Raw genomic sequence first — 144,179 nt, forward strand, 5'->3', positions numbered from 1 at the left:
TATGAGACTTTGTGTCTCGCGAGATTTTGCTCAGTCTTTCAGTTCGGACATGTTCGTCACCGTTCTCCTCCCTCCTTCCATCTTGACTACGATCCTGCCATCCTGGGTCCATACATTTTGAAGGCCGAACTGTGTGATCGCAGTGTTCAAAATTTTTAGTCTTTCGCGCGTCAGATCTTCCCTCAGGGTAACCCCACTCTTGGCGAGTTTTCTTTTCTGAGCAAACACTTCAGCTCTTTTCCGATATGACACAAATTTAATTATTATGGGCCTGGGTTTCATGGCACCTGGTATCGTGCGCCCAACACGGTGGCTTCTGTCAATATCGGTCATGTCGATTTGCACGCCAAGTTTTTCACGCACGAGGCTAATGACCAGGTCGTCCGTGTTTTCGCGATCGTTTTCAGCTACCCCGAACAAGCGCAAGCTGTTCCTTCGCTGATACTGCTCGATTTCATCGGTGGCCGCAGACAGTTTAGCTTCTAGGTCGGCGGCTTTTTTCTCTTGTGCGGCCAGGGACTTTTTAAGAGACTGGATTTCGGTGCTGTTGCGCCCGACAGACTCTTGCAGTTTGTCCATGACCGCGGCCGTCACAGAATCCGTGATGCATTGCACGATTACGTCTAGCGTGTCTTTACTGCGCAGCGCCGCACTCACCTGGGACCGGACGAGCTCCCCGATGTCGGGAAGCGAGGCCTCACCTGCCGCCGGAGACCGGGCGCCCGCGCCGCCTGCGCCCCTGTAGCCTCGCCTGCTGCCGCTTACTCGTGCTCTTCCCATTTTTCACTCACTTATCACTTACCACTTGTGGTAATCAACGGAGAACAACACATCACGGCAAGTAACTCTTGTTTAGTCGGATGCACACGTTGTGGACTGCCGCACTTCTCTGTAACACCTTCAATGAGCGGAAAAACTCGCGAGCCAAAGAAACGCGCGTCACTCAGTGGCCGCCATCTTACCTCCTTGGATCAGTTCAGCAGCAGATCTCTCATCTCTATAGTTGACTTCTGACCAATCTGATGTTATTTATGATCGATCAGGAAATATGAATACCCAGTGGAGACACAATTTAGGATGAAATTGGAGAGGCAGTGTGAGAGGAAATTGAATGTCAGGAGTCATGGGCATCAAGAGATGGTTACAAGTTTTTAAGTATAATTGGTTTTGCATTTCCCGCAAATATACAGCCATAAATGTTCAGAAATCGGTCTTTTTGGGTGCCAGATGGACCTGCAGGTGCACCACTCTTATAAGACTTAAACACTTTATATTGATCAATGATACAGGTATTACGAATGTTTATTATTTTAGCTTCTGGGATACATAAATCACAACCAGAGACTTACCCTGCATACCATCTACAATCTCAAGCAATCCTTCTTCTTTTAAGGAAATGCACTTGCAGAACTCGTTTTTGTATTTCCACAAACGAGGTTGCTCGAAGTAAAGTTCAAAAAACTGTACAGCTGTTGCTACTGACAATGTTTATATATCTTCTGGTACTATGAAACATACACACAGTAAAATTACAAACACAAGAACCAAAGTACAGCAATGGTGCTTCGAAATTCAGTCAAAAACTGGCAGTCAAATAAGTGGCACCACTTAAGTGACATCACATAAACCTGAGTATTCACACATACAGCTGCTATACCACTGCAGTATACCACTAGCTGTGGCAAAGGGAATGACAGCTCAATACTTGATGTGGAGTGATGGAACTGGAATGGGTGGCCATCCAGATAAAAACAAAATCGATGGAATGAAACCCCACAGATTCTGACAACGTGTACCTTTATCTTTAAAATGCATCCTTCATCCAAGGTGTTTAACTACGCGACAATCTGTAAAAAGAAAACATTCAGTCTCTGTTCTAATTTAACAGAAATTTAAAAGCCTCTGTGCTTGATCATTGCCATTATTTTCAGCTGGTATTTGTATTTTTGTGCTATATGTCTTCAAATAAATACGAAATGAAATACAGAAATAATTTTTGTAAACGGAATAAGCACTAACGTACATAAATATTTTGTCCTTATGCAATCTGCATCTGTGTCATTCAACTATTTAACTTCTATAAAGTTGTAACTATGACAGTTATGTAATTAACTTGGTTTATGAGTGTGTGTGTGTGTGTGTGTGTGTGTGTGTGTGTGTGTGTGTGTGGTGTGTGGAATTACAATAACACTAATAAATATTGCTAAACATGCTTATTTAAATTATGTAAGCTTTCTTGTTTTGTAAGTCTTCATCAAACCACCTCAAGGTATCAACCATCTCATTCTATTGCTTGGTTTCCACAGACATGAATTTCTTACACTTGCATCCACCACTATCTCTCATGTAAGCCAACTTACATGTGGAATTACCCAACTTGCACATTATCATGCCAACCTATCCATAAGTTATGAAAGTTAAAAGGTCTTCTATTTTCTTGCATGATGTCATGTCCTCCACCATAGCCCATGTGATTCAGCAGCTGCCAATAATTCGGTCTACTCTCATTCTGCTCTGATTCGTTTGACAGCACAGATATACACTTGTTCGTTTATGTACGTGAAATGTTAGTACCAAGCTAAAATAAGGTGCTTAGCTTCCAAATAAGAAAATAAATACTTTCTAAAATGGCAAAATATTCTTAAACTGTGCATTTGGAATATCATTCTAGCATTCAGCAACTCCTTATTTCATTCTACTTTTCTCCATATTTTTTTCTATGCTTTCTAGTCTGCTGTGATGTCGTGTCTTATCTTTATAGTGAATATGCAAGTAACTAAATTATGTTCAGCTCATGTTTTACTATTAATCACATTGCAAAATTTTTATGTATGACTTCTATTCTTTTATGAAACTTGGTAATTTAAAAATGTTGAGTTCCATATGTAACTGTTAAACATATGGAGAAATCTTTATGTATCACTTATGTTGTTTTATCATATACATTCTTTTATTACCTGTAGGCCTACTTTAATTATGTGTAGTACCATAGTTTATGTAAGTGTGTTTCTTAACATTTCAATCATACTTTATAAAACCTCTTGTACATTACTCAGGACGCAATCTATTGCATGCAAATGGTTGAAGATGGATGAATAAATAAAGAAATAAATTATAATCACTTATGTGTAATAAAGAAGCACATCATCGTTTGAAGTGACGAAATGGATTAAAAAGTATTGTAACTGAGGGCCTGAACATGCTGATGTTCATATTATTTCAGAAAACTGAGTACTGTAATCGTATTTTTTATTGCAGTATGATAATCATAATTTTTTCCTTTACTCATTGAGTGTAAACATCATGGTGAAGTGGAAATTTATTTGTGAATTTAGAGATTTGAAGCTACACTTGACTCTCATTAAAATCCTACATAAATACAGCAGTATCCGAATTCGCATTATCGTCCGGTAATGACTGTACTGTGCAGTAGTAGGAAGTTTGATTACAAAATTAAGCACCAGTAATCAAACATATAATTACAGCACCTGTAATCTATTGAGAACCATGACTAACTCTTAAAAAAAAAAAAAAAAGAACACTGAACTGTTGAGAGAGAAATCTTACTTTCTGATATACCTTCAATGTATTGTAGATTCCATAAAAATTTGGAAATAGTGCTGTTCGGAATGCAATACTTGTACTGGAGTGACTCCAGTTGTCAGATAGTTCAATGTTACTTGTAATTTAATGCCAGCTGGCTCAGCATCTCACATATGTGTATTAGACTTTTGTATAGAGTCAGAAATATGGCTCAAAAAGATTTCAAAATGGAATTTACTTATTCGAAAATGAGTGCTGAACGAAATTTCGACCTTGGCAGATAAATCAATTATTAGAATATTCCAAACGATTTCTACGAGACCCCTGTTTTCATACCCAGCATTTGTGCATCCGTTTTTCGTCATTGCCGTCACTATAAGCTCTTTGGTTAAGCAACTCCACTTTGAATAGTTTCAGTTGCTGCCATCTTGTATGTTGCTTAAGTAGCACTTCCAACTTAGTCGTGTGGAAACGCTAACATGCATGTAAAGATGGGAGTGGGGGCGGGGGGGGGGGAGGGTCATTTACGTGGAAACACTTCATGCCTGTGGAAACCTGGCGTATGACTTGTCCGATGTCACAAGGTACCATTTTAACAGGACAGTGCTCGTGCATTCTACAATAATCGAACGATGAGCTAATGGCCGTTCCTGAGAGATGAGTGAATCGTTTCTTTGGATCCATTGTGAACGAACCACCGCTGCTTTTCCGACTGTCATAGGACCGACTGTATAAACATCGTTGACTGGAGATCAAATTTGACATTAGGTAACACACTGAACTATGTTCAGGACTCAACTCTATTGTATAAAACTAAATTTAGATCTACCGAAGCAAGTTCAGATTTGATCTTAGGTGGAAGGTAACATGTTTGGCAATACGGCTAAAATCAGGTATCGAGACGATTATCGCAGTTCTTCGACGACATATATTTATTGTCCATCGTAGATCCGCAGTATTTATTGTCGTAGGTGTGCTATAACTGCAAGGAGGCAATTAAACTGAAAAAGAAGCGATCGTCAAACTTCTTTCAATAACAGAAAGATATGCAGCTGGAAATTGCGCAGTGCCAGTATAAATATATAACTGAGTGCAAGAAACAAAGTCATTGTCGCCAACAAGGTGAATGCTTGGAGAGAAGTTGCTGTTGACCGATGCGTATGGACAGCTCTACAAGCTGTTGCTGTGTCTGCTTTAAACAGATCACCAACCACAATTTGAAAGGTTCCTGTGAAGTAAAATCTTAAGGTGAACAGTAACATGCACATTGCAGTCAGTGGTTTCTTGTAGTTGGTATCGTCAGCTACTCTCTGAGTGTTAGTTGCAACTACTCTACAGCACTTGTCTCCAAACGAAACTTCAGCTTAAATGATTTGTTATTTAACTCCAAGTCTGGGTTCACCCTTTCACAGAACATGCGGGAAGCGCGTTGGGTCTCGTCATCGTCGTCCTCTGTGGACACATATGAATGCTCAGATGTTTGTGAAGTAAACAAAAGGATACAATGTAATCCACGTCGCATGGTGATATTGCTCACAGAATTTTGCCCAACAGTGGCCCAGAATGCTTGCAAAACGGAGAGTGTGGCATGGTTTCAATGATATGGAATAACATGGTAGTGTTGTTATAATGATCTTTACGATTAATAAAGAAGAGAAAGTTGTAACAAATAGAAAAAGATTCAAGAATTGACATGGGTTCCAGTATGTGATCTTCTGTACTGCAGTCCACAACGCAACCTCTGAGACCCCGAAATTAACTAAATATATTTATGTGGTTAGTTTATATCAAAATACGTGCTAATGCTCTGTTTATCAGCACATATGGAATTGCCATTGCAGTTTAAGGACGTGTTCGTTAATTAAAAATTTAATACGAATTGAATAGTTATTTCTATTGGAGATGCAAAGGAACATATATAAGTGATGGTGAATCGCAAATATTTCGAATTTTCGTTTCTTACTCTGCTGGTAGGTGCCCATAAAAGGCCTTTGAACAAATCACGTAAATTACGAGTTGTCTCCAAAGAGCTGTTACGAGATTCATGGTACAGATCTTAGTCGGTAAGTTCCTTAACGTAAACTTCCTGATAGGGGGAAAAAAAAACAGGTATTTGAGCATCAGGGGTGGGGGAATGACGTAGTCACATATTTACTTGTCACTTTTTGTGTTAGTAACAATTTTTTTTATTATTTCGAATGGTATCTGCTAAAAACAAAAGCGATGAATCGTAGTGCCACTACTCTATAAACTGACGAGTTTAGCTGAACCTGAATTTGTTCCGCGAATTTTCGCCAGTCAAATACGATACTACTTCATAGCGACGTGATCTAGGATTAACGTTTATGCAACGCAGATTTCCAGGTTAAGCTTAATCTAGAGTCATTTTCTGTCGTAATCTAAGATTAAATGATTTATACAATCGGCCCATAGTGGCTCATCATCTGACTTGACAGTTGTAGGCAAGTAGACTGGCAAGGGCAGTGGTGGTGTTGTCCCTGCGCAAGTTTTCCATGTGTGTGGAAACGCATTGTAAACAGATGTCAGTTTATAAGTTTCGCCGAGATAGTGTGTGACTGTGTATGATGGGGCGACTGACGCTTAACTCCGCAGAGTGTTAATACTTGTGACAGGTGAATGGCATTGTACGCTAGATGCTTGTGCCTACTGTGCGGAATGAAAGTTTTAATTGCATGTGGTACTTTAGGGCAAACGTGGTTGCCGTTAAGTGACAAATGAAATACAGACGAAGTATCTGATGTGATATGCCAGACTTTCCTTTATTACCTTTTTTCCCCACCACCAAATAATCTTATATAACAATTAGGCCTCATCATCCTATGTGTATGAAGATAGAAACAATACAGCAATTGAAGAAGGCAAAGTTTTTGATTATTGCATGTTTTTTTTTATCCATCCAATTACTTAAAAGAAATTAATTGTCCCCCAACACTTATTGAAGTTCTGTAAAACTGCCGACCACATCCTGAATCGTAACGCATCACACCTGAAAAATAAGTAATTTCAAGTTAATGTATGGTTAGTATCATGTGGAACTAATAACAACTAGATTTAACTTTCAGCATACCCTAAGAGTTCAGTACTGTCCTGATTTCATTCTCAAAAACCGTTAGGTACTTTCTTAAGTATTTACCAAATCATATGGTATTAAGGAAGGCTTTGTGCATAAGTTGTTTCCAGTAATAATGCACTGAAAATCAAAAACACTGCATATATTTCAACTATGGTTCATTGGTCTGTTACAATTAATTGGCCAGAAATCAAAGCCACTGCGAAATGTTTCTGAAACAAATGTGTAAAAAGGGCTGGGGGGAGGGAAGGAAGTTGACTTCAGCATTGCACTCAACAGCCTCATACTTTCATTAACTCTCCAAATGAATTAACCTCCTTTCATATTACTTTAGGCACAGTTCAGTAGATCATGTTGAACACAGGAATCCAAAAATTGAGAGTGTAGTTCTTTAATGTAATCTAGATTAACAACAGCTAAGAATGTTGGCAGTTGGTTCATTGATGTCAGAGTTTTAAGGGTGATCATTGTTTTGCACCATACTCGTCTGTGATTTACAAATTTTGTGTGATAAGAGTTCTACCAATCATTAACACATTTTATTTTGAAATTATTACACATTTTTATGATTTGACCACAAATTCTGCAGCTATGCAATTCAAATATTGTTACAATGTTATATTTATTTATTCATCCAAGGATCATCTGATAATGATATGGAATTTTAGGGGGGTACAATGGAAATCAATGGCTCAAAATTTACATACGCTTACTATATATGAGGCATAGTCCATATCAATTCAGGTAGGCTGGGAAAAAAATCTTACCAGATACAGCCTCCATAGATGACACTGCACATAACATTCTGAAGATGTGAATTTTGGGAAAAAATTTAAAATGCTGTATCTCTCAAACACTTAAAGATATTTCACTGTTTTTTTTTATTTGAGAGATAATTGTGTCTTGATTACAAAGAAATCCTCCATATTGACTTATCTGTCAAAGTTATTTTACTATAGCATTCTGAACTTTTTTATAATTTATGGGAAAAATTATCAAAAATACCAATCCATAAAATTTTTATTTTTTTTCTGTTGATTGGTACCACACAGTTCTACATTCCCTGAAAAGGAGAGCTCTCATTTTGAGGTTGAACAGCTTCGATAAAAAATTAAAATTTTTGCCTTACATAAAACCTGTTTTATTACCACATTATCAGATAACAGGCTCATAAAAATCCTAACCTAGCCTTATTTAACATAATTTTAGTTTTGAAAGATGAGTAAGAGACTCATTTTTCAAGTATTTTAAATGGTTCAAAAACGTATGTGAATGGTCCGAAGACCTAAGGGTTTCAATTTATACAACTTCTGGGCAGTCTGTTTTGTACTGAAATTAGCCAGTCAATGTGTTTCACTGCTTCAGTATCTTTGAAAGAGTGGTTTTAGTTTTGCCTTGGAAGTATTCACCAAGTAAGTTTTTAATTCCTGCCCCCGTGGCTTTCTATGGCCAAACATTTTTTAGTACTTCTGAAATTTGTCGAGAAACGTGTCACATTTTTAATTAGGCTTTGCAACACCATTATGGGCTACATTTAAATTGCGACATGCACAATGGATGGACGTACAAGAAGTGCTAGTTTTGTTTTGTATGCACACTACTGTCTTTGTGACTCATGATGGACACTCAGTCATTACCTGGGGCACAACATTTGCTTAAGTCTAGTCCCTTTCAATCTATAGATTCGATTAGCTGATGTTTGAGTTCTATTGCAAGCTGACTACTTTAACACAGCCCAAGCCTTAATTTAAATTGCACATAATAATAATAATATCTTGTGTTATCACATATTACATGAAAAAATCTCTTTACTCTGAATGTATTAAATTATTTTGTTATGAGATAAGTCTGAAGTGCGTCACAGAGCCATAAAGTTTCTGTGGGGTTCAAATTGATGTTGGTTGCGGTACTTAGATCAACAAACTTCCATAGAATACACTAGCACAGATAGTTCCATCGCGCTAGTCTTTTAACTGAAGACCACCACAACAACAATGGTTTTTGTAGTAATTCCGTTGTTGTTGGTGATGGTGCTGGTGGTACTAAGTATATTAAAACTCAAATACATTTGAACTAGCTCAGTCAAGCCTTTGTCTCCCTCTACAATTTGTACTCCTCGCACTCCCCTCCATTACCGAACTTATGATTCCTTGATACCTAAAGGTGTATCCTGTAAGTTGATACCAGTCGATTTGTGCATTAATTTCAGTTCACTGCCGCTTCATTAGTTACCTAACATACCAGTCTAACCTTCAGCATTCTTCAGTTGCATCCAGTTTCAAAAGCTACCATTTACTTCTTGTCTCACATGTTTATTGTCCACATTTCATTTCACTATAAGATACCAGAAAAATGCTTTCAGAAAAAGCTTCCTAACACATTTTTATGCTAACAAATTATTCTTTTCCAGAAAAGTTTTTAGTGATACTGCCAATCTGCATTTTATATCCTCTGTACTTAGGCCATAGCCATTTATCTCACTGACAAAATGGCAAAACTCATCTACTACTATTAGTGTCATTTTCCAATCTAATTCCCTCAGCATCACCTAATTTAATTTGACTAAATAACCATGCTTTACTTATAGTGAAACTCATAGCCTCTGTTCAAGAGTATCCATTCCATTGAACTGATCTTGCAAGTTATTTGCCCTCTGACAGAATAACAATGTCATTGACAAACCTCTAATTTTTCCCTTTCTTCTCCCTGAACATTCCCCTTTCTAAATTTGTCCATGGTGTCCTTAATAGCTTTCTCAATGCACAAAATGAATTACAAACATCTGGGATAAGCTACAATGTCGTCCCACTCCCTTCTCAAGTACTGCTATACTTTAATGTAGTTTGACTGTTTTAACTTGAGTCTCTTTCCTCAGAAAGTTGTAAACAACATTCATTTCCATCAATTTCAGAAACTTTCTCTAAATCTACAAATGCTATGAAAGTAAGTTTCCCATTGCTTTGGTCTATATTCTCAGATAAGTCATGTGGTCAGTGTTGTCTAGGATGTTACTAAATTTCTCCAGCGCCCAAATCTTTGTCCCCAAGGTCAGCTTCCATCAATTTTTTCATTCTTATTTCAGTAATATTCACACCTGTTAACACTGCCTTCCTCAGAATTGGAATTATTGCATTATTCTTGAGGTCCAAGTGTATTACATCTGTCTCTTTATCTGTTGTACAAAGTGGAATAATGTTGCCATGGTTGGTTCTTAGAAAGGTCTTAATAACTGAGGGGATGCTGTCTACTTTAAGAGCTCTATTTTCAGTGCTGTGTCAACTTCTTCTCATGGTACTGTATCCGCCATTACATAATCTACTTCCTGCTTCCTACCTTTAGAGTTGTTTTCATGTTTGTTTCTTTTGTATGGTCCTTCTACACATTCCTTACATCTTTAGGCCTTCTCTTCTTAGCTTAGCACAGGCTTGCTAATCAAACAACAAGATTACAAGCTGGAGACTGGTAATCTAACCGGACAGTTTAATGCTGCACTGTATGATTAGAAGAGGTTTCCCAGCCTTTGCACAGAGATTGGACATAGCACTTATCTTAAAGGCCTGACACCAACCAAATGGTTTCTGGACGAAAGCAGTTCAAGGTCTTTAGATAGGATGGTCATCAGAACCAAATACAATACAAACTCTCGCATCCAGTGAGGCTACACGCTTAATAAAAGATACTGAGGAAGGTCCATTCAATTAGCTAATGTGGTGATTAACTGAATTTTTTGAAGGAATTATGGAACGTGGTCAGGAAATAAGTGAAAAAAGGCAAGACCTTAACAAAAACAATATTTACTGCTCAATGAGTGAATGGAAGTACACTATTCCCACTACAGTTCCTCTGGAGAAAGGTACGTGGATAGTCTGAATACAGGCAGATCCATATTGAATATTAGGAAGTCCAAGCCGCCAGCCTGACCTACACAGAGGATGACTGGCTGAACAGTAACTCTTGTTGGGCACTGCTGCCTCCACCTTTATACTATGCACTAGGGCACATCACTCCTTCCACATTGTTGTTTCTGACAACCAAGCTGCGAGGTCTCGTGACTGTATATGGTCACCGCTGACACCCTGCCCCACCTAGTGGTTTCTTCACATTCTACCAAAATCACAAATTCTGGCTTCTGTTCTTTGCCTTCTTAGGCCTTAGGCATTGCATCATCCCTATGTACAAATGCCCCCTTCTCCCCTGCAGAAAAATTGTCATCAGGGTCATTGCATGTCAAATCAAATTCTAGGATTTGCTTACTCTTGTAAGAACATCTGCAATTTTTTTCCTTCCTCAGACTAAAAATTACTTTTGGCATATGTTAAAATGAAGGACTAAGTAAGGAACACACATTTTTTTGTTTTCTCAAAAAAGTTTCTGCTCCGAGATACAGCCCTCCAAAGATAACACTACGCATACCATTTTGAAGATGCAAACTTTTGAAAAACTTTTAAAACACTATACCTCTCAAACACTTCTAGATATTTTTTTTTTGTTTTTTATTTGAAAGACAACTGCTTCATGATTACAAAGAAATCCTTCATATGGACTTATCTGTCAAAGTTATTTTACTATAGCATTCTGAACTTTTTTTATAATTTATGGAAAAAAAAATTTCAAAAAGCCAATCCATAAAATTTTGATTTTTTTCTGTTGATTGGTACCATATAGTTTTACTTTCGCTGAAAAGGAGAGCTTCCACTTTTAGGTTGAACAGGTTTGATAAACAACTGAAATTTTTGCCATACATAAAACCTGTTTTATTACCACATTATCAGATAACAGGCTCATAAAAATCAAAACATAGCCTTATGTAACATGATTTTAGTTTTGAAAGATGAGTAAGAGACCCATTTTCAAGCATTTTAAATGGTTCCAAAATATATGTGAATGGTCCAAATACTTAAGGGTTTCTATTTATACAACTTCTGTGCACTCTATTTTGTGCTGAAATTGGCCAGTCAATGAACTAAAAATGTATTCCACTTCTTCAGTAGGGCCTATCTTCCTTTGATATAGAGTGATGCCTTCCTGTTCAACCAATAGGATCTGGAGCACTTACAATCTTCAAAACATTGTGAACAAAAGTAAGCACTGATAGTGTTGTTGCTGTCCTTCAGCTGGAAACCTATATCCAGCAGCTAGTCCATGTGGCAGCAGAAAGTTCGCTACAGTTTCATTTAACTCATAACTGGTGTCTATAATGTCTGCAATCCACCAGTCACAACACACACACACACACACACACACACACACACACACACACACACACACACACACACACACACCACTTCTCAAGTTGTGAATCTGAATATTATCCTGCTGTTTCTGAGGTGTTGGCCGAACAAACGAAATTTCATCTATCTTGCTCTTTAAAGTGTGTGGGATATGAGTTTGCCCATCACTTTGAGTCCAAAAATGTGTCTTTTGAATTCCTTTCATAGGAGTGGTTTGTATGGACCATTCTTTTTTCTGTTCATGGAATTCTTAGATTTCCTCTTTGGACAAAAGAATGAGGGCTGTGGATGTGTAAGATTTTACAGCTCTTGTAAAATCCTCAGCATTCTGAATCACGGCTGTATTTGGTTTGGAAAGATTGTGTTTTGTAGCATGGTGTTTCAGCAAGCCACGTACACCATCACAAGACCCCTCCCCGTGACCAGTAGCACTGTATACCCAGTCAGTTGGCATAAGCGACTTGCTCAATTCAAACAGCTGATAACGATTTTTAAAATGACTAGGAGCACCATCAGAAATAATGATGATCTTCTCTGTCCGTATTTGCAGTTGAAGAATTTTGCGCATTGCTAGCAAAGTGTGTGCCGAGTCATGTCCTATGTCGTCACCTATAACTGCAACAATTGAGGTCTTCTTTTAAAATATGTCACCATATAAAAATTGAAGCCTGGTCATTACTTCAATGATACCCTTGTACTTCTTGTGGAAGAATTACAGACCAGTTCTCAGCAAAATCACAGTTCAGCACTAAACATAGTTCTTCAGCCTGTACACACCATTTCACTTCTGCAGAGTGTTGTTGTTGTTGTTGTTGCAATTTCTTCTGATGCTGGTATGTTACTGCTTTCAATGACCATTTACCAAGTTCATCTATGAAACTGTCAAAGGCAACCGTTTTCTTAATTAGTTTATTTTCCTCCCATGTCACATATATAATTTCTGCAGATTTATCTACTATGTCTTCCAGGTCCTCCCTTTCCAGGGCAGTATTCACATTCCTGAAACAAACAAGTCTCTCGCTTTATGTCACAGACTACTAATGACTTCACACACTCAACCAAGGTGTCATACGTCATTTGCTCCAGTATGTTCTTCAAAGTTACCACACAAAGTTCAAAATTCACGCAGTACACATAGATAGAACTACCCACTTAGGTCGTAGTGCATAAAATTTTGATCTTCCCATATGTGAAGTTGTATAGTTGCTCTTATAAATTGCAAAAAATTTCTTGAATACTATGAGTCGTGTACCTCTTCACTTTCACAACTTTTTGACCTTCAACTGTTACAGTTATAGTGTCTTTGTTGCACTCTGTCGAGAACAGTACCACTTATCTTCCAGACACAATGACTGCACTATTTGAACTTGAGCTGCTTCCACAGGATGGCCATAATAGGGATCTGGTCTTCCAAAGACTCCTTTTACAGACCTCACATTTCTTGATTTGTCTGCTATGTACTTCGATACTGATGGAATGTGGTTAAAAAAAATTTTTTTTTTTAAAATGTCTCTGGAATAATAGTTAAAACTTGCACCTTTTCACTGTAGGATGTACAATATTCAGCAGCTGAATTGATATTTGTGAAAAGTCCCTGGCAAGAGTTGCAAGAGTGCTTTGGTTCATTCTCTTCGGTAGATGAAATTTCTACTTTGAAGAGTATGGTCAGGTTTGCTGTAGTGTATTCATCAATGGCTTTAGTAATTTCTCTGTGCTTTCTTGATGCATAGAGCTTATGACTTGACTTCACTGACCATGGTTTCTCAACAGGAGTAACAACTACCTCCTTAGGTGACTGATTCAGGGTATTTAATTCTTCCTCTACTGATGCCAAATCGCATCATGTGCACCATGGGAGGCTTCACTTTGTTCAGATACTATCATTGTTGTTAATATGTCAAAACATTTAGAACACAAAAAGTTGTCACTGCAAACATCTTTACTTTGAAACAGAGTCTTCAAATGAGAACACTTATTCCCAATCTGAACTAAGTCTGTTTTTTTGTTTGTCTTATATACCACTCTTTTATGGATATGCAAATAGTCAGCACACTTCACTCTCCTGTGGCCCCAGTCACTGCAACAATGAAAGTTAAAAGAAATAACCATAACAAAGAAAGTGATAAGAAATAACTGCAACAAAGAGAATAGAAATAAATATTGTAACAAAGAAATTAGTAAGAAACAATTTCAGTGAAGAGACACATTACCCTTGAATGTTAGAAAAATGGTTTTTTAAAATAAAACCTGTCCAACTTAAAAGTGGAAGCTCTCCTTTACAAAGAATATAGTACTACGAGGTACTAATCAACAGAAAAAAATCTAACTTTTCTGGTTTGGCATTTTTGAATTTTTTTTTCTGTAAATTATAAAAAAAAAATTCAAAAGGCGACAGTAAAAGAACTTTGACAGATATGTCCAAACAGAGGATACCATTGTAGTCATAAAGCAGTTATCTTTCAAATAAGAAAAAACTCTAACAAAGTATCTAGACCTGTTATAGAGATCCAGCATTTTAAAAAAATTTCTGAAATTCACATCTTCAGAATGGTGTTTGCAGTGTCATCTTTGGAAGCCTGTATCTTTGGCCAGGGATTTTTTTGGAGAAAACAAAAAAAAATATTTCTTACTTACTCCTGAATTTTAACATATGCTAAATTCAATAACATCCGATACTATGAAGGACATCCCCCTGCCTGAAGTGATACGAATTATGCCATAAGTTTGCTTTATGAGGACAGGACGAGGTGGTCAGCCAATCCTTGATGAAGGAACAGTCCCAGAATTTGCCTGAAATGTTTTATGAAAGCCACAGATAACTGAAACGAGGGTGGCTGGACAGGGCAAACTGTTTCCTACAGAATATGAGATCTGTGCTTTAACATCTGTACTGCCTTATTTGATTGATCCCTATTGTATAATGTTCTTTGATATCAAATATGACATAAAACAAAGTTTCGTTCTTCACCACGGCACACTTTGAGGACACCTGCTGGTGACTCCTGGACTGCGAATATGCCCCTATGCCTCTGATAAAAAGTGAGGGCTGGTATCACGCGGCTTTGAATGGGGAATGTCACTGTGCAACCATTTGAGTGCTCAAAGAAGCAAGTAAATCTTATTGTCCAAAACCTGAACCAAAGCTACCAGGAGACACCATCAATCAGAGCCAACATTTGGTAGCTGTTAGTGAACAGAAGACAACAAGGGTAAACAGTAATGTACAAAATAAACTTTTTCTATTTTCAGTTACATAAACACCTACATTTATCGCTGATGACTGTTATTGTGTATAACTATACTTAGATATGATTCTTGAGTTTCTCCCGGCCTATTAGATAATCAAAATATCCACGGGTGTGCTGCCGGTCTATAGTGTCTAACGGGCACAATATTTCGGCGATCATACATGTCGCCATCATCAGGTGAACTGACGGACTGAGCTCCTGTGAACATGCCGGCACGGAGATCCGTACGCTATGGCTGCTCAGAGGGAACTGGGTTCGGTCGCGGCGGCGGCCGATTTAAATACCCTCCGCCCGCGGCGCGCTCCCTCCGCCGTCCGCGCCCCGCGCCACTGTCGCGCGGTGGAACAGATTGCGACGGCGTCTGAGATGACGTGGGTGTGATGGCCCTGTCCGCCGTGGTCGTCACAACTATACGTTTGCTCGATTTACTCTTGATTAACCCAATCGCTGGTTCCCAAGCCTTGCTAAGGTTATTCACGGTTTACCGTGACTGTGCTATAATCTTAGCAAGGCTTGGGAACCAGGGTATTTAAATCGGCCGCCGCCGCGACAGAACCCCAGTTCCCTCTGAGAAGCCATAGCGTGCGGATCTCCGTGCCGGCACGTTCACAGGAGCTCAGTCCGTCAGTTCACCTGATGATGGCGACATGTATGATCGCCGAAATATTGTGCCCGTTGGACACTATAGACCGGCAGCACACCCATGGATATTTTGATTATATTTAGATAATACAGCTGTTCCTCTCTCCTACTCATTTGTGTTAGTTTTTAAAATTACTTTTAGATATGGAATTAGTAACAGTAATTCACTTTGGACAGATGCTTATTACCAACAGTCAGTGTTGACAGGGAGTTAAATACCGGGTGATTGAAAAGTCAGTATAAATTTGAAAACTTTATAAACCACGGAATAATGTAGATAGAGAGGTAAAAATTGACACACATGCTTCGAATGACATGGGATTTTATTAGAACAAAAAAACAAACAAAGTTCACAAAATGTCCGACAGATTGCGCTGGACAGCAAAACATCAGTGACTGCGCATAACAGTCATGTATAAAAGGAGCTGTAATGAGAGAGAGAACCAGATGCGCCAGCAGTCCCAGCATATTGACCTTACCTGAAAAGGCGCTTTTAGTGAAGCTGTATTATCAGAATGGGGAATGTGCTAGTTTAGCGTTATGATCCTATCGCCATAGGAAGGGGATTCGAATGGGTAAAGGTCCGTTGACAAATGCAGCTGTGGCGAGAATGATTTCGAAGTTTGAAGCCACAGGTTGTTCAGACGATAGACCCCGTAGTGGCCGACCAAGCACAAGGCGTAATGCTGCTGAGACATTTCAGGAAGAAATGGAGACTGTAGCGGGTTCGTCTATGCACGGGGAAGTCAGCACTCGTGCAGTTGCATGTCACACCGGCATTCCATACACTACTGTTTGGTTGGCACTGAGGGGTACCCTCCGATGCTATCCGTACAAAATCCATTGGCATCATGAACTGTTACCTGGCGATTTAGTGAAGCGAAGGGCATTTGCGGTGTGGGCGTTTCAAAAGATGGCGGAAGATGACGATTGGTTGAGTAATGTGTTGTGGACCGACGAAGCTCATTCCACCCTCCGAGGATCTGTCAACGCCCACAACTGCAGAATTTGGGCTACCAAAAATCCTAGAACTGTTGTGGAAACTCCATTGCATGACGAGAAAGTCACGGTATGGGTTGGATTTACCATATCTACCATAATCGGGCCTTTTTTCTTCGAGGAAATGCGTGATTCTGGTTTTTTAACTGCTACCGTGACGGGTGAGAGGTACGCCGATATGTTACAGAATCACATCATCCCCAGCCTGCCTGATAAACACCTGCTGGAACGTAAGATGTTTATGCAGGATGGCGCTCCACCCCATATTGCTAGATGCGTGAAAGATCTCTTGTGTGTGTCGTTTGGTGATGATTGTGTGCTCAGCTGCCACTTTCGTCATGCTTGACCTCCCAGGTCCCCAGACCTCAGTTCGTGTGATTATTGGCTTTGGGAGGACGATGGTTCAATCCCGCGTCCGGCCATCCTGATTTAGATTTTCCGTGATTTCCCTAAATCACTCCAGGCAAATGCCGGGATGGTTCCTCTGAAAGGGCACGGCCGACTTCCTTCCCCATCCTTCCCTAATCCGATGAGACCGATGACCACGCTGTCTGGTCTCCTTCCCCAAAACCAACCAACCATTGGCTTTGGGGTTACCTGAAGTCACAAGTGTATCGTGATCGACCGACATCTCTATGGATGCTGAAAGACAGCATCTGATTCCAATGCCTCACCATAACTCCGGACATGCTTTACAGTGCTGTTGACAACATTATTCCTCGACTACAGCTATTGTTGAGGAATGATGGTGGACATATTGAGCATTTCCTGTAAAGAACATCATCTTTGCTTTGTCTTACTTTGTTATGTTAATTATTGCTATACTGATCAGATGAAGTGTCATCTGTTGGACATTTTTTGAACTTTTGTATTTTTTTGGTTCTAATAAAATCCCATGTTATTCCAAGCATGTGTGTTAATTTGTACCTCTCTATCTACATTATTCCGTGATTTATTCAGTTTTCAAATTTATACTGACTTTTTGATCACCCGGTATGTTGTGGTTGCTGTAAAATATTTCTTGGTTTATGAAATAAAAAAAAAAAATCTGCATGATGTCCTTGAAGTAAAACAACGTAAGGACTCTGATGGCATATTTTGTGACGTGTGTGGCCTTTCCCGAAATGTGCTTCACTTCACATTAGTTCAAATTCAATGATTGAACACTGCACAAATCACACCTGCATAACCATTACTCTGTGAAATATGAAATTTGTACAAGGTGTCTAGGAACTCACACATATCAAGGTCTTAAAACAAGATAACAGTGTATTTGTAGATCTATTCTCAGTTGCCTCAAATGAACCATTTATGTAACTATCAGCTGTCTATATACTAGCAAAGTTGAGATCTTTTTTGATGCAAATCTTACAGTAAAGCAGAATTTACATTCTACAGTTCAAATATTATGGTAAATTATAGGAATAGCTAACAACATATTCTTTTACTTCATTTTTGGGTATCTGTGAAGTTTCAGTTTCCTGTCTGATGTCTACTAACAACACATTATAGACTTTTGCAATAGAATATAAAACACGATTCTGAATGCGGGATAGGGATTATAGACTGTTTGGAAATCATTTTTTGCTTCTAGAATTGTGACTGAATTACGCAAGAGACTTCTGCAAGTAGTTTGGTTATCAATTCCACACTATATTTTTACTGCATGATTATGTAGAATAATTACATTTTTGTTCTAAGCTGCATTGATCAGGAAGATATGACAGTACTGAGTGAATGTATGTATATATGTATGTAATCCCTTCAGCAGGGAGAATTGAGTTTTTTGATTAGCTGATATATATTCTGGTGCCACCTCAGTTTTTTTTATCCATCTGGATGCTTAAGAACATCACGCATGGAGAATTATCCAGTGTGTTGCCATGTATTTCTGCTTAGGATACCTGTAAGTTGTTTTATTTGTTTGGAATGGAACTGCATAATGCGAGTGTTTATGTTTTTGGTACACACACAGTAAAAATTGACTAGGTAATTTCTGTTTCTACACAGTAGCAATGGTCTTCATTTTTTCTGAAATAAGCACATTGTTACCAGAAATAGCCTACTTTTAATGAATTAATACACTGTCTGACAAAGGAACATGACACACCCAGGAGATGTGGTTGGTTGTCGGTGTAACTTGGTACACACATCCACCATTGATGAGTATGTAAATGATTAGAGTAACAGTTCTGTCTGACAGGTAGAGTGGCCATCAGATTGCTTTAGCATTATTGCTATTGTTGTTTGCTGGTGTTACCAGGCATGGTAGGATATAAATGATATGTGACAGCATCAGATGTTGAGTGATCACAGTGAACGACATGGGGAAACCACATGCATATGTGAGCCAGGATTATCAATACATGATAGAGTTTGAAAGGGGCCTCATTGTGGGTCTCCAATTTGGCTGGCGGGTTGAATCGTGCAATGTCCAGATTTGTGGGTCATTGGGATGTGACAGTGGGCTGATGTTGCATTGCATGGGAATATGAGACCAAGTATACTTCTTGTCAAGATTCTGGTTGACCACAAAGGGGGCAGTATTGTGTACCTGGCACATTGTACCCCCGTCAGATCTGCTCCTCCCTTCTGAGAACAAGAAATGGACTCCCTGTAACATTCTGTACTACCTGACACCATTGGTCAGAGGCTAGCAGCAGCCAGACCAGGGATTTACTGTTGTATGCGTAGGCTGCTGTTAACAGCACAAAATAAGTGGCTGCGTTTTGAGTGGTGCATTGACCGGGAAGCATGGACTGTGGATGAATGTTGTTACATTGTGTTCAGCGATGAATCATGGTTCTGCACTGCCCTGAATGATCATTGCCGTTGAATATGGCAGGGACCTAGCGCAGTGGATGGGCCTAGTGGTGTTATTAGTGGTGCCATGGTGTAGGAGCCGTCGGTTATGATTTCAGATCACAACTGGTAGTGAGTGAGGCAGCTGTGACATCTCAATGGTTCATCATGAACATCCTGCGTCCTCATGTTTATTTCTCATGCTCTGGTATTGTGATTACTCCATTGGCCCCAAGATCCCCAGACCTGGCCCTGATAGAGCATTTGTGGGACTGACTTGGATGTCAATGCCTTCCCAGTGCCAGTATCGAGCATATCAAAGAACAGTTACAAAAGTTGTGGACCAGCGTACCTCGGTAGAGGATACAATGGCTCTGTGACATCCTTCCCAACAGAAGCAGTGCATGCATCCAAACTTGATGGGGTGTAATGTCATACTAATAAGTGGACTCATACTGCCAAGTTCTTTGTAAATTTGACTGGATTTTGTGATCACTGAAATAATACTGTGTAACCCTCTCAACCTGAGGAGTTTCATTTCATTTCCCTCTCCCCTTCGGGGTGCATCACATTTTTTTTCTTTTTTTTCTCCAGGCAGAGAGAGAGAGATCAACTCTAAATGTTCCACACACACACACACACACACACACACACACACACACACACACACACACACACGTGCGCGCTATACACACACACACACACACACACACACACACACACACACGTGTGCGCGCTACAGGCTGATTCAGCAGAATGGTGCTGTTGGCTGGAGCATAATGTGGTACACTGCTCCTTGCCACTGCACATCACCCAACCATTGTAATACAAGGTGTTTCATGTATGACACAAACACTGTCTCCTCTGTTGCATAGAAACCAATACTGATCTGATCTGATCTGGCTGTAGTCACTACTTGATGCTGTGGCCTGTTGCTTGGGCAGTGTTGTAGGTGATGAGTTGATTTTAGCTGTGAATTAACTGGATTAGTTTGGAGTGGCCTGGAATAGAAGTGTGGGAAAATTCTTACATGAGTTAGTACTTCAGTCAGTTGTGCCATTAGTGCCTGCTCACAGAACTAAGCACAAATTTAAAATGAAACCTTACAAAGCAATGATATGGCACCAAATGACCAATTCATATACTGTTGTGTGATGTAAGTACTGCAGTTGTGCACATTGGGGGAGGTTCATCCTGAATTGTTACTATTATTTTTATTTTGGATGAAGCACAGTTGCATTTATCAAGACACATGATGTCCCAGAACAATTGACAAGTAGTTCTGAAATTCCTTGTTAGTTATATCAGGAACTTCTGCATGATGTGTAGATAGGAGTATGGTACACAGTTAGCGCATTATGAATTATTGGATTGACCTTTTTCACCAATTTATAATTTCTGCTAGGTATGTGAACAACATACTGCATCCTGTTTTCAGAAAACTGACTACTAATGAAAAGACCTATCGTTATTTTACAAAGGTCAGTGTAAGAGCAAATGCCACCAGTGAGTCTATGATAGTATTATGAGTTGTTTTTGATGACAGGATTGTGTACAACTATGTGAGCAGACAACACTGGCACACCAGTCTGAAGTGGTAAATAGCACATTATTATCTCAGACTCCTTTCCGAGGTCACTCTAAACATCTGTAGTTTTTTCTTGGCTGACACAAATATTCCAGCTTCCACATTGTCCAATCAATGGAACAGGGCGTCGTGTTGTGACTGAGGCCAGCCTATGGGATATTGGTTTCTGTGCAGTGCCTGAGACAGTGCTTGCATGTATGTGGAATAACCTGTAGTTAGTAGCATATCATCGATATTGAAAAATGGTATTCACCACTCATTAGTGGAAAGCTTCGATAGGTTACACCAGTTTTAGTACTATGACTTGTCAATTCCAACTTCTCCTTAAAAGGCATTTAGGTTAGATATAATAAATTGGTTATCAGATTTCAATATAGAAAATTAAATGTGACAGGTTAAATTGGTCCTTTCACATTTTAAATTTAAAGATACAGCATCCAAGAGTTGCCACATTGACACTTAGTCTTAGACTGAGAATTCCAAAAGCATGAAGCTTACTAAAAGTTTGAATATAGCAAAGGAGGGTAAGCACTGCAGGTAAATAACAAGTACTTTGTTTCTATATAAGCTGTGTAGACTCTCACAATGCTTGGGAAGTTTCGTAATTTAATAATTTCATATTACCATTTAGTATAAAAAAATGCTACATGGGAAGATGACAACTCACCGATTAGTGGAGACACTGTGCAAGAAACATACAAATCAGTGGAGAGTATTGTAAATCAGCTCTGAAACCAAAGCTCAATGTCAGGAAACGCTGTATCTCTTACCCTCTCTCTTCCTCCCCCATTTTTTGTCCATCACTCTTTCCCCTAAATGTCACTTGTGTAGTCGCCCTATAGGCATTATTAATTGAAGTGCACATTTTTGTAGTATTTCCACATGTGGTACTTAACCTGACATAAAGAATGTGAAATTTGTAGTAATGAAGGGAGATACAAGACTCAGATTTGTTGGGAGAGTTGGGGGGAAAGTCTAAAGCCTCTGTGGAGACAGCTTTCCAGATGATAGTGTGACCAATTATAGAATACTGTTCAAGCATTTAGACTGCTTTTCAGTTGGGTATAAAAACAGACATTGAAAAAAATTCAGATACACACTGCAGGGATCATTGCAGTGGACTGATAAGGCAGCCAGTCCACAGTGAAGTAGCCAAAAGGGCACGCGTCAACTCACACCGTCTGGCGTTAAGTCTGGAACAGGATACGTGATGAATGTGATAAAGAAAAGAACGTAGCTACTAGAACACTTAACTTTTATATTGTCCTTTGGTATACAGCATTCTGGATGATACAAGTGAGACACTATCTTGAGGTACATGCAACGTTACAAATGGTTAATGGCGCCTTGCTAGGTCGTAGCCATTAACTTAGCTGAAGGCTATTCTAACTGTCTCTCGGCAAATGAGAGAAAGGCTTCGTCAGTGTAGTCGCTAGCAACGTCGTCGTACAACTGGGTCGAGTGCTAGTACGTCTCTCGAGACCTGCCTTGTGGTGGCGCTCGGTCTGCGATCCTGACAGTGGCGACACGCGGGTCCGACATGTACTAATGGACCGCGGCCGATTTAAGCTACCACCTAGCAAGTGTGGTGTCTGGCGGTGACACCACAATCATAACATGCAATTACAAAACTTATTAGGGTGTTTATATATATACGCTGAATACTTGAAGGAGATTCTTGGAAAGAATCTTGTCAGGTAAAGATCTAGCTTGCGAAGAAGAGTATGCAACACTTTTGCTGCATCCATTGTATAATGCATGAAGGGACCATGAGAATAAGATAAGAGAGATTACAACATGTCTTGAAGCATATTGAGAATGGAACTGGACAGAAAGGCACTAATGTTGGTGAGAAGTTCCCTCCACAGTGCACTGTATGTACAGTGTTTTTCAGAGTATGCAGAGTATTTCACAATTTCTGTTATAGGCTTCCAGTGGTTGCAGAGGGGACTTGGTAGATAAAGTTTTGATAAGGAATCCATGCCCGGGAGTGTACCATTTGGATGTAAAATAAGTTTAGACATTGGATCACTTTCAAATCGCCCATTTCACATTAGACACACAGTGGAGACAATGAGCTCTGACCTGCTCTTCAGGAGTCCACTGCATGGGTATATCGAGTAGTCATTGTCGAGTTTTGTTCATGTGGCAAAGGATGCCCTTTTCAAAATTGAGAATGCAGCACATCCATGGAGCACCACAGCCAGCCTTTCTAGTAGCGAATGTACCAATTTCTCTCACAACCATTTTTGTAGTCACATGAAAATGATGTATGATGTCATAATTACATCAGGGACTGATGACAGCACCCTCTTCTCAGTTTATGTGTGTGCTGTGAAGTAGGAGATTTGAAAGTGGTCTGACGTTCAAATTTATTTTATGAACTGCATGTTTCAGGACATGAGGTCCTTCTAAGCCCCCTCTACAACCCCTAGACGCCTCTAATAGAAACTGTTAAACAGCCTATATATGTGGATGTAGGTGTAAGCAACAGTGTACTGTATAAAAATACAGCATCTTCATTTAAATAAAAAGTTCCTAAATTTTCCAACCCACAGGGCCTTGGGCTCTTCCACTTCAAATGGTCACTATATTTTGGTTCTCTTTGTGTTTACTAATGACCTGTTGTCTACATTGAATTCCTGTCACTATCACAATTTTATGAGTCCTTCACACATCTTAGATGTTGTATACCACAGAGGCAAAAGGCATAATGATATCAAAGACCAGTGCTTCAGTGTTGAAATGAGGTATTTTGGAACTTAACGACATTAATCATTATACATACATATTGTTCAACTAAGGCTTTTTCTAGATCTTAAGGTTGTTCCTTCAACAAAGCCAAGGGGGGATTTCCTTTCCCATTCTTGTCAGTTGAGGAAGTATACAGTCTCTGATGACCTTGATTGCAGTGAAATGTTAAACTCTTAAGTTTCATTCCTTGTACTAGGCTGCATCACAAATTACAAATTCTTATTTATCTTTCCTGTTCCCATGCATTATGTCCCATTTTTTTCACTAGACAGTATGGTCATTTGTTATGATGATTCTCACAAAGAATTTTTGTAGTCTATCTTCCAGTGAGAAATCTACTGTTAGCTCAGCACCACTTGATTTAAGTTTCAAAACATTGACTATGACATTTGCAACATGTCTTTACTCTTATTGATTTTCCTTTCCTTTTCCTTTTCAGTTGTTCACATAAGATTTTCTTCCTTTGGCTCTAAATTTCTGGGTGGTTCTTGCACTAATGCTGAAAGCAATAGCCACTTTCCTTCTTAGCTTCATTCATAATTTGCTTTTGAATACAGTATTCTGATTTATCAAATGAACTGAAAACCACTTGCATTCTTCTGTTTATTATTTTTAGAGTTCCTTCATGTCTGACTTTCAATTGCTCTATGTATGGAATAAAATTCTTTAATCTATTCATCTCTCAATACTATTATACGCCAGGTAAGTCATACTACTGTTGCGTTTCAGTCCTCTTTTGTAATTTCTCATTACAGTTCTTCCATTCCTATTTGAAGTTTGCCTGCAGTCAAAGAAAACAAAACAATTTCAACACGAAAAGGAAGTGTATTCATATAAGTTCTGTTGATTTATATCCTTACTCCATCTCAGTTTATTAATTGTATGGAAACACCTTCCAAGGTACGCATAAACAAATGGAAATTGTAGGAAAGCTGAAAGATTGTAGTGGGCCAAGTACCCACGTACAAGACATCTATGTGGTGCACACCCTGTTTCTGAAACTGTTCCAACATTTAAATGAAACATACAGTGACTGAAGTGGTCAACAAAATGTCTCAACTTATCACTTGGAAGAATAAGTGCTTGCACTTGTTGATAAGAATCCCACAATAATTTATCAAACATTTGCTTATGAAATGGGTGTCACACAGAGTCTTGTGTGAAAAGTAATATGGGAACAGTAACTGTACTTCTACAGTTCACCAAAACTGCAATCTCTAACTCCTGCTGACTTCAGTCTACATGTCATGTTGAGCCAAAGGATTCTGCAGTGCTATATGTTTGATCCTTCTCTTTCTGAATATGTACTTTTCTTGGATAAAGCATATTTCACTAGAGAGGGAATGCTCAGTGATCACATATAGTCCATTGAGAATCCCCATGCCACAGTTGTGATGAACCATGAACACAGTTTTACAGTGAACTTGTGAGTGGGCATAGTCAGCGACTGGCTAATAGGTCTATATCTTCTTCCTCCAGGCATAGTTGGAACAGTTTACACTATGTATCTGAGAGATGTATTCGTCACATTGTTGAAAAGTATTCCACTTGATGTTTGATATTTGTGCTGCAAGTGACTGTTATATGATAAGATCCCCAGCTCACTTTGTACATGTTGTTTGTGAACACTCGTGTCAGTTGATTGCATAAAGGTGTATTGGGTCAGGAAGTCAGATTTTTTTTTTCCTTGTGGGGTCATGTGCAAACTATTATGTTCAAGACATCTGTCAAGACTGAAGAGAATCTCCTGCCACAATTTACATCTAGCTGTGGCCTTGTTCAATCAGTACCATGGTTGTTAGAACAGTGTCATGATTGTACAGGTAGGGCTGAAATTTGTGCTTCAATGTTATGTATGCCTAGAAGCTGTAGGATGCCACTCAGCAGCTGTTGTGTTATGTAGCACCTCATGTAAGTTGTGCAGATACATCTACATGTGAAGTGTGTGACTTTTGATTGCAGCAAGTGTGTGACTTTTGATTGCAGCATGTGTTTTTTCCAGTTCCTTTCAGAGATGAAGTGTGAAAAGAACAATTGCTTGTAGACCTGTATGTAAGTTGTTGTTCGTTAAATTTTATCTGCACAATCTCTGTGGGACTGATAAATATGGACCTGAAGACTATTCATAGTTTCTGCACTGAAAGATGGTTTTCTAACTAGGTGATCGTGATATGTAGAGTGTATTTTTTTTGAATGGGTGCCAGTTTAGATTTTTCAGCATTTCTGTTACACTTTCTCACCATTCAAAGCACTCTTTGACCACTAGCATAAAATTTTTATTTCTAGTTAGTTAGTTACAAGTTCCATGGATCATTTTGCACATTAGATTGCAGTGATGTGGAATGAGTCATTATAAATTCACACTGCAAATTAGTTTGTATGTATGGTTACATTCTGAACATTTTGAAGTGGCTTCTCTCTCTCTCTCTCTCTCTCTCTCTCTCTCTCTACAGAAAAAAAGATATACAGATGTGAGTCAGTAACTCATACCCACCACCTTTCACACATTACTGTGATAGGAACCCTTCTACAGATCAAAAAGGAGTTGTCAAGGCAAAACTTTCTCAGTTTTTTTTAAAATTTTACTTTGCTGTCAGAAATTTTATATCACTGGATAAGTGATAAAATTTTTTATTGCAGCATTGTGCATCGCGTTTGGTGCTCAAGACAACCATATTGTGTAGTAATAAATGTCATTTTCCCTTCTGGTGGTGTAGTTATGTACATCATTGTTCCTTTTGAACTGTAATGCATTATTTACAACAAACTTCATAAAGGAATAAATATACTGTGAATCAATAGTCAGAAAGCCCAACTCCTTAAACAGATGTCTACAAGATGATCATGGGTGAGCACCACATATTATTCTTACAACACATTTTTGAGCAATGAAAACTTACTTTATTAAAGATGAGTTACCCCAGGACATTATTCCATATGACATTATTGGACGAAGATATGTAAATATGTCAATTTATTGATTTGTCTCTCCGCAAGGTTTGCATTGATTGTAAGTGCAAATGTGGCAGAACTAAGTTGTTTTAGGAGTTTCAAAATGTTGTTTTTCCAATTTAAATTCTTATCAGTGTGGACACCTAAGAATTTTGAAGTTTCCACCTTATTTATTATTTCCTCACCATGTGCTGCACCTATCACTCTAATACCCCTCGGTGTGCAGAACCAAATTTTTAAAATTGAGGGCGAGACCATTCCCAGAAGACCAGTCAAAGATACTGTTAAGAACTTTTTCTACCATTGTTTATTCTTGGATTGATTACAATAATAGTGTTGTCTGCAAAAAGAATTATTCTGCTTTTTGTATATTAGATGGAAAATTGTTTACAGATATGAGGAACAATATTGGGGAAAGCCATACGTGACGTCTCCCGAGTCAGTATTACGTCCCTGGACTATATTGGTTGAATTACTAATTACAGCTTTCTATACAGTACACTCTATGTCCCCCATTAGTCTCATAGATAGTTGAGTAGTATTCAAGTATGGGCTATACAAGTGTTTTTATACAATCTCTCATAGAGACAAACTGCAGTTTCCCAGTATGCTGCAATTGCCTTGCCTACTGCTTAACCTGTCTGGTGTTTCAACTCTATATACATACACATTGTTACTCCTAAATATTTACAGTACATGAGTGACTCTAGTTGTGACTTATTAATCCTGTAGTCAAAAAAATCATGGTTTTTCGTTTCATGAAGCACACAACTTTTTATTTCTCTGCATTAAGAGCTAGTTGCCAGTTTTTGTACTAGGCTGGTATTTTGTTAGGCTGAATTATTACTGCAACTTTCACTGGATACAATTTCCTCAAAGATATATGGATCATCTGCAAGAAACCTCACATTGCAACTAATGCTATCCAATAAGTCATTAATGTGTAACATGAACAGCAACAGTACTATTACACTCCCCTTTGGCACAGCATGTATTATTTGAGTCTGTAGATAGATCTCCACACAGAATAGGTCTAATGTGCTACATCCTGCATGTCACTTCCAGATCTGGTCGAGTATTCCATGGGAATGTATTTACTTTATAAGGCTTCAGTGTAGTTACAAATTAAAAACTGTTTGAACGTCTGTAAAATCTGAATTAATCTGGTTTCTTCTGTCGATAGCACTGAGGATATTGTGTGTGGAGAGCACGATTTGAGTTTTGTGTGTTCAGTGTTTCCGGAACCAGTGTGGATTTTCACGTAGAAGGTTATTTTGTTCTATGTATATCTTATATTATTTGATTTCAAAATAGGCTTTCAGGTTCCATTACATACATGTGAGGAATATAGGATGGTATTTTTATTGATTAGTTGGACTTTATTGTTTATAGATTGGTGTGATCTACGCTCACTTTGTTGCAGGGAACATATCATTGCCCACAGGATCTGTTGGTAAATTACACTACTGGCCATTAAAATTTCTACACCAGGAAGATGACGTGCTACAGATGCGAAATTTAACTTACAGGAAGAAGATACTGTGATATGCAAATGATTAGCTTTTCAGAGCATTCACACAAGGTTGGCACTGGTGCCGACACCTACAACGTGCTGACATGAGGAAAGTTTCCAACCGACTTCTCATACACAAACAGCAGTTGACCTGCGTTGCCTGGTGAAACATTGTTGTGATGCCTCATGTAAGGAGGAGAAATGCGTACCATCACCTTTCCGACTTTGATAAAGGTCGGATTGTAGCCTATCGCGATTGTGGTTTATCGTATCGCGACATTGTTGCTCACGTTGGTCAAGATCCATTGACTGTTAGCAGAATATGGAATTGGTGGGTTCAGGAGGGTAATACGGAATGCCGTGCTGGATCCCAATGGCCTCGTATCACTAGCAGTCGAGATGACAGGCATCTTATCCGCATGGCTGTAACGGATCGTGCAGCCACGTCTCGATCCCTGAGTCAACAGATGGGGACGTTTGCAAGACAACAACCATCTGCATGAACAGTTTGATGACATTTGCAGCAGCATGGACTATCAGCACAGAGACCATGGCTGCGGTTACCCTTGACACTGCATCACAGACAGGAGCGCCTGCGATGGTGTACTCAACGACGTACCTGGGTGCACGAATGGCAAAATGTCATTTTGCCGGATGAATCCAGATTCTGTTTACAGCATCATGATGGTCGCATTCATGTTTGGTGACATCGCGGTGAACGCACATTGGAAGCATGTATTCGTCATCGCCATACTGGCGTATCACCCGGCATGATGGTATGGGGTGCCATTGGTTACACATCTCGGTCACCTCTTGTTCCCATTGACGGCACTTTGAACAGTGGACGTTACATTTCAGATGTGCTACGACCCGTGGCTCTACCAATCATTCGATCCCAGCGAAACCCTACATTTCAACAGGATAATGTGCGACTGCACGGGCCTTTCTGGATACAGAAAATGTTCGACTGCTGCCCTGGCCAGCAAATTCTCCAGATCTCTCACCAATTGAAAATGCCTGGTCCATGGTGGCTGAGCAACTGGCTCGTCACAATACACCAGTCACTATTCTTGATGAAGTGTGGTATCGTGTTGAAGCTGCATGGGCAGCTGTACCTGTACAAGCCATCCAAGCTCTGTTTGACTCAATGCCGTTATTACGGCCAGAGGTGGTGGTTCTGGGTACTGATTTCTCAGGATCTATGCAACCATATTGCGTGAAAATGTTATCACATGTCAGTTCTAGTATAATATATTTGTCCAATGAACACCCGTTTATCGTCTGCATTTCTTCTTGGTGTATCAGTTTTAATGGCCAGTAGTGTATAATCAAAAGTCAGGCTAATTCACTCACAAATTCTGTGTTGAACTTGCCTGGGATTCCATCAGAGCCTGAGGATTTCTAGATTTGTAGCAGTTAAGCTGATTTTCAACATCATTGTTACTGACTGCTATGTCACTTATCTTAGTTTGATACATTAAATTAATAAAAAAATATGCTTACGTGAATTTTTCATCATTGTCAGTGTACTAACAGCAAATTTGAATTTTTTAGTTTATGCTTTTAACTTTCAACTCAGTCATTTCCAGACCAATGATATTTTATCTGCAATCGATAAATTTACTCTTCTCTGTCATATCAGAATTTTTGCATCATCATCATCGTCATCATTATCGTGGAAAGATCCTCTAGAATTCTTCTACCAGTATTTGCAGTATGTATACATTTTTAAAATCTGTTACCTGTTTTCTCTTCATTATGTGATGTATTAGGCACTTAAAAAATTCTCTGTTGGTTGGATTAATGCCATCCAGTGCCTTGTATACGTACTCTGTAAACTGACTTGTTCCCTATCATTTTTATAAAAAAAAAAATCATTCAAATGCTCTAAGAAACATGAACTGACTGGGCTGACCAACACTTATGCTGACACTATACTGACTTTTATACTGCAGAAAATCCTGTTTCATTTTTAAATTTCTTTTGTTTTTCATTATTTCTTATTAGTTTTCTTTAGCTACTTCCATTTATGAAAGGCCTGAGAAGATATTTAATGTGTGACATACAGTTCAGGTTATTATAGTTTAGTATGGTACAGTAATTTATTATTACATGGACGTTTTTTTACAGTTATACAAAGCATTCCAAGAGGAATGGTCAGAATTCAGGGATATGAGAGAAATGGTCATTCAAAGCAAAACGAGTCGTGTAAACATGGGCTCTAAAATGCCTGTTTTAAGAAATATGGGCACTCTTCATTACAATACTATGAAACGCATCTCTTCTACTGAGCAAGTGCTCTTAGCTATTAAGATATGCATTTTAGAGCTCATGTTCACTAGACTTTTTTGTTCTGAATGATCATTCCTGTCACATCCCTGAATACTGACCATTCCATTAATACAATAAAAAAGCATGTCATACATATAGACATGTAAGTATATACAGATGTTGTTAATGAAGATAGACTTAGTTGATCAGCCATGTCCCAGTTGAGGGAATCACCCAGGCTGTTGTATGAAATGATTTAGGAAAACCTAAATCAGAATGGTTGAATAAGAGCGTTAGACCCCGTTCACATGAATCTGAAGCCAGCATGTTAACAAATGCTCTACCTCAGTCAGTTTATAGCTGTTGTACAGTGAGCCTTTATTGTTACGTACTTGGAACAGTTTAGCCTTATAACATGAGAAGTAGATATAAAGTAGAATATTCTGTTTCGTTTATTAATTTTCTCACATGTGTTATCTCCAGCCTTCTGTAGTACAGAACTGGATCTTCAGCGACAGTCCACTTGCAGAGAACCATTTAATAATTTTTAAGAAATTTTTATTTACATTCATATTTTTCGATTAGGTTTGATTACAATACTTGCATCATCAGCAAAGAAAATTTTACAACTTCTCAGGTATATGGTAACAAATAATATATGTGTACTTGCAGACTGAAGCAATGAATGAAAAATCATACCAAGGCTGGGATTCGAACCCAGTTCTCCATCTCACTAGGCTGATGCAGTAACCACTATGTCTTCCGGGCACAGTGGCTTTTCACAACTGCATGGACTACCCTAGTGTGCCTCCCTCTTCAATCCAAATTACCATTCATGCCTCACCCCACTTGGTATTCCCCCTAAGGTCTCTGGAACCACATAGTTTCATATGAAGGTGAGGTGCTATCCCAGTACAGTTGAAAGCCTCTGCTATGCTACTCAAGTTTAGGGGGAGTATCAAGTGGTCTGAGGTGTCAATGGTAATTTGGAATGAGGAGGGAGGCGTGCTAGGGTAGTTCGTGCAGTTGTGCATCTACCTTGTGAACAGAAGACCTGGGTTCAAATTCTGGCCTTGGTACAAATTTCCGTTAGTCACTTCAGTCTGCATGTATGTGTCATAGATGTGTGTGTCTTGGAAAGGTTTTGAAATTATGTATATATAACGAGAAGAATAGTGGACCAAATATTGATTGCTGTGGTACATATGTAAAGATTGTACCTCACCATGAAAATGCTGTTTCACTGTGTTTTTTTGTGGCATTCTTAATGTGACACTTTGCATGCCTTTAATTAGGATGAAAACCAGTTACTAGCAAGTTCTCTGATGATATATTTTTTGAGATTCTGGGGAAGAATACTGTGAATTATATATAATCATATTTAATTTGCCAAGCCCCAAAAAATACCAGTTGGAACTATTATGTAATTTAAATTTTATATAATCTGATTTGCAAACTGAAAAATGTATTTTGAAATTCATAGTGGGACTGACTAAGTATGTTATTGTTGGATAGGATTGTTATTTCTCTTGCTTGCGTAATTTTTTCCATTATCTTCAAGAAGGAGATAAGTAGTGACACTGGTCAGTAATTGTTAATATCTCTTTTACTACCTTCCATATAAAGGCATCTGAGGGTTGCATGCTTCAGCTTTTCTGGTAATATTCTTTGTGAAATTGATTTATTATGTATCTTGATATGGTACACAGTTGCTTAACTGTTTTACAGGCAGATTGATGTAAGGAATTGGTTAATATGCTGGACTCATTGGAGAGAAGTCGGATTCAAATCATAGTCTGGTTTTTGGCTGGCGTCCAGATCCTTATTGGACTAAGTTAGTGCCTTGTTCTAATGACTTAGATGTTGTTGATATGCTAAAGGTTAACATTTGTTCTTCTTTATCAGAATACCAATTGATTAATACGCTATTAACATTCAAGTGCTATCCTCAGAAAACTTACATAATTGTCATTATGTCTGTCAGATATATGCCATAAATTACAATATATATCCACTTTTTACACAAGTATTTTAGGACAATGTGGTAAATAAATACATGTACATCCTTTTGCTCTTTTAATAGCCACAAACCTGCTAAACAGCTAGCAAAATCTTGTAAAAGAAAGAAAATGTAAATAGATGTATTTATACTTTGAAAACATACTGCAATAATGAAGTTTAAACACAAAAACAGGGGAGAATAATAGTATAAAGAACAAAATTAGTCACGGTCTTCTTCATAATGTTTATTTCCTGTGTCACACCCATCAGCAGAAACAAAAATGCAATGTTGCAGGCTTAAATACTGTCCACATGTCTTGCAGGTATATTTTGTCAACTTGTTGTTTTCATGGCCTATCAGTGTTGGCAACGCTTCCTATTTGCACTGTTAGTGATCACCAGATTGGCATGAGTAATGACAGGTTGTCAATTTTCAGATGAGATTTCATGAAGTCTTGTAGAAATTGAGTGAGATAAACAAGGCATAAGTGACCACCTTTTCAAGTGATTATCAATAATTTCTCCTCCAAATATTCTAAGAAACAGCTGATATTTGAGTTGTTTAACTCTGTTTCCCATATGAATGACATGAGAATTGATTCCAGCAATATTTTAAACTGAAAAGTAAACAACCATCAGCCAGCGTGTAGTACCACTCACGACACTGTGAGTGGAGCACATTTTGTCAGCTGTATCTACTCCAGTCTTATATACATTATAGTAAGTTGCCATTTCAGGCTTTTTCTTGTCACCAGTATCTTTATCAGTTCAGTCTTCCCTGTGTAAACTTGGGATGAGCAGTACATTTTTATTTTTACTTTTATTTTGAGACTCGTATGAAACTAGCATTCCTTCTTTATGGAATACAAAAAGGCTGTAAAAGTTCTCTCTGTTTTTCACCTCTTTTACCTATTTAGGGATCTCCCATTTGCTCTTTTTTAGCGTTCCCTCAAAAAGCAGGCAATGTTTTGCCGATAAGGATTGAAGAAGAGTGACGTCACTAAACCACTCATCAGCCATTGCATTATGTCCTGTGTTAGTTACGGGAGTAACCATTCTTTGTACTAGGTCTGTGCATGTGTTACTGCATTGGAATGGTCCCTCTGGTTGTTTACCAGAATAAATTTCCAGTCTGATGGTATAAAACATTTTTGAATTGATAACTGCAAATATTTTTTTCACGTATTTTGATGGAATATACTGAGTGAATGGGGATCTGGTTCTAAAGGCTTCTAGTTTTTCATCAGTTGTGACATCAGCTCCCACACAACTGCAAGTGCTGCAGTTGTTTACAGACTTTTCAAAGAAATCATTAATAGCTCCTAAACAGTCTATTGTTCTCCTTTCTAGTCTACTTTTTCTATCATAAAATTTCAAAGTTTGCAATAAGAACTGAGGGACATCATCAAATGGAAGATTTGTATGCCAAATCCATTTTTATCCCTCAACTCTTCAAGATTGTTTCTTCCACCTTTCTAATGTCCTGCCATGTATAAAAGGTCTATGAAGGCATGTATGAGGGGTATTCATTATGTAACCAAACACATTTCTTTTTTCTTTGCAATTTCGGTTGAAAAAAACTGGAATTTGCTATGGGACATTGTGGAATAATCAATCCCTCTTCAGCCCTGTATTTTCATGAAGTCCTGATAGGTGGTGGCATTATATGTAGCCTTCAAAATGGCGTCTGTAACGGAAGTGCATTTCAGGCAGACAACTGTCACTGGATTTCTTGTGGTGGAAAACCAGAGCATCTCAGATATCCATAAGTGCTTGCAGACTGTCTACAGAGACCTGGCAGTGAACAAAAGCACAATGTGTTGTTGGAAGAGGTCTCTGCCACATTGGAACAAGGTCTCACAAACCTGTCCAATTGCCCACGTGCCGGCCGGCCGCACACAGCTGTGACTCCTGTAATGTTGGAATGTGTGGATACTCTCATTCAAGGTGATCGATGGATCACAATCGAACACCTTGCTGCTCAACTGAACATCACCAGTTGGGGTACTCAAAGGTGTGAGCCTGCTGGGTTCCTCGCTGCCTAACAGAAGGCCATAAAGAATGACGGGCCATCTGTGCAGAATTGCTTGCTCATTACAAGGTTTATCATGACAATTTTTTCGAACCTCATAATAGGCAATAAAACATAGGTTCATCACTTCGAGCCAGAAACAAAACGCCAATCCATTGAGTGACACCACATCACCCCTCCTCTGAAGAAAAAGTTCAAAGCCGTACCCTCAGCTGGTAAAGTCACGGCGATGGTCTTCTAGGACTCTGAACAGGTTATTCTGTTTGATATTTTCTCTCATGGTGCAATGATCAACTCTGAAATGTATTGTGCTACTCTCAGGAAATTGAAGAGATGACTTCATTGTGTTGTTGCCACAATAGTGCAAATGAATTTCTCCTCCATGACAATGCAAGGCCTCACACAAGTCTGCACACCCAAAAGGAGCTGACAAACTTCGCTGGGGTGTTCTTCCTCATCCACCCTACAGCCCAGATTTCACACCTTCTGACTTCCATCTGTTTGTCCCAATGAAGGATGCACTCCATGGGAAGCAGTCTGTGGAAGATGGGGATGATCTGGATGCAGCAAGACTTTGGCTCTGACGTCCAATAGAGTGGACAATGCAGGCATTCAGGTCCTCCCAGTAAGGCGACGTAAGGCCATTGCATTGAATAGAGATTATGTTGAAAAATAGAGTTTTGTAGCCAAAAGAGTGGGAAGTAATGTGGTGTATAGGGATTCTGAATAAAACCAACCTGCTTTCAGAAAAAAAGGTGTTGCGTTAGTAATTCAGCAGTCTTTGTTTTTCAGTCCCATCAGTATGGCGTGTAAATATAGGCTGTAAATAATGTGGGATGCTGTCAGTGTACTGATTTGAATATGTAATAATCATATCTACTATGTCATTGTCAATGAGACACTTTCACATGTTTATGAACTTCCAGCATGCTGGAGTAGCTGTGGATCAGCAACTTCTGTTAACCAGGTGAACGAAAAACCAGCCCAAAGCTGCAAATTTTACTTTTTTATTCACTCAATTGCTAGTTTTGGGCTGAGACCCATTTTCAAATCATTGTAACATAGTCGAAAATGGCACTTTTGAAGATGTGAAAACCGTATCAAAAATTTGCACATCTCTGGAAATGACATTTTCGACTATGTTATGATGATTTGAAAATGAGTGTTGGTCCAAAACTAGTCATTGAGTGAATAAAAAAGTAAAATTTGCAACTTTGGACTCAGTTTTGATTCTACTTCCACATATTGACAATTTTGTCAATATTTCGGGCCATTCCAATTACACCTGGCCGGCACTTGATTAGATTGTGCTTGGCAGTTTTCATCTGTTGACTGTTAGGTGTTTTCTCCCAAGTAAATGTTTCTGTTACCTTCTTTCCCTGCTTCTGGTGATAAACATAGAAATTCAGCTTTTCTTCTTCTTCTTCTTCTTCTTCAACAGAGTCCACATCTGTGCTGCTCTGCTCATTTTGTGAGTCTTCCTCCCACTCTTCAGTGTCATCTGATGCATCGGTCTCACAATCTTCCTCTTCTAAATTGTATGAAGATGCTCCAGGATGCACTTCATCCTCATCCATACCATCAAACTATATTTGGGTGGCCTCTTGCTAGATCAGCTGGCTTATTCAAGTCAAAAAGATGTTTCTCTAATGCCAGTCTGATTCTGTGATGGATGAAACTAATAGTTAGTTGGTGTTTTACTAAAATAATTAGAGTAAAAGCACATAAATGGAACTAAGAAGAAAATTATAGATTGAGCAAAAATACTTATGAATTAATTGTCATCGTATCTGAGTGATACACAGGCTTCCGATCATGACGACTTTCATTTCCAAAGGGAGAAAAATAACAATAAATTCGAATGCTACTAACACAGTTGGAATAAAATGACAACAATACACTTAAGAACAAAAATATAGGCTGATCAAAAATAATTACAAATTTGAAGTTGGCGCATCTGAGAGATACAAAGTCCATTGAGAATGATAGCCTTCACTTTAAAATGGCTTTAAAATGGTTGTTGTTTGGCACCTCTTGAGTTAGGAACATAGATGGTGGGAGGCTACCTCCTCTCTACAGCCGCACTTGCCATTAGGCTAAGAAGTCAGTGTCTCTGCCCGAGATATGAGGATAGCTATCGAGTGTTCATGAAAATGTCACATGTGTAAAATATTATTATTTACGTTCACTCTGTCCAGAAGCACAGAATTTGTACGTAGGTGTTTTTGTCTCACCAGTTCCCTCCTGCCAAAATTCTTCTACATTTCAAAAACAATTATTGGATTTGAATGTATGACATTTTATGTTGTGTGGAGTGTGTTTAGAATTTAGTTTCTGAAATTGAAATAATCTCTGCAAGAACAACTCAACCTCAAATGCAGCAAGGGGTTGAGGTGGAGTTACTGTTTAATGCATCCACAACACTCAGCCTCAAATGCAGACCAACTGGAGACACTCTCAAAGATTAAAAACAAGAACATGCAAATAGCTTCTGAAGTCTAAATGTTTCACTTCAATGTGGTGTGGCACAGAAAACTATTGGGTGGTTGAGGGAGCTCACATTTGAGAGGACAGTGTTTCAAACCCCCGTCCAACTATCCATATTTAGGTTTTCCATGACTTCCCTAAATCAGTTGTGATGACACTCACCTGCTTTGTTTCTTTGTTTGTTGTCCTCGGTGTTGACATACTGGCTGAAAAACTAGGTGGTCTATTGCAAATGATGTAGCCTACAGGTGCACATTTGTGTTTAACAGTCTTTTACTTTCACTGTTCACAAGCCCCCAATATTACACAGTTATATGACCAGTGCACTATTGTTTTAACTTTCCATAAGTCTCATTAATAGGTTGCAGGTGTACATCCACATACTGCTACAATAGTTTACAGTTGAACATCTATGAGCAGTAAAAAACATAACCACATAGTCCACAGTTCTTTGGGGATAATCAGGTACATATGGAGCAGACACTGTCATTGGTTTAACACATGGCCTATTGGTGCAACACTTATTTCACTGTTAAGTTGCTGCATTGTTGTCATTCTAACCAACACAGGTTCCTTGTCTGAAACTTGGCTGTGGAATGACTGTCTAGTGATCAAAAATTGGCCCCTTACATATCCTCTCAATAATAGGTACTGAAACTACGCATTGTTCAAAGTTAAATTTACAGAAATTACAATTAAATTTACTGAATACATCGAAAAATTGGTTCTTTTTAACAGTTTCTTATACTACAAAAGCCGAATTATTTGCTTAAATCATGAAATTAACAAATATAAGTACACAAACAATACTTTGGACAAAACTTAATTACTTTGGAATTAATTAAGAACCAGCTTTGCTAACATGTTTTCAGATAGAGCCAAATAGACACTTTAAGAATAGTAGCATTTCGTCTTCCAAATGTTTATAACTAGTACAGAATTTATATTTGTTTATACATCAGCAATAGAATTTAAATTACAAAACAATTACTAACTCTCACCCTATAATGAAAGTTACTAACTAGGAATAGTCAAAATAAACCAGGAAATCAATTACATACATAAAACTAAGCACAAAATTAGATCTTGTGTTATATTCTTTAAAACTGAGGGCCAACCTTTCTCTTTTATGAAAATACTGAATATACTCACATATGTTAATCAGTTAAAATCGAAAAAAACTAGTTTAAGGAGGCTGATGGCAAAACAAGAGGGCAAGTAAAAATAACCCAGCTTACTTCATCACACAGTCCAGGCAAATGCCAGGATGGTTCCTTTGGAAAGGACAAGGCTGATTTCCTTCCCCACCATAATAAAAAAATAGAAAAAGTTGTTTCTAAGTGTAGTTGCATGAGCAGGATTAAAAAAAAAAGTGTTCATTAATATTAACACCAATCATGTATACAAACATGTAAACTGACTTGTTACACATCATTTCAATCAAAGAATCATCCAAATGGCGTATGGAATATGTAACTAACAAACTAACTGAATAACTAACACTCCAATGACACAACTGTTGATGGAATGTTAAAGTCTAATCATCTTTGAGGGGGATTACAGGGAGAGGTAGAAGAGGCTTAAATGCCTGTTGTACTTGTGGAAGTCACTAAAGGAATGAGGCAGACATTACCCATGTGTTGACAGCACTTTATTTAGATATTGGGAAAATGTTTGTTGCCGCTGCAAATATGAATTCAGTTTTCTTACAATTATGTTACTGTAGATAGAGCCTTTTTGCTCATCAGTTGAATCTATGGTAGACATGGCAGTCCACTTACCTTGACATGGTGGTCAGAACAAAGTCTACCACATTATTGTTAATGACATGAAGGATCGATGTGCTTACATTTGGCAAAATACTGCTCCAACCAGACACTATGTCTCAGGAAGGAAGTAGTTTCAATCATCTCCTATACTCAAGGAATTAATGTGATTCCATTCTGATTGTGCTACCCTGCTTAATGTTACCCATTGTTTCCCTAAATCGCTTTTGGCAAATGCCAGGATCCTTTCTTTGAAAAGGTCACAGCTCATTCATTATCTAATCCACTACCATCAGAGAAAGTAGTCTCTCTCTTAATGATTTTCATATTGGTGATATGTTAAACTTTAGTCTTCTTTCTTAATTTAGAGGGTACTGTACCACACTTTAATCTTACCCTCTTATTGGGAGAATACAACAGTCTTTTCTATGTAACCACCAGTCTAACACTAGAATAACAGAATTTCTGTATATTCTGCCTTACTGTTTTTTTTTTTTTTTTTTTTTTTTTTTTTTGTAAGTTTTTCCTGGAGGTAGAATATTAGATATATGTATCAGATCAGGAAGAATTTAGTTGAGAAAGCCTTTCTAGCAGAGTTTATGTTGTTTGATGCCTGTATGAAATGTAGAACTTGTTTTATTTTCCACGTTTGTTTTTCACTGTTACTTTTCAGTGTTTGACATGGATCACATACACTTGCAAAGCATTGTCATTAGCTTCCATGATGATTTTAAGAGCTTCAGTTTTTTAAACAAACAGCTAATAATGAACCTCATGAACAATGTCATTGTTTGTCAGCATCTGATTGGTTGATTGTATAGTAAAGGTAAATTTTTAACAAGTAATTGTGGTTTACAGATTACTTATGGATATCCCTGGTATTTTTAAATATAAAAACTACATAATGTGCAGATGGTCTTGGGGAAAGCTGCATCATAGTTACTGGTAACTGTGATAACTGCAGAAGTTATTTACATTTGATTCTCTCTACACTTTCAGGCATTAGGGAGAAAATTCAGTCACATTTCCTTTTATCATTGAGAGGATGTGAAATCTATTGAGCCTTCAACATGGACCAAAATGCAACAAATAGAACACAGCTGTTGGATGCTGTATAGTTTTTCAGCTCTCATGTGGTGAAAGCATATGCATTAGCATGTGCATGTGCATGTATTGCTGTATATACTTCTCCATTGCAGTGCATCTATTTTATGAGGTTTGTAGAGGCTTAGATTTTTAAATATGTATTGATATTTCTGTTCTTTTGTTTGTCTTCCTAGCTCATTGCATCAGTCTGTCCATTCCCTGCTTTCTGTATTGAAATAAATAGCCCAGACTAGCTTTTCATATGCCATGCTTTAAATCTGTTGTTTCACTGTATTGACATCACAGTGGTGCTTAATGGGAAATTAGTAATACTGTATGCTGCAGTGACCAATTCAGTTTGTTCACTTTTTTGCTTTTGTTACACCTGGCTAGATGCTATACGGTTTTGTTACCGTGATTCACCAAGCTGTTGAGGCAAAATGTTGCAGTCATGAGAACAATGTTGGAGTTCATAGAGGCCTTGCTTTACAATTAGAGATGAAACAAGCACTAGGTATAAAAGCAACACTAAATTGTAGTGCTCAGAACCTGTAGAAAACATTTCAGTCCTTTGGGAAAAGAGGGAGGATTATTAGGATTTAGTGTCCTGTCAATGATGAGGGGTTTAGAGAAGGAGCACAAGCTGAAATTGAGAATGGCTGGTGAAGAATAAGAACCATTTTCTCTTCAATGGAATTTTCCTGTTATTTGCCATAAGCTATTTTGGAAAACTTAAATCTGTATGGCTGAAGGGGATGTCAACCTTTGCCCCCTCTGTGCCACCTTGCTCAGTTCAATTCTTTGGGTTCAAATTGTAATATATTACTAAGTGAAACAAAAGCAAAGCAGGCAATAGTTGTCAAATTACATAAATCAACAGGTAACCCTATGAGTCCCAACAATATTAAAAACTATATTTTAAAATTTTTCACAAAATTAATTTTTACTATCATTGTAAGCAATGAAAACAAGAAGAAATTGGCAAAAAAGAAACAATCAATTATATAAGTTCTTAGGCTTCCATGACCAATGCCATTTTGAATAAAATAATTTTGGGTATTAGGTCACATCATTATGAAACACTAAAGCAGCTAAATTGTGACATTTCGACCGACTTGTTATGGTGCTCTTCAGGTCGGTTAGTTACTGGATACTGGAGAATGTCTTTCCGTATATACTGTCTATTTCAGTTACGTGGTGGCTACCGGTGTCACATATGTGGGATGTTGGTGAACAAATTGAAGAGAGATAACTATGGAGAGGGGCAGGAGAGATGGCTGTATGGTAGGTTATTGCCTGTGCTACACTGGTGGCTAATTGGAAGGCGACTATAGTAGGTGAGTGTTAGGAAATAGCATATTGGCAGGCTATTTCTTGTGCCACTCTAGTAAGTAATTGGTAGGCAACTCTTGTCGTTGATTGGTAGGCAGTAGCAATTCGACAGCCTGTACCCAAGGGTAGTGTTTCCTGAAGTGAAGCATTAAGGTCACACCGCATGACATTTCTCTCATGACTGATGTTTCTGTTGTGAAACCCAGGTAAAGTGGTGCTGCTGGCTAACGAACACACTTGATCCATGAGGGTGGGATCACTGGCACCCAGGCCATGGGTAACTCTGAACCATTCTCGCTGTTCATGCTGTTAGGGCATTTGATTATTTCAGTAGCTTCTCTTATTTTTTGTTGCTGCATCCACAGCTGCTGATCAGGTATGGGAGGTTCTAGATAATTGATAGAATGGCCATATTGCTGGTGGTGTTCCGCTATATCTGAGTTGTGCTGTGCCAATCATAAATAATGTTCATGCTGAATCACATGAGTGCTTATGGGTCTACCGGCTTCACCAAAATGGACTTTACCGCATCCAAACCAAAGTTGGTAGATGCCAGCAGTGTGGAGAGCAGCATCCACTGGATCCTTAGTGGACCCCAACAGATCTTGAATCTTGTGGCCACTCATGAAGTACAGGATGAGTTTCTTCTGTATACTTGAAAAAAGAGACAGCATTGGTCGTATATTTTTTACTATTGCAAAATCAATTTTCTGTCACTGAGTGACCATCTTCAGTGCTAGAAGTTAAAAATTTTTTCACATTACGATCAGAGAGTACAACATAGAAAATCACAATTACATCTGCATATGACCATAACACTTGTTAGAAACAAACCTATATTGTATAACTTAAATTGGGATGCACTGTTGTCACTAAGCTTACGGCAATCACATAGACTGAGGTCGCTGTTTACCTGCACTTGTTCAGCAGACCTCGGTGTGACGGGGCTTGACACGCCCTCTATGTGACATGTGTCACGTGAAGACATAGTATTATTGGTTTTGCAAATTATTAACACTAAATAACTCTTGTACTTTTGTGAATGGTGTAGTAATTCAAATTTAAAATGTACGTACAACACATAGCAGACGCAGGAGAATATCTAAAATACATTGGCATATTGTTTTTTATAAACTATAAAACATAAAATAGATCGATGATAAGTTGTTAGAGTGCAGAACATATAAAAAGCAAAAGATAATGCCAAAGAATAATAAATGAACAACATAAAAAGAGAGGCGCAACACAGGTCTTTCTTAAAAACGTAACACCCACCATCTGGCGTGGGAAGTCAAAAGTACAACGTTCGTAATTTATGTAACAAACGTTAATACCAAGGAGTCAATATATAAAAAATATAATAACGTTAATACCAAGGAGTCAAATATATAAAAAATAATCACAGTACGAAACTGCCGTTACTTAATAATTAAAATGCCGTGCAAATGTAAGGTGCGAACAAGTAGTATACATCAATCATCGAGAAACCATCATGAGGAAGGACAAGTAATAGTGTCACTTATACCAAAATGTACATCGTACTTTAGAGAAATAAAACATAGACTATGCACGATATCCAGCACTTATTCAAATAGCAAAAGAATTGTTAACATACATTAAAAATAATTACGTAAAGTGATAACCGGTTTGTATTACTTTGTGTCAACGCCTACGAGATGTCGTTTTTTAAAAGATGCTTCTTTCTTTTTTTTTTCTGTAATTTACAGAACTTATGGACGCCTACTGAACATAATTTTACGACAGTCACACCGTCACACCGAGGTCTGCTGAGCAAGTGCAGGTAAACAGCGACCTCAGTCTATGTGATTGCCATAAGCTTAGTGACAACAGTGCATCCCAATTTAAGTTATACAATATAGGTTTGTTTCTAACAAGTGTTATGGTCATATGCAGATGTAATTGTGATTTTCTATGTTGTACTCTCTGATCGTAATGTGAAAAAATTTTTAACTTCTAGCACTGAAGATGGTCACTCAGTGACAGAAAATCGATTTTGCAATAGTAAAAAATATACAACCAATGCTCTCTCTTTTTTCAAGTATACCTGTTATCTGGTCGTAGTGCACAAGACAACATGGAGTCGCCAATCAATAAAATTTCTTCTGTATCTTCATCAGTTTTGTCCTTACTGTACCTCTTAGTTCTTTGTATGTTTCTGTTGCTGTATCCACTTGCACAGAATGTTGTCTTGAGCTCATTCAGCCCATTTTGTATGTGGTTAGTGCACCAATCTAGTGAACACAGACTGTCAGTATACATTGCACAGTGTCATTTTGTGCTGGATGGTGTTGTGAATCTGCATGCTGGTATTTGTTGCTGTGCATCAGTTTCCTGTAGAATTTATGTCCTAGTTTGCTGCTAGATGTTTTATACTCCTCCACATTCAGAAAGGAATTGCTCTGTTGTTTTCCATTTATAAAGAACAGTATCTTCTTATGTAAGCTGTTGCGCTCATGAAATCTGTATAGTTCTTTCCGATGCGGCCATATGATGAACAGTGTGAGCCCAGTGGCACAGAATTTAGTATCGTATGCTTAAAAGCTCCACAAATAAGTCAGCTTCTACAGGTGAAAGGGAGGACCTATTGCTATTCTGACTGTATGTTCATAAAATTTGCTCTGCCAACTAAAATATGTTGAAGACAAGCACAATTGCACCAGTTGCAGATGTCTGGTAGTATTTACTCCTATAGGATGGTGATGGTTTTAGCTATACACAAATAGGTAAACAAAGTTTTTATGTTAAAGTTAACCATAAGGTCCATAGCTAGTACTAGTAGGCTCATCTATGCCTGACCAGGTTGCTGGCAACGACTGAAACAATGTTGACAAAATAACGTACAAGCAAGTCTACGCACTGAATGAAGTTGTAAAGAACTGCCAATAGAGATAAGTTATAGAGCTCACACTGGAGCAACAAATGTCAATGGGATCAACTTATCCACATATTGTCTTGCAAAGCATCTGGCCAACAAATTATACAGCCTGGTTGGCCACACGTAGTCTTATGTTGAGGTTTCTATGCATTTGATCCAGCTCATATGGAAACAGCAAGTAATAGCTACAGATCTTGTGGTTAGCTTTGACATAAAATCATTCTTTACCAGTATGTCCGTAGCTGAAACCTTCAACATCCTGCAGGAGTAAATACCACCAGACACCTGTGGACCAGTGCAATTGTGCTTGTCTTTAACATATCTTAGTTGGCAGGGTAAATTTTATGGGCTCTCCCCTTTGTCCTGTAGAAGCAGACATATTCATGGAAGCTTTCAAACAGACTGTGCTAAATTTTACACCCTCACTGCTGGCTGAGGTAATTGAATGACACATTTGTCCTATGGTTGCATGAGGAAGCAAAACCACACCAATTCCATGAACATCTCAATGGCTTACATAAGAACATTGAGTTCATGTTAGAAATGGAAAACAATGGAGTGATTCTTTTACTGGATGTGAAGTTGGATAGAACATCTAGCAGCAAACTAGGACATAAAGTCTACAGGAAATTGACTCACGCCAACAGGTACTTGCATGCAGATTCGTACCACCATCCAGCAAAAAAAAAAAAAAAAAAAAAAAAAAAAAAAAAAAAAAAAAAAAAAAAAAAACACTCTGTGCTACATACCCTGAGAGCCCAAGCTCACCGTATTAGTGATGCTACCCACACACAACATGAACTGAATGAGCTCAAGACAACATTCCATGTGAATGGATACAACAACAACGACATACAATGTGCCATGATGAGGTATAGTGAGGACAAAACAGGCAAAGGTACAGAAGAAACTCTTCTTGTTGTTTGCCAGCCATGTGAGAGGTTTCAGCAACTGCATAGGGAAGGTTCTGTGTTGCAGAGGAATTAAATCCATCTTCCAAAGTGGCCACAAGATCTGAGACCTATTAGCACTCATGTCTCAGCATGAACATTACATATGACTAGGACAGAACAACAAGTTAGCTGTAACAGAACACCACCAGCAATGTGTACATTCTATCAGTTTTATAGAACCTCCTATGCTTGCTCACCAGCTGTAGATGCAACAGGAAAAATAAGAGAGGCTATTGAAGTAATCAAATGCCCTAACAGCATGAACAGGGAAGATGGCTACAAGTTACCTATGGCCTGGCTGCCAGAGATTCCATCCCTGCAGACCATATGTGTTTGCCAGCCAACAGCACCACTTGGGTCTAGCTGCATAAACAGTAGTCATGAGAGAACTACCGTGTGGCCTTAATGCTTCGCTACAGGAAAACACTACCCCTGGGTACAAGCTGCCAATTTGCTATTGCCTACCAATCACCAACAAGAGTAGCATATCACTTACTGGAGCGGCACAGGAAATAGCATGCTGATATGCGATTTTCTACTGTTCACCAACTATAGTTGACATCAAAGTAGCACAGGCAATAGTCTACCATACAACCATCCTCCTCCATAGTTACCTCTCTTCAACTTGTCCAGTGACACCCCAAATGTGTGATGTCAGTAGCCACCATATAAGCAAAATAGAGTATACGGGAAGATATTGTCCAGTATCTAGCAACTAACCACACTGAATAGGACCACAGCAAGTCAGTTGAAATGTCAGCCATTTAGTTGCTTTAACTCAGTTGTTTTAAGATCGTGGTTTCACTTTGGAACCACTGGGCGTATAGTTTTCAGTCACCCATCATTTAATGTGATATGTTTGAAAGCAATTTCGCATTTTTGGTAGATACAATCCCACATCTCAAAACTTCTGTGAACTCATAATGCCTAAAAGAGATTATAATCCTAAATAACAAGCAAAAATGGGCCTAAAATTTAATAAATGTACATCAAAAGTTCATACTGCCTCAGTGATTTCATATTGAAATGACTCAAAAAAGCAGTAGTATAAACTCAAATTTATGTACCAAAAACTGTAGATTTACTTACTTTCACTGTCAATGATCTCCTCAATGTGCTCACTAAATTAGGAAACTTCCTATGGAATTTTGGAATCTTTCAAGAGTATAATTGACAGAACTGCTGAACTGCTGATAGCAGCATGTGAAGACACATTGTCTCGCAGGTCCTAAGGATTTTCCTGAGGCAGTAGTGGAACATCTGTCTGGAAGTGCTTCTCCAAGTGAGCCAGCTCACAACCACTCTTATTAAGTGTATTGATGTTGAGTAAATTACTTCTGAATGTGATTTCTCCAACACTGAGGCATAGTGTAGTTGTTCCTTCTCTTTGTGGGAAAATAGGTTTGCTGTTGTCAGTGTGAAATACAACTAGCCAACTTTAGTATCATGAGGCATCTCAGAAATCAATATCTTCTAAATATTTTTGTTTTTGCTCTTTTTGGTGATTGGGGTGCTCAACATCTAGATTCTCATTGCCCATTAATATTTTTAATGAAACCTGCCTGACTGAATACTTCCCAACTTACAGAGAGGCTACTTTGATTGTCCTCTTCAAAACCAGACAAGGGCCATATGCCCCAATATTTAATGTAGTCATCCTGCCTGACTATGAGGGAAAAACCTTACAGCAGATGGTCAGTCACCTTCTTCATTGAATTTTTGGCTCCTGGAAGCTTCCTGCTTTTCATGTGTGAATTCGACTGGTATTGTACTGTTGTCATTCCAATTTATTTCTACACCTTTCTAAAACCTTGATGACATTTTTTAATGAAGACTTTTCCACTTTGGGTGTGTGAGTTGGTTTATTTTTATGTTTAATTGGCCAATTTTCACATTTAGGTCATTCTCCAGAGGAAAAATTGTATTTAGGATTGTCATTTTTAAAACACAATCAACTCAAAGTCTGGAGGAGTATCATCAGTGAAGGACAACATGTAGAACTGAAAACACATTTATTACTGATACCTTTGTACTGTGAGAATGGAATTGACGTACTGGATGAAGAGTGCAGCTATTTATACAAACAACAAATATTCCAGACTGCTGGTATTTTAACATACATCGAACATTCCAGAATATACAAATGTTGGAAGTATAAGATATTTCAAGAACCTTCCAGAACTGATAAATACTAAATAACAAATAACTGCTGGTGGTCAGATTTGAACTGGTGACCTTCAACATGGCAGTTAGTGAGGCTAATCACTACACCACACTGCACACAACACAGCACATTGCATTGCTCCCTTCCCTGGACAAAAAATGACCTGCTGTCTCAGAAGCTCTCATTGGAGCCGACTACAGTATCCTGGGTCAAGATCCAGTCAGTGGTTCTTTGTATGGCAGTGCTGGTGGATCTTTGTGTTCTGATTGTGATGTTACATTCTCTTCACTATGATGAGCATCAAAAGTAGCCCCCCCCCCCCCCCCTGCGATATGCTTTTCTGCACTGTTGTAGGAAATCATATGGAGGACATGGATGATGTCTCTGGACTTTTGCCTTCTTGATGAAGGGTCATAACTCTCAACTTCATATGTGACATCTGACAAGTGGTGAAGGATATGATACAGCCCAGAGTAGTACATCTGTAATTTTTCTGATAATCTCACTTTCTGCACTGACATAAAAATCCATACCAAGTCTCCTGGGCTCTATCTGACTAGCTGGTGCTTGGCATTATAATGTTCCCAGTCTTTCTTCTGGGTGCCCAGCATCTGTATGCGAGCCAGATGCCGTGTTTCTTCATTTCTGTCAATGAGATGTTTCGTGGTCATCTGGAGTGTTGTCTGGTTGAAAACAGGAAGTGTATCAATTGTTGTTTTTGCCTCGCAACTGTAGAGCAGAAAGAATGGTGTGAAGCCTGTGGTTTCTTGCTTCACTGTGTTGTATACACATATTACGATGGGCAGTATTGTACTCCAATCTCCATGTTCAACATCAATGTACATCAAGAGTATATCTGATCTTCCAATGTTTTATTAAACTGTTCTTTAAGGCCATTTCACAGGTGGTAGACAACGTTCATCCTGTGGGTGAGTTTGCAATGTGAAATTACTTCTGGTGCTGCTCTGTAATCAGAAATCATCACATTGGGTGCTCTGTGCTTCAGAATGATGTCTTCTTCTAGGAACTTCATAATTTTTGGATCTTTGGCAGTCAGCACAGTTTTTGTGACAGCATAGCGAGTGAGGTAATCAGAGCAGAATATTATACATTGATTCCCATTTGTTGTTTCCCCAAGACATCACTTCCAGTTTGGTGGAATGGTGCTGCTGCAGGCAGGATTGGTACCAGATGCCCCGGAAGTAATTGTGGCACATGCTTCCATCATTGGCATTCCTTACAGTGGCTCACATAGTGTCTAATGGATTGGTAGAGACCTGGCCCGTGATATCTGTGTCCACTTCTGTCTACCATCTTCATGAATCCCAAGCGCCCAGATGTTGGAATGTTGTGAAAATACTTCACGACGGCAAACTATAGATGAGCTGGGATGACAAGATATCATGTCTGCCCCATTTTATCATAGTTCTTCTTATGCAATGCTCCGTTTCTTAATTCAAATTCTCCTTTGGTTGGCTCCACCTCCAAAGCTTCCATGGTTTTCAGCAGTGCTGGTTCTTCCCACCTATCAGCAGCAATGTAATTTTATATGAGAATGACTGAGATATAGTCCACACTGTTGTATTCAATTAAAGGATTCCTTGAAAGGCTGTTGGCATCCTTGTGTCTGCATCCACGTTTGTATACTGCTGTGACCACATACTCCTCAAGCCTTGTTGCCCATCTCGCCAGTCAACCTGATGGATCCTTCAGGCTAGTCATCCAGCATGGAGAATGGTGGTCTGTCTCAACAGTGAATTATTTTCCAAGTAAATACTGCCAGAACTGCTTGGTGACCAAAACAACTGGAAGACATGCTTTCTTGGTTGCATTAGTAGTACATCTTGGAGAGTACTATGGAGGCTTGCCCAGCCGGCCAGCCATGCAGTCTAATGTGCTGTTTCCCAAGCAGAAAAGCATGCCGGTCCCCTGCATGAATCCACCCGGTGGATTTGTGGCGAGATCTGGTGTGCTGGCCAGCCTGTGGATGGTTTTTAAAGCAGTTTTACATCTTCCTCAATGAATGCAGGCTGGTTCCCCTTATTCCACCTCAGTTAAACTGTGTCGGCGATTGCTGCGCAAAGACTGTTTCCATGTACACATACACCATAATTCTACCACGCAAACATTTAGGGTTACACTTGTCTGGTATGAGACGTTTCTGGGAAGGGGGGTGGGGGTCCAATGAGGAACACACATTAACCCTGGGTTCAGTGTGGGACGGCAGTGGGGTGGGTGGACTGCTGTGGCCTGTTGTGGGGTCGTTAACCACTGAGGGCTATGGTGGGACGAAGCCTCTCCATCGTTTCTAGGTCCCTGGTTCAATACACATGTCATGTCATGTAGGTTAGACATTCTTCAGATGTCTTCGAAAAAATGAGTGTCGTCCAGATAGCAAAGCCACTTCATCTGTTGCAGGTGTCAAAGCAGGTTGTCCACACATCTGAAGGTAGCAGGAGTGTTACACAGTCCAAACTGCATAAACTTATGCTCATAGAGGCCATCATGGGTTTTGAAGGCAATGTTTTTCCGGTCACCATCTTCAGTGTAGATTTGCCAGTAGCCTGTCTACATGGCCATAATTGAGAAATACATTGCTCCTTTCAAGCAGTCTAGGGTATTGTCATTGTGTGGCAGTGGATAGGCATCTTTCTTCATGATTTTTTTAAGTTGTCATTAGTAGGTGTAGGAATACCATTTGCCATCCTTTACTTCACAAGAACCACAGGAGAGGACCAAGGCTTCTCTGAAGGTTCAGTAATGTTATCTTGCAGCATCTTCTCCACTTTCTCCCAGATTATTCATCGTTCAGCCAGTGACACTCTATATGAGTGCTAACTAATTGGTGGATGGTCCCTAGTATACTGATAGGGTGTTGTATCACGGGCCACTTGATTTGACTTTTCTCTACACTGGATCTGAAAGCTTCCAAATATTGACACAAAAAGATTGTTACTCGCCAGTGTTCTTCATCAGTCAGAACAGATGTGTTGGCAGTTTGATGGTAACTTCCTCCCCTGCAGTGGAGCACAATTATTTCTCGATGACACTAAGCTGCCCTTCATGGACTGGTCTGGCTGTCCCCACATACATGACTTTAGGGCGGATTTGTGTGCTCGTGACAATTAGTGAGCCAAAGTTTTGCAATCAACAAAAGCATCAGTTTAACTGGTCATATTGATTGATGACTGGAACTGTCTCATTGATGACAATGGGATAGTGATGTCTTCAATGGCAAACAACCACCCAGAGCAATTTATGTTTGGTGTGCATAATGAAACAGCTTCACCAGTCTGGAGCTCTGATTTTCCACAGTCTGTGGCTGCTCGTGATGTCTAGTCCCAGCTGAGAATATCACCATGACTTCACCCATCCTCTTACAGATAAGCTACTGAGCTGGTATATATGGTACTGCCTGTTACAAGTTGATTGTGTGTTTTAATGTGGTTCAAATTACAGTCCTTAGCCAGAGAGAGAGTCAGCTGCTTTACCTGCTTGTGTAAGTGACCTATACTGCTGCTCTAGAGGGACTGCTCTCCAGAAAATGTTTTACTGTAGTATTTTACCTTTTCGCATCTGGAATATTTCTTTTGAAAATTTTTTAGCCCAGTATTGAGCTTTATTGCCAAGCCATAAGCTGTCAAGGGTACATCTTGTGGGGCAGTTGGGACATAGTCAAAGTGTTCCATGTCCCGAACTTCACCACAGTCACATTTGTTGTCTGCTTCATCTTTAAGGCCACATTTAATTATTTTGGTTTTAACTGGATCTTTGCTGCAATTCAGTTTTCTCCAAATCTTCTAGCTTGATGTATTGCCACTGGGCATCTCTTGTGAGGGAGGGTAGTCTTTTGAGGGCTCATTTAGCTCAATACTAAGGAACTCTTGTGGGATTTTACACTGTGCTGGGTGAGACAATTTTTTAGTTGAGGCCATTGACTTTTCCTACCCTTCAGTGTTACACAAAACTGTTTGTTTTTTAATAGAGATTCAACAACTTTTTTAGGTGATGGTCCTCAAATATGTTGCAGACTTTTTCATGAGTATTCTAAGGTTGATGGTGTCAAATGCAGAACTTAAGTCTATCAGAGCTGCTACTGTTATTTGTTTGTTTTCAAATCTATTGCACCTCTTGTAAACAACCAGCACAGCTATATTTATATGTAAGCAGAGCCTTTAACAAAATAAACTGTTGATGTTTTTACACTATATAGACAGTACAAGAGTGTAAGAAATATACCTCAAAATTGACAATTATACTTCACTACTGAACTTGGCAATACTTCGCAGTAGCTAAATATGTATAGGACTTTGATACACACCCTAATCTCTTCCTCCCCCCTCTTTTTGTGAATCTCCTCTCCCCCCCCCCCCCTCTCTTTGGTCATCTGCTCTTCCTCCCCCTCTCTCTGCCCATCAACTCCTCTCCCCTCTCTCTGTCCATCTGCTAATTCCCTATCTCTCTCCACCTTCTCCTCCCACCTTTCTCTGTCCATGTCCCCCTTCCCCTCTCTATATCCATATATCCATTTCCTCTCTTGTTTTCATCCATACCCTCTTCCCATTCTCTCTGATCTGTAGCCTTGTTTATTGTTACTGCCACCAAATTCTTGATTGGATATTGAATTAGATTAAAATAAATGGGTAAATGGGCTGGGATCATTGTATATGTAGTATACCTGCTGCTGGGTCTGTGAGGATACTACAGTAACATAAGGTAACTTTTAACTTTTTACTAGTTAGGGTATCTTTGTACCACTTACTACTTTTGTTTCAAATGGCTGCTGCTCCAACTACTTGCATTGATTTGTACTTAAAGTAAGTTTTATTACCTCTGTGATTTCTAGTTAGTATTTCAGTTGTCTTTACAACTTCCTATAATCTCTTAGGCTTGTGATTACCTTTAATTGTGTTGGATGTGAAGAGAGCTTCCAGTGACAGTGATGTAGAGGGAACAATGCAAGGTCGATACAAATATCTTGACATTTCAAAGGAAACCTGCAGTACTGTATAAACACTGTTTGTTTTTCCTTCTGATTAACATCTGATTTGTTTCTGGCATCATCTAAATTTACCCAGAGCATTAGGTACAGCAAAACTTCTTTGTTTTGTAAGAATAGTCTAAAGTTACCGCAAATAACTGTGTAAATTTGTACCAGTATTAAATTGAAATTTTACACTAATAGGGCATATCTAGTATACGTTTTCAGTTTTCCAAGTACTCGGAAACTATAGATGTAAGATGTTACAATGTCTGTTGCAATGTGTAATTTATTTTGTTTCCAGTACTTTCATAAAATGGAAAAAAGTGGTGCAAAGTTACCTCAATTGACTGTACCATCACTGACACTATTTCGTATACAAGGGTTGAAACTTAAATAGTGGCAACTATTTATTCACAACCAATACAAAATAGTTGCATGTTTGCACCTGTTACCGTCCTTCAAAGTAATCACCAGCATTGTGTAGAAACTGTTGCCAGTGATGTGGAAGGCATAGTATACCGTTAGCAGAGCCTGTTCTGTTGATGGTGCAAATGGAGCGCACTACTGCTTGTCGAATCTCTGGAACAGTTCTGAAGTAAATGCCATAAAGTGGTTCCTTCATCTTCAGAATCAAATGAGAGTCACAAGGACTTAAGTCCAGGGAGTATGGTGGATGGTACAGTACTTCCCAGTCCCATCGACCGAACGGAGCAGCCATAGCTTGTGCTGTATGAGCCCATGCATTGTTGTGCAAAATGGTGGGTGGGTTGCGCAGAAAGTGTAGCCGTTTCTTTCACAAAGCATTATGGGTCTCCATGAAAGTCGAAAGTGTGTCGGAGCCCCAGTATGGTGAAAGTTATGGTGATTGTCATGTACGACTGTGATGGTGTTATTCTAAAACATTACATTCCTCCACGGCAGACAGTCAGTGCACAGTATTACTGTTCGTTTTTGGAGCATCACCTGCGACCAGCTTTGTGAAACAAGCGGCGACACTTTCTGCACAACCCACCCATCATTTTGCACGACAATGTGCAGGCGCATACAGCGCAAGCTGTGGCTGCTCTGTTCGGTTGATAGGACTGGGTAGTACTGTAGCATCCACCATACTCCCTGGACTTAAGTCATAGCGACTTTGATTTGATTCCGAAGATGAAGGAACCACTTCGTGGCATTCACTTCAGAACTGTTCCAGAGATTCGACAGGCAGTAGACCGCTCCATTTGCACCATCAACAGAACAGGCTCTGCTAATGATGTATTACGCCTTCCGCATTGCTGGCAACGGGTTGTACACAACGCTGGTGACTACTTTGAAGGACAGCAGCAGATGCAAACAAGGAACTCTTTTGTATCGGTTGTGAATAAATAGTTGCCACTATTTAAGTTCCAACCCTCATAGTTTTAATCTGTAAATGGGTAGGATTACAAAGGTTTGGACAGTTTGGGTTCCGAAGTAGTATTCTAATCATAATGTGATAAGCTATAAATACAGCTTTCCTGTTTGTTGTGAAGACTGACTGTGAGGAAGAAAATAAAACAGCACATAGTCGTGAATACAAGTTTTGTTTAAAACTGTATTAAGGAGAAAGAATATATAGGGAGAAACAATTTTCCTAATGGTTTAAGTGCCCCACTATTGCAATTAAAACTTACTGCAAGAAAAGAAATGAAACCACACATTTTCACAGCGCAGCAGTTCCTTTATTGCCATCTGTTTTAACAGGAAACCTGTACGTCATTGTTTAAAAATATTTAGCCTATGTCCATCTAAATGTTTATAGAGTATCCTGTAAAAATTTGAACTTTTTGACAGTTTTGCTAACAATGTTTCTCTATGTGCAACCAAACGTTTATTAGTGTGTTGTGTAAAAAATTGATGTAAATCATCACAAAATTTTCTGAGGTATTTGCTAACAGTGTTTCTTATATATATATATATATATATATATATATATATATATATATATATATATATATATATATATATATATTTGTTTATATAGCTTATGTATAAAAATATATGTAGCCTATGTCCATGTGAACATTTATTAGAGTATCATGTGAACATTTGAAGTAAATAGGCCAAGAACTTTACGGATTTGTTGCTAAAAAATTTTCCCCTTTATATGCATATTTAGTTAGACCAAACGTTTAGTAGAGTATCACATAAAATTTTGGTAACAATGTTAAACATGACTTGTCTTTATATAGTTGTGTAGATTTTATACATGCAAGGTGATTCTTCTTGACAGTTAAAAATCCATGAAGCATTGTAGGTGACACTGAGACAAGTAATTAAACATAATGCACATGGGGCTGCAAATGTCAGGAAATACCCCAAAATTTTGGATATGTGACATACCTCACTGCATGTATAGCAATAGGGCTTGTCGATCTTACCTTTGCTGGTAGGGGGCAGTGTTTCACATTGCTCTGCTAGGCTGCTGTGTTTAGTAAAGAACATGTAGGTCATTTAATGGCAGCAATGCAATTCGGAAGCTTATATTTATGTACTTGTGACGCATTGTGGTAGGTTTTTGTTGTACTGTACTTTGTAGTTATCCAGTGGAGAGCATGAGACCAATAAATAAAATAATGAATACTACCTCGGTGTAGATAATTGTCTAATGCAATGCCAAAAAATACTGCCTGCCAGATGCACTGAGTCATGCCTGGAGCCCCACTTAACACTTGACAGACAGGTGTGACAGACTGATAGGCTTCACCGCTGGACGTGTGGCGAGGTACGTCATCAGGTGATGTCACATGTTCAAAATCACCCAGTGAAACCCAAAATCTCAAAAAGTTCTTGATTGATTTACTTCAAATTAATTTTTACGCTATACTCCAATTCAGACAGACATGGGCTACATTGTTTTCTAATATTTGTATATGTACTGGTAACTGCAGTATTAAGTGATTTCAATGACAAACCAGCACCAGTACTAGTAACCATCAAGTGAGTAATTTTATGTACTGTCTTCTTTTTCAGAATGGGCCTAGTGATGTCATTAAATTGAAGTAGTCTGAAGCTTCTATGCATTGTACATGTGCATGGTAATGCACATTCGTCTGTTAATTATCCGTGTCAAGCGACATGTTTTTCTGACGATATTTATGTTCAGTTTGGTTGCTGTATTGGGCTTCATAAGTCATAAATGGCGGAATATGATTTTGAACCTAGATTTACCAAATAGAAGACAAGCCACTATTGTACAACCATTTGTTATCAAGACTGACCTTTTGAAAGAGGAAAATGTACAAAAGCTACTGTCAAGCAAGTCTTACCACCTTACCACAGAGAAAATATTCAATGAAAAAATTGCTAAAGCAAAAAGGTTTTATCAAAAGATGCAACATATATCACAAAAAATGAAGAAATACCGTAGTAATAGTAACACAGAGCAAAACAGAACTGTGAGTACAAAACTGAACTATGATGTACATATATTTTATTATGTGTGGTATGGAAATTTAGTAGTTGATCATGAGTGGAAACACTGGAATCACAGGTACCTACCAAACTGGAAAAGAGAAGATAAGAGAGTTTACCCTACAGGCAGTCATCAGCCTCCTACAGACATTAGCTCGAACTTCTACCCAGCACTTGGATGTTACAGCTCAAGAGATAATAATATTATTGATGTGCACATGAGACTTCTAAGAGATGCTAACATTGGTATTTACTAGCATGCTATATAGTTAGAGAAACTTATTGTTTTACATTATGTCTTATTGTTGGTTGTTGGCTAATTTACTCATATCTTAATCTTTTTATTTTCAAGGTGTACTTGTCGTCTCATGGTATCCACCAGGAATGTCTGATACCGAGGGCACCTCATCAGATTCATTAGTTTCAGTTTTGCTGGACATTGCTAATAAATATGACCTCAAGATAGCACTGCATATTGAACCATACAGTGGCAGAAATCCTATCAATCTTGCAAAATATTTACAATATATTGCAACTCAGTATGCAAGTCATCCAGCCTTCTACCATAGACAACATAGAGGAAAGAAACTGCCTGTGTTTTACATTTATGATTCCTATCTAACTCCTTCTGGAACATGGAAAGAGCTTCTCAGCAGTAAAGGCAACCTTAGTGTTCGTGGAACAAAACTGGATGGAATATTCCTTGGGCTCTTGGTAGATGTTCAACACAGATATGAAATAAAGAAGGCACACTTTGATGGTGAGTTTCTGAGCAGCTATGTAAAACATATGTAGACAATATTTCCTGTAAAGAATTTATTTGTATGAACGTTGTTACCATGTAAATAATATTAAGCTTTTCTGAACAGAAACTGAATAGGTTTTCTTTTTTTTTTTATTTTTATTACTGTGTCATGTTTGGCTGTGGAGCTAGTTTTAGGGACCCATAGGACTTCAGTTAGCAAAAAAGGAGACATAATGATAGCCATGTCTGTTGTAACCCTCACTTGGGTTACAACATTTATTGAAGATAAATAACTTCCATAACAATAATGTAACAGTTAATTAGTCCTTGAACCAAGAAGAAACAGTTCTTTGCAAACTATTAATATCAAATGTAATAGAAATTATCCTGGGATTTTTCTGTTCTGCCAGCCCATTGGAGACTGGATAGAAAGGGGATATGGTAAGATGTTTAATACTATTGCAGCTGCAAACCTTTTAAAATCTGCGTCTGTGAGTTGGGAACCATTATTGGCCACCAGCACATGGTGTCCAACTTCTGTTACACAGATCTGCTCCAAGGCTTCCACCTTGGCTGCTGCTGTTGTCGGCTGCAGGTGGACAACATACAGGAAGTGGAATAAGGTGTCCACAACAATTAAGCACATAGACCCTTAGGTAAGGATCCACAAAGTCAGTATTAACGTAGTCCTGTAGCTATGGCGGTGTGGGCTACAGTGAGAACAATTGGGTTCGGGCTGGTTGGTGTGCCCGGCAAACAACACACTGTCGCACCACTCATACATCATCATCATCCATACAAGGCCAGTAGTCATAGTAGCATGCCAGTTGTTCCATCCTAGAACTCCCACAGTGGGGCTGATGCATGAGCTGAAGCATCCAGTATTGTAGAGAGGATGGTACCATCACGTGGCACTGTTCATCATCTTCTGTAAGGAGCACCATGTCTTGTCAGACCTGAATTTGGCACTACAGATGAAAAAAATAGGAAGACCAGGTGGATCTGCTCCAGAGAGCTTAGGAGGCCAAGCAAATTGGACATATTGCAGGACCAGTTGAAGAAGTTGGTCACAAGTGAAGCTGTAGCACCATCCCAGGAATTTACAGGGAGTTTATCAAGCAGTTGCTCCAGTTGGCTTTCTACATGAAAATAAACTGTTTCCTGGGAGTGAAATTCAGGATCCTGACCTGCTGGAAGACAAGAGAAGTCATCCATGTTAGCATGCTTAGGGGGAATATTAAATGAAATATTGGGAATTTGCCAAGTAGATTGCTATTTGATGAAGGCAGTTCACCTTATACTCTGATAATTTAATCTTTGATCCAAAAAATCTCAGGCTGGTGATAAGATGAAACTTATTACCATACAAAAGATATGACATTTATGGACACCAAAAATGATGACCACCACTTTCTTTCTGATCTCAGAGTAATCCTCATGTGTCGAAGTAAGTGTCTTTGTTATAAATGTAACAGATCTCTCCCATTCCATCATCTAACTTATGTGAGAGAGTGGCCCCAACACCATGTGGAGATGCACCTGTGGCCAGCATCAATGACAAGTGGGACTGGTAAGTCACAAAGCAGAAGATTGATGGAATGCTTAATTTAACTTCTGAAAATCCTGATTATATTCTGCAGACCATCAAAAAGGTACTCTCTTTTATGGAAACAGTGAGTGGGTTATGGAAACTGCGAGAGGAATAAATCGTGCATAGTAATTCAGTTTATAAATACCAAAAAAATTGCAGGGGAAATAATATAAAGTACGTATGTTCAGGTCTAAATATATGCTGTTTCTTCTAAAGGAGAAAAATAATATAACCCAAAGACAAAGTGTTGAGGAAATGAAATCAGTTCAAACATTAGAGACATCAATGACCTCCGATGATAATTACTCTGCGATTCAGTTGAGATATGTGTGTGATCCGCAAACTTTCATCCATTCTTCTCATTCAGACTTAGTTTCATAATACTGCATTTCAATGGAACGCAGGAATATCGAGATGACTCAGTGGTTATCACACCTTTATGAGGAACAAAGTTTACACCCCTTTCTAGCGATAAAGATTTGGGTTTCCTGTTGTTTTCACAAGTTGTTTAAGGCATATGGGGGAAATGAAATGAAAAGAAAAGGACTGACTTCCTTGCTCGTCCTTTCCCATTCTGAGCTGGTGCCCTTTCTCTAATGACCTCATCACGAATAGGACATTAAATCCTAATTTTCCTTCTCAATCACAACCAACATATTACATCTGTACATCATCATACACAGACAGAAGAAAATTGCAACACCATAAAATAATTAATGTGCAGTAATGGAATTTTGGGAATACATTTGTCTAGGCAACATATTTAAATGATTAACATTGCAAGGTCACAGGTTAATGTTAGCGCAATATAAGCCATTGCAAATTTGAAATGCTGATACATTAATAACTGGTATAACTACCAAAATGTTGAATGCGAGCAAGCAAATATGCATGCATTGTGTTGTACAGGTGCTGGATTACAGTTTGAGGGATGGAGTTCCACGGCTAATGTTATTTGTGGATAATGCTGGACTTATCGTCCAATGACATCCCGTATGTGCTCGATTGAAGACAGATCTGACGATCAAACGGGCCAAGGTGACGTGTCAACACTCTGTAGAGCATGTTGGATTACAACAGTGGTATGTGGACGAGTGTTATTCTCTTGGGCGAGTCTTATTCTCTTGGAAAGCAATCCCCAGAATGCTGTTGATGATTGGCAGGACAACTGGTCAAATCACCAGACTGACATACAGGTGTGCAGCTAGAATGTGTGGGATAACCATGACAGTGCTCCAGCTGCCATACCAAATTGCACCCCAGATCATACCTCCAGGTGTAAGTACAGCATGTCTAGCATGCAGACAGGTTGGTTGCAGGCCCTCAACTGGCCTACTTCTAACCAGCACACAGCCATCATTGGCACCAAGGCAGAACTAGTTTTCATCAGAAAATACAAAATACCCTGCCCTCCAATGAACTCTTGCTTGACACCACTGAAGTCACAAATGGTGGTGGTTTGGGGTCAGTGGAATGCATGCTACTGGGCACCTGGCTCGGAGCTGTCCTTGATGTAACCAATTTTTCACAGTTCATTGTGCCACTGTGGTGCCAGGTGCTGCTCAAATTGCTGCTGCAGATGCAGTACGGTATGCCAGGGCCGTAGACTGAACATGATAGTCTTCCCTGCTGGCAGTGTCACAGGGCCGTCTGGAACTCAGTCTTCTGCCGGCTATACATATTTGTGACCATTGCTGCCAGCAGTCACGTACAGTGGCTACATTCCTGCCAAGCCTTTCTGCAATATCACAGAAAGAACGTACAGCTTCTGGCAGCCCTGTTACGTGACCTGGTTCAAACCCATTGAGGAGTTGATAATGAAATCTTTGATGCCTTAAAGGTATTCTTAACTAAGAACAACCACCACATCCAATCTCAAAGTAAACTAATGCTATTAATAATCCTGAGCTTCTAATGCATTGAATTAGAACAAATTTAAATGACTGGCTTACTCAACCGTGTTCTTGTTAGTGCAGAATGTTACTTACCTTGTTCTTACTTCTTGCGTCTCGTGGAATGTCTTCTTTAATTGTCCTCCTATGAGTACTGGATATAGTGAGCAGTTGTTGAATAAATGGACACCGCACTATAGAGATTACTTTTCAATTTCTTCTCTTTAACACTAAGTTCAGTTTTGACGATCTTCTCTATTGTATGTGGGGTATTCAATAAGTAATGCAACACATTTTTTTCTTGACCAATTTTGGTTGAAAAAATGTGGAATATGTTGTGGGATGTTGTGGAATATTCCTGCTTCGACCACTACAGTTTCGTGAAGTTCGGATAGGTGAAGGCACTATATGTAGCCATCAGAATGGCATCTGTAACAGAGGTGCATTCTGAGTGGAGAGCTGTCATTGAGTTTCTTTTGGTGGAAGGCCAGAACATTGCAGAATGTTCACGGAGACCTGGATGTGAGCACAAGCAGGGTGAGCTGTTGGGTGAGGTGTCTGTCATCACAAGTAGGTCGGTTGCACAAACCTTTCCTATGTCCCATGTGCCAGCTATGACTTCAGTGGTGTTGAAACGTGCAGACACTCTCATTCGAGGTGATCAGTGGATCACAATCAAACAACTAGCTGCGAAACTAGATGTGTTTTTGTTGATAGCACTGACACACTTATTCATCAGATGGCATACTAAAAGGTGTGTACCCGCTGGGTTCTTCGCTGCCTAACAGAAAACCGTAAAGAACAAAAATGCAAAGGCATCACACAAGTCTGCGCACCCAAGAGGAGCTTACAAAACTTCATTGGACTGTTCTTCCTCCTGAATCCTGCACTTCCTGAGTTCCATCTGTTTAGCCCAAAAAAAGGATGCACTCCTCGGGAACGTGGAATGATGGGAAGGTTACTGATACATCAAGACATTAGCTCTGACGTCGACCAGTAGAGTGGTACCATGCTGGCATACAGGCCCTCGCAGTAAGGTGGCATAAGGCCATCACATTAAGTGGGGATTATATTGAAAAATAGGGTTTTGTAACCAAAAGAGGTGGGAACAATGTGGTGTATAGGGATCTCGAATAAAATCAGCCTGCTTCCAGAAAAAAGAATGTGTTGCATTACTTATTGAATGCCCCTCGTATATATGGACATCAATATTGTAACACAAATCAGTGAGCTACACCAATTAGAAGAAACTCCAAAAAGTTCTCAAGTGGCAATAGTCAACAAAATAACTATACATCTTCAAAGCAATTGAAGACTGTTTCACAACTGACAAAAAACTGCATGAAAGAGTCTATAAAATGAACATCAATTGTGCACTCATTGACTTCTGTATACCAACTAAAAACTGACATAAATTTTACATTTTGACTACTGGGTATTGGTGGGCTAACATGTTACCTTAGACAAAGATTACCAAATGCTGACTGATTCCTGCCTTGTGCACAATGCCTGTTTGTAGACAGGCCTGCACATGTTACAGAAATTACAAATTGGTAAAACACAGTACTATTACACTTTAGATATCAACATAAAAGATAGAAAAAGTGGAAGAGAGAAAGATTCAATTGACAGTGAAGTTTTAATTAGAAATTGACAAAATAATAATTACTAATCTTACAAAAAGGGAAGTTTTAATGAGCATGGGGATTCCCAAAGTTTGTCAAGAATTTTCTAAAAAGTGAGATTTTATAATTGGAATAGTAATAAAACCAACATGTTATTTTAGTAGCTTTATACATTTTCAAAAACAAAAACAATCACTGCTGCTAAACTGTAACAGTGGATTTTGGAAATAACCTTATTTTAAAACTGGAAAATTCTGAAATGCAAAAATTTTGAATAAAAATAACTTTTGAAATATTAAGTTTTCAGAAAAAGTAAAATGTTTGCTTGAAAGAGAAGAATGAGGTCTTTCAAATAAGGTACATGTGAGAGAGAGAGAGGGAGGTAGGAATGAATGAGTGAGTGAGTGAGTGACTTAGCGTGAGAAATTACCTTGAGTAGTTAATGAAAGAACCAACTCACGAAGGTAACTTCTTAGACCAGCTGGTCACAAACAGATCCAAGCTTTTTGATTCAGCATAGAATCCATGTTCATAGGGCCATTACAGCATCGGTGAATACAGCTGTAAACAGGAAAATATAAAAACAGATTTGAGGTTATCTGACAGGTCAACTTGAAAATTTCATCTCCAGCACTGACAATGTTGAGCATCAATGGGCAAAGTTCAAAAGCATTGTACAATACACTTTAGACAGGTATGTGCCAAACGAAGTTATGAGGGATGGAAAAAACAAGCCATGGTTTGACAACCACGTTAGAAAAGTGCTATGAAAGCAGAGAGAGGTTTACTGCAAATTTAAATGTAGCCAAATCCTCACAGGCAAACAAAAACTAAATAAAGCCAAAATTAGCATCAGGAAGGCCATGAGTGAAGTGCTCAATGAATTCAAAAGTAAAATTCTATCTACAGACTTGACAGAAAGTCATAAGAAATTTTGATTGATCTTACATTAAATCAGTGAATTGACTGAAGCCCTCTGTCCAGACACACTCTGACCACAATGGCATTGAAACAGAGGATGATACAGAAAAGGCCAAAATAGTGAACATCTCTTTCCAAAACTTTTTCTCAGAGGAAGACTGCACTGTAACTCTCCTCTAAATCATCACAGAAACAACAGAATAACAGATATTGAAATAAGTGACCAAGGGATAGAAAAGCAACTGAAATTGCTCAATAGGTAAAGACCAATGGACCTGATGGGATACCAATTCAATTATATGTAGAGTTGCAAAAGAACTTGCCCTCATATAGCAGCAGTGTGCCATAGGTCTCTGGGGGAGTGAAGTGTTTCTAATGACTGGAAAAAGGTGTAGGTTGTCCCATTTTCAGGAAGGTTTCTTCGAGCAGGTGCACATAACTATAGGCCCACGTCTGTGACGTCGGCTTGTTGCAGAATTTGGAAAATTTTTTATACTCGCATATTATGACATTTCTGGAGACTAAAAACCTCCTCTGTGGGAATCAACATAGGTTCCAAAAACAACAATCATGTAAAACCCAGCTCACTCTGTTTGCCCCCGAGACCCAGAAAGCAATATATATAAGTGACAAGGTAGATACTGTGTTCCTTGACTTCCAGCAGGCATGCAGTACAGTTTTGCACTGCTGTCTAATGTACAAAGTACAAGTGAATGGAATATCAGACCAACTATGTGAATGAATTGGTGAGTTTCTAGCAAACAGAACACAGCATGTCATTCTCAACAGAGAGAGGTCTTGAGATGAAAAAGTAATTTTGCGTTTCCTTGAAGGGAGGGTTACAGGACCATTCCTTTTCACACTATATGTAAACAAACTAGTAGGTAATGTTGGAAGTTCCATCCGGCATTTCCTGGATATAATGTAAATGTCATGTGACTAAGGCCTCCCGTCGGGTAGACCGTTCACCGGGTGCAAGTCTTTTGATTTGATGCCACTTTGGCGACTTGCAGGTCTATGGGGATGAAATGATGATGATGATGATGACAACACAACACCCAGTCCATGAGTGGAGAAAATCTCCGACCCAGCCAGGAATCGAACCCGGGTCCTTAGGATTGACATTCTGTAGTGCTGACCACTCAGCTACTGGGGGCAGACATTTCCTGGATGATACTGTTGAGAGAAGTCCTGTTGTTAGAAAATTGTAGTAAAATGCAGGAAGACTTACAGAGGATCAATGTTTGGTGCAGGGATTGCCAATTGACCTTCAACATACACAAATCTAGCATATTGTGTATACATAGACGGAAATAGCCTTTGCTGTATGATGACATGATTGCAAATCAATCACTGGAAGCAGTTACTTCCATAAAAATCTAGAAGTATGCATATGGAACAACCCAAAGTGGAATGATCACATAAAAATTATTGCGGGTAAGACGGATGCCAGACTGAGAATCATTGGAAGAATCCTCATGAAATGTACTCCATCAACAAAGGAAGTACCTCACAAAACATTTGTTTGACCAATACATGAATATTGCTCATCAGTTTTGGATCTGTACTATATCTAATTGATGGAGGGAATAGGGAAGATCCTAAGAACAGCAGCTCTTTTCATTACAGGTTCATTTATTAACTGCGAAAGTGTCACTGAGCTGCTCAGCCAAGTCCAGTTGCAGACACTGTAAGAGAGGCATTCTGCATCAAGGTGTGGTTTATTATTAAAGTTCCAAGAGTGTATGTTTCCGGAAGAGTTAGCCAGTATACTGCTTCTTCCTATGAATATCTCATGAAAAGACCAAGAAGATAAAATCGGAGAGATTTGAACCTACATTTAGGCTTACCAGCAGTCATTTTCCTATGACCTATTTACGCCTGGAACAGGAAAACTCAAAGTACCCTCTGCCACACACAGAAGAGCTAGTGGAGTATAGTTGTAGATGGAGAGAGAGAGAGAGAGAGAGAGAGAGAGAGAGAGAGAGAGAGAGAGAATATGAGAATATGAGAATGAGTCTCACTTGTAGAAGTGAATATGAGAGAGAGAGAGAGAGAGAGAGAGAGAGAGAGAGAGAGAGAGAGAGAGAGAATATGAGAATATGTCTCACTTGTAGAAGTGAATATGAGTTTGGCTCAGTTACGTGCTCTGTAGGTGGTTGAGATTTGTGGCTCCAGTTCCCTGGTTTATCATGATCATAACCTGTCTTAATACTTGCAAAATTAATCACTGTTTACAAGTGCTTTTGTATTGAACGGCTTCTAGATGTGACTCTCTGCACATGAGCAGTCAAAGTTCAATACAAATAGGAGAGAGTGCTGCTCTAGCTTTCTGTTTCGATTGGTCTCGACTGCACATGATCCAGAGCAATGTGTGAGCTTCTACACTGAAGTGGATGTACTGAATAGTCTGAGAAAAATTAGCAAAATGAGGGAGAGTCAACTTGATGCATCCCTTAAACAGAATTGGTGCCAGATACAAGCATAGATGACACCATTTCTCACCTATATAGTATGCACCAACAGCGTTTTGGCAGAAAGCAAGCCAGAAATACATATACCCCATTGAACTGCCAAATGACCTCTCACCTGGTGTACCTTTGAATTAAGGAGGGAAACAAGCCTAAAAAATACTTACATTTAATGGTTACTCACTTTCTTAATAAAATTACTGACTTCCAAATCTGGAACTATGTCAAAGAAACAAAATTAGTAGGTAATTAAGCCGGGAACTTAAAATATTACCTCCAGGCTCTTGTTCAACTTTTTAATTATTAAATTATCAAGCAATCTTACTACTACAGATGGTTCATCTCAGTTTCTTCTATGGTGAAATGTATAATTCTTATAAGATAACTGTGTATCATAAATGTACTCCTACAGACTCTCCCTTTCAGAGGAGAGAAAGACTGAAGAATGGAATGAGAATGATTTATAACACTTGCAGAGAATATGAAACCCTCTGCACAGGGGAGACTCTCATGTGTTTGTGTCTAGGGGGGGGGGAGACATTTCAAGTTTACTATGCTGCGTATATGCTAACGAGATACAATCTCCACTGAAGTATGACTTCTGTGGGTGTAGGGTTAAAGGTAGAGTGGCCACTTTTGTGAATGACACATTCCACTCAACTTACTCAACAAATATTTAAGCACTTGCTATAGGAGTGCACATTGATTTTACAAATTTTCTTTATAGTGTTCCTTGAAAAGAACATTGCCTTCCCCCAATGGATCCCAATTTGCGTTTCCTAAGCATCTCCATAATGCTAGCATGTTTATGATATTGCAGTGCCTGTGTTGTTCAGAAGTACAATGCAGTGTTCCTTTGGACATGCATGCAGACTTGTTTTCTCACATTGCAGGATATCGGTCACAAGAAAAACTGGGCATAATCGGGATTTCTCTTGTCTTTTTGAACATCCCATTGTTGTCAATGAGGGAGTACTATCTTGAGTCTCCATCCCCAATTTCAATCTACTGGCAATGGCTTTGCCGTGTGGAGAGACTGCCACATCTGGGAAAATTATAGGTTAATAGTGAGACCATGTAGCATCTCTGGAATTGTGCCGAAACATATTCCTGTATCAGGTTTAATTTCCTGCTATGTTCACCCTTATTTCTTGAGCTTATTATATGTTCAAATTGGCCTGTGAATATCTGAATTCCCATAATGTGTTTAGGTTAAATCTTAACTGAATTCCAATAAATAAACTTTTCTTTTTCCTGCCGTATCAGCCTGCTTGCAATGGAAATCAATTGTCAAACAGCCTTTCACATCATATGGGCAGAGGCAGGAACAACAATCAGAGGAAACATGGTGTGATCACAAGAGTAGTTTCTGCAACAGATAAATATTTCTACCAACTACATAAAGATGTAGGGATTTCTGGAACATGTGTTATGTCTCTAATAAGTACTGTACTAAACCAGACCTTAACTAAACAACTGGAATCATCTCCCATTCACCCATACAATTCGGAAATATTTCCTGTCAGTCACTGCAACTGCGAACCAGGACACAACATTGATCTTTTCTGCAACCTGAAGGACAGATGGGCCGCCGGCCGGTGTGGCCAAGCGGTTAAAGGCGCTTCAGTCTGGAACCGCGCGACCGCTACGGTCGCAGGTTCGAATCCTGCCTCGGGCATGGATGTGTGTGATGTCCTTAGGTTAGTTAGGTTTAAGTAGTTCTAAGTTCTAGGGGACTGATGACCTCAGATGTTAAGTCCCATAGTGCTCAGAGCCATTTGAACCATTTGACAGATGGGCTAGGACTTAGGTTCCAATTACAGCGAAGAGTACAACTATTAGGATGGTGCATAGGTTCGAAGTGTTTATCCATAAGTTTAATAAACATGACAAATGCACATAATAGAGACTTTAGTCATCAGTAATATATTCTCCTTCATTAATTACAACAATCTTCCAATGCTGGCGTAACTTTTTGATCGTGTGACTGTAGAAATCACATGGTTTTGAGGCAAAGAACTCATTGAGGCATGTTTGGAGTTCAGTTTAAGCTGGAAAGGAAATTCCTTGAAGGTTGTTCAATAAAGAATGGAAAAGGCGAAATTCTGAGAGTGAAAGATCAGGTGAAAGAGGTGGGTGTGGAATGACTTCCCACTCCAGATCCTGAATAGTGTTTTTTGTCAGTCTAGCAGAATGGGCGGGCATTATCGTGGAGTAGCATGACTTCACACAGTCTTCCTGGTCGTTGTTCTTGGCTAAATGTCAGCAGTGATGCTTCCAGCCCAGGGGAGCTATTCATAGTACACCACACTGTCGCTCTTCCACCAGATACATAACATTATGTATTGCGGGTGCACCAGCTCTTTGTACTGGGTGCGGCACACATACAACCAAATTTTGAATGTTCCCCATTGCATGCAAATATTGCGTGATTGTGGAATGATCACAGTTCATCAAATTTGCCAGTTCTTGAGCATACTGACATGTATCATTATGGATTAATATGTTTAAACAATCTTCACCAAACCCCGAAAATCTTCTTGAATGTGGTGAGTCACTAATGTCAAAACAATCCTCCTTAAAATGAGGAAAACATTTTCATCTACATCTACATCCATACTCTGCAAGCTACCTGAAGGTGTGTGGCAGAGGGTACTTTGAGTACCTCTATCGGTTCTCCCTTTTTTGCCATTCTCTGTCCAGTGGCATTATCCCCACGCACGGCAAAAATGTTTCTGGCTGCCTCCACTGCTGTCACCTCTCTATTGAACTCAAACAGAAGAATATGTTGCCAACATTCCAATTTCTCCACTTAGCGCTCTATTTTCTAGTTTCCATAGCTCCACTCACTATCTCCAAGTGACAAAATGAGAAATATGTGAACTCATATAGCAACAGTGAACTACAAATAAAAAATGACACTCAATAAATAAAGCCATAGCAACCGAGATACCTACATGAACAACAAAAATGCTACCAGCTTATACACCAACCTAATATCTCTTAACCAAATAGCATCTAAATTATGCATTTCTGAGTCTTGTAAAGCAACTTGTGATACTGGCAGAATCAATTATCATGTTTCATGACACCTAGAAAATTTAGAGGAAAAAATATTAATATAATTTAATTATAGAATCTATCCTCCTAATACTGTCACAGGTGCCCTGGTGATGTTTGCTCTTGCATTGTCCTGTATGAAATGGCCATACATGTTTTCCATAGTTGTTATTTGTGTGAAGAAATGTTGCGGCATATTGTTCATATACCCATCAGAAGTTATAGTGCAGTGGGAAAAGGTCAGTCCATTAATTTGTGTTGTACTATACTTTATCAGAAGAAAGGAGTATTTGAGACTCAGCCTCTCCATCATGCACTGCGTGTAAGGTTTCAGCATTTGCACACAGATCTGTGAGCAGATCCTACTGACACACCAGCCTGAAGTGCTAAAGTGGTGCAATGATTTTCCCATATTTCCTTCCTAGGCCTCTCCTAAGTCATTTAGTTTGGCTGAAACTGATGCGCCAACTTGCCAGAGTCCAGGGAATAGGCCACAGTGTTACTGACAATTGGATCCCACCACCCTGGTAATGATTCTCATGTAATGTCAGACACAGTGCTTATAACACATGCGAAACACACTATTTTAAGGCATTGTCCCCAGTATAAGACATATATTATTTCTGGAGTATATTCTTTCTTGCAATGTGTTATCACAGTTTCTACTTTATTATATGAACTTAGTAAAGTGTTTAAGAAATGTTTCTTGCATGAAAATTGATTTTCTTTCCTTTGTATGTGAACTGTTCTCAATTGTCTCTTATAATCTTCTTGTTTTTCTTTGTTTATTTATTGGCTAGGTGTCCTACAGATCCACACAGTGATTACTCACTGTGGGTGTGGAGAGTGTCAAACTTTTATATTTATTCAGTTATATAGCAGCATTTTTTATATACTTCCATAATTGATTTGTACATAAAATGCCATTTTAGTAATCACACAGCCAGACAAAAAATGTGGTTGTGCAGTGAAAACAGTAGTTATAACAAAATCTATGCTGGAAAATAGTACTGGTTATGAAATTTGATGTTAATTATGGTGGAAGATAATTAGTTTTAGGTAATTTAAAGTACTTTACTGGAAAACCAGAATGATTAACTTTCAAGTAATGCAGGTCACCTTTCTCATATATAAGTATTAGCTCATAGGTTTTTACTGTAGTGCTAGCTTTAATTTTAAATTAACCTTGTAATAATGAAAACTAATTACACAGTTGGACTCAGAACACTTGAAATGAGACTCAGAGTGATAAATTTAAGTAAAATTCAGTATAAATAGGATCTTGAGAATTTTATATGGATGTTGCATGTCAATAGATTAATGTATTTGAAATTAGATGAAAGTTAGAAAAAAAAGAAATGGTTATTTATGGGAGTAGAAAAAAATCACAGATGGAGAGGATCCATCTGCAGTGTCATAACTTGTATAAAATTCTGGCTAATAAAGTGGCAACACTACACACCGATGACACACACATGTTGAACACAAAATGTAAAATGCAAGTGATGTCTGTGATGTGTTGAATAAAATGTGAGTGAAAGAATGGCAGAAATCGGTCAACTGGAGCATGGAAACTAATGAACACATCTCCAGGACCACACAAATGGGCTAACAGCACTGGAAATCACCTCTGAAGATGCTTCACAAATGAAAGAAGCAAAATGCACATGGCAATAAGCTGGCTTCAATAAGTTGTATGGTCAGAATATACCTCCACAAATTTTGAAGCAACTAAGGAATGAAGGAAAACAGGAAAAAATGATGATAAAGTGGAGCAGTTTCGTTATTGTGGTATTCATTGCAAAGTCCAGCTTGGTGCAGCTCTCTATACTAGTCATCATTTGCAAGCCTCTTCATCTCTGCATAACTACCGCAGTCTACATCCATTTGAACCTGCTTACTGTAGTCAATCCTTGGCCTCCCCCTGAAATTGCCCCCCCCTCCCCCCCTCAGGCTTCCTTACATTACTAAAACAATGGTTTCTTGATGCCTCAGAACATGTTATCAACTGATCCCTTCCTTTAGTCTACCTCCACCACAAATTTATTTTCTTCCCAGTTCAGTGCAGCACCCCGTCATTAGCTATTCAGTCTATCCAACCTTCAGCATTTGCCTGTAGCACCACATTTCAGAATCTCCGACTCTCACCTCCTGTGAATATGTTTTACTTCCTTACAAGATTACACTCAACACAGATACCTTCATAAAATTCATTTATTTGTTATTTATTTATATTTACATATGATGCTAACAGGTTTCTGTTTTCAGAAATACTTTTCTTGGTATTGCCGGTTTGAATTTTATATGCTGCGTACTTTGGTAGTCATCAGTTATTTTGCTGCCCAAATACCAAATTACATCTACTGCTTTTAATATGTCATTTTCTGCCATCATTCCCTCAACATCACTTGACTGAATTTCGTGACATTCCATTACCTCGTTTTACTTTTGTTAATGTTCATTTTATGGCCTCTTTTCAAAACACTATTTATTCTGTTCAACTGGTCTTCCAAGTCCTGTGCTATCTCTGACAAAATTTCAGTGTCATCAGAAACCTTATTTTTTTTATTGCTTTTCTCTGAAATTTGATTCCCTTTCCAAATTCTCCTTTGTGTCCTTCACAGTGTGCTCAGTGTGTCAATTGAAAAACATCGGTGGTAAGTTAAAATACTGTCTCACTCCCTTTTCAACTACTGATTCTCTTCCCATGCCCTTTGATTCTTATAACTACAGTCTGGTTGGTGTAGAAGTTGTAAATGCCTATCTCTCCAAGTACTTTTTCCCCACTACCTTCAGAATTTTAAAGAGTATATTCCAGTCAACATTATCCAAAGCTTTCTCTAATTTTTTAAATGACTTCATCTCACATATAATAGTCAATTAATTTTATTCATTGTACTACTACAAAATTTCTTCCGTCAGCTATATTCAAGTATTGTGATAAGAAGAACTGATAAGAAGTCAGTGCATCAAAAATAAGTTACAAACTAAACACAGTGACAAATTGAATCATAAAATTTGCTAAGATTAGAGGCATTTGCTAGGCATTTGTAGTTGATGCATGTGTCAAAAATTGGCTATGACATGTTATGCCATACTAGGCTCTTGCACATGCAGCATTTGAAGAGTGTCCACAGCCATTGTACTTGTGAGTGCAAATATTGTATTGTAGTTATCTTATTTGACCGGTAGCTTGTACATCTAGAAATTTAATTAAACTTGTCCCATTACCCATAACCCTATATGAAGGAACTAATTAAACATAGACTATGCATGACACTCATGTACATCATTCCTGGTTTAGTGTTTTAGGGTAAATTCTTTGACACAGTAGTTTTGGAAGTGCCATGTTAACATTAACTAATGTCTGAGCATAACATATAAGTCAATTGTGATGCTATTTGGTAATACATAAATTTTAAATTTCTTACATGTACCTGTATTAATGGTACTAGTGGCACATTCTTTTAATACAACTATGACATTTGCACCCACATGTACAATGGCAGCTGTGGACACACTTCAGATGCTACATGTGAAAGAGACTAGTGTGGCATAATGTACCATCACTGATTTTTGACAAATGTATTGTTAAATAGGTTTCTATTAATCTTGCCATCTTTTATGACTTGGTTTGTCACTGTGTTCAATTTTGAACTGATTTTTGCGTCACTGAATTTGTATTGGTTATTTTTATCATGTCCTTGAAAATGTCCTAAAGCAGAAATTGTGCAGTAGTACAACATAAAAGTGAAATTTATAAGTGGGATCCAATCATTTAAGTAATTTGTCACAGCTGTGGCCTCAAATTTAATTAAAATCATCAGCTTTCTCTAAATCTTCAAATTCTATAAATATAGGTTTGCCTTTCTTCTTCAGAGTATCTTCTAAGATTGGCCCACCTGGTTAGCTGCGGTCTAACGCGCTGCTTTTAGGGCGGGAAGGTGTGCTGGTCCCCAGCATGGATCCGCTCGGCAGATTAGTGTCGAGGTCCGGTGTCCCGGCCAGTCTGAGGATGGTTTTTAAAGTGATTTTCCATCTGTCTTGGCGAATGCAGGCTAGTTCCTCTTATTCCGCCTCAGTTACACTATGTTGGCCATTGCTGTGTAAACACTTTTTCCACATATGCATACCCCATAATTACTCTACCACGCAAACACTGTGTTTACACTTGTCTGGTGTCAGATGTTCCTGGGGAAGGGAGGGGGGAAGGGGGGGGGGGCACTGGGGGCTGAACTCCACAATATCACTGGGTTTGGTGTGGGGCGGTAGTGGGGTATGTGGACTGCTGTAGCCTGTTGTGGGGTTGTGATCCACGGCAGGGACGAAGCCTCTCCATCATTTCTAGGTCCCTGATTCCATACAATACAATACAATACAATCTTCTAAGATTGGTCATAAGGTCAGTACTGCCCCAGGTGTTCTTACATTTCCCTGGAATGTGAACTGATCTTCCCCATGGTCAGCTTCTACTGATGTAAAGTATTTGCAATATTTTATCTGCAGATTGTAAAAATAACCCCAAAAAATTCTGATCGTACGTAAAATCTATGAATGCTACAAATAATTCAATACCTTCTCTTGCTGACAGTACGGGTAATGTAACTGATGATGATAAACAGAATGCCGAAATTCTAAACCTAGCTTTCAAAAACTCGTTTACGGTAGAGGACTGCAGCACCATTCCCCCTTTCAATTATCGAACAAATGCAAGGATGGCTGACACAGTGTTTAGTGTATCTGGGATTGTAAAACAGTGAAGATGCTTAGACATTAGGAAGGCATCTGGCCTAGACGGTATCCCCATAAGATTTTATGTTGACTATGCTACAAATATGGCACCATTCTTATCCATCATCTATCACAGATCATTGGAACAGCGGAAGGTTCCACGGGACTGGAAGAAGGCCCAGGTCATAGCAATCTATAAAAATGGTAGAAAATCGGATCCACATAATTACTGGCCAATTTCACTGACATCAATTTGTTGCAGAATCATGGAACATATTTTGTGTTCGGATATAAAGACCTTTCTAAACTCTGAGTTGCTCATCTGCAGAAACCAGCACGGTTTTAGGAAACAGCAGTCATGCAAGACACAGCTGGCCCTCTTTATGCATGATATACAACAGGCTCTAGATACTGGCTCCCAGGTTGATGCCATATTCCTCGACTTTCGAAAGGCATTCAACTTAGTTCCGCACTGTCACTTCCTCCAAAAAGTGTGCGCTTACGGTCTATCCGATGACATATGTGGTTGGATAGAAAGATTTCTAACAGACAGAGACCAGTATGTCGTTCTGAAAGGGGAGACTTCAACAGAAACAAGCGTAACATCAGGTGTGCCCCATGGCAGTGTAATAGGTCCACTGCTTTTTACGATTTACATAAATGATGTGGTTGATGGTATTGACAGTGGCATTAGACTGTTTGCTGATGATGCTGTACTCGACAGCAAAGTGGTATCACATGAAAGTTGTGAACAAATCAATGAAGATTTGCAGAAAATAAATGTGTCGTGTAATTACTGGCAGTTATCTCTCAATATAGTAAGTGCAACCTACTGCGAATAACAAAGCAAAAATCCCCATTAATTTAAGAGTACAAAATAAATGCCCAGTCTTTGGAAGCAGTAACATCCGTCAAGTATCTGGGTGTGACTATTCAAAATGATCTCAAATGGAACGATCAGATTACACAAGTAACGGGTAAGGCAAAATCTAGATTGTGGTTTATTGGTAGAATCCTGAAGTGATGTAGTCCTTCAACAAAGTAAATTGCTTACAATACGTTAGTTCATCCAGTCTTAGAGTATTGTTCATTTGTATGGGACCCTTACCAGTTGCGTCTGATTCAAGAGATTGAGAAAGTCCAAAGAAGAGTGTTAAGATTCATGACTGGTACATTTAGCCATCGCATGAGCGTTACAAATATCTTAGAAAGTTTGAAGTGGGACACACTTGCAGATAGACGACACGCTAAATGGAAGGGGCTGGTCACTAAATTCCAAAATCCGATCTTCACCGATGATGTAGAACATTTATTATTACCACCAACTTTCAAATTGCGCAATGATCATCATTTAAAGATAAGGGGAATTAGAGCTTGTACTGAGGCGTTCAGACAGTTGTTTTTCCCTCGCACAATCTGTGAGGAAGACGATTCAGGGTTAGGATTTCAGAATCAGAGTTTGGAAGATTCAGGGAACAAACCATTGTTACATCAATTTATGCAAAAAATGAACACAGCTATAATTTTTTAGCACAAAACAGTAACTAACAAATTTCTGATGCCAACAAAACTTCAAACAATCTAATTTCTGAAACAGATAAATTTCCAATAAGAGTGAAGCATTGAAAACTGAATTAGGAACTAAGATTGCTGAAAGTTGTGATGGTGTTAATTTGGAGGTAGGAAATCATATTCTGGCATTCAGAGATGGACTAAGTGGACAAACTGAAATCACGAGTTCAAAAATTAGACTTAAATGACAGAGTTACAGGAACAGAATCCAGTGTTCACATTGTTAATCAAAAAGTAACTAACTGGGAGTAAATTTGTGGAGTGAAATTTTAGAAATAGATCCTAATTTTAATAATGAAATTGTAACTGTTAACATTACTTGTGAAAAAAATTTGTAATATTGAAAATACCATTTCAGAAAAAGATAATGGCTGTAAAAGTTGGTAGGCTGGTTGGTTTAAAAGACGGTCTGCTGCCTTTTCTTTTTACTTGCAGTTCTGTGAAAATTTTCCCTTCCCTGTGTATTGTACCTATGTACTTTACTGTTTGTGAAACAAAATCCAGAATATAATGTAATAAATATTATTGCCTGCATGATGTACGTTGTTTCTGTGATAAGTGTTCGTCAGCTCGAAACTTTGTGTTTGTATGCGTAGCTAAGAGCCAGTGAATCATCGGAGTACAAATAACAGCTCCACCAATCGATTGCCCTTTTGTACCTTGTGTACACGATACTAATGGCATCTGTATATGTGCAGACTGCTGTTGCATGATTTGTTACCTCAGTGTATATGGTGAAAGATATCTTTTGGTTATTGTGATGGTACAGCTTTTACTTAAATATTCATTTGTTATTATTGAACAGAAGTTTATCTTTTCCACATAATGTAGTCAGTGTTTTGTAGTGGTGTATGTTACATATTTTGTGTGCAAAAAAGATCTCAAACATCAGTTTTAGTTTTCATTGACATTTTGAGATAAACTAATTCTTTACACATTCTTAGAACTACTTTGGAGATATTTATATTGACAGATATCATGTTTTATTATTAATAATTTATGTCTGTATTCTTCACAGGTTTCTACACATACTTTGCTAGCAGTGGATTCACATATGGATCATCATGGAAAAACTGGCGAAGTCTTAGTAAATTTGCATATCAGAATAGTCTTATATTTGTTCCATCTGTTGGTCCTGGGTATATTGATACCCAGATTAGACCTTGGAATGTCGCAAATATCAGGCACAGGCGCCACGGAAAATACTACGAGGTTGCTTGGCGAAGTGCAATAACTACCCAACCTAAAATAATTTCAATAACTTCATTCAATGAATGGCATGAGGGAACACAGATAGAACCAGCCTTACCGAAGTCCACTCCCTCATTTACGTATCTAGATTATGAACCTGAAGGTCCATATTTTTATCTAAATTTGACTAAATGGTGGATAAATGAATTCACAAAAAGAACACAGGACGACAGCACCAGAATTTAATATTAACGTTAATGTTTCATTGATACTATGTGCGTACTTTTTAAAGGTATGAATCTAGCAAATTGTCACTGTAATTACTCAAGAGTTGTGTGATTGTATCTAGTTGACAGAATCAGTGAATCCCATACCATCATGTCACTTGCATCCAGAAAACTGATTTCCACATGAAAATGCCACATGACTACATATGTAGCTTTTAAATAGATATTATTTTCAAATAAACTTTTGCTAACTTGTTGCTGGTAAATATTTTTCACATATGAATAAAAACATTTTGAAACTCAGAAATCTGTCTGTAACACAGCTGAAAGTTGTGTGTCAGTTACCAAGTTACCCTCACCTAGTCCTCCACTGCTCCTCCACCTCTTACCCTGGCTTGCCCCCTTAAGTATTCCAGCTGGTGCCCCCCCCCCCCCCCCCCAACCTAAGACGCCAATTCAAGGTCACATCATTCCCCAAATTTGTATACAATAACTTCATTACCAATCACAGTCACATTCATCCCTTTGAGTATTTCATTAAATGTTACGTTTCATGTACTTCATGCAGTTGTATAAGTTGCCAACATAAATTTGTACAGGCTTTTAATGTTTTAAAAGGCTTGATGAAGCTTAGTGCATTATGTGTCAGTTTTACAAATATTTTGTATGGCTAATATCTAGCAGTAGCAGTAAGCAGACATGCAGACATAAGACAACAATATGAAACTATCAATCTGGCAAATTTTGTAGTGGAGTAGTCTTTCTGAATGGAATAAAACTCTGTGCCAGACCGTGTCTCTAACCTGGGTTTTTATCTTTTGGAAGCAATACAGTACAATTTGCCAAAAAATGTTAACCAGAAAACCTATAACAGCATCGTTTATTGATTCCAAGAAAGTATTTTATTCTGTAGATACAGAAAAGAGAGGATAAAATCATTAGAGAATCTGGTGTTCAGCAAAATTAGGAAACACATTTTGTGAAACTCTTAACAAAAACTGTATCTAAAGTGAAATTTATGGAATAATATCTTAGCCATTCAAAATAATAATTACTTGTAGATAAGAATGATGCCTTATAAAAAAAAATTGTAAGGATCTGGAGTTTGGAGCCACAAAATCAAAAAATTGAACCAATAATTCTGGGAAGGAAATCAAATAGAATTAATGTTAACTGCCTGGCCCTTGCAGATGATTTTTCAATACTTTCAGAAAATCTGACAGAAGCAGTTACTCAAATAAATCTTCTAGAAAGAATAACCACTAACGCTGGGCTTATAATTGCAACTGAGAAAACAAAATTCATGTCAAATATAAAAAAAAGTATCAAAATAGGTAAAATAGATTTAGTTAGTAAATAACAATATCTATATTATTGTATACTTTAGGCCCATCCCAGAACGTCTCCCCAGAGTCCATGTGTCTCCGCACTCCTAATTTCTACAAGTTTCCTTAAGTCCATTAACCCAGCCACCCAGGACGCCCCATTGTGGCTGGTTACTGTGACCCTACTGAGAGAATCTCTGCTCTCGTAGACCGACACCTTCAATCTATTATCCAAAACCTACCCTTTTATATTGATACCAACCATTTCTTCCACCGACTCCCCACAGTTCCTGTTCCTTTACCACACAGTGCCCTGCTAGTCACTACTGATGCCACCTCCTTTGACACTAACATCCCTAATGCCCACAGCTTTGCCACTATAGAACTCTACATTTCCCAATGCCCAACGGATTCCAAACCAACAACCACCTCCCTAGTCACCATGACCAACTATATCCTCACCCGCAATTACTTCTCCTTTGAAGGCATTACCTACGAATAAATCCAGGATATGGCTATGGGCACCCGCATGGCACAATCCTATGCCAACCTATTCATGGACGATCTAGAGGAATGCCGGCCGCGGTGGTCTAGCGGTTCTAGGCGCGCAGTCTGGAACCGCGCGACTGCTACGGTCGCAGGTTCGAATCCTGCCTCGGGCATGGATGTGTGTGATGTCCTTAGGTTAGTTAGGTTTAAGTAGTTCTAAGTTCTAGGGGACTGATGACCACAGATGTTAAGTCCCATAGTGCTCAGAACCATTTGAACCATTTTTGATCTAGAGGAATCCTTTCTAAACACTCAGAATCCTAAACCCCTCGCCTGGTTCAGATTCATTGATGACATCTTTGCGGTCTGGATCTAGTGTAAGGACACCCTATCCACATTCCTCCAGAACTTAACACCTTCTCTTCCATTTACTTCACCTGTTCCTACTCAACCCAACAATCCACCTTCCAAGATGTTGAAATCCACCTCAAAAATGGCTACATCTGTATCTCTGTCCATACCAAACCTACTAACCACCAGCAATACCTCCAGTTCGACAGCTGCCACCCATTCCATACCAAGAAGTCCCTTCCATAGCCACCCGTGGCCATTGCATCTGCAGTGACAAGTGGTCCCTCTCTCAATATATACCAAGGGTCTCACTGAGGCCTTTACAGACTGTAATTATCCTCTCACCCTTGTACAAAAACAAATTTCCCGTGCTTTATCTTTCCAGTCACCCACCACCTCCCAAAGTCTCACCATCTAGCCACAGAGGAGGATTCCCCTCATAACTCAGTATCACCCAGGACTGGATAAACTGAATTACATTCTCCACCAGGGTTTGGACTACCTCTCGTGGTGCCCTGAAATGGGGAATGTCTTGCCCACTATCCTTCCCACGCCTCCCACAGTGGTATTCTGCTGTCCGCCAAACCTACCCAATATACTTGTCCTTTCCTACACATCCCCTGCTCCCAATCCCTTACTTCATGGCTTATATCCCTGTAATACACCTAGATGCGAGACCTGTCCCATACACCCTCCCAACACCACCTACTCCAGTCCGGGCACAAACATCGTCTATCCCATTGAAGGCAGGGCTACCTGTAAAGTCAAACATGCGATCTAGAAACTAAACTGCAACAACTGTGCTGCATTCTATGTGAGCATGGCAGCCAACAAGCTGTCTGTCTGCATAAATGGCCACCAACAAACTGTGGTCAAGAAACAACTGGACCACCACATTGTTAGCACGCCACCCAACACGACATTCTTCATTTCAATGACCGCTTCACAGCCTGTGCCATATGGATCCTTCCCACCAACACCAGCTTTTCTGAACTGGGGAGGTGGGAACTCTCCTCGCAATACATCATATGTTCCTGTAATGCTCCTGGCCTCAACCTTCATTAGTCATTGTCCTAATCCAGATAGCTCCTTCCCTGTTCCCATTCCAGCACTACACAGCCCTCTGTTCCACCAATGCATCAAGTCTTTTTACTTCTCTCCTTTCCCGCTACCTCCCCATACCCTTTCTCTCTCCCGCCCTCCGTCTAACCTCCCGGCTGCACCTAGCTGCCCTAGCCTCTCTCCACCTTGTCCCTGCACGCTCCCAGCAGCACTTCACTGTCCCCAACCCCAACCCTGCAAGCCTTCCCCTTTCCTGCCCCAGCCTCCTCCTTACCTGCACCCAGTTGCCTCTCCCATCATGCACTGCTGCTGTTTGTAGTTTGGCTTCAGCTACCAGAGACTGTGGTCGTGTGTGTGTGTGTGTGTGTGTGTGTGTGTGTGTGTGTGTGTGTGTGTCTCCCTCCCTCTCCTATTCCTGACAAAGGCTTGTTGGCCGAAAGCTTATTTTGTGACAGCCTCTTTGTTGTGCCTACCTGCAACTCAGGATCTCTGCCATATGGTGGTAGCAACTATCTTTCATAATATTGTTACATTCCATTCTGGATTTTCCATTGTTTAAATTGGAAACAGCATACAGTTAAACTAAAAATATGTATATTTAGACAAAGAAAACTAAGACACCATACCACGCTGATATGACCAGAGTGTTTATCTACGTATAAATGCTTAATGGTGAACTACAAACTGTACAGAATAGAGATGCTAAAAAAATAATTGTTAAAAAAATAATAAGTGCTATAGAACTAAAGCTCATTGGAAAACAAAGTATGTACCAGAATGTACAGAAAATATTAGAAGTAGTGGCAGACTGAAGGTAAATCTTCTTTTGACAATGCTACTGAATGAATGCAAACAAGCCATTGAAAAAAATATTTCTGGAGAAATAATTTGACAGTAGCTTGGATTATAGAAATAAGAAAAAAATTAGAAAGAAACAATATCAAAGAATCGGAGATTTCAGAAAGAAATTTTTTAGAATAATATACTGAATGTAGAAGGCTTCGGAGGCAGAATAAATAAGAAATTAGAAACAACATGGACAGAAGAAAGGAAAACACTACATACAGGAAAGATGGAGTATTGGAAGAATAGGAAACAACAAAGAAAGAAGAGGAAGTGAAGTTATTATGTGATCCTAGTAAATCAATACATAGATAAAAATAGGCAAAGAAAATTAGGATGTTCTCATCCCACATTTTATGGCAGAAAAATGTTACTAAATGCTAATTCCAGAGAATGTGTCAGATAAACACTCAGACAAACTTGAATAGACTGAAACTACAGATTGCTGATAAAACACTAGGGGGGGGGGAAAGAAAAACAAAGACAGAGAGTGTAGAAAAAGGGAATGTACACACCTTCAAGAGCTTTCAACCCTATGGTGTCCTCTCCATGTATAGAAAAGACCAGAGTCAAGAACATTACAAGGACAGGTCAAAATGGCACATGTGTGAGAAGCAGAATAATGTATTATTTTCAGTTTGTTACTGTTCTGCACTGAAAACTATTAGGTTCAAAGAAATTTATGAACTTGCAGCATGCTGCAGATGAAAAATAGGTCTTAAACTTGTTTTATAATTGAAATAAAGGGTTGTAGCTCAATCATACATTGCATTAAGAAGTATCCTTTATATTTTATAATGGTGACTAATTTCGGACACCTTTGTCCATTTTCAGACTTTACGTATCGTAAGTATCACAATACAATCGAAAGCCTATGTACAGAAGTTGCTCCTGCAGTGACAATCAAAGTGGCACTATGGCCGACTCCATACAACAGTATATAGACCACATAGGACAGATGTATGTTCTCCAATGTCTCTCTTATGTGGTCTATTTACTGTTGTTGAGTTGGCTGTATTGCTGCTTTGATTATCACTGCAGGGGCCATTTTTGTACATAGGGTTTCACCTGAATTGTCACACTTACGATACGGATGGGTTGAAAATGGACATAAATATTCAAAACTAGTCACATCAGGAAATAAAAAAGATACTCCTTCATGTAACTTATGATACAGCTACAACCATGTATTTCAGTGGGATTTACAAAATTTGGACCTGCAGGAAAACTTGCAGCAGTTGTAGGATTCAATAAAAGTAACAGACTTATGAGTTTTAATCACAGATGGTAAAGATTAAAGTAGTCATTTGGTATGGAACATAATTCTGTTTCTTATAAACAAGACACAGCGACACAGCACATTTGATGCAGGGAATACAATCTTCTCAGATTTTTTACTGCAACTTGGGTTACTAATATCTAATAACATAAAATCTGCTTCCTTACATATTGTTAGTTTGACATTTACTGAGATAAACAAGATATTTACAACAATGTAGGGAAATATACAGGGTGATTCAAAAAGAATACCACAACTTTAAAATGTGTATTTAATGAAAGAAACATAATATAACCTTCTGTTATACATCATTACAAAGAGTATTTAAAAAGGTTTTTTTTCACTCAAAAACAAGTTCAGAGATGTTCAATATGGCCCCCTCCAGGCACACGAGCAATATCAACCCGATACTCCAACTCGTTCCACACTCTCTGTAGCATATCAGGCGTAACAGTTTGGATAGCTGCTGTTATTTCTCGTTTCAAATCATCAATGGTGGCTGGGAGAGGTGGCTGAAACACCATATCCTTAACATACCCCCATAAGAAAAAATCGCAGGGGGTAAGATCAGGGCTTCTTGGAGGCCAGTGATGAAGTGCTCTGTCACGGGCTGCCTGGCGGCCGATCCATCGCCTCGGGTAGTTGACGTTCAGGTAGTTACGGACAGATAAGTTCAATGTGGTGGCGCTCCATCCTGCTGAAATATGAATTGTTGTGCTTCTTGTTCGAGCTGAGGAAACAGCCAATTCTCTAACATCTCCAGATACTGTAGTCCAGTTACAGTAGCACCTTCGAAGAAAAAGGGACCAAAAACTTTATTGGCTGAAATGGCACAGAAAATGTTCACCTTAGGTGAGTCACGTTCATACTGCGTTGTTTCCCGCTGCACGCTGAACAACTGTCGTCGATTCACTTCTGCCGTACTCAATAACACAAAAAGCTTTCTGTTGAGCGGTCGCCATCTTAGCATCAACTGACGCTGACGCCTAGTCAACAGCGCCTCAAGCGAACAAATGTACAACTAAATGAAACTTTATAGCTCCCTTAATTCGCCGACAGATAGTGCTTAGCTCTGCCTTTTGTCGTTGCAGAGTTTTAAATTCCTAAAGTTGTGGTATTCTTTTTGAATCACCCTGTATATTGCTACTTTCTGTAAAGGTGACACATTAAGTTGCAGACAGACACAATTAAAAGACACTTACTCATAAGCTTTCGGCCACAGCCTCCATCAGAAAAAGAAAGAGAAGTACACATCATTCATTCATACAAGGAAGCACACCTCACACATACATGACCGCCACCTCCGGCAGCTTGGACCACCTGGGTATTCTGGTCTGAGCTGCCAAAGTTGGCTGTCATATGTGCATGAGGTGTCCTTGCTTAGGTGTATGTTTCTCTTTCTTTTTCTGATGAAGGCTGAGGCCGAAAGCTTAAATGTAAGTGTCTTCATTTTGCCTGTCCGCAACATAATGTCACCTTTACAATATGTAGCCATCTATTTTTTCCTACGTTTTTGATATCTCAACCTCGCCTCGAGTTTGTATTGTTTATTTCAACAACATACTTGACATGTTTCAGCATAGGTTGTGCTGATAGCAATTTCTTTCATTTAACTTTCATGGAAAACTTTCATAAAAATGAAACAATCTCCACAGAAAAAGTGTCACTGTTTTCTTAAACCTCACCTGGGGAGACGCAATAACACCATGAGCCCTCTTGAGAAAACCAAAGGTAAAAAGCAAGGTGACAGGAAAGTGAGCATTGTTATGCTTCACCTATTGTTGATGTGTTAGAGAATCACTTTGTCAGTAAATAAACAAATTAATTAGTTTGAAAGATGAACCAGAAATGAAACTTTAATATCTCCCGGTTTACGTAAACAACTAATGCCATCACACAACCAAACATGAGCAATGTCAGAAGCTATCAATACTGAATATTAACTACCAGTGGGTGAGAAAGGAGCATTTACTTTTCCCTCCCTGTTGTTTGATCAGGGAGAGAACAGGATTCCAAGCAGAAATCTCTGTCTCTATTAATAAGGTCACTTACTAATTTTATTTCAAATGCTTCCTTAATAAGACTGTCCCAAAAGCTGGAAGTGCATGTCAGAATCTCAATGTTATGTTATATATTCTGCAATAGCAGAAGTGAGTGGTGTGATGCTTATGCTCAGTACACTGGTCTTCCATGTTCCTTACGGTGACCAATATACAACATGCCACAACTACAGGGACTATAGTAGACACCTGCTTATGCAAACCAAGATCATACTTGACTGTCTTAGACTGTGATCAAGAAACACACACTAATCTTTATTTCCACACAGTATGGCCAATCCCCATGGTAATGCTAGCTGTCTAAGGCAAAAAGACCAGAGACTTAGATGCCACTTCATTATTTTCATCATCCAGCTGATTCATGGTCGGCTGATAGTGCAATGTGTATCTGATCTGTTTTTCACTGTAATCATTCTGGTGAAAGGTGACTTCAAAGTGAGTTAAGTCAGCTGGCAAACTTTCAGAGTTTGAGATAACATGGATCCTATGAACCAAGGTATGAAATACCCCTATGCTGAGCTGCATGCTGACAACTGTAAACATGAAGATATGAATCAGTGTGAATTGGCTTCTTATAAACAGCATTTCCCAATGTACCATCAGCCTTTCTCCTGGCCATCTGATCAAGGAAGGGAAGATAGCTATTCTTTTCACCTCCATTTTGAAGTAAATATTCTTGCGAATGGAGTTTATATGTTCTAAAAGCTGTTTAAATTCTCACTTCCATGGGAATAAAGAATACAAGTATTGTCCATGTGTTTAAAAAAGAATGGTTTCAATACTGATTACTCCAAGGCATGTTCCTCGAAATACTCCATAAAGAGATTGGCAGTAATAAGTGACAAAGGTCTTCCCATCACAACTACATATTTCCATTCATAGAGCTGGTGAGTGGGTATAACACTTTCCTGTCCAATGGAACTTACGAGTCCCTTGCTCTTTGTAGTGTCATGAAGCAGCATGGAGCTCGATTCACACATTGCATTCTGTGTGCCTCTGCTGCAGTCTAGGAATTTCTTTGATTGTGATAGTTCAAACACTGGCTACATAAGGCAGTAAAAGGCATATTGCCATACCAGTGTGTTGTTGATTTCATCATAAGAATTTACATGTCCTGCTTGACTTGGAAGGGCTTCCTGCATTGTGAGTGCGTCAATTTTTATAATCCAGTATTGTACTGGTTTAGTTAATGTAAACTGATACTACTAATGCAATAATATTCTTTCAATTTAAATAATGTTGTAAAATGTGTCCAGGATATTCTAGTCCTGTCATGCCAAGAAAAGCACTTTTGTGCACACGCATTTTGTGTTGTACATGGCTATCTTTTTTTGCAAATTGTAATGTAGTTACACTGTTGTAACTTTGCTTGAATTTTGTATTTATTAGTTACTTTAAATTAACATATTAATGTACAATGGCCATATGCACACAAATACTGAGCAAATCTGTTGCTGCAGAACATTGCCTTGGCACAAGTCATCCTATAAAATGTAACCCAGAGGCTCTGGTATGCACTGCCAGTTATTGGGATAGTCTTATTAAGGATGCAGCTGAGATTAAATTAGTAAGTGGCCTTATAAATAGGGATGGAAGTTTTTGCTAAAATTGTGGTTGGAATTTTGTTCTCTCCATGGTAAGACAATGAAAGGACAAAGTTAATGCCCTTTGCTCATCTATTGGTAGTTAATAGTTGTTGATTGTGCGGTGGTGATAGTTTTTTTACAGTGTGTGTTGTCTTTCTGCATTTGCTCTGCAAACCCAAAGTTTTAAATTTCCTTGTACAGCACTGTCACTTTGCATTTGTGCCTTGAAAATTATGGGATGTGCACCTATTGGAATACTGGCAGTTGTCAAAGACATCATCTAGGTGCATTCTCATAAGTTGTCTAAAGAAACCATACCTGCATCAGCAGCTGTCATCATTTGCACACTTTGGCTCTGTTTACAAACACAGATATTATGACTGATTATTTGGGCCTTTAAATATTAACTTCATCTCATTAGTTTCCTCAGTGTAGTGTGTCAATTGCATACCTGTGGTATTTAAATGAATGCTTTTATCATATAGTTGAGTGAAAGAAAGGAAGAGGCCTAAACTTGGTACCAACACACAAACTGCTCTCCTCAATTAACACCATATAGCTTGCGGAGCTTAACATCCCCCTCCAACATCAACTGTGTTTAATGCACTCATTTTGTGAGATAATTTGAATAGTTTTGGGATTTAATTGCGGACCTTGATGTATGTGTATGATCAGCCACTATTCACTGTCATTTCTCCCCTTCCCCTCTTCTCTTTCTCAGTACTGACAATGAAAATGTTTTTCACCTTCAGGACCTTAATGGATATTGTATTGTAATTTGTTGTTTGAGCACAGGTTATGTCAGTCATCATGAAATCTACTTGTGGCTGTAATAATTAAGCAGTGGAGTTGATAAAAGGTCATAGAGAAGGTAAACTAATTCTGTGAGCTTTAAGATTAATGTTTAGATTGATTTCTAAAAGAAATTGCACCTGGTATTTATTCCTTTATGTTTATGGTGGACATAAAGGGGTTTGGAGTTACCTGGATAGGAAAATGCGGTTTTTGAAATTCAGTTCCACTTATGTATCCGAGAAGTTCCTGAGGCAGGCAGTGGTACTAGAAATGAAAGTAGTTGTTTGAAAGCTGTTAATCCTGTCTTGTAAGTAACAGTGAAAGTAGTGCCGAAGTGGAAGGAGACAGGTAGGTGACTCAAGTGTATTTTTTACTTGAACTGCAACATTTCGTTTGAGTGGACAGAAAGCGTATAATTCACAGAACATTGCTAATAATGCAGAGATGCCATATAGAAATAAAATGAATAACATTGCAATTCCTCTAGTGGTGTGTTCATTATCTTACTGAAATATGCAGTAATTCTCAGGTTATATAACATGCATGAAATTCTTCAGGCAATCCTTACATCCATATCTTGGAAGATAACATCTACTAGTACACTTAGAATAATTGTGGACTTAAATTACATAGCAAGAAAACACTATGTCCATTCAGTTATCAGAATGCATGATGGCTTTTTTACAACAAAAGTGAGGTGATTCAGTGGTTAAGACTCTGGGTCCATATTTGGGAGAAGTAGGCTTACAATCCCCATTTGGCCTTAGCCATTCAGATTTAGGTTTTCCATGGTTTCCGTAAACTGATTAACCCTCCCACTGCAGGTGACACAAAGAAGTGCATTCATCTCTGTCCAGACAGTTCTGTGGGACCCGCTATTATTATGTTGGATGCAATTTCTGCGCTGTTTGCATATTGGATGTCACACTTTTCCCATGAAATACTTTTCTGTTGCTCTGGAATATCACAGGCTGCTGTCTTCCCATCAGATCTTTTTCTGATGCTGTGGAACATCGAAGATCACAATTTTCCCATTGAACCTTTTTCTTTTTGTCTGAAGTATCAGGAGCTGCATTTTACACATTCTCCTTGTTTCACTCACATACTTACAAATATACCTTCTCTCACCCGCAGTTTTGTAATCATATTTCCAAGCTTGTGTATGGAACCTTGCTTCAATATATGCAACATCCAGAAAAATTATCACTAAGTTTATTCTGCTTTTATAATGTTGAACGTGATCTTTGCATTTCCAAAATGTCAATTAAAAATTAACTCTAAACTGAGTTTTTGGTTTTCTAACCATTGGACCACTGTCATAAGCTCACCTGAATTATATACCCAGTTGAAACGTGGTCAGAAACTGGATTTATTATTTCTCTATGTCCATCTTTTCAGAGATGGTTGCGGAACTCGGCTGTTCAGTACAGAATGTCAAATCAAACATCTTTCAGCCATCTAATTTCCAAACTTATTTTATTTGGCTACCAGTTCTGGCGATTTACTATGCCATCTTCACACCCCCTGACCGATGTGTAGAAAGATTCCAACCTCGGTTCTGGTCAAAACAGGGTCCACCATTCAAAGATTTGTATCTTCAGATTTCTGCTTGATACAGTGATCCAGTGGGCCTTCAGGGGGCCTGAGGATGGTGTAGTAAATCACCCTTTATCGTTATTTGTTTCCACATTTTGCAGAGTATCTTTTCTTCTGTAATCATCCTGTTCATTTTTAATGTGACCTTCTGCTATTCTTCAGTCTCCTAACATCCCAGAAGAAAAAAGCACCAACTATCCTTGAGCAACATGCCTTACATAATGTAAATGTATCTTATATTATGTATACTGAAAATCACTTTTATGAGATTCATGTATGGATGATGTGATTGGAACCAGAGGTAGAAGAAATCCATTTTTTTCCACAATTTATCCAGACTTACATGAGAAGATAAGTGCACTAACATCATATGTATAACTTCCTCAGATTTGGCTCATAATGCACTTGATTAGCAGCAACTGCATTTCACTTTTTTGTGAACTAAAAGAAGGTTTGATGTATTCTCCTAATTGTTTTGATGTGGAATATGTTCAAAGAGGTTGTGCTAGGAGATCATCTTGAAGTGAACTTGAGTTCTACCAATTTTTAAAAATTTTTGCTATTCATTTCTGAATGAAATTCCAGAGTACTGTTTTTATATCATATGAGAGAGGTGAATCACGATGAAACCTTGGGCATAACAGCAATGTGATGCCACTTTCGTTAATCCGTACTCCTCAAGTAATATCTATTTCACAGTAGTTATCAGCTGCTTAATGTGTATGAATCCATGCACCCTGTACATAAACCACCCATCATTATAATTCCACTGTTTCATTTCTTTTTTGAAAGATGTAATGCATTATACCCTGTTTCTTGCTTTTGTTTAGTTTAGTTCATCTACATCTACATATACATTTATACTCCGCAAGCCACCCAATGGTGTGTGGCGGAGGGCACTTTACGTGCCACTGTCATTACCTCCCTTTTCTGTTCCAGTTGCGTATGGTTCGCGGGAAGAACGACTGTCTGAAAGCCTCCGTGCGCGCTCGAATCTCTCTAATTTTACATTTGTGATCTCCTCGGGAGGTATAAGTAGGAGGAAGCAATATATTCGATACCTCATCCAGAAACGCACCCTCTCGAAACCTGGCGAGCAAGCTACACCGCGATGCAGAGCGCCTCTCTTGCAGAGTCTGCCACTTGAGTTTGCTAAACATCTCCGTAACACTATCACGGTTACCAAATAACCCTGTGACGAAACGCGCCGCTCTTCTTTGGATCTTCTCTATCTCCTGCGTCAACCCGATCTGGTACGGATCCAACACTGATGAGCAATACTCAAGTATAGGTCGAACGAGTGTTTTGTAAGCCACCTCCTTTGTTGATGGACTACATTTTCTAAGCACTCTCCCAATGAATCTCAATCTGATACCCACCTTACCAACAATTAATTTTATATGACCATTCCACTTCAAATCGTTCCGCACGCATACTCCCAGATATTTTGCAGAAGTAACTGCTACCAGTGTTTGTTCCGCTATCATATAATCGTACAATAAAGGATCCTTCTTTCTATTTATTCGCAATACATTACATTTTTCTATGTTAAGGGTCAGTTGCCACTCCCTGCACCAAGTGCCTATCTGCTGCAGATCTTCCTGCATTTCGCCACAATTTTCTAATGCCGCAACTTCTCTGGGTACTACAGCATCATCCACGAAAAGCCGCATGGAACTTCTGACACGATCTACTAGGTCATTTATATATATTGTGAAAAGCAATGGTCCCATAACACTCCCCTGTGGCACGCCAGAGGTTACTTTAACGTCTGTAGACGTCTCTCCATTGATAACAACATGCTGTGTTCTGTTTGCTAAAAACTCTTCAATTCAGCCATACAGCTGGTCTGATATTCCGTAGGCTCTTACTTTGTTTATCAGGCGACAGTGCGGAACTGTATCAAACGCCTTCCGGAAGTCAAGGAAAATAGCATCTACCTGGGAGCCTGTATCTGATATTTTCTGGGTCTCATGAACAAATAAAGTGAGTTGGGTCTCACACGATCGCTGTTTCTGGAATCCATGTTGATTCCTACAATGTAGATTCTGGGTTTCCAAAAACGACATGATACTCGAGCAAAAAACATGCTCTAAAATTCTACAACAGATCAACGTCAGAGATATAGGTCTATAGTTTTGCGCATCTGCTCGACGACCCTTCTTGAAGACTGGGACTACCTGTGCTCTTTTCCAATCGTTTGGAACCTTCCGTTCCTCTAGAGACTTGCGGTACACGGCGTTTAGAAGGGGGGCAAGTTCTTTCGCGTACTCTGTGTAGAATCAAATTGGTATCCCGTCAGGTCCAGTGGACTTTCCTCTGTTGAGTGATTCCAGTTGCTTTTCTATTCCTTGGACACTTATTTCGATGTCAGCCATTTTTTCGTTTGTGCGAGGATTTAGAGAAGGAACTGCAGTGCGGTCTTCCTCTGTGAAACAGCTTTGGAAAAAGGTGTTTAATATTTCAGCTTCACGCATGTCATCCTCTGTTTCAATGCCATCATCATCCCGGAGTGTCTGGATATGCTGTTTCGAGCCACTTACTGATTTAATGTAGGACCAGAACTTCCTAGGATTTTCTGTCAAGTCGGTAAATAGAATTTTACTTTCGAATTCACTGAACGCTTCACGCATAGCCCTCCTACATGTTATTTGCATGTGCCATGTATTATAATTATAATTGTGACCTCTCTGTAGAACATGGAATGACAGTTTTACAATTACACAACTATTGTACACTTCTTGGATGAAACATATGGCAACATGCAGATTGTTTTTATGACTGTCTTAAGCTACCCCATTTTGTAACCAGTTTATACTAACTTTATACTTACACATGTAGATTTTCTCTCTCTCTCTCTCTCTCTCTCTCTCTCTCTCTCTCTCTCACACACACACACACACACACACACACACACACACACACACACACTATAATTACAGAATCAGAAATTAAAAGCAGATATGATTTTGGTTTGTTTTTGAAATTAATTTTATTATCGATTAAATTATTTATATCACTGGGTATGTGGAAAAAGATTTTGATAGCTGAATACCTCACTCCTTTTCGTGCCACACTAATTCTGACTGAAGAACAGTTTAATTCATTTCTCCTTCTAGTATTGTACTTTTAGACTGTTACTGTTATCATCTACATCTACGTACATACTCTGCAAGCCACTGCATGGTGCTTGGCAGAGGGTACTCTGTACTATTATTCATTTCCTTTCCTTTAGGCTAATATCAGTGTCCAATGAGAAGTTCAAGCAGGCAGTTGCTAAAGAGATCCAAAACTCACAAAATTCTCACAACAGGAAAGTAAATAATAATGTTACCATATTTAACCAAAATATTGGTGGATTAAAGAAAAAAGTAGATTCTTAGAAAAGTAAAGTAAAAAAATAATGTTACCATTTTTCACCAAAATATTCCGGGACTGAAGAATAAAGTAGATGAGCTCCTGGTTTGTTTAGATGACATTGAATCTAATAATGTAATAGATATACTGTGCCTGTCCGAGCATCACATTGTGTCTGATATGGAAAAGGTAAATATCAGTGGTTATAAACTAGCGGCACATATGAGTAGAGAGAATAAGGTGGGAGGAGGAGTTGCCACATATGTCAAAAGTCATCACTGTGTAGAAAGATTAGATACAAAAATGTTTTGTCTAGAGCAATATATAGAAGGATGCCTGTCAACTTAAACTGAAGGAGGGCACTTTTATAATTGTAACAGTATATAGGTCCCCTTCAGGAAACTTTCATTTATTCATGGAAAACTTGGATGCCTTGTTGTGCTATCTGTCAGATAGGGGAAAGCAAATTATTATTTGTGGGGACTTCAATGTTGACTCATTGAAAGAGTGTAATAGGAAGCATGACCTGGAAGTCTTGCTCGGTTCTTTCAATTTGACATCCGCCATTAATTTTCCAACTCGGCTAGTAAAGGACAGCAGCACATTGATAGATAACACTTTTATAGACCAAGATAGGTTTAAAAACATAAATTCTTGTCCTGTTGAGAATGGGCTTTCTGATCATGATGCTCAGCTAGTTACAGTATATGACATAGCTCCATTCAGTAATCCAAAACTACCCTCCAATGTTGTGCGTTCAATTAATGACTCAACAATTAGAAATTTCAGAGAAAATCTTCAGCAGTTAGACTGGGATGAGGTGTACAAGGAACCCGATGCTAATTTAAAATATAACTTATTTCATGATACACTTGTAAGAGAATTTGAAAACTGTTTCCCCAAGAAAGTAGTTAAATCTAATTATAAGAAACTATGCAAAAAACCTTGGCTTACTAAAGGAATAAAAATATCTTGTAACCACAAAAGGGATCTGTATCTAACAACAAGAAAGAATAATGACCCAGAAACAGCCAAATATAATAAAAAATACTGTGCTATATTAAGAAAGGTTATTAAAAAGTCCAGAAGCATGTGCATCATGTCTGAGATTAATACCTCTCATAACAAAATCAAAACAATTTGGAATATTATTACAAGGGAGACAGGACAACCAAGAGTACAGGATGATGGCATCACCATCAAAGAGAATGGAAACTTGATAAACAACAAGCCGGAAGTCAGAAACATTTTGAATAATCATTTTTTAAATGTTGTAGACAAAATAGGATCTAAATGTTCATTAGAAGAAGCAAGGCAGTTAATGGAAGAGGTGTTACCCACACCATTTGATACAATTGAAATTCCACCCACCTCTCCATCTGAAATTAGGAAGATAATAAACTCTCTCAAGAATAAAAGCTCACATGGTATTGATGGCATTTCCAGCAGGATAATAAAAGCTTGTTCCCAAGAAATAAGTGGGAGTCTTAGCCACATATGTAATAGCTCTCTGAAGCAGGGTATTTTCCCAGATAGACTGAAGTATGCCATTGTTATACGACTGCATAAAAAGGGGGATATGTCTGATGTCAACAACAACTGCCCAATATCTCTTCTGACTGCCTTATCCCAAATTCTTGAAAAAGTAATGTATTGTAGAGTAGCTTCACACCTTTGTAAAAATCAAGTTTTAACAAAATGTCAGTTTGGTTTCCAGAAGGATTTTTCAATGGAAAATGCTATATATACTCTCACTAATGAAATATTAAATGCTCTGAGTAACCGGAAGTGACCTGTTGGGATTTTTTGTGATCTATCAAAGGCTTCTCTAGATAAGCTCAAGTACTGTGGTATGAATGGGACAGTGCTCAAATGGTTTAAATCATACCTAACTGGAAGAGAGCAGAAAGTTGAAATAAACAGCTCACACAATATGCAAAAAACTGGTGATTTCTCAAACTGGGGAACAATAAAGAATGAGGTGCCGCAAGGTTCAGTCTTGGGTCCTCTGCTGTTCTTAATATATATTAATGACTTGCGATTCTATATTCACGAAGATGCAAAGCTGGTACTTTTTGCCGATGATACAAGTATAGCTATCACACCCGACAGACAAGAATTAACTGGTGAAATTGTAAACGATGTTTTTCAGAAAATCATTAAGTGGTTCTCTGCAAATGGGCTCTCATTAAACTTTGACAAAACACAGTATATACAGTTCCACACAGTAAATGGAATGACCCCATTAATAAATATAGACTTCGATCAGAAATCGGTAGCTAAGGTAGAATATTCAAAATTTCTAGGTGTATGCATTGATGAGGGGTTGAACTGGAAAAAACACACTGAGGATCTGCTGAGACGTTTGAGTTCAGCTACTTATGCTATTAGGGTCATTGCAAATTTTGGCAATATACATCTGAGTAAATTAACTTACCACGCCTATTTTCATTCTCTGCTTTCGTATGGCATCATATTCTGGGGTAACTCATCATTGAGTAAAAGTGTGTTCATTGCACAAAAGCATGTAATCAGAATAATTGCTGGAGCTCATCCAAGGTCACAAAAGACAGTTATTTAAAGAGCTAGAAATCTTCACTGTAGCCTCACAATATATATATTCACTTACGAAAGTTGTTATTAACAATCCGAACAAATTCAAAAGTAATAGCAGTGTACATGGCTACAACACTAGGAGAAAGAATGATCTTCACTACTCAAGGTTAAATCTAACTTTGGCTCAGAAGGGGGTAAATTATGCTGCCACAAAAGTCTTTGGTCACTTACCTAATAGCATCAAAAGTCTGACAGATAGCCATATAGCATTTAAAAGGAAATTGAAAGAATTTCTTAATGGCAACTCCTTCTACTCATTAGATGAATTTTTGGATATAGTAAGTGGGTAATTTCCCAACCTCCCCCCCCCCCCCCCCCAAAAAAAAATAATATTGAGTGTCATGTAATATTTTGTGTAAAGTAATATCTTGTATAGACACCTTTTATTAACATGACACGTTCCACATCATTATGAAGAGTTGTATTCATGATATATGGAACAAGTACTAATCTAATCTAATCTAATCTAATCTGTACCACTCCCAAATAGAGCGAGGGAGAAATGAATGTCTATATGTCTCTGTATGAGCCCTAATTATCTTTGTGGTTCTTATGCAAAATTTATGTTGGTGGCAGTAGAATCATTCTATGGTCAGCTTCAAATGCCAGTTCTCCAAATTTTCTCAATAGTGTTCCTTGTAAAGAATGTCACGATCCCTCCATGGATTCCCATTTGAGTTGCTGAAGCATTTCTGTAACACTTTCATGTTGTTTGAACCCAGTGGTAACAAATCTAGCAACCCGCCTCTGAATTGCTTCGATGTCTTCCTTTAATCCGCCCTGGTATGGATCACAAACACTCAAGCAGTACTCAATAACAGATCCCACTAGCATCCTATATGCAATCTTCTTTACAGATGAACCACACTTTCCCAATTTTCTCCCAATAAACTGAAGTCGACAATTCACCTTTACTACCACAATCCATGCATACTAATTCTATTTAATATCGCTTTGTTACGTTGTGTCCAGATATTTAAATGACCTGACTGTGCCAATATTCTATCTTACCATTACAGGTTTTTTTTTCCTACTCTTCCATTAACTTCAATTTCTCTACTTTTAGAGCTAGCTGCCATTCATCACACAAACTAGAAATTTTGTCTAAGTCATCTTGTACCATCTTGCAGCCACAATTTTGACACCTTGTCGTACACCACAGCATCATAAGCACACTACTGTAGAGTACTATGCTGCCCACCCTGCTGGCCAGATCATTTACGTATACAGAAAGTAAAGGCAGACCTATGACACTTCTGTTTTTGCATTCCTAACTACACCCTTGTCTCTCACGAAAACTCGTTGTTGAAGACAACACACTTTGTCCTATTACTGAAGTCTTTGAGTGCCTCACATATCTGGGAACCTGTTCCATATGCTCATACCTTTCTTAAAAGCCTGCTGTGGGCCACGATGTCAAATGCTTTACGGAGATCTAGAAATATGGAATCTGCCTGTTGCCCTTCATGCACAGTTTTCTGTATATCGTGTGAGAAAATGGCTGGCTGAGTTTCGCATGAGCGATGCTTCTGAAAACCGTGCTCATTTCTAGGTCTCAAGAAAATTTATTATATTCGAGCTGAGAATATACTCTAGGATTCTGCAACAAACTGATGTTAGGGAAATTGGTCTGTAATTTTGCGAGTCCGTTATTTTACTCTTCTTATATACACGAGTCACCTGCGCTTTTTCAAAGTCTCTTGGGACTTTGCGCTGGGCTAGTTTCATGGTAAATGCAAGCTAAGTAAGGGCCATTGCCGGATTGGGATTCCGTCCAGGCCTGGTGTCTTATTGTTTCCAGTTCTTCTAGATGTTTCTCTACCCCCCCCCCCCCCCCTCCATCTCCAGGGATGCGTATTACGAAGTCTTCCACAAGGGAGTTCGTGTGATGGTCAAACAACGGAATGTTTGTAAGATTCTCCTGTGTGAACGACTTTTTAAAAGCTAAATTTAAAATTTCGACTTTCGTTACGCTATCTTCAACTGCCACACCAGACTGGTAAACTAATAACTGGATGGAAACCGTAGACGCACTTAGCGATTTTGCATAGGATCAGAATTTTCTGACAGATCTTTTGCCAAGATATGGCGGTGGTAATTGTATGCTTGGCGCATATATCTTTTCACAGACGCACGAATCTCTACTGACTGTTGCCTGTCGTTATTTGCGTGTTGTCTTTTGAACCGAGAGTGCAACAGCCTTTGCTTCCTCAACATTTTACGAGTTTCGTTGTTAAACCATAGTGGGTCTTTTCCGTCCTTAATCCACCTACTAGGAACATATTTCTCCCAACCACGATTTACAGTCTGTTTAAACCATAATTCCTCTACGTCCGTCATACTGGAACTAAGCGAGGTGCTAACAAATGCTTATCTGCTCATTCTATCGGAAACACTCTCTTAATCTTGTTGACTAATTTATGAACTTTCGTAAACATAGTTACTGTAATGAGATCATGCTCACTAATCCGTGTCTCTATAGGTAAGGAACAACCCGTTTGTAGCTAGAAAGTCTAAGATATTTCCACTGTGTGTGGGCTACCGAACTAGTTGCTCAAGACAATTTTCAGAAAACGTGTTCAAAAGCACTTCGAAAGACTGTCTGCCTGTACCCGCTGCAATGAATCCATAAACATCCCAGTCTAGACTCAGTAGGTTAAAGGCGCCTCCAAGCAATATTGCATGATCTAGCTATTTTCGCGCTACTGACCGTAGACTTCCTTTAAATGGCTGTAGGACTGTCACAGCAGAATCGGGTCGCCGATAAAAACTTCCAACAATTAACTTGGTTCCACATAGATCTGTTACAAGTGATCAGACAATTTCGCACTGTCACACTGAACTTCAACCTCTGTAGAGGCAGTATTTTTGTCAACAGCAATAAACACTACCCATCCTATGGCGTCTAATGTGTCTTTCAATTATTTGTTCCATGACTCGCAAAATATCTCAGAGCATTCTACTTGGGTTTCAGCCAGCGATCTGTCCCATGAATAAGAATTTTCGAACTGAGACTGATAACTAACAACAAAATTCATAATGAAATTTTTTGAATACACAAATATTTGTGTATAAAGTTAGCAGTTTCAGTCATTATGATCATTTTCAGATTGGTCTAAAAAGAGAAAATGTGCATATTATGAGAAAATGTACGTAATAGTAAGCTATCAAATATTACAAGCAGTATCATAACACACATTGTTTTTAAGGCTAGCAAACATACCGGTTTTCATGAAGTTACAGATTAAGCAAATAAAATATAGAGTCATAAATGGCATCATCACATAGAGTAAAATCATAACAACTTGGTAAATACCCGTCACTCATAATGTTGGGTTCTCGCTTGTGTACTGTGCTTACAACCTGTTACAACTACGTTGCAAACAGCTGAGAGGTCGTGGCTGCTAGATTTCGCTGGCCGGAGACAGTTTCAAACTGCGTCATACAAAGTCAGAAATACGATCTAGCATTCTGCGTACAGCTACACGATGTGATCAAAAGTATCCGGACACCTGGCTGAAAATGACGCCCTCCATCGGTAATGATGGAATTCAATATGGTGTTGGCCCACCCTTAGTCTTGATGACAGCTTCCACTCTCACAGGCATACGTTCAATCAGGTGCTGGAAGGTTTCTTGGGGAATGACAGCCCATTCTTCACGGAGTGGTGCACTGAGGAGAGGTATTGATGTCGGTCGGTGAGGCCTGGCACGACGTCAGCGTTCCAAAACATCCTAAAGATGTTCGGTGGGATTCAGGTCAGAATTCTGTGGAGGCCAGTCCATTATAGGGATGGTATTGTCGTGTAACTACTCCGCCACAGGCCGTGAATTATGGACAGGTGCTCGATCGTGTTGAAAGATGCAATCACCGTCCCTGGATTGCTCTTCAACAGTGAGAAGCAAGAAGGTGCTAAAAACGCCAATGTAGGCCTGTGCTGTGATAGTGACACGCAAAATCACAAGAGGTGCAAACCCCCTCCATGAAAAACACGGGCACACCATAACCCCACCGCCTCCGAATTTTACTGTTGGCACTACACACGCTGGAAGATGACGTTTACCGGGCATTCGCCATCCTCACACCGTGCCGTCGGATCGCCACATTGTGTACCATGATTCGTCACTCCACACAATGTTTTTCCACTGTTCAATGGTCCAATGTTTACGCTCCTTACACCAAGGTAGGCGTCATGTGGCATTTACCGGTATGATGTGTGGATGAGCAGCCTCTCGACCATGAAATCCAAATTTTCTCACCTCCCGCCTAACTGTCATAGAACTTGCAGTGGATCCTGATGTAGTTTGGAATTCCTGTGTGATGGTCTGGATAGAAGTATGCCTATTACACATTACGACCCTCTTTAACTGTTGGCGGTCTCTGTCAGTCAACAGACGAGGTCGTCCTGTACACATTTGTGCTGTACATTTCCTTTCACGTTTCCACTTCAGTATCACATCGGAAACAGTGGACCTAGGGATGTTTAGGAGTGTGGAAATCTCGCGTAAGACGTATGACACAAGTGACACCCAATCAGCTGACCATGTTCAAAGTCCGTGAGTTCCGCAGAGCGCCGGCCGGTGTGGCCGAGCGGTTCTAGGCGCTTCAGTCTGGAACCGCGCGACCGCTACGGTCGCAGGTTCGAATTCTGCCTCAGGCATGGATGTTTGTGATGTCCTTAGGTTAGTTAGGTTTAAGTAGTTCTAAGTTCTAGGGGACTGATGACCTCAGATGTTAAGTCCCATAGTACTCAGAGCCATTTGAGAGCCAGTTCCGCAGAGCGCCCCATTCTGCTCTCTCACGATGTGTAATGACTACTGAGGTCGCTGATATGGAGTACCTGGCATTAAGTGGCAGATATGACAAACGTATGTTTTTGGGGGTGTCCGGATACTTTTGATCACATAGTGTCTGTTGTATACATTACGCCAGCGATGACCCGACATTGTCGGTCATGAGTGCTTACCATTTTATCATGATTTTACTTTATGTGATGATGCCTTATATGGCTATATATTTTATTTGTTTATTCTTTTACCTCCGCGAAGGCAGGTGTGGTAGCTAACCTTACAGACTACGTATATTACGATACTACTTGTAATACTTGATAGCTTACTACTAGGTACATTTTGTCACAAATGTCTACATTTTCTCTTTTTAGATCAATCTGAAGATGATCATAATGACTGAAGCCGATAATTGAACAGAAGTCATGGGATAGCTCCTAATATAGTGTCAGGCCTCCTTTTGACATTGAAAGTCCCCTGCAGAAATATTGAGTGATGCTGCCTCTATAGCTGCCCATAATTCTGAAAGTTTTGTGGGTGCAAGGTGCATTAACTGATCTTTAGATTCTGTCGATGTTCGATAGAATTCATGTCAGGCGATCTGGGTGGCCAATCATTCACTCGAATTGTCCAGAATGTTCGTCAAACCAACCACAAACAATGGTGACCGAGCGAGGTGGCGCAGTGGTTAGACACTGGACTCGCATTCGGGAGGACGACGGTTCAATCCCGCGTCCGGCCATCCTGATTTAGGTTTTCCGTGATTTCCCTAAATCGCTCCAGGCAAATGCCGGGATGGTTCCTTTCAAAGGGCACGGCCGACTTCCTTCCCTAATCCGATGAGACCGATGACCTCGCTGTCTGGTCTCCTTCCCCAAACCAACCAACCAACCAACCAACCAAACAATGGTGGTCCAATGACATGGCACATTGTCATCCATAAAACTTCCATCGTTGTTTGAGTCTGAAGTTCATGAATGGCTCCAAATGGTCTCCAAGCAGCCGAACATAACCATTTCCAGTCAATGATCGGGTCAGGTGGACCAGAGGACCCTGTCCATTCCATGTAAACACAGCTCACACCTCGATGAAGCCACCACCAACTTGCACAGTACTTTGTTGACAGCTTTGGTCCAGGGCTCTGCGCCGTACTCGAACACAATCATCAGCTCGTAGTTACTGAAATCGGGACTCATCTGACCAAGCTACAGTATTCCATTTGTCTAGGGTCCAGCCGACATGGTCACGAGCCCAGGGGAGGCGCTGCAAGCGATGTCGTACTGTTACCTAAGGCATTCGCGTCGACTATCTGCTACCATAGCCTAGTAACAACAAATTTCGCCGCACTTTCCTAACGGATACGTTCGTCGTACATCCCACACTGATTTCTGCGTTATTTCACGCAGTGTTGCTTGTCTGTTAGCACTGATATCTCTACACAAACGTCGCTGCTCTCAGTCGTTAAGTGAAGGCCGTCAACCACTGCGTTTTCCGTGGTGAGAGGTGATGCCTGTAATTTAGTATTTTCGACATACTCTGGACACCGTGGATCTGGGAATACTGAATTGCCTAACGATTTCCGAAATGGAATGCCCCAAGTGTCTAGCTCCAACTACCATTTCGTGTTCAGTGTCTGTTAATTCCCTCCGGAACCGCGCGACTGCTACGGTCGCAGGTTCGAATCCTGCCTCGGGCATGGATGTGTGTGATGACCTTAGGTTAGTTAGGTTTTAAGTAGTTCTAAGTTCTAGGGGACTGATGACCACAGATGTTAAGTCCCATAGTGCTCAGAGCCATTTGAACCATTTTTTTCTGTTAATTCCCGTCGTACGGCCATAATAACTTCGGAAGCGATTTCATATTAATCACATGAGTACAAATAACAGCTTCGCCAATGCACTTGTGTATGTGATACTACGGTCATTTTTGTGTGTGCATACCTCTCTATCCCATGACTTTTATCACCTCAGTGTATATTATCATTATTTGACACTTCTGTGTGACAGCGTTTCTCGTCATTGACAAGTTACCACAAATCTTCGTTAAACTTGACTGTACTATTCCATTGCCAGTAAAGAAAACTGCACGGTCCAGTTACATTAATGTGACCGCCACCTATGTTCAACTTCAATTTGAAATAACCACTTAGAGGCGGCAGGTGGCATTACTAGCAGTAGAGAGTATAGAAAGCGTGTTGGGGGACGAGGAAAACAGTGCAGTTACTGTTGTGATGTGGAAACGGAACGATTTATCCGATGTCCAAAACAACATTATCATTGACTTTCGGCCAATCAAAGGAAGCATTTCTGAAACAGCTAACTTTGTACACTGTTCACATGCTGCCGTGGTTAAAGTATACCGAGCATGTCAAAATGGCGCTATACAAACCCAGCGCTGAAGCAAATGTGGTCACCACAGGACATACGTGACAGGGGTGAATGCCGGCTGTGAGAAGTGTATGGGTGAATAGACGTGCAACTGTGAACCAAGGGGCTATCAACAGTGTCTCCTCAACGACTGTTCAGCGATTTTGCCGCGTATGGGCCTTTGCAGCAGGCGCCCGGTTCATGCATCTTGGCTGACCGCTGTTCATCAGCGACGAAGGCTGCATTTACTCGGCAATACCGCAACTGGACGCCCACTGAGTGGCGACAGGTGGTCGCCTTTCCAGATGAATCACATTTCATGCTGCATTGGACACATGACTGTTGGCGTGCAAGGCGTGAAACGTCTAAAAGCAAACACCCTGCAACAATCGTCGAAAGGGCACAGGGCGGAGGAGGGAGCGTTATGGTCTGGGGAATGTTTTTGTTTCCATACCCTGGGTGATCTTGTTACTTTGGAAGGCACAGTGGATCAACACAAGTATTTATCCATGCTTGGGAACCATGTCCACCCCCTACATGCAGTTTGTTTTTCCTCAGCAGGATGGGGTCTACCAGCAGGATAATGCAACGTGTCACACAGCTCGCAGTGTACATGTGTGGTTCGAAGAGCACCAGCATGAATTTATTCCCTGGCCAACAAAGTCCCCCGATTAAAACCCAATCGAGACCCTGTGGGGCCACCTGGATTGGGATGTTTGCGCCATGGACCCTTCGACAGAAAAAACTAGCGCAGCTGGCAACGATACTGGGTTTGACATGGCTCTACAGCCCTGTCTTTACCTTCCAGAACTTCATTGACTCTCTTCCTGCACGTTTCGCAGCTGTCCGCACTGCAAAAGGTGATTATTCAGGCTTCTATAGAGGTGGGCACGCTAGTGTGACTGGACACTGTAAATCCTCTCTATTTCAACCACAATTAGTTACTTTATTGCCCAAATAGCAAAACTCATCCACTGATTTTTAGTGTCTCGTTTCCTAATCTAATTCCCTCAGCAAGGCCTGATTTAATTCAACTACATTCAATTACCATTGTTTTATTTTTCCAGATGTTCATCTCACATCCTCCTTTCAAGACACTGTCCATTCCATTCAGTTGCTCTTCCATGTCTCTGACTGAATTACAATGTCATTGGCAGACCTACAAGTTTTTGTTCCTTCTGTCTGAACTGTAATTCCTTCCCTATATTTTTCTTTCGTTTCCTTTATTGCTTGTCATTGCTTGTCATTGTACAGATTAATTAATATTCGGGATAGGCTTCAACTCTCTGTCTCTTCCTTCTCAGCCACTGCTTCTCTTTCAAGCCCCTCGATTCGTATAACTGCCGTTTGGTTTCTGTACAAGTTGTAAACAGCCTTTCCCTTCTTGTATTTTACCTCTACTACTTCAGGATTTCAAAGAGTGTATTTCCATCAACATTGTCAAAAGCTTTCTCTAAGTCTACAAATACTATAAACGTAGGTTTGCCTTTCCTTAACCTGCCATCTAAGAGAAGTCGTAGGGTCAGTATTGCCTCGCGTGTATGTTACAACAGAATCAAAAATGTTCCAGCCCACAAAGGAGCCGTTTATGAGATACTTGCAAATGTGTGTTTATGGCCTGCCCTTTCTTCAGTATGAAATATTGTCATAATTAGTACAGGGGAGAGCAATAAAAGTGGTCCGAACAAGTGGATATGATTGGACGTGAACGTATGCATTTAACCACACCACGTGTACGCCTGCCACGTGATCCACACTGGTTCAAAGCGTAGTGCAGACTGTGTCAGTGAGAGTGGAGCAGTGCAAAGGGGGCGATGGTACTCACAGTGGAGAAGCGGGAGTTCGTTGTGGAAAGTTACGTCATAACAAAGTCGTGGAAACGGTGTGGTCACTTGTTTGCTGAGAAGTATAGTGGTGTCAAAGTGCCATGCAACGCTTGGTCCGAAAATGGCGTCAGACAGGATTTGTTTTGAGCAAGCCAAATAATAATAATAATAATAATAATAATAATAATAATTCCGAAACGTCTGCTCACCAGAAAATGTGGCTGCAGTTCACCAGAAAATGCTTCAGAGTCCTACCAAATCAATCCAACACCTGTCGTAAGAGACTGCCATATCACGTCGATCATGCAGGCGAATACTCCACCTGGACCTGCACATCCATCCCTACCAAGTGTCTGTTGTTCATGCATTAAAACCAGCTGATGCTCCTCATCCCCTCCTGTTTTGTGAGTGGATGTTCACTGAGATAAGACTGAATGGCTTGGGCATGGATCAGTTCCTTATTTCTGATGAAGCCTGGTTTCACCTGAATGCTTATGTCAACTGACAGAATCACATAATAGCGGAGAATCCACATAACTTGCACGAAACACCATTGCATGATTGAAAGGTTGGGGTTTGATGTGCAGTGTCTGCACGGCGCATTATTGGTCCCATCATCTTTCATCAGACGCTGACTTTGGCGCGTTACATTGCCAACATTTTGAAACCATTTTGGCAGCATTAACGGAGGAAGAAAAGACCTACAGTTACATCCAACGGGATGGAGCAACTGCCCACACAGCTGGCCGAACCTTAGAGCACATTTACACAATCCTCACGTTTTGACAGAGTTGTTAGCAGAGGTCATTCTGATCGCTGCCCTAGCTGGCCACCCAGGTCACCTGCTCTGTTACTTTGTGATTACCTTGTGTGGGGAGACATCAGGTCTAAGGCGTATTGCAACAACCCTGATAGTCGTCAAGAACTGCAGCAAAACTTTTCGGATGAGACTGCAGCAATTCCAGCAGTCCAGCTTCGATCCGCCTTCAGTAGCTGACCAGGCCCGAAAGCGCCAATAGATGAATTGTGGTCACTTTCAACCTGTGCAATAGTCAGGTTAGTACTGTGTTTCCTGTCCTCTGCTGTGGTTCTTTATATCCTGGAACTCTGTTCTCCGGGCCACTTTTATTTGTCCCATCCAGTACAAAGGTATTTGAAATGTAAACTTTTCTATTAATTACCCATCTAATTGGGCTCAAATTGCCTACCTTAAGAAGAATACAATACTACGTTAGCACATTACATGTTACAAATTACTGTACACTCGTACCTGTTACAGAAACGCCTTGTTCTCACATTTGGAGGTAGTACTGCTCTCGTCTCTGCAGCGAATTACGAATTCTTTCAAATACACCAATTCATTTCATAAATCTTGACAAGACTGTACAATTCGTTGCTATGGTTCTTCAACCTGTTCATTCCAAACCATACTGCCGCATTAGCTCTCTCATGCACGAATTATCAAGCCGAAACTAAAAAATTCTGATACTTTTTTATGCCATAATACCTAACTTATTCATAATTCATCACAATTTACCCAAAAAAATATTTCCATAGACCAATAAGGGGCTGTCCTCATATCAGGGCAGTGATAGGGAACATTACTACCTATTACATAGACCACTTATTAATAATATGAAAGAATACTTTTTTGAATTTTAGTTTGTGGAATGAAATTGTTTCATACAATCAGGTTACAGAGCAACATTATACTTCTCGTAGATGTAACGTGCTTTCCGTCCCTGTTGCCATTTGAACCATTTGACTTGGCAGGCCAGTGCGATCTACCACCGAAGCGTAATTCATTGGGTACTGTTAGGCAGGCCCTCTTTTTTTGAATATCCCGACGACAACGGGATTTCATCTGAAGGTCAACCTCTATTCTTCCTCGTAATATCTGCTTTCCCTTTGTATATTAGTCAAGAAACTATTCTGCTTTTGAATGACAGCAGATCCATATTTTCTTGTCCTCTCATCTTCCAGAGTATTCAGGCATTTACTGCGGTCACATTTAGCATGTAACAGAAAATCCTAATGAACCACCTAAGGTTTCTAGTGTCATTTCTGCAGAGGGCAACAAGACAGTCCATCATCTACTATGTGCTTGTTATAAATTGCAGTACAGTGGGGTCTTTTAATCTGTACAAATTTCTTTTTCTTTTGACTAAACCGAGTAGCAATCCCGTCAAGTTATCATCCAGCATATGATGATACAATAATTACAGTTGTATTGTCAATCCATCTTGTGACAATAATCTCTTCGAATTTTAGTCTCAACTTCTGGATTATCTGTTGTATTACATTAACCACCCAGGTTCGTCAAATTACCTGACTTTACCTCAAAATACTCTTTGTTTCAAAAATAGTTGCAGAAGTGCTTGCTTACTAAAAAAGGATCAAAAATTACATGAAAGATTAGCTATTAAACATTTGACTTATCTAATCCGAGTTTCCTGATGCTGAGCGATGCCATACACTGCTTCTTATAATTTCCGTCGTCGGTTCGAAAGAAACATCCTCCTTCGCCTTCTATCCCCCTTTCTGCAGCCATCAATGCTACTATTGTATCAGTTCTCAGTCTGTTCCTGTGAGCCGCTTTCACGTTTTTAAGGGTACTAAGGCATTGGAAATGTAAAGACAGAGGGGAAGGAGGATTACTTTTTGTAAATTTGGGAAATTTTGAGTTTTGGCTGCAGATTTCACACCAAAAATTTTCTTTCAATATGCAGTGGCAGGCTTAGATACATCTAATCCAAGTTTTCCATACTACAGCGTAGCATGATTTTTCGTCAGAAAGCAGCTGCTGACTGTTGATTAATTTTTGGAGAAGAGGAAACCCGTTTACGACAGGGAGAAAGGATTTAACAGTGTAGGATTATGTTCCGACATGGAAAATTATTTAAAAAATGGGATCTGAGAAGTCAAATCGTCTTTCGATCTGTAAGACAAGCTCTACATAGAAATTCAAGCAACTTTTGGAAAAACAGTTTATGTCCTGTTGCTGCACTTCAGTGTTAGCTTTGAGTCCATCAAATGTTTCCTGTGCAGCGCTACTCAAGTATATCTTATCTAATCCATCGAAATGCTCTGTGTGTGTGCTGTAACAGCAAAATTGGAATTGTCTTAACACATCAAAAATTAGAACACAGATCTTTTAGCATTTTCCCCACTTTTGACTTCTGTTTGTAAAGGATGGGAGCTTCACTTTAAAAAAAGAGTATTAAAATCTGTAAGAATGCCTAAAACATACGACATGAATTCCTGATATGCGAAAGTAAATACGTTATCCATAGTTAAAAGCACACGTTCTGTAGCTGGAGACAGACCTTTCATGACATTTCTCTTGTAGACATTAAGTGCGTTATACTGTTTCAGTACCTTATCCACACAGGATTTGACAGACAACCATCGAGTTGCACAAGTACATAAAATATTGCGTATTTCAGCACGAAAAAACACTTGAAATTCTTTAAATGTCTCTCTCCTGCCAAAACTTCTACTGAAATGAGAACCTAAGTTTCTTGGAAGTTTTAAACATTCTTTCAGTGCACAAAGATGAATCGTATGAAATGAGCATTTAATACGTGCTATACGAGAGAAGTCTCTTTTTGGGCTCGAAAAAACTGAATGATGCTCTCCAATCTGAACATTTGCTGTGTTCGAGCTAAAACCAACGAGATTATCAAGATTAATTCTCTTTGATTTTAAAGAATCTGTTATTGTCTTGGGTAAGGTGTCAGCAATACCCGATGAAACTTCAGACACACCAAAGAAACTAGTTTCAATCTGGCCTAAATCCCTACCAAAATACACGACTAGTAATGCACATTGTTTCGTAACAGATCAGTAGTTTCATCCATGATCAGTGTAAAAAGCATATCTGGATGTCTCAGTTTATCATATAAAGGCTCTGAAAGTGACTTCCGTAACACATTGTTAATAACGCTTGAAGATTTCGTGCGGTTTAAAGCAATCTTCTGAGTGACTGTTTAATCAGAAAAGACCTTCTCACAAAGAGGAATCAATGTTTCCAAGGCGCTGAAAAAGTTCTGTCTGGACTCAATCCCTCGACTTACTAGGCACAAACGACAGTGTGAGAGATTTGCCAGTAGTTCTAATATTTAGCGAATGAGCTGCTTCCATCATACTTTAATTTCTCTGTCTGACACTGGGTTATTCGAATTTCTCTCCATTTTATGGACAAGAGACCAAATTCGTCACCTTTGACTTTTACATTGCAATAGTAAGCTATTTTCGACTCGTGGTATTTCCCACTTATTGTATCGGAAGAGGTGGTAGAGAGAATTAGACGAATACAAAGCCCATGGAAGTGCCAGCAATCGCAAAAGTCGAAAATATTGTAGTAATTCTCTTTCTAAAATAATTCTAGGTATAACACACAGTCCGGTTATATCATACTGTGATGACAGACATTCATATTTTCAATGAATAAACGAATAACTAGAGCTTACTTCATAGTTGGAAGCATTTGCTTCAAGACGAGTTTATAAGCTTCCATTCTGAAACATTGAGCTGAATGCCTGGCAATAGAACGACTTTACTCTGAAAACACATCATGCGAGGAAACTGAACATTTGTTTTCTTATTCAAACCGCAGAATGTAGCAATGAATACATATTAAAACAGTGGTAACCGCCACCTGCGGTCTCTGAGTGACCCGTATCATTGTATTACGAATAAAGACACAACAGAACGACGGTAACTAAGCGACGTCTGTGAACTACTACGTTTTAACAACAGCTCTTTATTCTTTATGCATGGCAGCGTAAAATGACTGTTAACATCCAGGTGGCAACGTGCCACTTTTGCTTTTCGTTTATATCATGATGAGATTGCAGGATGCAAAATGTTTTTGCAGTTCACCGTTGCTTCTAAGTACTTTTTGGAACTAGCGCTTTGGTACTTCCCTTATAAGAAAAACGCTTAATTTCCTGGAGTTGTGTGGTGTGTGCCCTTTGTCTTTACACAGTTGCGGTCGAACCTGAGTGGAGAGGTCTGCACTTCGACGAAAGCGGCCGCAGAAATATCTGACACTCCTGGTTGCTTGTACGGGCTAATATACGCCAGCCGGATAAACGAGCATGAGGAAGCAACGAGTCGTCGGGCCTTCGTAGGATCCGGTCTCTGGAATGACAAGAACGCCAAGAGAAACCATCAACAGTGAATTGATCTCACGGTCAAATCTGGTAATCTTCTTTGTGCCGTGTTTCACGAGTTATTCAGTCCATACACCAAAGTTAAAAGTCCCCCACATGGCTTCATTTACTTCTCTTTTGTTCACTTGGAAAGAAGGGTGATCACCAGTGGACTTAAACGGGTCGAAGTGGTAGGGTATGGGGGAGGATGGGGTCACAATTAGTCGTGATTGATGAAAGAGTCGTCCTTCGCATTAACTTTATGTGATTTTGGTAACCAGAAAAATTCTAAATTATAAAAGTTGTATGGCAATTGTAAACCCTTTCCGAAGACTGGTTTGATGCAGCTCTCCATGCTACTCTATCCTGTGTAAGCCTCTTCGTCTCTGAATAACTATTGCAACTTACATCCTTCTGAATCTTCTTACTGTGTTCATTTCTTGATCTCCTACTACAATTTTTATTCCCCCCCCCCCTCCCGCCACACTTCCGTCCAATACTGAACTGGTTACCAGTTGCCGGCCGCGGTGGTCTCGCGGTTCTAGACGCGCAGTACGGAACCGTGCGACTGCTCCGGTCGCAGGTTCGAATCCTGCCTCGGGCATGGATGTATGTGATGTCCTTAGGTTAGTTAGGTTTAAGTAGTTCTAAGTTCTAGGGGACTTATGACCACAGCAGTTGAGTCCCATAGTGCTCAGAGCCATTTGAACCATTTGTTACCAGTTGGTGTCTCCGAAAGTGGTCTGTAACCGATCCCTTCTTCTGGTCAAGTTGTCTTCTGGTCAAGTTGTGCCACAAATTTCTTTTCTCTCCAATTCTATTCAGTACCTCCTCATTAGTTACATGATCTACCCATCTAATCTTCAGCATTCATCTGTAGCGCCATGTTTCAAAAGCGTCTGTTGTCTTATTGTCTTAACTGTTTATCGTCCATGTTTCCCTTCCATACACGGCTACACTCCATACAAATACTTTCAGAAAAGTCTTCCTAACACTTAAATTTATTTTCGATGTCAACAAATTTCTCTTCTTTAGAAACTCTTTTCTCGCCGTTGCCAGTATACATTCTATATCCTCTCTCCTTTTTCCACCATCAATTATTATGCTGCCCAAATAACAAAACTCGTCTACTACTTTAAGTGCCTCGTTTCCTATTCTAACTTCCTCAGCATCACCTAATTTAATTCTTTTACACTCCGTTATCCCTGTTTTGCTTTTAATGATGTTCGTCTGATATCCTCCTTTCAAGACACTGTCCATTCCGTTGAACTGCTCTTCCAAGTCCTTTGCTGTCTTTGGCAGAATTACAATGTCATCGGCAAACCTCAAAGTTTTTATTTCTCCTCCTCAGACTTTAATTCCTATTCCAAATTTTTCTTTGGTTTCCTTTTGTGCTTGCTCAGTGTACAGGTTGAATAATATCGGCGCAAGCTACAACCCTGTCTCACTCTCTTCCCAACCACTGCTGTCCTTTCATGCTCTTCGTCTCTTATAACTGCTGTCTGGTTTCTGTACAAGTTGTAAATATTCTTTCACTCCCTGTATGTTATCTCTTCTATCTTCAGAATTTCAAAGAGAGTATTCTAACCAAAACTGTCAAAGGCTTTCTCTAAATCTACAAATGCTATAAACGTAGGTTTGCCATTCCTTAACCTGTCTTCTAACATTGGGGTAGTGTCAGTATTGCCTCACGTGTTCCTACAGTTCTCCAGAATCCAAACTGTTCTTCCCGTTGTTCGGCTTCTACCAGTTTTTCCATTATTCTGTAAAGAATTCGTGTAAGTATTTTGCAGCCATGACTTATTAAACCGATAGTTCGTTAATAATCACACCTGTCAACACCTGCTTCCCTTGGAATTGGAATTAGTACATTATTCTTGAAGTCTGTATTTTCGAATACAAATCCATATTTCAGCTACCTGTCAAGTGAAAGCAGCAAGTAATAATAACAGAAAAAAGATGATTCATATTCGAGAAGTTGATTGCCTTTTTGTTGTATTTTTAAATGACAATCAAACTTCTTCTTCTGAAGTCTGAGGGAAGAGCCAGCTTAAGAGAGCCTGCACACATTCAGTGTTTGTTGACAAAACTAGACTGTCAAACCTTCAATACTTTGCACTATAAGGGTCGATTGCGGCTGCTCTATTACGACTGATCTGACTTTAAATATGTTTAACTTTATCTTAGCCGGCCAGAGTGGCCGAGCGGTTCTAGGTGCTTCAGTCTGGAACCGCGCGACCGCTACGGTCGCAGGTTCGAATCCTGCCTCGGGCACGGATGTGTGTGATGTCCTTAGGTTAGTTAGGTTTAAGTAGTTCTAAGTTCTAGGGGACTGATGACCTCAGATGTTAAGTTCCATAGTGCTCAAAGCCATCTGAAACTTTTTTTTTTCTTTTTTGAACTTTATCTTATTCTGCTGTAATTGTGTGGAAACTTAGACCTTATGTGTAGTTATGGAGAATGGGGACCTAAATGGCGAATGATATGAACAGTATCGATTTTGTATTTGGCTTATATTAAAAGTTTATGCTTATTAGTGTGTATGCATGATCTCATTCAGGATGTGTACACTCGCTATTTTGGCCGCCAATGTTTTGGTCGTTCCCCTTACGCCTGCCCAAGGTTACCGGCGTCCCGGCCGGCCAGGGCAGAATTTTATGGCCTCGGACGGCGTCCGCTTTCCATAGAATGGCGACGGCCTCTCATCGACGACTTGTTTGCTGCATAACTCAAGCCTTCAAGCACTCTGAACGGACGGTGAACCAAATAATTGTTTATTTTTGAAAAACTAATTACAGGTCAAGTTTTAGAACGGTATGGGCACTAGATACTCCAAAGTACTCGATTTAAGTGGATGATTTGAAACACCGACAGTTTCTACGGAGAAAGACAATCTACAGACTTGAACCACATACAAGCATGCAAACAGAGATAATTTTAGCTATTGAGCTAAAGAAAAAGAGAAAGTACCCCAGTGGTCAGGTTATTTGAAACTGCAGCAGTTAAACAGTAGCAGTCTAAGTAATTCGTCTACTGTAGTTAGATAGTGTTATTCAGACTGAACTGTTTCATGGAAACTGAAATTCGTCAGGACTGAAGTTAGTTACAAAGTGTTAACTGAACAACAGGTGCACTAAACGTTGTTTCACTGGACACTAGTTTTTTTCCCTTAATTTGATGGCTGTTACTCAACTTTAAGCGATCTCGAGGGCGTAGCACTCTACCGACAGTGACTACTACTACTACTACTACTACTACTACTACAACATACTGCGCTCCCATAAACTCCTTACGTTTCAACGTCTGTTCAGTCTGCACACTAGAAACGCGCAGTAAAATTGAATTGGTGGTGGATAGCAAGTGGGGTAGGCGAAAGCGGATTGGTAGTATTGTTTTAATCATTCAAAACTGCGGTCGATGTCCGATCAACAGATGTATTAACTCATTTGCGCAGTCCACTGTGGGTAGAGAAAACGATATCTATTGGACAAGATACTGTAGCCAACAGCTTGCGATTTTTACCTAGTTCCAGAGTGTATTACAAACTTCATACTATTACTACGAGTTAGTTCACAGTTTTGCGTACCAAGCTCCTAAATATTAGTCTTGCTACAGACTTTCCATACTATGTATACGAGTGGAATCTGTTTTCAAATGTGTGCAGCGCCGGCTCGAACAAACTCGGCGCCCCTCAGAAAAATCGCGACAATATAAAACAACAATGTAAAAGACATAGAGCATCTTTTTTATTCAAATACGTAATCACAACAAACACATTATATAAACATAGTTTCCCATTAAAAATTTTCAGCCACACGAGACACATTACGCACTTTTACAAAACGATGTTACTTTTTCATCGTTTTTTCTCATTCTGTCTTTTAAAATGTTCTGATTTATATTTTACAATAAGTGATATGATTATAAGGCTCATTATATGATGCGTGCATTAGAATCACGTTAGTTTCATTTTCCTTGCCTTGGCTTTTGCAAAATCGGAGATGATCTCCTTTAAATCAGTTGTTTCAGCTATTTCTTGGTCTATCGACAAAGTTGCCGACTCCACAAGTCTTTCTTGAGTAATTGTAGAACACAGATATGTTTTTAATAGCTTTAATTTGGAGAAGCTGCGCTCACTACTGGCCAGACACAGGAAGTGCAGCACCCGTAGTGCAGCACCTAAATTAGGTACACTGTCTGTAAATCCATTGTTACAAATATAATTCAGGACTTTCTGTGGCGTTGAGTTATTAGGTACTCTTCTAGCAATGGCTTGTAATTCATTGCATAGATGAGTGGCATCAATATCTTTAGAGTTTTTGTGAGTTAGAGGCTCTTCCAAATTTATTCTTCGAGAACAAATTTGGAAGTTTTATTTTGTTCATCAAGAATGTTGTATACACGATTTACATTTTAATCCGACGAAATTTCTCTTCAGTTGAATCTAGTGCAGTATCCAATATTGCGAAATAAACATTTATTTTGAACTGATTTTGTTCACCACGAATAGGTTCGTCTTCTGCTTCATAACCACACTGCCTTTTCTTGTGTCTTAGATGAACTAGCTCCGTTTCTGATGGAAATGATGCGGAATTGTTGGCTTCCTCTGGAATTTCTCTTCCTCCTACCAGCATTTTGTCGAATCCCAAATCACTTCTACAATCTCTAAGAAACACTTTTGTTTTTAGCAGAGCATCTGTAGCAGCGTTAAGATCAGTTTCCTTTGATTGAAGAAGTTTGCTTGTCAAATTTACTTCGAACAAAATGTTGTACCATACAACCAGAGAAGCAATAAACTTGAAGTTCGCAACTTTTTTAGCAGTAGACTGAGCCTCAGTTCGCGTTTGATTTCCAGTTGAACTAGTCAACGTTTGACCTTCATAAATATCCATGAGCGCATCATGAACATCAGATAGTTGGTAACGTAAAGGATGCACTGCACCATTCCTACTTTCCCGTCTAGTATCGCTCTGTGGGTTTAGTGTCAAAACAAGCACCTGACGCAACAGGACATCCCAACGATAGGTTAAAGCCGAAAAATACACATAAATCATGTTATTTCTATTGCCATATCCCAGTCCACGCAAATTTTCTAATGCAAGAGACATCTCATCTAATTGATCAAAAACTTTTTAGTTAAGCGAGCGCCAGTTGTGTCCATAAGAGGAATAAAGCCTAAACATGTTCTTTCATTTCACTCTTACCTTTACAGATCGAATGGTCATGGTCATTTCTTCAACATGGCTTATGTTGCTAGCTAGAATTATTGAGTAATATTTAGCAGAGCGAATAAAATATAATATTTTTTCTGGATAGCGTTAGCGAACAGATTGTTTTTTTTGGATATTTTTACCAGATAATGAACATGAATCTCCTTGTTAGAAATTTTTCTCAAGTTTTCTTGCATAATAGGATCAAATAAAGCCAGGTTTCAACTAATTTTAAAAAGTTTCCATTGTCATAAGTATGTATTTTGTTATGTGTTCCGCGGAAAGATACGTTTTGACTTCCTAGAACTTTAATCAATGCCATTAACCTCTGTGGAATCTGTTGACAGTATTTTTCCACTTCCCTTATTAATAAACAAACATTTTCTTAATCAGTGATTTTATTTATCTTCAATCTAATGCGGAGTTCTTTCAATTCCTGGTAAGACCCCAAGTGACTACTGCTTTTCTCGTGAGCTGGTAGTATTATAGATATATTTTTCCAATAGTTCACACCTTTGTTACATAGGTTTTACCATCTTTAGAACACAGCTTACAGCAAAAGCAGAATACTGCATCCCTTGGAATTGAAATTTGTGTCCACCATTAACTAGATTCCTTTTCTAATGTACCGCAGAAAACTTTCTTGTTGTTGTTGTCTAATGGAAAGTTGACATTTTTTACTTGAATGGGCCTTGTTCAACAAGAAGTTATCGCACATGATGCGTAGATGTATCCCAGGTTGCAGGATCGCTGAAATGTAAAACGAGTCCAAAATCATCTTGTTCCTTACTCGTCCTCCTTTCACTATTTTGGGGGATACTTTTTGTTTCGGGAAACAAAGGATTCTCTGTAGTAAAGGTTTCTATGTGAGGATTATTTGCTTCTTCTATCACATGATCATCTGTACCTTTTCCTGATTTTGGATGTTGAGGATTTGGACGAAGATACTTCTCGATTGAGCCTGTTTACTTCGCTAATGACAATTCTTTCTCTAACTTCCTCTCACGAAAATATGCTCCGGATAATTATTTTCTATCGTCTGCTGTGTCGCATCAATTAACCAAAACTTAAATTTAAAAAAATCATTTACGTACATAGCAATGAAATTGGAGGCCAATGCAGTTTTTCAGCTTTTTTTATGTTTATAGCCAAACAACCACATTTAAATTAAAGTCCATGTACATGTGTCAATAAAGTTAGTTTTGAAGATATTTGAACAAGACAGTTCAGGTATATGTATGTTGAAGAATGAGTGCCGATCTCCGTCCAGCGTCTTATTCTTCTTCTTTTTTTTTCCAGGATGACACCTGTCGAGGTAAATTTGGAACGTAAGTCACTAGTCAAGTACAAAGTTTGATGCAGATCATAGCAGCTATTAACTGATGAGAATTTGAACTTTCCGCCGAACGTGAATCATTGGTTTTACCTTTAACCATCTTATAGGCACAGTCGGATTAAAATTACTTTATGATTGACATTTGCGCTGCAGCGGTGATATTGGCGCTCCTACAGCCAATCAGAGCTGCGTTTCGTGGCACATGCGCCCCATACATTATCACAGCTGATGATGGTATGCGCTCTTGCTTGTCTTTCAAGTTCTGCCAACGTGTTTTTTTGTTGTTTATAGCGACAAAGTATTATGCGGCCACGAAAACATGGCCCCTTGCCTCGTAGCATGCGGGGAGCAGTAAAGTTTGGGACAACGCGGACGCGGGGGCATAGAGGCGATGGGAGGCGATTTATTGTCAGGGCCGGAAACTTCCTCGCATCTCCAAAGTGAGTTATGTACTCACTGCGCCCTACCGATCAGTTTCACTTTGTGAAAGAGTGTTGTAGATATGCAATTGAACAAATGTGGTGCCCATTTCATTGTGAAATTAAATTAATTAATAATAACACTGCCAGACAGTGTTAGACAGCATAAGTTGGCAGTAGTACGAATTTCGATCGGTAATTGTCTGGAACCATCGGAGGCAGGCACCACGTTTCCGTGCCTGCGCCTTACTTTATCTGCACCTGTCTCATCTCATTGCGATTGAAATGGCTGTGATATGGTGGCAGCCTTAAAATTATTTAGTCGTACTTCTTAGCCACTTTGATTCAAGGGTGGAACTCAAGGTTATCCCTTGCAACAGTAACCAGTAATTTGCCCTTTCTGGAGTTTTTCTGCAACGGAAATACTTCGTCGCTTCAGGAGGGAAGGTCCTACCTCGGTGTCTTGAAATTTATATATTTTCTTTTCAATTTTCACAAGTGTTTTTAGGAATTGTCTTCGCGTCCACTATTCTGTCTATAGCTCTACTCGGTGGCAGCAAAGGCCACCCCCCCCCCCCCCCCCCCCTGCGGGTTCGGCGGTTAGAATAGGCCCGCGGTATTCCTGCCTGTCGTAAGAGGCGACTAAAAGGAATCTCAAATGTTTCGGCCTTATGTGATGGTCCCCTCTCGGGGTTGACCTCCATCTTTCTAAATTATTCCGAAGAGCGAGCCAATTGGGGAAGGGCGCCTTACATGGTGCACTGTATCCGTCGTGCATTGAGACCTTTAGCCGGCTTTTTCGTCGTTGCTATGGTATCCCGCTCGTTTTCCATCTCTTGGGCGAGGATATGTCCTTGGGTACGATTACCACGCTGCACTCTGCAGTGTTTCTTTTAACTGCGACGGCGACCTTGGACTTTCTTGAACCTAATATCCAGTACGGTAGCCAGTCCGTTGTGGTGGGGCCACCATGTACCCTGTTGGTTGTAGCTCCCTGACAACACAGGGATCGCTCTACTGATGCCTGCGCCCTTAACTCCCCACGTATGCCAAGGAGTAGATGCCCATCTCCCTGGGGCATCAGGACTCCCGGCAATGGCCATCCTGCCAGGTGGCTATTACTGCGGCTGGGTGGCGCCCGTGGGGAGGGCCCTTGGTCGGAGTAGGTGGCATCAGGGCGGATGACCCGCAATGAAGCGTGGTACATCATCTCTCGCTGGTGGGCCTCCACCAGCAGTCTCTAAGCGATCGAGGTCTAACCTCAACGGCAGGAAATACGAACCACGATCATTTCCCTCCCTGGCCACTCCACGGGAAGAACGTATGGCAAATGAAGGCAGTGGAGAATATTCACCCCGGTTCCTTGTGTGTACGCGAGTTGATGGGGAATCGTTTATGTCAACCAAGCCCCAGTTTTTTGTGGAGCATTTAGAGGACAAGTTCGAGGAGGTGAAGGGCTTGTCCAAAATGCGCTCTGGTTCAGTACTCATCAAAACAGCATCCCCTGCCCAGTCACGGATGTTGCTCAATTGTGACAAGTTGGGGGATGTTTCCGTTAGCATCACGCCACATAAGAGTCTCAACATGGTCCAGGGTATTATATTCCACAGGGATCTTCTTCTGCAGTCCGACGATGAACTACGTGCCAACCTAGAACGACTAGGTGTTCACTTCGTCCGGCGCGTCCATCGGGGTCCGAGGGATAATCAGGTAGCCACCGGTGCCTTCATCTTGGCCTTCGAAGGTGATGTTTTACCCTAAAAGGTCAAGGTGATGGTTTACCGTTGTGATGTGAAGCCATATATCCCTCCTCCGATGCGGTGTTTTAAATGCTGGAAGTTCGGGCACATGTCATCTCGCTGTACTTCCGGCATCACATGTCGAGATTGTGGACGTCCTTCGCATCCCAATACTCCATGTGCTCCGCCTCCCATCTGTGTTAACTGCGGAGAACACCATTCACCCTGCTCACCGGACTCTCGGATCTTCCAGAAGGAAAGGAAGATAATGGAATATAAGACCTTGGACCGCCTGACCTACACCGAGGCAAGGCGGAAATATGAGCGGCTACATCCTGTGCCCATGACGTCTACCTATGCCGCTGCTGCAACACCGGTTCGAACCTCTACCGTGTCGTCACCTACAGTTCGATCTCAGCTCTGTCAGAATTCACCGGCCCCCTTGGTTGTGGGGGGCACTTCACTCCCTGTTGCTCCTGCTCCATCTACTTCAGGAGCAACACCACCCCAACCACCGGGGACATCTGTTCCCCCTTCCCAGCCGAAGAAGCGTGAGCCTTCAAATGGTTCAAATGGCTCTGAGCACTATGGGACTCAACTGCTGAGGTCATTAGTCCCCTAGAACTTAGAACTAGTTAAACCTAACTAACCTAAGGACATCACAAACATCCATGCCCAAGGCAGGATTCGAACCTGCGACCGTAGCGGTCTTGCGGTTCCAGACTGCAGCGACTTTAACCGCACGGCCACTTCGGCCGGCGCGTGAGCCTTCTTCGGCTCCTCTCGCCCGGAAGGGGTCCCTTGGGGCCCTCCCTTCCCAGGCTTTGCCCAGTGCCAAAGCGGACACCCGCAAGTATCTCAAACAGCCACTGGTCACTGGTCGTAGAGCGTCACGGTCGTCTTCAGTCCCTGAGACTGACCCAGTGAGGCCCTCCCAGCCAGAACCACCCAAGGCACAGCGCGCAAAGTAGTCCAAGAAAAAGGCTCCCAAGCATCCTGACATTGCGGTGGCACCTGTCCCACTGCAACCTTCTCACTCTGCGTCCGAAGATAAGGTGGAGATTCTGGCGTCCGCTGAGGACCTGGATCTCGCCAGTCCCTCGGACGCAATGGATGGCTGTTGTACAGGTGGTGACTCAGTAGCAGCAGGGGCCCAGGAGGCGTAATCTGCCTCCCCAGTCCCTTCACGCCTTTCCCATCCATGGACAATACCATCCTCCAGTGGAACTGCAGCGGTTTCTTCCACCATCTAGCTGAGCTCCGCCAACTTATCAGCCTTCACCCTTTCTTCTGCATTGCACTTCAGGAAACTTGGTTTCCAGCAATGTGAACCCCCGCCCTCTGTGGCTATCGGGGTTATTATAAGAACCGGGCAGCTTATGAAAGGGTGTCTGGTGGCGTCTGCATATATGTCCTTAACTCTCTTCACAGCGAGTTTGTACCTCTACAAACAGCTTTAGAGGCTGTCGCTGTTCGGGTGTGGACGCCACAGGCTGTTACCGTCTGCAGTCTTTACCTTCCACCGGATGGTGCTGTCGCGCAGCATGTCCTGGCTGCTCTGATAGCCCAATTGCCGCCACCTTTCTTGCTACTGGGCGACTTCAACGCCCATAACCCTCTGTGGGGTGGTTCAGTGGCGACAGGTCGAGGTGCCACCATTGAGCATTTATTAGCACAGCTCGATCTTTCGCTTTTAAATGATGGTTCCTCCACACACCTTTCCATCTGCAGCCCTAGCCTCTTACCGTCTGTCCAATGGCGAGTGCATGACGACCTGTGTGGTAGTGACCACTTTCCGATCCTTCTGTCACTGCCACCATGTCACTCTTCTGGGCGCCCCAGCAGATGGGCTATGAATAAGGCTGACTGGGACTTGTTCTCCTCCACTGCCGCTATTGAGCCTCTCTCTAGTGATGACATTGATGCGGTGGTTCAATCGGTCACCACCGGCATCGTTACTGCCGCAGACTCTGCCATTCCGCGTTCTTCTGGGTCCCCTCGGCGGCGGACTGTGCCTTGGTGGTCGCCTGAGATCGCTGAAGCGATTAAAGATCGCAGGCGGGCGCTCCAGCGTCACAAGCGACATCCCTCTATCGAACACCTTATCGCGTTCAAACGGCTGCGTGCGCGGGCCCGCCTCCTTATCCGCCAAGGCAAGAAGGAGTGCTGGGAGCGGTATGTGTCCACCATTGGCCTCCATGCCACTCCATCGCAGGTCTGGGCCAAGATTCGACGCGTCTACGGCTATCAGACCCCTGTCAACGTCCCTGCGCTCTCACTGAATGGAGCAGTTTGTACTGACTCCGACGTCATTGCCACCCGCTTAGCAGAGCATTTTGCTCTGAGTTCCGATTCTGCGAACTACCCCCAGGCCTTCCGCTCCATCAAAGAGCGGATGGAACGTCGGAGCCTTTCTTTTCACACCCACGCTTCTGAATCCTACAATGCTCCATTCAGTGAGTGGGAATTTCACAGTGCCCTTGCCGCTTGCCCTGATACCGCTCCCGGGCCAGATCGCATCCACTGTCAGATGCTGAAACACCTTTCAGTGGACTGCAAGCGACGCCTCCTCGACCTTTACAACCATCTCTGGGTCGAGGGTGAGTTTCCGTCGCAATGGCGGGAAAGCATTGTCATCCCCGTTTTGAAACCGGGCAAGAGCCCTTTGGAGGTGGACAGCTACCGCCCCATTAACCTCACCAACGTTCTTTGCAAGCTTCTCGAACGGACGGTGAGCCGGCGCTTGAATTGGGTACTGGAGTCTCGGGGCCTTCTGGCTCCGTCACAGGGTGGGTTCCGTAAAGGCCGCTCCGCCACCGACAACCTGGTGAGCCTGGAGTCGGCCATCCGTACTGTCTTTGCCCGCGGTCAGCACCTGGTCGCTGTCTTTTTCGACATGCGGAAGGCGAACGATACGACATGGCGTCATCACATCCCTTCTACGCTTCATGGATGGGGTCTTCGGGGCCCTCTGCCGATCTTTATCCGCAATTTCCTGTCGTATCGTACCTTCCGCGTGCAAGCCGCAGCCTCATACAGTTCCTCCCACGTCCAGGAGAACGGCGTGCCACAGGGTTCTGTTTTAAGTGTCTGCCTGTTTTTAATAGCCATTAACGGGCTCGCTGCGGCCGTGGGAAGTTCTGTCTCCGCTTCCCTGTATGCTGACGACTTCTGCCTTTACTACAGCTCTATTGGCATTGCAGCTGCTGAACGTCAGCTACAAGGCGCAATCCGCAAGGCGCAGTCCTGGGCTGCAGCTCATGGGTTCCAGTTTTCGGCAGCCAAGACCTGCGTTATGCATTTCTGCCGGCGACGTACTGTCCACCCGGAGCCGCAGCTTTCTCTTAACGGCGAACTTCTTTCAGTGGTGGAATCACACAGGTTTTTGGGGGTGGTTTTCGATGCCCGGTTGGCTTGGCTGCCTCATATTCGGCAGCTCAAACAGGCGTGCTGGCGGCATCTCAATGCTCTGCGATGTTTGAGGCACACCCGCTGGGGCGCCGACCGATCTACCCTGTTCCGGCTCTACCAGGCTTTAATCCAGTCTCGTCTGGATTATGGGAGCCTGGCTTATGGCTCAGCTTCCCCATCTGCGTTGCAGGTGCTGGACCCAATCCTCCATAGCGGGATACGCCTTGCCACTGGTGCTTTCCGCACCAGCCCTGTGGACAGCATACTAGTGGAGGCAGGTGTCCCTCCACTGCGGTTACGACGCCAACAATTACTGGCTGCTTATGCTGCCCATGTTTTTAGCTTGCCCGGGCATCCAAATTACCGTGTCCTGTTCCCGCAGTCAGTCGTCCATCTGCCAGACCCTCGGCCCCGGTCGGGTTGTCCGATCGCCGTACGCATCAAGGAGCTTCTCTCCGGGCTTGGGTTTTTCCCTGTTCCACCTCCTTTCCGGGCACCTCTGCATACACCCCCATGGTGTGTTCCTCGCCCTTGCCTTCGGCTCGACTTGGCACAGGGCTCGAAGGACTCAGTCCCTCCAGAGGCCTTCCGCCGCCGCTTTTATTCCATCCTGGCCACGTATCAGGGCTCTGGAATTGTTTACACTGACGGTTCGATGGTTGCTGGTCGTGTCGGGTATGCGCTAACTCTAGGGGACCATTCCGAACAACGTTCTTTGCCGGATGGCTGCAGCGTTTACACTGCTGAGCTGGTTGCCACCTTTCGTGCCCTAGAGTATATCCGCTCCTGCTCAGGTGAGTCCTTCGTTATCTGTAGCGATTCCCTGAGCGGTTTACGAGCTCTCGACCAGTGTTTCCCTCGTTTTCGTCTGGTGATGGCTATCCATGAGTCCCTGCATACTCTTGCGCGTTGCGGCCGCTCTGTGGTCTTCGTGTGGACCCCAGGCCATGTTGGGATACCTGGCAATGAGAATGTTGACCGCCTGGCGAAAGAGGCCACTAGTAAATCAGCTCTGGAGATTGGCCTCCCGGAGACTGATTTGCGGGCAGTCTTACGCCGCGAAGTTCTTTCGGTTTGGGACGCTGAATGGCGCAATCTACCCACGCCCAACAAACTCCGTACAATCAAGGCGACGACGACTGTGTGGCTGTCGTCCATGCGGGTCTCCCGCAAGGAGTCTGTTGTCCTCTGCCCGCATCTCGTGGTCGTGCGGTAGCGTTCTCGCTTCCCACGCCCGGGTTCCCGGGTTCGATTCCCGGCGGGGTCAGGGATTTTCTCTGCCTCGTGATGGCTGGGTGTTGTGTGCTGTCCTTAGGTTAGTTAGGTTTAAGTAGTTCTAAGTTCTAGGGGACTTATGGCAAATGGTTCAAATGGCTCTGAACACTATGGGACTCAACTGCTGAGGTCATTAGTCCCCTAGAACTTAGAACTAGTTAAACCTAACTAACCTAAGGACATCACAAACATCCATGCCCGAGGCAGGATTCGAACCTGCGACCGTAGCGGTCCTGCGGTTCCAGACTGCAGCGCCTTTAACCGCACGGCCACTTCGGCCGGCCTCTAGGGGACTTATGACCACAGCAGTTGAGTCCCATAGTGCTCAGAGCCATTTGAACCATTTTGTTGTCCTCTGCCGGCTGCGCATTGGGCACACTCGGCTTACGCACGGCCACTTATTGCGACGTGAGGACGCGCCTCTATGTCGCTGCGGCTCCGTTTTCTCTGTGGTCCATATTTTATTGGAGTGTCCGCATTTAGCTGTGCTCAGGCAGTCGTTCGCACTGCCTGACACGCTCCCTGCCCTTTTGACAGATGACTCTGCTGCGGCTGACTTAGTTTTACGTTTTATTCGGGCAGGGGTTTTTTATCATTTAATCTAAGTGTTTCTGTTTTATCTTATAGTTTTGTGTTGATTCTGGCCTTTGGCCTCCGGTTTTAAACTGATTTTTTAATGTGTTTCAAGTGGTTGGCTTTTCCTTTTTTATTTCTATGGTCGGCCAACCACCGTCACACCCTGTGTGATTTTAGTTCGTTTTGTCTGGTCTTTGTCTCAGTTTCTCTTGTTCTGTGTCGTCTGTGCTCTCTTCTGTTAATCGTTTTTATTCTCTGTGGTTGTTTTTAGTACTTGGAAAAAGGGACCGATGACCGTAGCAGTCTGGTCCCTTTAATCCCAACCAACCAACCAACCAGCAAAGGCCACCATTGTCCTTTCCTCGTTCAAAATACTCACGAACATTGTTACGGTACTGCAGGAAAGTTTCCTTGAAGCCACCAGGAAACTGTGTGACGTCAAACCTCGCCGAGCGTTTCCAGTGCTTACCCTCAATAACAGATCTCTTACCACCTGACACCATGCTCTGACGTCAGCCAATACTGCGAGCCTTCACAGCCAACCGACAACCGAAGACAGGAAGAAGGAAGGAAGCAAGCTTCCTGTTATACGGCCCGTCGACAGCCGGACAGACGGAAGAGTAATCACAAAGTAATTTCAATGGGACTATAGATTAAAATCATTCTATACTAAGAGAAAAAAAATACTTTTGTAAAAAAAAATATTTTCTTTAGGCTAGAAATTACTTTGATGAAAGTTTTCAACTTAATGATTTTGTTTAAATAGCCATCAAGTTAAAAATAATTATAAATAATAATAAGTTAAAAATAATTATCTGAAGGACAGAGACATAATATAAATTCTAAATATACTGATCGATTTTTATTTTTAAATTGTGTAAATAAGCTTTATTTTTCCTCCATTAAAAATTATTTCTGGTGCTAATATTTTGATTCCAACAGTATTTTTTAAATATTCTGTGTAAGAAATTTTTGCCTCTGCCAATAGTATTTTTTTTATCAGGGCAAAATAAAGTTAGTTCAATAAAGTTAACTTGACGCAATTATATTAGTTACTTCTTTTGTACTCTGCGCTTCCGCCCGTTTAAAGTGGAGTCGGCTTGTTATTGTACTTGGAGGATGTCAGTGGTTACGTTAGGTTAGGTTAGTGGCCGTACGTCATTCTGAAGCCACTCCCCCCCCCCCCCCCCCCAACTCCGTGTATCCCAGAGAAGATCGTTGAGTATCCCAACTGTCTGCGATCTGTGTATTTTCTTGATATCATGTTATAGTGTTTTAATTGTCTATGTGTTGTTTAACTGCATAACCGGCCTACCATTTGCTCAGTTGGATGTTGCAAACTGTTTTAAAACTACGTCCAGGTTGAGTGTCTGTGCAGCCCTGTTAGTGACGACACGAGGTAGGCTCGAAATTATGCTGATAAGCCACCCAGTACCAATGAAGCAACCGCTTAGCGTGCCCGGCTATCCCACCGGGTAATAATGATAATACCTACATATTATGAATATATTTAGACACACCTACAACACAAATTCATTTCACGGTTTCTCAGATTTTCACAAAACGCAAATGTGAAGTGAATAGGTACTCATCTAGCTATATGAACTGAAGTATTTATAGTGCTACAGAATATTATTGTTATAGAAAAGGTAGGGAGCATATTAAAATTGAACATGATATTTACTTACTTGTAACCGATTGCAGTTAATTCCGATGAGTGTAGGTCGTTAGTCTTTCCCGTCTTGTCGTTATTTTCTTCTTCGAAGCCGTGGTAAACAAACCAATATTTAAACTAACACATAATGCCCTAACAGACTGAAACATTACTGTTGCAAGGGCCCCGCGGGTCAGGTGCGCTCAAAGGGCGGCGGTGGGGGCAGCTGACGTCACGCAATCTACTCAAGTAAACTGAAGTACTTTCTCCTGTTCTGCGGATGTACGGTTTCGACAGCAACAAAGATGGTTTAAATGGCTCTAAGCAGTATGGGACTTAACATCTGAGGTCATCAGTCCCCTAGACTTAGAACTACTTAAACCTAACTGACCTAAGGACATCACACACAGCCATGTCCGAGGCAGGATTCGAACCTGTGACCGCAGCAGCCGGGTGGTTCTGGACTGAAGCGCCTAGAACCACTCGTCCACAGCGGCCGGCTAGCAACAAAGATATATATAGTTGGAAAAGCCCTCTCCTGCTTCAATTGATGACACACACACACACACACACACACACACACACACACACACACACACACACGATTGTTGCACCTAAGAGCAATTATTTACAGTGTCATTACATTTTCTTAATGTGTGACAGTAAGGCAGCAATCTGACCTGCTCCATTAATCCTCCTTCACGCCATTAGCACATGTGCTGGCCGTAGCTGTGCGGTCCGTTTTCCACAGCCGATAACCTAGAGTTATTTGGCGGCCTAAACCTCCTCGACACTTTTTTATCATAGATGATAATGATGATGATGTGTATGGTTTTATGGCGCCCATTTTCTATTACAGTAGAAGGCCGAGCGGCGGGCTGTGCGTTTAGAAATAGCTTATCTTGTCTTGAAATTGAAGTAGATAGTTCCCGTGAGTTAGTTTGGGCAGAGGTCATTGTTGGCAAACGGAATTAAATAGTAATTGGATCCTTTTACCGACCTCCTAATTCAGGTGATACAAATGCTGAAAGCCTCAAAGAAAACTTGAGTTTGATTTCAAACACGTACCCGACTCATACGATTATAGTTGGTGGTGACTTTAATTTACCCTCGATATGTTGGTGAAAATACATGTTTAATTCCGGAGGCGTCCACCTCGCCTCCGTAGCGTAGCTGTAGCATTACTGCCTACCACGCAAGGGACCCGGGTTCGATTCCCGGCACGGGACTGGGTGTTGTGTGTCCATCATCATTGACTCGCAAGTCGCCGAAGTGGCGTCAACTAAAAGGGACTTGCAATACGGCGGCTGAACTTCCCCCAAATGGGGGCCTCCCGGTCAACAATGCCATACGATCATTTCATTTCATTCCGGAGGTACGCAAGAAACATCAACCGAAATTGTGCCTTCACATTCTCTGAAAATTATTTCGAGCAGTTAGTTCATGAGCTCACGCGAATAGTAAACGGTTGTGAAAACGCACTTGACCTCCTGAGTTAATAACGAGCATCAAAACGGATACAGAGATTAGTGAACACAGGGTTTTCGTAGCGAGACTGAATACTGTAACCCACAAATCCTCCAAAAATAAACGAATAATATACCTATTCAAAAAAGCAGATAAAAATTCACTTGACGCCTTCCTGTGAGACAGTCTCCACTACTTCAAAATTAACAATGTAACGGTAAGTGTAGACCAGATGTGGCTTGAATTCAAAGAAATAGTATCGGCAGGAATTGAGAGATTTACACCAAATAAATTAACTAACGACTGAACTGATCCTCCTTGGTACACAAAACGGGTCAGAACACTGTTGCAGACATAACGAAACAAACATGCGAATTTTAAACAGACGCAAAATCCCCTAGATTGCTGATCTTTTACAGAAGCTCGAAATTGAGCGCGGACTTCAATGCAAGATTCTTATAATAGTTTCCACAACGAAACTTTCTCTCGAAACCCGACAGAAAATCCAAGGAGATTCTGGTCGTATGTGAAGTATGCTAGCGGCAAGACACAATCAACGCCTTCTCTGCGCGATAGCAATGGAGATACTATAGAAGACAGTGCTGCCAAAGCATAGACTCTAAACACAGCCTTCCGAAATGCCTTCACAAAATAAGACGAAGTAAATACTCCAAAATTCGAATCAAGAACAGCTGGCGACATGAGTAACACAGAAGTAAATATCCTCGGAGTAGTAAAGTAACTTAAATCACTTAATAAAAGCAAGTCTTCTGGTCCAGACTGAATACCAATTAGGTTCCTCGCAGAGTATGCTGATGCAATAGCTCCATGCTTAACGATCATGTACAAACGTTCGTTCGACCAAAGATCCGTACCCAATGACTGGAAAGTTGCACAGGTCACACCAATATTCAAGAAAGATAGTAGGAGTAATCCACTAAATTACAGGCCCATGTCATTAACGTCGATATGAAGCAGGATTTTGGAACATATATTGTGTTTGAACATTATGAATTACCTCAAAGAGGTCTATTTACACACTGTCAACATGGATTTAGAAAACATCGCTCTTGTGAAACACAACTAGCTCTTTACTCGGACGAAGGCCTGAGTGCTATTGACTAGGGATTTCAGAGTGATTCCTTATGTCTGGATTTCCGGAAGGCTTTTAACGCCGTACCACACAAGCGGCTTGTAGTGAAATTGCGTTCTTATGGAATATCGTCTCAGTTATGTGACCGAATTCGTGATTTCCTGTCAGAGAGGTCACAGCTCGTATTAATTGACGGAAAGTCACCGAGTAAAACAGAAGTGATTTCTAACGTTCCCCAAGGTAGTGTTATAGGCCCTCTGATGTTCCATACCCGTATAAACGATTTATGAGACAATCTGAGTAGCCATCTTAGATTGTTTGCAGATGACGCTCTCGTTTATCGATTAGTAAAGTCATCAGAAGACCAAAACAGATTACAGAACGATTTAGAAAACATATCTGTATGGTGCGGTAACCCTAAATAACGAAAAGTGTGAGGTCATTCACATGAGCGCTAAAAGGAATCCGTTACACTTCGGTTACACGATAAATCAGTCAAATCTAATGGCCGTAAATTCAACTAAACTCCTAGGAATTACAATTACGAACCACTGAAATTGGAAGGAACACATGCGAAATGTTGAGGGGAAGGCTAACCAAAGACTGCGTTTTATTGGCAGGGCACTTAGAAAATGTGACAGATTTACTAAGGAGACTGCCTACACTACCCTTGTCCATCCTCTTTTAGAATACTGCTGTGCGGTGTGCGATTCTTACCAGACAGGATTGACGGACTACATTGAAAAAGTTCAAAGAAGGACAGCACGTTTTGTATTATCGCGAAATAGGGGAGAGCGTGTCACTGAAATGATGCAGGATTTGGGGTGGACATAATTAAAACAAAGGCGTTTTTCGTTGCGGTGGAATCTTCTCACGAATTTCCAATCACCAACTTTCTCCTCCGAATGCGAAAATATTTTGTTGAGACCGAACAACATAGGGAGAAACGATCACCATGATAAAATAAGGGAAAGCAGAGCTCGTACGGAAATATATAACTGTTCATTCTTTCTGCGCGCTATATGAGATTGGAATAATAGAGAATTGTGAAGGTATTCGATGAGCTCTCTGCCAAGCACTTAGATGTGATTTGCAGAGTATACATGTAGATGTCGATGTGCGAGGCTGTGAGCGCGCCCCAGCTACGGGCGAGCACACGATCTGTACAGCCCAGACTGCGGGATGCGCAACTGACGTAAACAGCTACTATTCGAGTACTCGTTTAACACTTACTCGCAGAATTCTGAAGAGTCAAAGACAATATGTGTAACACTGACTGGCATCTAGTCTGTTGCTTGCCTATAAACAGGGTGGTCCATTGATCGTGACCGGGCCAAATATCTCACGAAATAAGAATCAAACGAAAAAACTACAAATAACAAAACTCGTCTAGCCTGAAGGGGGAAACCAGATGACGCTATGGTTGGCCCGCTAGATGGGGCTGCCCTAGGTCAAATGAATATCAACCGAGTTTTTTAAAATAGGAACCCCCATTTTTTATAACATTCGTGTGGTACGTAAAGAAATATGAATGTTTTAGTTGGACCACTTTTTTCGCTTTGTGATAGATGGCGCTGTAATAGTCGCAAACGCATAAGTACGTGGTATCACGTAACATTCCGCCAGTGTGGACGGTATTTGCTTCGTCATACATTACCCGTGTTAAAATGGACCGTTTACCAATTGCGGAAAAGGTCGATATCGTGTTCATGTATCGCTAATGTGATCAAAATGTCCAACGGGCGTGTGCTACGTATGCTGCTCGGTATCCTGGACGACAACATCCAAGTGTCCGGACCGTTCACCGGATAGTTACGTTATTTAAGGAAACAGGAAGTGTTCTGCCACATGTGAAACGTCAATCACAACCTGCAACAAATTATGAGGCTCAAGTAGGTGTTTTAGCTGCTGTCGCGGCTAATCCGCACATCAGTAGCAGACAAATTGCGCGAGAATCGGGAATCTCATAAACGTCGGTGTTGAGAATACTACATCAACATCGTTTGCACCAGGACCATATTTCTATGCACCAGGAATTGAATGGCGACGACTTTGAACGTCGTGTACAGTTCTGCCACTGGGCACAAGAGAAATTACGGGTGATGACAGATTTTTTGCACGCGTTCTATTTAGCGACGAAGCGTCATTCACCAACAGCGGTAACGTAAACCGGCATAATATGCACTATTGGGCAACGGAAAATCCACGATGGCTGCGACAAGTGGAACATCAGCGACATGGGCGGGTTAATGTATGGTGCGGCATTGTGGGAGGAAGGATAATTGGCCCCCATTTTATCGATGGCAATCTAAATGGTGCAGTGTATGTTGATTTCCTACGTAATGTTCTACCGATGTTACTACAAGATGTTTCACTGCATGACCGAATGGCGATGTACTTCCAACATGATGGTTGTCCGGCACATAGCTCGCGTGCAGTTGAAGCGGTATTGAATAGCACATTTCATGACAGGTGGATTGGTCGTCGAAGCACCATACCATGGCCCGCACGTTCACCAGATCTGACGTCCCCGGATTTCTTTCTGTGGGGAAAGTTGAAGGATATTTGTTATCGTGATCCACCGACAACGCCTGACAACAAGCGTCAGCGCATTGTCAATGCATGTGCAAACATTGCGGAAGGCGAACTTCTCGCTGTTGAGAGGAATGTCGTTACACGTATTGCCAAATGCATTAAGGTTGATGGACATCATTTCGAGCATTTATTGCATTAATGTGGTATTTACAGGTAATCATGCTGTAACAGCATGCGTTCTTAGAAATGATAAGTTCACAAAGGTACATGTATCACATTGGAACAACCGAAATAAAATGTTCAAACCTACCTACGTTCTGTATTTTAATTTAAAAAACCTACATGTTACCAACTGTTCGTCTAAAATTATGAGCCATATGTTTGTGACTATTACAGCGCCATCTATCACAAAGCGAAAAAAGTGGTCCAACTAAAACATTCATATTTCTTTACGCACTACACGAATATGTAATAAAAATGGGGTTCCTGTTTTAAAAAACGCAGCTGATATCGGTTTGACCTATGACAACGCCATCTAGCGGGCCAACCACAGCGCCATCTGGTTTCCCCCTTCAAGCTAGACAAGTTTCGTTCTTTGTAGGTTTTTCGTTTGGTGCTTATTTCGTGAGATATTTGGCCCGGTCACGATCAGTGGACCACCCTGTATATTAAACGGGGATTCATTGCTCCTGGTGCCGCAGCACAACAGCAAAGTTAACCGCACCGCAAGCGCGCGCGGGATCGTCGCGCATCGGTGCGTCCACACTGGCTCGCGCGCCGCTCGTGTTCATTGAATTCGTCGTATTTGGACTGGGCGCGCGGGCTGCGCATGCGCGACGCACCGCGATCCATCTCCTGTCGGTTTTTCCAACGAACGCTTTGAATGTTCGCAGTTGAGATTGGAACGGGAGTGCGAAAGGTTTGTCGTTTTTAGCGCGCATGTGAGTATTGTATTGCAAAATATTAACGAGAAAAGAGGGATTTTTAAGTTGAACTAAAATATTACGTTTTAATTAATATCTCTAGAGTATTGTCAGGCTTCAATAAAGGAATTGATTGATTTCCTAGCAATTAAATATGGAGTGGTCGGAAGTGACTTTAATTGAACTAATTGATGAATGTAGAAAACAATCCATTCTTTGGGATCCTCAGCATAAGGATCATTACAGGAAACACATCAAAGCAGATGCCTGGCGAGAAATATCTGCGGAGATGGATGTATCTGCGGACCAGTGCAGAAAAAAATATCTTTTCTGTCTTCATACCGACGGGAGAAGGGCAAATTGAAAAACAGCATGGGAACAGGGAAACGTAAGTTGTGAATCTAATAAGATATTATGTACCTAAATCTCTTAATTGTGATAATTAAAATAGTTGACAAGTTTAGCGATGTGGGCGATCACAACTGTCATTTATTATTATTCGAAGAATTTTGCGTTCGGAAAAAAATATATTAAGGAAGTGAATGGTATTATAAAATAATAAGCTTCATTTTCATTTTTAAGTGATTTATTTACATACATCATACAAACTTTTATAATAACAATCATTAGTACTGTATAGGTCTGTATATTTTTAAACAGGGTTTTATTGCATTCTATATTTTATTGTTTCAGGAAGAGACGACGTTTACGTAAGCAGGTGGTTTGCTTATGAAGCTTTCAAGTTTCTGGAGCACAGGGACGTACCAAGAAAAGGACTTAGACGATAAGAAACTGTTGATGTACTCAAGCATATTTGTGTCGCCATTCTAGGAATCCTTCTTTCATACATTAATCTGCTATTTCATCCCTGATTTTTGATAATAATTTGTGGATCGTCGGGGGACATGTCTCAGTGGTAGCAAAGACGTCATATTATCTTCTCCTTGGACCGTCCATGAACCTTCAATTAAAACACCCTTCCCTTTATGGTCAGTGCCAGCATGAGTATACAAATTTGGCGAATGAGTTGTTAAATAATTGTGTAACGAAATGACTGCCATCACTATCACCTCGGCTGTTTCAGGTGCCAAAAGCATTGGTTATCTTAGAACCCGAAACACTGAGCTTGATATGCCGAAGGGCCCTACTCAAGCGATAATTAAAAATTATCTGAGGAGTTCCTTTGGCAAAGTCTCCAGAGTATGGCTTCATGAGGTTTCACTTAAAGCAAATGCACTGCCACCTGCAAAGAAATAAGGTATTGCATTAACGCCCTGGCAGCAGTTCCGCTATCAGAAGCTCCAATGTGCTCCCAGTCTCATACTACGTAGCTTGCTCCCTTGAAAAATTCCTCCATCCGAAATTCTTCCTTAGCATCCCACGTCAGCAAACATAAAGTTACAATTTCCGTCCACTAATGCAAAAAGCACAATACTGAAGCTGGATTTATAATTGAAGTACTCTGTACCCGAGTTCATTGCAGCTTGCAAAACAACATGTTTCCCGTCCAGAGCGCCAACACAGTGAGGCAGGTTCCATCGTGTTTCAAATATATTGCTTACTTCCTTCCAAGCTGCAGGTGTCGCAGGTAGCTAAACAGAAATCATACTTAAACTTTTAACCATGGGGGGTTTGAGTTTATATATTATATTCGTAAAACAGGACTGATAATTGTTTTGGTGACTGGAAAACTACTACGTTATTGGTCTGAGGCGAACGACACGACTTAATGTTTTTTAATAGGCTCCTATTTTTATGTTAGTCACGTAATACCAGTAATACATAATTAATATTGGTTACTATTGATTATTACTTGTAATTTACAGGAGATGGATGAGATTATTAGAACTGAAGATGACATCGAGTCAGGACTCAACATTTCTAAATACAGCCAACAAGAGCCAGCGAGGTCAACATCTGCTGCCAGACCTACTAAGCGTAAGCGAACTGATGTAACGACTCAGTGATGAGGAGTGCGTTGAGATTTTACAAACTGCTGCAGAGAAATTGGAGAAAGAGCCTTTTTTACGTACGTCGCTGCAAAAGTGAAGAAATATTCGCCTGAAACGCAGAAATCGGTACAGCATGCCGTGTTTGACGTACTTGTGAAACCGGATAAAGGGTTTTTTGATTGGGCTGCTCCAAGTGGTTAGCATTCCAACAACTGGCAAATTCCTCCAGAAAGTGTATATCACCCCACACATTCTCAACAATACGTTTTGCACACTTTGCAACCAGTACCTGCTCCCGTACAATCGCCATCTGATTCCTTGACGTCTATCTCTTCTCAACCATCTCCTGCTGCATCAATAACTTCAGAACAGTTTTCGGATTTTGTGTAACATAACTTTAGTTTAATGGATTTTGATGATTTAGTGTAAAATGCGTTTAATTTTGTAGTTATAAAAATATATAAAAAAATAAAACAACTTCCAAATAGAGTTAAACAGCGATGTTAATAAAAAAAAAATGGTTCAAATGGCTCTGAGCACTATGGGACTCAACATCTGTGGTCATAAGTCCCCTAGAACTTAGAACTACTTAAACCTAACTAACCTAAGGACATCACACACATCCATGCCCGAGGCAGGATTCGAACCTGCGACCGTAGCAGTCGCGCGGTTCTTGACTGAGCGCCTAGAACCGCTAGACCACCGCGGCCGGCTGCGGTGTTAATATATTACCTTGATATATCCTTGTAAATCATGGACGAATGCTGCACAGACTTGAGGCTTCATTAGTGCAATAGATTGCTTAGAAATCCTGAAAGTATACTGCAGGCTAGTAAATGAATCTCCCGTGGCAAAAAATCGAAGTGTTACTGCTAACCTGGAAGAATTAACCATGTTGATTTTATTTACCTTTATTTAATGAAAAAGAATATATATATATATATATATATATATATATATATATATATATATATATATATATATATATATACACTCCTGGAAATTGAAATAAGAACACCGTGAATTCATTGTCCCAGGAAGGGGAAACTTTATTGACACATTCCTGGGGTCAGATACATCACATGATCACACTGACAGAACCACAGGCACATAGACACAGGCAACAGAGCATGCACAATGTGGGCACTAGTACAGTGTATATCCACCTTTCGCAGCAATGCAGGCTGCTATTCTCCCATGGAGACGATCGTAGAGATGCTGGATGTAGTCCTGTGGAACGGCTTGCCATGCCATTTCCACCTGGCGCCTCAGTTGGACCAGCGTTCGTGCTGGACGTGCAGACCGCGTGAGACGACGCTTCATCCAGTCCCAAACATGCTCAATGGGGGACAGATCCGGAGATCTTGCTGGCCAGGGTAGTTGACTTACACCTTCTAGAGCACGTTGGGTGGCACGGGATACATGCGGACGTGCATCGTCCTGTTGGAACAGCAAGTTCCCTTGCCGGTCTAGGAATGGTAGAACGATGGGTTCGATGACGGTTTGGATGTACCGTGCACTATTCAGTGTCCCCTCGACGATCACCAGTGGTGTACGGCCAGTGTAGGAGATCGCTCCCCACACCATGATGCCGGGTGTTGGCCCTGTGTGCCTCGGTCGTATGCAGTCCTGATTGTGGCGCTCACCTGCACAGCGCCAAACACGCATACGACCATCATTGGCACCAAGGCAGAAGCGACTCTCATCGCTGAAGACGACACGTCTCCATTCGTCCCTCCATTCACGCCTGTCGCGACACCACTGGAGGCGGGCTGCACGATGTTGGGGCGTGAGCGGAAGACGGCCTAACGGTGTGCGGGACCGTAGCCCAGCTTCATGGAGACGGTTGCGAATGGTCCTCGCCGATACCCCAGGAGCAACAGTGTCCCTAATTTGCTGGGAAGTGGCGGTGCGGTCCCCTACGGCACTGCGTAGGATCCTACGGTCTTGGCGTGCATCCGTGCGTCGCTGCGGTCCGGTCCCAGGTCGACGGGCACGTGCACCTTCCGCCGACCACTGGCGACAACATCGATGTACTGTGGAGACCTCACGCCCCACGTGTTGAGCAATTCGGCGGTACGTCCACCCGGCCTCCCGCATGCCCACTATACGCCCTCGCTCAAAGTCCGTCAGCTGCACATACGGTTCACGTCCACGCTGTCGCGGCATGCTACCAGTGTTAAAGACTGCGATGGAGCTCCGTATGCCACGGCAAACTGGCTGACACTGACGGCGGCGGTGCACAAATGCTGCGCAGCTAGCGCCATTCGACGGCCAACACCGCGGTTCCTGGTGTGTCCGCTGTGCCGTGCGTGTGATCATTGCTTGTACAGCCCTCTCGCAGTGTCCGGAGCAAGTATGGTGGGTCTGACACACCGGTGTCAATGTGTTCTTTTTTCCATTTCCAGGAGTATATATATATATATATATATATATATATATATATATATATATATATATATATATATATAGGGTGTTACAAAAAGGTACGGCCAAACTTTCAGGAAACATTCCTCAGACAAAAATAAAGAGAAGATGTTATGTGGACATGTGTCCCGAAACGCTTAATTTCCATGTTAGAGATCATTTTAGTTTCGTCAGTATGTACTGTATTTCGTCGATTCACCGCCAGTTGGCCCAATTGAAGGAAGAAAATGTTGACTTCACGTCATCAACACAGATTTTCTGTGAACGTTTGGGGAGGCATCGTTGGTGATGTCTTGATTGGGCCCCATGTTCTTCCACCTACGCTCAATGGAGCACGTTATCATGATTTCATACGGGATAATCTACCTGTGCTGCTAGAAAGTGTGCCTTTACAAGTACGACACAACATGTGGTTCATGCTCGATGAAGCTCCTGCACATTTCAGTCGAAGTGTTCGTACGCTTCTCAACAACAGATTCGGTGACCGATGGATTGGTAGAGGCGGACCAATTCCATGGCCTCCACGCTCTCCTGACCTCAACCTTCTTGACTTTCATTTATGGGGGCATTTGAAAGCTCTTGTCTACAGAACCCCGGTACCAAATGTAGAGACTCTTCGTGCTCGTATTGTGGACGGCTGTGATACAATACGCCATTCTCCAGGGCTGCATCAGCGCATCAGGGATTCCATGCGACGTAGGGTGGATGCATGTATCCTCGCTAACGGAGGACATTTTGAACATTTTCTGTAACAAAGTGTTTGAAGTCACGCTGGTACGTTCTGTTGCTGTGTGTTTCCATTCCATGATTAATGTGATTTGAAGAGAAGTAATAAAATGAGCTCTAACATGGAAAGTAAGCATTTCCGGACACATGTCCACATAACATATTTTCTTTCTTTGTGTGTGAGGAATGTTTCCTGAAAGTTTGGCCATACCTTTTTGTAACATCCTGTATAACAGAAATAGTAGATCAGTCAATTTTTTATATCCACACCCACCATTGCTTATTTGGTCAGGATCTTACGACAAATACACAGCGAATTATTAACAAGGAGGAAACAAATTATTTACAACAAATATTAATGCTCACCTGTCTTGAGCGGAAATTGCCTTGCGGAAATTAGTGTCCTCTTTCGAAATCTGCGGTCCAATCTTCTGCTGCAGATTTTCAAAGTCAGAAGGTGACATTCGACAGAAAATTTTATATTGACCACTTATTTGTTGTGACTTCAAATCCATCATGAGTTCTGTATTTTTTTTTATAAAGTCAGTGTTCAAATGGCTCTGAGCACTATGGGACTTAACATCTATGGTCATCAGTCCCCTAGAACTTAGAACTTAAAGTCAGTGTGCCCCCAACGTCGACGTTTCGTTTTGTTTTTCGACAAACTTGTCATTCAGTCATTAATAATGCCGCACCACTCATCACCATAATCCCGAGATTTTCCCGTCGCTTAGACATGTTTACAGCTTGACTGCAAACTGAATACTTGTATGTTCGTGGGTTTCCTGTGGATCGCCGGAGGTTCGTGTGCGGCTCGCGCACCGCTCGGGGTTCGTGGCGCGGAAGTGTCGACGTGGCTTTAAACGCCGCGCCCTATATTCGAGCGTCCTACGCCATTGCTTAGTTTGCCTATGTGGACAGCCGGCCCTGAGTGTATGCACAATTGCACCCCCACACTTATGCTCAAATCTCATGTACAAAGGCCTTAACTGCAAAGAAAAGTTTGCACTACTACGCCTACACTTCCGCCATCCACTACCACTACGACACGTCTCGCCTCCACCAGAGCTACCCAATTTCTTCCGCCGTTCTGCATGCATCGCTACGACGAAGCCGGCTGTTGTCTGTTCGATTTACTTTCCCTGGCTGCATTCCACACATATTTTTTCAGGTGACGTCGTACTCGTAAACTTGTGTCATTTCTTACATTTACATTGTCTTCATTGTCTCTATCGTATTTACCGAATTTCATTCCATTTTAATAGTGAAGACATTTTTACTTCAAACATTGAAATCGAGCTCGTTGCTGTCTCCATCAATCAGCAGGATCTCTGAAGCGTTTCCGTATGTTGTTGGTCTACTCTACAAGCAACACAGCAGTGCTTGGCTTATACGCCACAACAATGCGCCACACTTAACCATCGAAAATAAATACGTTTTTTCCTGAATGAAGCATAATCGTTATAACACCATTAAAACTATTACGAGCTGGCAATACGATTTTGCAAGGTTAAGCTGCTATACATCCAAAAGAAAACGTGTGCCGCAATTATACTAGCTATTGCTGCTAAGAAACAATATAAAATAATGACCCGAAAGATTTCGTAAACTGTTTTCAGATGAGTCCTGCATCGGATGACAAAGCTACTTATTTCGGTACGGCATAAGGTGGAGAAGCAAAATACTTTAATGAGAGAGGCAATAGCAATAGACGAGAGAATAGGAACAACTTTGAAATTTCGTCGATACCCGCTCTTAGACAGTCAATGTATTGACAGCTTCACAATATTATTGAATGTGTGAGGGCGCCTTCAGAGCTTTTACATTTCTTTCCATAATATTACTACGAATATATCTTCAATCACGCTCAAGACTCACGGCGAGATTGTTCCACCTGGTATCCAGGAATATGAGATAAGTGAAACGAGCCCACACTTAAAGATAAACCCAATACCAAAGGAGGCGCATGTGGACACATGTATTGCCGAACCGTCAATTTAATAAGTCATGGTTGTAAAATACTAATATTTACAATTATTACAATGACTGGTAGAAGCCGACCTGAGGGATGGTTAGTTGCAGTTCCGGAGAAATGTAAAAACTCATAAGACTTAACATACACTCCTGGAAATGGAAAAAAGAACACATTGACACCGGTGTGTCAGACCCACCATACTTGCTCCGGACACTGCGAGAGGGCTGTACAAGCAATGATCACATGCACGGCACAGCGGACACACCAGGAACCGCGGTGTTGGCCGTCGAATGGCGCTAGCTGCGCAGCATTTGTGCACCGCCGCCGTCAGTGTCAGCCAGTTTGCCGTGGCATACGGAGCTCCATCGTAGTCTTTAACACTGGTAGCATGCCGCGACAGCGTGGACGTGAACCGTATGTGCAGTTGACGGACTTCGAGCGAGGGCGTATAGTGGGCATGCGGGAGGCCGGGTGGACGTACCGCCGAATTGCTCAACACGTGGGGCGTGAGGTCTCCACAGTACATCGATGTTGTCGCCAGTGGTCGGCGGAAGGTGCACGTGCCCGTCGACCTGGGACCGGACCGCAGCGACGCACGGATGCACGCCAAGACCGTAGGATCCTACGCAGTGCCGTAGGGGACCGCACCGCCACTTCCCAGCAAATTAGGGACACTGTTGCTCCTGGGGTATCGGCGAGGACCATTCGCAACCGTCTCCATGAAGCTGGGCTACGGTCCCGCACACCGTTAGGCCGTCTTCCGCTCACGCCCCAACATCGTGCAGCCCGCCTCCAGTGGTGTCGCGACAGGCGTGAATGGAGGGACGAATGGAGACGTGTCGTCTTCAGCGATGAGAGTCGCTTCTGCCTTGGTGCCAATGATGGTCGTATGCGTGTTTGGCGCTGTGCAGGTGAGCGCCACAATCAGGACTGCATACGACCGAGGCACACAGGGCCAACACCCGGCATCATGGTGTGGGGAGCGATCTCCTACACTGGCCGTACACCACTGGTGATCGTCGAGGGGACACTGAATAGTGCACGGTACATCCAAACCGTCATCGAACCCATCGTTCTACCATTCCTAGACCGGCAAGGGAACTTGCTGTTCCAACAGGACAATGCACGTCCGCATGTATCCCGTGCCACCCAACGTGCTCTAGAAGGAGTCAACTACCCTGGCCAGCAAGATCTCCGGATCTGTCCCCCATTGAGCATGTTTGGGACTGGATGAAGCGTCGTCTCACGCGGTCTGCACGTCCAGCACGAACGCTGGTCCAACTGAGGCGCCAGGTGGAAATGGCATGGCAAGCCGTTCCACAGGACTACATCCAGCATCTCTACGATCGTCTCCATGGGAGAATAGCAGCCTGCATTGCTGCGAAAGGTGGATATATACTGTACTAGTGCCGACATTGTGCATGCTCTGTTGCCTGTGTCTATGTGCCTGTGGTTCTGTCAGTGTGATCATGTGATGTATCTGACCCCAGGAATGTGTCAATAAAGTTTCCCCTTCCTGGGACAATGAATTCACGGTGTTCTTATTTCAATTTCCAGGAGTGTACATGATGGGTTTGAAGAAAGGCAAACCCACGTTTATATGTTTAGTAGATTTAGTACATGTTTTTGACAATGTGGACTACAACACACTCTTCGGAAATTTAAATTTATTAGAGAGAAAATCTTCAACTTGTATAGAAACCAAGCTGCAGTTTTAATAGTTGGACATGAAATCCCCCCCCCTTCCCCCCCCCCATATTATTCCGTCTGTACACTGAAGAAACAGCGAAGGAAACAAAGAAGAAATTTGGAAAGGCAATTAAAGTTCAGCGAAAGAAATAAGGTGTTTAAAATTTGCTGATTATTTTGTAAGTCGCTGTCAAAGATGACATAGAACTTCGAAGGTACACTGAATAGAATGAACTGTACCTCGAACCGAGGTTGTATCAACAAAATTAAAACAAAGGTATTGCAGTGTAGTTAGTGATGAGGGAAATAGGTTATCAAATGAGATGCTAAAGATGGTAGACTAGTTTTGCTATGTAGGCAGCAAAGGAACTTGCTATTTCTCCACTCGAAATTATTTTCGAAAATGTGACAATATGAACTGGTTGTTACAGCCTAATAGTTCACCTGGGAGTTGCATTTCAGTTGCACTTGTCCCCTTCAGGCACATGTCGAGGAAGTTCTGTCCACTCACCTTGCGTCTTTAACAGCTGTATCCCTCTTGTAAAAGATCTCACATGGTCGTAGGTCTGTTGATTACACCTGTCGTGACTGTAATGAAGATCGAGGAGTCTCTAAATCTGCTGAGTGATTTCGTAATATTTAGGGTTTCCAGAATAATTTATTGCCATGGTGCAATGTGAGACATGATTACACATGAATTAAAAACGTAATGCCACACTACGTACATGTCAAAGACAAGACTGAACTGATAAACTCACCTACTAATACAGAAGTGACACCACGAACCTGGCGCTGTTCTTGATTTTCTGGTTTACTGTATTAACCTGAGGTCAGTCAATGGGAGACAAGAAATCGTATTTCTCTGTCGTATCACGCGTCACTCATGCACCTTCTCTGTACTTTCGCGTCTCACCGATGCACCCAGCACGTGATCACGATGCATCGTGACGCAGTGTGTTGACAAGTTCTGTTTTGGCCATATTTCACCACATTAAGTTTCCTGCAAGGGCCAGTCACCTACAAATATTACAAACTGATGACTACAGAAGTAAAGAGGATATAAAATATAGACTGGTAACAGCAAGAAAATATTTCACAGAAAAGAAGGTAACACCTAGTATAAATGTGTTGAGAAGTCTTTTCTGGAAGTACTTGCACTGAATTTAGCCTTGTACGGGAGTTAAACATAGGTTATAAGGATTAGAGACAAGATGAAAATAGAACCTAACGAAATAAGTGCTGTACAAGAATGTTGAATACGTGATGCTTGCAGCGGATAAATAAAGAAGAGGTACTGAATCATATTGGGGAGAAAAGAAATTTATGGCACAATTTGAGCAAACGAAGGGATAGGTTGATAGGATACATTCTGAGATATCAAGATATAGTTAATTTGGTTATGTAGGGAATTTTGAGTGGTAAAAATTATAGAGAGAGACCCATGCTTGATCACAGTGGCAGGTTGAAGTGGCTATGGGTTTCAATAGTTATGTAGCGACTTGCATAATATAGACAGGCCTGGAACACTACATCATACTAGTTTTCGAAATGAAGACGACGACAGCAGCAGCAGCAGCAGCAACAACAACAACATCGAGGACAACAACAACAACAATTACTACTACTACTACTACCACCGCCGCCACCACCACCACCACCACCACCACCACCACGACTACTACTACCACTGCTACTGTACTGTTACTACTACTACTACTACTACTACTATTACTCCTGCCGCTGTTGCTGCTACTTCTAACTGTTTCACTACAAGTTTTAAACAGTTGGAGGGTTCAAATGCTTGTTTACGATGTCACGTATCTTATTTCTTCCACTCTAAATTCGTCTAGGCCAGCAGGCCTACACTTAATGGCACTAGCCGATATGAGAAACATGCACTGAGGCGGAAGTTCATTTTAACTGTTGGTTTTAATTGTTGTAATTTAATTGTAGCCACGACCTGGCTTATGGAGGAGGATCAGAAACGTCAGGCGGTGGTCCCACGCATTTTATAAAAACAAGATTACTTGTACGTTGCATATGAATATAGTTTCTTTTATTTGTTAACACTTCATTCACGGCACCGAATGACCTTTCGCACTCAAGAGGTGGACACAGTAACTATGGCACTAATTGCATTAATGGTTTCAAATCAAGAGGAATCCCATTTGTTTCTGTACGTTCTTTGAATCCATTTATGTATTTTATCTTGTCTGTCAACTTAAAGACATCATACGGACTGCTTATACTTCTATCGCCTTTAGGGTCAATCCACATCAAATCAACACAGAAAAAGACCATTTTCTACCTCACCGTCTCAGATTTTCTTGAAATTTGGCACGGATGTACTGCTTGTATAGACTGAGAAAAATAGGAAATTTTACTGAGCTAGGTCAACTTGGTCTTGAATCACAAAGATGTAAAGTTATCATAAATGGGCCCAAAAACAGGGAACGTAAGTTTTAGTATTTGCTGTAGAAGCTTTTCTAGTTGAGCTACAGACCTCGGATACATACCATTTTTCAGTATTTTCACGCTCTTTTCTATGGTATACAAAGTATACAGGGTGTTACAAAAAGGTACAGCCAAACTTTCAGGAAACATTCCTCACAAAGAAAGAAAGAAAATATGTTATGTGGACATGTGTGCGGAAACGCTTACTTTCCATGTTAGAGCTCATTTTATTACTTCTCTTCAAATCACATTAATCATGGAATGGAAACACACAGCAACAGAACGTACCAGCGTGACTTCAAACACTTTGTTACAGGAAATGTTCAAAATGTCCTCCGTTAGCGAGGATACATGCATCCACCCTCCGTCGCATGGAATCCCTGATGCGCTGATGCAGCCCTGGAGAATGGCATATTGTATCACAGCCGTCTACAATACGAGCACGAAGAGTCCTTACATTTGGTACCAGGGCTGCGTAGACAAGAGCTTTCAAATGCCCCCACAAATGAAAGTCAAGAGGGTTGAGGTGAGGAGAGCGTGGAGGCCATGGAATTGTTCCGCGTCTACCAATCCATCGGCCACCGAATCTGTTGTTGAGAAGCGTACGAACACTTCGACTGAAATGTACAGGAACTCCATCGTGCATGAACCACATGTTGTGTCGTACTTGTAAAGGCACACTTTCTAGCAGCACAGATAGATTATCCCGTATGAAATCATGATAACGTGCTCCATTGAGCGTAGGTGGCAGACCATACTGACGAAACTAAAATGAGCTCTAATATGGAAATTAAGCGTTTCCGGACACATGTCCACATAACATCTTTTCTTTATTTGTGTGTGAGGAATGTTTCCTGAAAGTTTGGCCGTACCTTTTTGTAACACCCTGTATAGGCTAATATAACAAAATTATTTAAAAAATTTAAAATTTTAATTTAATTCTTTTTTAAAAAAATACACATTTAAAAATTTCCAGATCTATTCAATGAGTAGCTAGAATTATTTTAAATCATAGGCTAAGGTATAAATTAGGGATGATAAGTTTCCTCATTAATCAAAAAATGAAGACTGAAGCTCTGTTTACAATAATTAGACTGTGTACTCATGTTAATTATTACAACATTATTAATGGTGACATTTTCATGAAAATAACCATGAACACTGTTGTCATAAAGATTCAAATAAATAGTCCATAGCAAAATTAACTATTAAGTAACAGTATCTGTTTATCATTTGAAGTTTGAAAAGCCTTCGTTCGTTTGGTACATATCACTTTCCAGTAAAGTTATGTGCTTTCAGTAGGAGTCACAGGATTTACTTTCACCATAACATCCATTACTGATACCCACAGAATATCAGCATTTCTTGGATATGAGACGATTGTATATGGCCCAGCTGGGTGAAGCAGAGTTATTTTTACTTCATCAAATTCTTCATTTTTCTGTGAGGCCTACTTGAACAACCAGTTTGCTTGATAGACAAGAGTGATGTAGTCTGATATGTCTACTAATTTTGGTTTACCAAGAGATTTTGACACTTCCTTTTCGCAAACTCTGAATCCAAAAAGAAGTTTTTCACCAATATTTTTGATCTGGTTTTCAGAATGAATACATGGTATTGATGTGTTCCTTTGATAGTCAATGCTTGTTCAAAGCGATTTTTCAAGAAACATCCTGATTCATCATAGTTTTCCTGAGCTGAATATGCAAAGTCTACATTGATAATGTTTTTTTACTGTACATTCAGAAAGTTGTAGTGGGGTTTGTATTTGGTGTTCATAGTGTCTTTGCAAACTCGCGCGAGCTCCCAGTCCCTTTACAGATACTCCAACACCGTCATAAGCATTTTTGCCACGTGCTGTGGGAAAAAAGTGCCACTCTGCCTCCACTTTAAAATCTTTCTCATGGAAACAGAGGTTTATGAAGTTCTTTTTGTTTTTTTATTGAGCAGCAGACCGATCTTAAAAACAGAATAATCTTTTTTAAAGGTATTGAACTTTGGCTGTCAGAAAAGTTATGAGTTTTTTTTGAAAAGTGTATACAGCAACTGTGTTGTGCTGTAGTGAATCAGAAACAGTTACAGAACTAAGATTTTCATCTTTGTTTTCCTCTTTGAAATATATGAGAAAGTGATGGAATGTGATGTTTTGGGTTGTCCAGCGGTTACTCTGAGCTTCATCTTGTAGAATTATGTTGTAATTCTCAGAAAAATCACACATGTCAACGAATTCTGATTCTTTCAGGTTTTCTTTTGTGCAGTTAAGAAAATATTGCTGCTGTGTGGCAATGAAGTCATGCTGAGCCAAAGAGGTCACCTGCTACACACTAAATCAGTAAACTCTTCTGAATCTTTCTCCAAAGTCTCTAGATTACAATGGTCAACTGACACCCACTGGTAAAATTGTACTTTTTCAGCAAAGCATTCTTCCAAAGTTTTACGCATCTCAGTTCCACCTGGACAGTAAGCTCAGTTCCCTATGTTGCTATCGATAGACGATGGGTTACAAAGCACTTTTGCACCGCTTGTAATTTTGAATTTGAAATTTTGCTATAGTTTTCAGTTCAGTATTTTCTATCATTAGTTTCACATTTTGGTGATTTGTGCACACACAAACACATTATCTTTCTAATACTCCAATTATTTGCTAACATGTTAGAAGCATTAGCTTACTGTCCTACTCGTACAACTGGAAAACTTATTTTTCAGATTTTTTACAACTTCACGTTTCCCAACACCACTATCGCTTTCTGATGAGAAACTTTCAGCAGAAACAGAAAAAATTACATGTCATACTTGTGGAAACTTTTATTACTTTCTATGTGTAATATTTCTTGTAATTCATTTTTCTCTTAGCAATGGGACGCTCGCCGAACTGTTCAAAAGATATATTTAGTGATGACCACCCTTTGAAGTAGTTATAAATTCTTTATCACTGTGCAATAATGTTTCTGAGTGAGAATGATCATGTTCATCATTTTTTGTCACATAGGAACTGTGCACTTTTTAACGTAGTAATTGCCTTCCTACATTTTTCACAAATCTTTGAACCACTGACTATTTGTGGATTCAGTTCAGGCATCCATCATGTTACATTTCTGAGCTTTCTGTTCTCTCTAACAAAGTAATCTGTTTTCTGTAAGGGATTGCAACGCTGTATTCTCGGTGTGTCTGTTTGCATCTTGAGGGACAATGTGTGTAAAAAATCCATTCAAACGCGCTTAATGTTAAAGTAGAAAATCACTTGTTAAAAATTAGCCAGTAACTTTTAGGTTTTCATGATTGATTGAAGTCGCTTTATAAAGCCCAGTAACATCTTGTTTTACTGAAGCAGTAAATATTTGGGCTAAACAAAAAGTATTCTTTAATACTAGTTCACAAGTAACTAACTTATTACACACAACTAACTCAGAATTCATCCACTCAGGAAGATCTGCACTCACTCTATAATAATGAGTATTGTTGTAACAATTAACATGGTTACACAGTCAAATTATTGGAAATAGAGCCTCAGTCTTTATTTTTTACTAATGAAGAAATTGTCATCCCAAATGTTTATTTTGGCCTGTGATTTACAACACTTCCAGGTACACACGGAATAAATTTGCGAATTAAAAAAATGTAATTTTTTTAAAAATTAAATTAAAATTTTAAATTTTGTTTTAGAAAGAATTTTCTTATATTAACCTGTCTATTACTGTGCACCATATGAAAGGGCGTGAAAAACGCTGTAAGGTGGTATGTATCGCAGGTCTGTAGCTCAATTAGGGAAGCTTCTACAGCAGTTCTAAAAATTGCTGTTCTCTATTTTTGGGCCCATTTATGATAACTTTACATCTCTGTAATTCAGAAACAAGTTGACATATCTTAATAGACTTTAACATTTTTCTAAGTCTATATCAACAGTACACCATGTCACATTTCAAGAAAATCTGAGATGGTGAGATTTAGACCCTGTGTTGATTTGACATGGAATAACCCTTTAGTAATGTGTGTTTCTTCAGACCAACTAGCTGTTGTCAGTCTTCAAA

The 144,179-nt window shown here is 40.4% G+C and overlaps 1 protein-coding gene and 1 pseudogene across 4 annotated transcripts; one reads left to right on the forward strand and one right to left on the reverse strand.

The window, feature by feature from the left end:
* The first annotated feature begins 5,787 nt into the window (after positions 1 to 5,787).
* On the forward strand, positions 5,788 to 76,539 carry LOC126248329 (glycoprotein endo-alpha-1,2-mannosidase). 4 transcript variants are annotated; one of them, XM_049949224.1, is made up of 5 exons: positions 5,788 to 5,907; positions 39,920 to 40,136; positions 55,330 to 56,016; positions 56,123 to 56,530; positions 75,397 to 76,539. In XM_049949224.1, the coding sequence occupies exons 3-5, from the start codon at positions 55,386 to 55,388 to the stop codon at positions 75,813 to 75,815; spliced, it is 1,458 nt and encodes a 485-aa protein (XP_049805181.1). In that variant the 5' UTR covers positions 5,788 to 5,907; positions 39,920 to 40,136; positions 55,330 to 55,385; the 3' UTR covers positions 75,816 to 76,539. The 4 variants fall into 4 exon arrangements, with proteins under 4 accessions (XP_049805181.1, XP_049805178.1, XP_049805179.1 ...); XM_049949221.1 differs by lacking the exon at positions 5,788 to 5,907 and adding an exon at positions 5,991 to 6,176; XM_049949223.1 differs by lacking the exon at positions 5,788 to 5,907 and adding an exon at positions 6,472 to 6,582.
* A 35,095-nt stretch (positions 76,540 to 111,634) lies between these two features.
* Positions 111,635 to 121,759, reverse strand: LOC126249245 (uncharacterized; annotated as a pseudogene).
* Positions 121,760 to 144,179: the final 22,420 nt, after the last annotated feature.

Source organism: Schistocerca nitens, chromosome 3, assembly GCF_023898315.1.
Source record: "Schistocerca nitens isolate TAMUIC-IGC-003100 chromosome 3, iqSchNite1.1, whole genome shotgun sequence".
NCBI classification, from domain to species: domain Eukaryota; kingdom Metazoa; phylum Arthropoda; class Insecta; order Orthoptera; family Acrididae; genus Schistocerca; species Schistocerca nitens.

Excerpts from the sequence above, each read along its gene's own strand:
- LOC126248329 (XM_049949224.1), top strand. The coding sequence starts at position 55,386 with ATGTGCATGGTAATGCACATTCGTCTGTTAATTATCCGTGTCAAGCGA. Across the intron at positions 56,017-56,122 it reads TCTAAGAGATGCTAACATTG|GTGTACTTGTCGTCTCATGG; the intron begins GTATTTACTAGC and ends TTTATTTTCAAG. Across the intron at positions 56,531-75,396 it reads AAAGAAGGCACACTTTGATG|GTTTCTACACATACTTTGCT; the intron begins GTGAGTTTCTGA and ends TATTCTTCACAG.